Genomic DNA, 114,652 nt, shown 5'->3' with positions numbered 1-114,652 from the left:
GTGCGCTTCGAAGGAAACGATACCCCGACACACCCTGGACAATCGAGGACCAAAAACCGCTCGCCCATGCGGTTCTGCCTGCATACGACTGCAGTATGCAGGGTTTAACGCGCTCCACTGTGGTAACCACCGTTCAAGTGACCACAGCATCGACTACGACTATGACCAGTAACTCACCTGGCTTACTAAGGATCTATACGAACTCCGAGAACCGATTACCGCCTTGTACAGTGACAGTGAGACCAATCATGAGTACAGCGCTATCGGTATGCCAAGCTAGGCCCATACCGAGCCCTCGACGATTAATTCCGAAGAACAACACCGAACCAGCAGTGACTACGACCGGGAACAATTATACACAACATTCACCGAACAAACTGAATAGAGCGAAGAACGAATCGAGAAGAAACGACACCGATTCGAGCAGTGGGTACTCATCTAGTAGTTCAACCCGAACAACGACACCGATAACATCGCCGAAACCGACACCTATTACATCGCCAAGAACGACACGAACAACGACCCCGACATCGAGTACCTCGCCGAAAACGAGACCGATAAAATCGCCAGAAAGGGCACCGACATCGATTATACCACCGAGAATGACACAGCCACCGATTATATCGGCGAAGCCGACAACTATGAGATCGCCGAAACGGATATTGAAAACATCGCCGAGGACGACACGGACATCGAGTATATCGTCAAAGACTGCCTCGACAAGTCGACAAACCGATTTAACGCCGACAATCGATTTGAAGCTACGTGGTAAATGCTTCAACTGTCGACAAGCAGGTCATGGCCACCATGACTGCCCGAAGCCACGCCGATCTGGATATTGCTGGTCCTGTGGTGCCGAAAACGGCCCAAACCCGACCTGCAGGACTTGCAACCGATATTGGTCAAGGTCAAGGAATAACCAGGCCAAGCAACGACCACCGATCAATCGACTACCGCTGAACAACGCCGCAAAACGACCGATTAGATCAAGTAAACAGGTTACGAGGTTCAACCTGATGAAGATGCCGAACAACGACAACAAACAACGACCATCGATCGATCGACGACTGCCGAACAACAAACCGGACCGATCGAACGACCAAACCGAACAACGACAACGAAGAACAACCGCCAATCTACTCGATCAAACCGACCAAAAACGTCGAAACCCCGAGTCAATGTCTGGGGGGAGGTTTTGTAACATGATGGAAAATTCGACATCGACTCGTGGTTTGAATTTATTTCAAGTAAGAAATAGTTACCGGATGAGCAAATTTTAGTGACATCTAGAATCGAAAATTTCGACTTCGACCGACTAATTGATCCAACCCATGGATCGTGATGGGAGATCCGGACTAGACGCCGTACTGAACGGTCACGTTTTACGATTCGAGAAATTCGACCCGACCAAACGAACAATTTTGATTACGACTCTTGAACAACGTGAATTTTGTTCTATAAAAACAATCCGAGTGATTAACGAACAATTCATTGCGATAAGTAAATTTTTTTTAACAAATAACCGCCGTTGTGAACAAGCGAATAAGCCGAAGCCTCGGCACGAGAACTGATCAAGTGTACGACCGATTGATTTGGTTTTATGAACAAGTGCAACGCGATTTGTGGAAATAATAATTAAATTAATGATTGATTGTACGTCCTAACTGTATGATAGTGAAATTTCACGCGTTACCGAAATAAAATATTATTTTATATTTTATTTTATTCCAATCGAGCAATTCCGAGAATTACGGATTATCTCCTTCTCATTCGTTGCGGCAGCCGAGTCTTGCCATGTAAAAGACTCTGACGTCACCGGTCGAGTATTTCGTTAAGAACTACGTCGAGTGTGTTGATGAAATAAACGACGAGTTTTTTTTTCTTTCGACAACTGACTGTTATTTTTTTTTTGCAAAACTGACTGTTTCCGATCAACTACGTTTTGTTGTACTTTGGTTTATACCGAGTCAAGCCGACAACGGCATTTATTATGTTTGTGTAACCGACAATTTGTGTGAAACCGATCAGTTATTTTGTCTATTGAATATACGATTAATTTGTTTAATTCTGATCACTTATTTTATCGTAATTTTAACTGCCTGACCTTTCCCCGATCCGCCACCCTGAGCCGAATTTTTTTTGTTTTGATAATTATTTATTTGGTGATTATAAAATCACCTGGCGCCCAACTTTAAAATTTTGAACAAGGTTGTCAAATAGTAAGTGTACTTGGACTTCACTCCGGTAGATCCCCGGTGGTGAAAAACCCGTTATAATATATATATATATATATATATATATATATATATATATATATATATATATATATATATATATATTTATATGTATACATGTATGTATATATATTATTGAAGTCTTGATAAACAGCCAATTTCTGTAATACGGAGTGCTTGGTAAATTTGTTAATTACTACTACTATTATAGAACCCCATCTATAAGTTACATAGAAGAAATCTGAAGTTCTAAGGAAAAGAATCTTTACATGACGATAAACCCAAATACTTAATTCAATATTTTTATGTCATTAATAATATTATTCATCCCTGAGTATTCTTGTTGGTGTTTCCCCACAATATTTCTCTTATTTTATTTAGTTGCCTATTACTTATGACTTCGATAATGATTATATTGTATTTTATTTCTATTTTTCCTAGTAATATCATTTTTTCTCAACTGATTAGTCACTGTAACTATTTACATTCCTTCAAGTCGTGGGTCATGCTGTTGATATTTTTATTTCTGGAATCTATTGAGCGATTGATAATATAAGATATATAATATAGAATATATAGAGAGTAACAAAAGGTTTCAGAGACAGTGTGCAGAGCTGGAGAGAAATATAATTGGAAGTGTAGAAGATACATAAAACCGCTGAGAATCGAGCGCGAGAAAATTCGACGAATGGGAGGACATAAAGAAAGAGTGAGAAAACAAGCTTCAGATTTTTGTATGCTTATAGACTTATATATACGGACCACATGGTAGAGTGCGTTCCTTGTATAGTTATATAGCCTGGAATACTGGTAGTAGTAAATCTATTGTATAGTTTGAGTAGGGGAAAACATAGCGTATGAAGAGGGGAATAGAAAAGCTTTCACGCCGACTCTGAAGTTAGTATTCCAGCAGTCTTTACTTGGCAGGTCGAGGTATAGAGTTCGTGTACATGCTTAAAGAATTTTAAGTTTTTGATTTTTATGGAGTTCACGGCTTCTATTAAAAGATCAATGTGCTAAGAGATGTAAGATTGATATATGGGGTTGTTTTGTTAAGGTATTTAGATGATACGTATCCGCTTCGCTTTGTCATTTAACAAACTTAAAGCAATATTTTTAGATGCTTACTTGAATTTTGTTTAAGTTCAACATTAGTCAATGAGTTTCCGGGACTAATTGTGAATCTTAACAAACAGTCTGAATTAGTAGTTCAAACTTTGAGTGCATAAAGGTGGTCACGTGGAAAGAAAGAGTAAAGATGGGTGATATTAAGGAATATTTTACGCATATATAGGGTGTTGTCAATTTTTTAGAATTTCAAAGGAAGGAATGTCTTGGGAATTGAAGGTAAATTTTTTTTTATTGTCCTCCTAATTTTTATATTCTAGTAGCTATTTCTTATTCGAATTTGTAGTTTTGGAAATTATTTAGACCTCGATTTATTTTTAGCTGTACGTGAAGAATTTTAAAGTAAAACTTACTTGAAAATTTTAGCTAACTGTTAGATGACTCGATATTCTTGGAAATTATCCTATTTGTTTTAGTAACTTTTAACAGAATTTCATTGAAATATATTCAAAAAGATTAATATTTTCACTTTACTACATAGAAATATTTCTAACTGATCAAAAAATATATTACTTTGTATTAATATTTAAAACAAAAAAAATCTCAAAACCGGTTGACCCTGCAGCTCATCAAGTTATGAAAAAGTTATGTCTTGCTTGAAACTTCAAAAATAAAAAAAAAATAAAAAATAATTGGAAAACATGCTACTTTAAATTGTTGTGTGCGATTAGTCTTAAAGAAATGCATATATTTGTATAGAACTAAATGTAAGTCATCAAGTTAAAGCGTGAGAAGATTCAAATTAATGATAACCTCGAAGCATAAAAAATTTGAAGAGTCCAGATAATAAGGTAAAGGCCCCTATTATTGACAAAGCCCCTACTATTGACATATTGTTTCATTTATTAATTTTTCAATTAACTGTACGAATAATCACAATGCTCAATACTTTTTATCAATTTTTTGATATTTTTAAATGGAAAAATAGCTAAATTTTATTTCCGGGTATCAGCTATTCGCAGTAAAAAAATGCATTTTCTCGAGGAGACGACCATCGCGAGAATGTTTGAAAATTTCTCAACAATTTCGTTTACCCTCGCAACCTTGAGCTCACCGTGGAAATACCGTGGAAACACCATGCAACCTATGCAGTTTCCACGGTTGATTTGTTCCATTTTTCCACGATATTTCCACGGTAGTTTTTCGCTGAGACCACGGTGTTTCCACACCAAATCTACGGTAAAAACACAATGAATAATCACCGTGATTTCACGCTGAATCCAGGTTCGTTACACTTTGAATCTATAGTTAATCCACAATGGTTTCATTGTGCTTATGTCATTGATCCACAGTGAAAACACGATGTTATACGATGGGTACACAATTAGTTTTCTCAATGATTAAACGAAGAATCCACGGTGAATTCGCGGTGATTATGTAATAGTTACACAGTAATAACATCGAGAATTTACAATAAAAACTCGATAATCTAACAGTAGCAACATTATGTCTATAAGAAATTGACTTATAAAAAATCAATTTTGTGGCATCTACTTAACTGGGAAACTCTTATCAATATTATCTAATTGAATAATTAAAGAAAAAGCGCTTATGAGAGCTTACCTATAACATTTAAATGAACAGCTTATTTATATTTATGTCCAACAATTTTTAGTAAAATAAATAAAAATGTCTTTAAATATTTTCCAATAATTTGATTTCTTTCCACTTAATATCAAAATTATTAGGATTTTTTTATTTTTTAACTGGTTGTAATTTTAAATTCTAATTTAAAATTATAAAAAGATTAAGTATAAACTATTAATAATTAAATAATTCTATATAGTTACAATTTAGCGATGTATATATAAGGGTTGGCTAAAAAAAAACTAATTTTTTGAAGCAGACGTCTTTTGGTGCGTTTAGTAAAGAGTAAAATTGAGAGCTGCACGCGAAAGCGTACCGCAAAAACGACATGATGATGTTGGCCACCAAATATAATTAAAAGTGTATATTTATTTTACTGACTATTAGGTTCACTCGTATACAGAATAATCGCAAGGTATCCAACAAAACATGTGGTTATATTTGCAATCGATAGAAAAGCCAATGTACGAAAAACATTTCATATACATTAATTATAAATTGTGAATTATTTATATAAATATAAATATATTATCTATAAATGTTTCCTAAATTATGGTGTGAAAAACGCATCAGTGATAAAAAATTTGTTAAAACTTTAAGTGTTTAAAAAATTTGAGGTTATTTTTTTTTAATTGTGTAAAACCTTTGAAAGTTTTAAGTATTTGAAGTTGATTTTATGTAAGTATTATTTTTAATAAGTAAATGAAATAATTACTAATTTAAGTAATAAGTAATTGAATATTTCATAAGACATATTTATTTTTAATAAATAATTAAAAACAATTTTCATTATATTTAATGAGTAATTTAAAAAAATTCCAACACATTGTAACAAAAAAAAATCTATGCATACCCTGATTAAAAGAAACGATTCGAAACGATTTGTAATGTTAAACTTCCATAAGGATGGCAATTCAAAAGTATTCAACGTATTCAAAAGCATTAAGAACTATTTGAAATTTTTTTTCGAATCGTTTCAAATCGTTTCTTTTAATAAGGATATATATTAGGGTGATTCGTTTTGAACGAACATTTTTTTTTCGCTCCCACAGCAAAATATCATTGTATACTTAAAAAAAAAATTCCCCGAAAGTTTCAGCCCTTAATCTTACGTCTAAGTACTTTTATTTTTATTTTGAAGTTTTCCCATTTAAAATACATAAGAATATTAGGTTTGTTTTTTTTAATTCCTATAACTTGGCGGCATTTCATAGCACTATAATGCCCATAGGAGTGATTTGTAGATAATTAGCTGCACTTTAAATGTGCTCACGACAATTTTATTATAACTCGTATATTTCAGTTGTTATGCGAGATAGAAATCATATTTTTAAAAAAATACTATATTTTTTGCACGTAAAGGCCAAACGGTTAGAGTTACGAAAAAAAAAGTAAATGAAAATTTTGTAGGAGATTAAATTCTCTATAAAAAAGGTCCCATTCATGAAATCCATAAAATCCATAGGTTAAAAGATATAAAACATTTAAGAATTTTTTTTATTAAATGTTGAGAGAATAATAAATATTATGTGGTTTAAACTAAAAAATTATGCATTTTTTATTACTTTCTCATGTTTATATATAGCAAGATGATAATTTGTGTGATTGTTTTGTTGTGCACTTTCCTCTTTTATTTTTGGCAATGAAAAATCTGTACTATATATTAGCTAGTGCAGAGATTGGCAAGTAAACTCCTTTTTCGTCTAAGAAGATATGAAATTCTAAATCGAAATCTTGCAGAAAGGAGGCACTGTAAGCACACCGCTGTTTGGCCTTGAACTTTTTTATAATTATTCACAATAGAGGCGCTTTTGATTAATCGCTATGCACTTGAACTTTCAATAAATAAATTTTTTTCTTGAAGGTCCTTATTATATTGACTATATCTTCAATTATTTTATTCAGTTTTTGAGGTTACTTTTTGCTGTTAATTGCTGTGCGTGCAGATAAATACTTTCTCTAGATAAATAATTAAAAAATCAACAACATTATTTGTTTATGTAATATCCCTGCTTAGAAAAAACCGATAGATTCTCATAAAAAAATTTTTATGAGAATGAATCGATAAAGTGTCCCATCGAAAAATGATAGTCCATATTAGAACCTATGAGAATATTCAAACCCGAGCATAATCCGATAGAAACTTACCAAATCCTTCAACTTATGTCTCATTCATTCTTATATAAAATTTGTTGTACATGCTCACATTTTTATCGGAATGATTAGGAATGCGTTGCACTTATATATTTCATAAAAGAATCAATTGGAAATATAGACGTCTTGTTTCTTCTTGTTGTAAAAGAATGAATGTGAAAATAGTATTATTTTTTCACGTGAATTCGTAAGCGACATACTTATGGGGTTCTATGAGATAATAATAAAAAAATGAGAGAAATATCGTATATTTCTGTTTCCTAAGATAATTAAAAATTATTTGGAGTAATTTAAATTTTTTAATTATTTTCAGTTGAATTAAATAAGAAAACAAAATCATTTATTTCTTTGTTTAAAAAAATAATTTAATTACTAGTTGACAACTTATTTTAACCCACTGAGAGTTATACAGTAGACTCTGGTTATAAGTTACATCGGACGCTCTACTCACTCTCACGTCAATTTCATTCTTTCCTGTAAGTAAGAGTATAGACAGAAATATAACTTATAACCAGAGTCTCCGTACATTATTTTTTAACTTCGGTAAGGAAGAAATCTTTAATTATTTTCTAAAATGTGATGGGACTCGAACTGACGACCCTTCGATTGAAGCTCTGAAAACAGTTCGAGTCAAGCGCTTTAGCCCGCTCGGCCACCACATGCATTTGGAAATCGAAATTTATTCTTTTACTTAAAGCTATCCAGTACTATATATGGTCAAAACTAAGCTTAAAAAAAATTATTTTTATTTTTTATTGAAATTTTGATAATATGATATTCTCTTTATTTTTTTCAATAGTTTTAAATTCATTTGATGCATTTTTTGTAAGAAAGTTACTCAATTGTTTCTTTTCTTTTTTCATAATTTTGAAAAATGTCAGTTTTAAACTTTATTAAATTGATTAAATTACAAGAAAAAACAGATAAAATTCGACTCGAATATTCCTAAAATGTTTTCCGATAAAAAAAAACACATGGTTGTTTTTAGTATTTAAAAAAAATATAGCGTAAAAATTCTTTTGTTTACAACAAATTGTTTGTTTAATAAACAAATGAAAAATTATTAAAAAATTATTTTTTTTATAAAACAAGAGAACATAATCAATTATGATTTAAAAAAAAATAGTTCATTAATATTAATACTAAGCAACAAAAAAAAATTGTTAGTTAGCAAATGCGCTTTTTAACAATAAAAAAATTTTTTTAAGGGACGATTTTTTTCTTAAAAATCATTATTTTCATCAAGCATCTTATTCGCAAAAAAAAATTTTTTTAAATCTCATTAACAATGCATTTGTTTAAAATAATTATTTGAACGATGTCAGTAAAAATTTTTTTAAAATTATTGTTAAGTAGCTTTTAGCAATAAAAAAACAAAATAATCAAAAAAATAAAATTCCTTGATTGTTTTATTTACATTTTTAATTTTTCAATTCCTTAGATCGTAAATAAAAAAGTGAAAAATCGAAATTTTTAAATTTTTCCAACGGCGATTTTTTCTAAACTCTTTCAAGAACAGCTCTACGAAGTAAACAAAATCCTGGATTCTTAGTTTAGAAATAATCAGGGTTTTTATATAAACTTTGAACGAGTAAAAATGAACTAAATAACAAAAGCATAGTTAATTGAAAAATTGAGGTAAAATTTTTTTCTCGGTGGATTATTATTAATCCATGTGTTTAGAAAGAACTAAATTTTTTTTATTTCTTAATATTTATATTTAATCGGTTAAAATAATTTTTTTCGATTATGCTATTGATTCTATTAACGCGCGTGCATGCGCTGCTACCCGTTTTTAGTCCCATTTTCACCGCTAAATTAAAATTATAAATATTGTTGGTACAGTTCGGGGAGACAGGACTTTCTTTTGGAAATTTCCTGCTCTTTGAGGATCTTTTTACAGATTTTGGATATCTCAAATAGTTGTTGAACTATTTGTAAAAAACCAAACCACTTTTTTTTTTTTACTAAATTGTTAATAACTTACAATTTTTGCCAGGCCCAAATTTCCACTTTAATTTTTTTTTTATAGATGCCATTTCGAATCAAATCAGACCTTAATCATAATTTTCGGTGGTCTTGGACAGATTTTCGTCAAACAGGCACTTGTTGACTAGACTAATATGTTTATATGCGTAAATACCGTAACTTACATGAGACAACAAGTCATTGAACATACAAACGGGAATATGATGAATTTTATTATTTTCTCATAAAATTCAATTATTAATGACAGGATCATTTTCTCATGCGTTCTTATTAAAACAGAAATTTTGTAAACTTTATCATTTTCTTTTAGAATCCAATTGTGACTGATTTTGTCAATTTTATTATTTTCTCATAGAGTCCCATCATTACTGACGGAATGATTTCCTCATACGTTCTCATTGAAACAAAAATTTTGCTAGTTTTGTTATTTTCTCATAGATTCCAGTTGTTAGTGACAAAATCATTTCCTCATACATTCTCAACTGAATAGAAATTTTGTAAATTTTATTATTTTCTTATAGATCCCTATAAATCCCGTGAATGTTTTATCCCATCCAACCTCATAAAAACTCATTTTTTATAAACATTTGTATTTTCCGATAGATTCTTATAAAGAATCCCTTATCAGAATCTATGAGAAAATAATTTTTTTAAATACCTCCTATACAATCTCATAAAATTCAGTAAGTTCTATGAGAAGAGGACTCCCGTTTCCCATAGAACTCATTGATTCTCATAAAATTCCTATGAGAATTTATAAGAAGCTATCGGATCTTATGAGATTTTTTAAACAGGGATATTAAAATAATTCATTCATCCAGTTAAAAAAATACTTAAATTATGACGGAAAAAATTAGTATTAATAAAGTGTACGATTATTTAATTAGATTCGAGTCGACTAAACTAAATGAAAATAAATTACCGACTTATCGTGATATTATAAATGTTTTTATGTACAAGCATCGTTATTTGAATTTTACAATTTGACAAAGCTCAACTGAAGTAATTAATGATGTGCACGGTATATGGAACAAATTTCGTATTCCGATCGGTCGTATACAAGATCACATAAATAAATTTGAAAAATTTTATAACTTATATAAAGAATTAAAAGTTAACCGCAACAAAAAAAAATCACCGACTTAACAAAAAATAATCAAAAGTTTCAATGAAAAATTGGATCAATTATTCGATATTGCTAAACGCAATGAAACTGAAATTTTGCCAGATCGTTTGCGTAAATATCTAACAGAATGTCGTGAAAACAATAGGAGTTATAAATCTGCACCAATTGAAATTAAGTTACCGGAAGATTTATCCATAGAGTTGAGTCAAAAATGATCACAGACTTCGATATCAGATATTGCCAGTAGTCAATCGTCAAAATGTAGTGATTTTAAGCGTGCTCATTCTGATTATGAGGACGAGAGTCCTCCAGCTAAGACTAAAAAAATAAACATCATGACACCGGACCTTGTTTCCATATTAGATCGTACACAAACCAGCAATAGGCAAGCAATGTACATAATCGCTCCGGTACTCGGCAGTCCTGGATTAGATATCGATGATTTTAATCTAAGCTATTCAACCATTTTTAATGCTCGTAATAAATTCAGAATAGATATTGTGGAGGCATTAAAAAATGATCATAATATCGCTAAATGTCTTGTCGTCCATTGGGATGGAAAATCACTTCCCACTGTTTTAAGCAAAAAAAAATCTGGGCGTCGGTTGACCCTGCGGGCCAGCCCCAAAACTTCCCGCTGTTTTCGACCTCAAAGAGCTCGAAAACATTAGTGTAGATATATTTTCGAGCTCTTCGAGCTCGAAAATGCTATCACGTGCAATTGTTTTTTTATGATCTTTTCAAGCTCTAACAAGTTACCTGTTATGCTGAAGTTTGAAAATTTAAGAATCGAAAATCATCAATGAAGCGGTTTTTAAAATTTAGTTCCTGATTATGTTCAGTAAAATAAGTGTATTGAGGCAGAAATCAATGTCAGGGATCAAAATCAAGATTGAAATAAGTTTTGACTCATGTAAGAAACAATGAATATGAAATATCCGATAAAAATATTAAAAACTACGTTTTATCGATTTTTTTGTTGATAATATGATTTAAACTAAAAACCAAGTTCGATGACATTATATGATCAAAAGAAACCATAAAAAAGATTAGTTGGTATGATATCAGGCACATTTTGATGTTAGATCGATTTTGATGTTAGAGGTGGCAATCGGCGCGTTTTATTGAATTCTAGAGCTGATTAAAATTTGAAATCGATCGCGTCAGTCGTTTCGAAAATATTTAGAAAAAACCGTTTTTCACCATTTCTTTCTCCCGCGATAACTCTCGAACGAATTATCCGATTTTGATGTTTGAGGTGGCAATCGACGCGTTTTATTGAGTACTAGAGCTGATTAGATTTTGAAGTCGATTGTATAAGTCGTTTTTGAGAAATCAATAACAAAATAAAAAAAAAATTTTTTTTTTTTCGTAATTCGCAAATATTTTCGAGTCTAAGGTGAAGGGCAACAAGCTCTTTCGATTGCCACCTCAACCATCCAAATCGATCCATTAGTTCAAAAGTTACAAAGAGTTTACACACACACACACACACACACACACACACACACACACACACACACACACACACACACACACACACACACACACACACACACGCACACACACACGCACATACACACACTCGGACATCATTCTGAAAATAGTCAGAATAGCTTCCTAGGACCTCAAAACGTCGACATCTGATGAAAACTCGATTTTCGAAAATCGGGGTGAAAACAATAACTTCCCGAAATTTTTGAAAATCGTCGATTTTCTTAGCGGGAAGTTAAAAAGTGGAACGACTTCCGATTGTAGTCTCCGGAGTTGGTACTGAACAACTACTTGGCGTTCCAAAACTTTACAATGCAACAGGATTTAATCAATCTGAAGTTATTTTTGAAGTTTTGAACGAGTGGAATATTGTTGATAGAGTAAAAGCAATGTGTTTCGACGCGCCCAGCGTTAACACTGGTAAAATATTTAATTATATGAACAGGAAAAAAGAAGGCTCGAAAATTTATTAGTTGGCAGCATATTTTTTACTTTTAATTCACATTTATATACTAATAATTTTGAAACAAGACCATAATTTAATAAAAGGTAGAATTTTCTTTTTATCAAAATTTGAAACATATAAGAAAACAAACTTCATGATTTGCTACAGTTAATTTAATAAATATTACTTATTTGATTGATGTACGTCATAAATTAATTAGATTTCACACTTTAATTATTAATTGATATCTAAAATCAAAGATTTTTGTTTACTTTTTAAGATAATTCATAGTAGTAATTTTAAATTCACAAAAATGAATAAACTAATTTGCATAGAATATATGAAAATACTAATTAGTGATGATAAATTCCGCTTCTAACTATTTCGTATTAATCTTCGAGATTTATTAATTATTGACGAAAAATATCTTTTTTTGCTTTTTTCTATAAATTCTTTATATTCTTTTTTTTTCGATATAGAATTATTTGTTTGTAAATTTGTAAATTAATGTTGTTTCGTAAAAATATAATGCCACTTCAAAACATTTTTTTAAATTTTTATATTAATCTTAATGTAGGTCTTCAGAACGGAACATGCACTTTATTATCTCAAAAATTACAAAGAGATTTATTGTATCTCGCATGTAGTCACCACATTTTTGAAATAATTTTACGCATTGTAGAAGTTGCTTGGCCAATTACAACAGGTCCCAATGTGCCTATTTTTAAGAGATTCCAAGATTTTTGGGAAAATATTGATCCATCTCAATATGATATTGGAATTGATGACTTAGCAATAAAAGACATTTTTAGTGAAACAAAGGAAGATAAACTTCGTTTTATAGAAACTCAACTTAAGGTATTAGTTATAAAAATTAAAATATTAGTTAGATAATGCAACATATAGAATACTAGTTTAAATAAAAATTATTTGATTTATTTTAAATGATTTCCGATCATCATGTCCTATGATTATTATCCTCAACATAAAAATTCAGGACAAAAATATCCCGAATGAAAAAATCTGAGAGAAATATAGATATTTTCAGGATTTATCCTGGTTGATCAGGGTTTTTTATTTAGGATATTTTTGTACGGATGAATGGGCTAAGATTTTATTATCTAGTATTTTCTTGACTCGGATATTGTGGCCGGTTACCATTTTAAATATTTTAATGATAGTCAGTTTACAGTTAATTAATAATTAATTTCATCAGTTTATGGTAATTAAATGATAAATACTATAAAAGAATTAATATCTATTGGTATTTCATATCACTTACAATTTTTTTCATTAGGATCATTTACCAAGGGATGATTATCGTGAGTTTTTGATGCTTATTTATATTTTTTTGGGAGGTGTTCCCAAAAATGGCGTAAAATTTAGAGCTCCTGGCGCAATGCACCACGCGAGGTGGTTATCCAAAGCATTGTATTGTTTGAAAACTTATTTATTTAGAAAACAATTTTCAATAAAAAAATCAGATGTTGACGCTCTCCGAGAAATATGTGTTTTTTGGTTTTATTTTACCTTGAAAGCTGGTTTACTGCTATGGATGCGACAAAAGCTCCGAATGGTGATTTGAAATTATTTCAGAATTTATTAATTTACAAGAACACGCATTCGAAAATTGCTGAAGCTGCTCTAGCAAAATTATCCCGTCATCTTTGCTACCTGAACGAAGAACTGGCTTGTTTAGCACTGTTTGATCCAGCCGTATCACATGAACAAAAAGTAAAAATGGTAAATTCGATTAAAAATAAAGAAACACATGCTATTAAGGGAAAACGTCTCATTCTAAACAAAAATAAATTTGATTCATTGGCTACGAAAGAGATAAGTGATTTTGATAGTCAGAAATCTCTTTTCATTTTTAAACAGATTGAGTTGTCAACTGGTTTTCTTGAAATCGATTCTGACTTATGGGAATCTAATGACGATTATAAAAAATGCCTAGAAACGTTTAAGTAGCTAAAAGTTGTAAATGATACAGCGGAACGAGGGGTGGCATTGATCGAAAAATACAATCATTGTCTCACACAAGACGAAGAACAAAGGTAACTAATTTTACAAGTAGTCCAAGACCACCGCAAAAAATATCCATCATGTAAAAAAGAAAATTATATGTCACAGAGCTCTTAACTAATTAATGTATAAGCATATTTTATTCTACAGTCAGAAATATACGGTAAACAAATGAGAAAATAATTAAAAAATGTATAATTTTTTAGTTTAAACCACATAATATTTATTATTCTCTCAACATTTAATAAAAAAAATTCTTAAATGTTTTATATCTTTTAACCTATAGATTTTATGGATTTCATGAATGGGACCATTTTTATAGAGAATTTAATTTCCTACAAAATTTTCATTTACTTTTTTTTTCGTAACTCTAACCGTTTAGCCTTTACGTGCAAAAAATATAGTATTTTTTAAAAATATGATTTCTATCTCGCATAACAACTGAAATATACGAGTTATAATAAAATTGTCGTGAGCACATTTAAAGTGCAGCTAATTATCTACAAATCACCCCTATGGGCATTATAGTGCCATGAAATGCCGCCAAGTTATAGGGAATTAAAAAAACAAACCTAATATTCTTATGTATTTTAAATGGGAAAACTTCAAATCAAAATCAAAATAAAAGTACTTAGACGTAAGATTAAGGGCTGAAACTTTCGGGAAATTTTTTTTTTTAAGTGTACAATGATATTTTGCTGTGGGAGCAAAAAAAAAAATGTTCGTTCAAAACGAAACACCCTAGTATATATATTGAAAATAAGTAATATAAATAAATAAATTTTATTGTTTTGAGAAGAACAAAAACATATAACAACAAATTTTATTTTAAGAGAAAGAGAAATAATTTTTTTTTTTGCGAAAATAAAGAATTTCATTCAATATTAAAAGATTTTAGTAAATACATTAATTTTAGAGTTACGTTACAATTATGTACAAATAACAACTAGAAATAAATAAATGACACTCAATAATTTAAAAATATTTTATCTATTTTGTAACGAAAGAAAAAAAAATATAAACTAAAAACAAAAAATAAATAAATGAATTTTATTTTAAAAGAAAGGGAAATCATTTATTTTTGGAAAAAAATTAATTATTTCTCTTTTTTGTAAAATTAAATTTGATATTATATATTTTTTTTTTGTTAGAATTTGTTAAAATTGTCTTAAATTACTCATTAAAAATAATGGAAATTGTTTTTAATTACTTATTAAAAATAAATATGTCTTATGAAAATATTCAATGACTTATTACTTAATGACTTATTAGTAATTATTCTATTAGCTTGTTAAAAATAATACTTGCATAAAATAAACTTTAAATACTTAAAACATTTAAAGTTTTTACACAATTTTTAAAATTAACTTTACATTTTTAAAAGACTTTTAAAGTTTTGTCACAATTTTTATCACTGATAAATTTTTCACACCATAATCTAGGAAAAATTCATAAATAATGTTTTTATATTTATATATATAGTTCACAATTTATAATTAATATACATGAAATGTTTATCATAAACTGGCTTTTCTGTCGATTTCAAAAATTACCACGTGTTTTGTAATAAGTATGATAGTTTATAGTGGTAAGTATGACAGTTTCGCCAGACAAGTAAAAAGATTTTGGAATTTACTACAACTTGACTTTAAGCTCCAATAGCTTTTGAACAGATGGATTTATTGAAAAATGATAAGAAACTTTTTGTAGAACGTTTAATTTTCTACGAAATAATATCTCATAGTTCTAACTAGAAATTATGAAAATCTAACTTATGATACACGTTACTCAGACGTAAATAATGAAAAAAAAATATCTAGTGTTAAATCTAATAAAATATGTTTTAGTTATAGAATGTAATTATAAGAATAACGATTACTGATATTAGTATATTGACTACTGCTTAAGTTATTTAATGACTTAAATTTAATCTAAATATTGTAATCTTTAGCATTATGAATATAATTAATAGTATTATAAAGGCTGTTTTGTAATGTTTTTATGTTTTGAAAAAATAAATTATTCTTTAAATGAAAGCGTATTTGTAATTAAATAATGATATTAGTGGTGATATCGTAAAAAAATTTGAGTTCAGCTACACAGCTGTGTATGGCTGCCTGAATTTCATTGAATGTTTCTACGGTGAATTTATCGCATAATAATTGCGAACCCGTTGGATTATCATTGACAAACTTCTACTAAACCGTGGTACATTTAGCGTATTTTCAGCATTGCTACACCATGTGTGTCGTGGAATGACTGTGGGAACACCGTGGAAACACATCAGAAATATTGGGGAAACGTAGTCAAATTGCTATGGAACTACTGTGGTTTCATCGTGGAAAAATGGAACAAACCCACGATGTTTCCACCGAGCATTAACGGTGAGTCTGTAGAGTTTCCACGGTTTTTCCACGGTGAGCTCAAGGTTGCGAGGGTAGAGAGATCGTAGTTTCAGAAACGGATTTTTCTTTACAGTTCTAATGTAAGTGTACCATTCAAAATTATTGCAAGTTATTTAATGTCTAAATAACCCCAGAACCATCGATTGAGACTGATAAATCTTAATTATCATTTAAAAATAACGGTTGTCAATAGTCGATACATAAAAATTCACGTGTCTACTAGCAACAGGACACAAACTAAAGTAATTTAATTCTTTAACATATATATTGATATATTTATGTTAATACACTATCTAGTAATTCCATAATAAATAAAACATTAGACAAAACATTGGCGAATCAAGAATAGTGTCATCGAATTTAAAAAAAAATAAATTCGTATCCTAGATGAATTTTTGATTGTAATCATCGTTTTTTGTCGTTTTTAATAAAAATATTTATAATACCCTTTTCAACGTGACTACCTCGAAACAACTACCCTAAATTAATTTTATTTGAATTAAAATTAATTATTAGTTAATAATTATCAGTTACTTTTACCTGTTTCAGATTAATAATAAAAAATTATTTTATCATATTATCCATGATATTGTTTAAATCAAATAAAATTTTTTTTAATAACAATATTTTTAGTTATTATTTTAATGATGACTAACTGAAACTGCAATATAACCTAAGACGCTCGGCCGCACACTGTATTGAGAGCGCCCAGCATCCGACGTGTGGTGATAAATAAATTCATATTGTTTAAACTAATCGCAAGCAGTGAAATTTTCTTTACGGATCTTAAACTTTAATAAATAAAGTTTACTTCAAAGTTAATTAACAAAAGGATAATAACGAAATAATTTTAAGCTATCAGTGTTTTAATAAAATATAGGTATTCGACTATAAATCCTGAAAATTTCATGAATTTATCTTCAACGGTCGTTTTGAAATCTATTTTTTAATTAAAAGTACTTAAAACTTTCATCGTAAAAAAAACTATTTTTAAAATAAAAATTTTGATAAATCGTTTGGGGGATTAAATTTTCGCAGAAATCCGTTTTCAATCAAGTAATTAAATTAATTTTCACAAATTATTTTTAAAAAAATAAAAATTAAATTAGCCGACATCTTAAATTTTTAGAATTTTTTTAATTGAAGAATTTATAACAAAAAAAAAAAAAAAAAAAAAACAAAAAAATTGTCATTTGTAAGAATAACTTGAAAAACTATAAGTACAATTTTTAAAAAATATTTCGTAGTTTTAATTGATATAAGAAAAAAAAAATTAACAACGTCGGCTAACTTTAGTATTATTTTTAAAAATTGCATTTTTAATTTTTTAAAATTATTACATGTCAATTTTTTTTTTCTAATGTTCGTTTCCATAATTTATTTGTCAACAAAAGTTCTAAAAATTATAAAATATCTGCTCAATTAATTTTCATGGCCTTAACAGCGCAGTCGGTCTCGCTCAGTCTCATGCGCGTGGATAATGCTCTCGTGCTCCCACCCACAGAGGTATTAAAATTGAGTTTAGGGGATGATTGGCCCCTTGGATCGGTCTGTCTATTAGTCAAAGGTTTTAAAATAGTTATCTGGTGAACATATGTATAAATGGAGCATCAGAATTTACGTGAAGTTAACTAATTATTTTGGGAGCTTTTAAGCGTCTGCAAAGCAAAATGGCCGACGGAAAGTGTCTGGGAGTATTGACGACTTATTTTCAACTATATTTTCTAAAACATACGTAAAAACCAGCCATGAGAATTTACGTGAAGTAATATTTTTAGGTACCTTGATCACCTGATACCTGGAAATTGGACGTTTGCCCAAGCTAGCAAGTAGGCATACGATTGTAGTACATATTAACACCACTCAATCGTCCACATTTCGCTTGCCAGAAAATACGTGACATCTGCCGGCCCTGGGATCTCGCTCTATAAATCTTGCAGCAAACGACGCGTTTTGTCGAATTCCGGAGCTATCTAAATTTTAGAAAACTTTTATTTTCGTATATTTTAATTTTCTTAAAGTCTACTTGATTGAATGATCTGAAATTCACAGAAAAATCGATGGCTAAGAAGCTCTGCTGATAGCTCAAGAACCATCTAAATTAATTTATTAATTGAAAAGTATCGAAAGTTTACACACACATACACACGCGCGCGCGCGTGCGAATACTCGGACGCTCGGATACCATTCTGATAATAGTCTAAATAGCTTCCTACTATCTGATGCTCAAGAAGTATTTACCCTGAATTTAAAACATGAATAACTCGTATTTAAAAAATTCGCATTCAAACGTGAAATATATAGATCGGTAGATTGAAGTTTCTTTTATTCTTATTCAAAATATTGTAAACCTAAACAAATTTTTGAGCCGAGATATAAACATTAGAAGGTTGCGAAACGTGGTTTGGGAGGGGGGGGGGTATAAATTCAAGCACAAACTTTGCTTGGTCTGTTGATATCGATTAAAAATAAAAATGATTTGAATTATTTTAAATTAAATTAAATAAGAAAATAATATATATAAGTATAATGTATGAACCAAATTTTTTCAACTTCCTGCTAAGAAAATTGCAAATTTTCAAATTCGGGAAATTATTGGTTTCGTTCCGATTTTCGAAAATCGAATTTCTAACAAATCTTGACGTTTTAAGGTTCTAGGTAATTATTCTAACTAATTTTAAGATGATGACCGACTGTATTTATGTGTGTATGTACGTACGTATGTATGTATGTAAATATTTTTCAACTTTTGAAAAGATGAACCAATTTTGATCGTCAAAGTGGCATTCGACGAGGCTTGATAATTCCTACAAGCTATAAAAAATTTAGCTTAAATTTTTTCAAAAATGTTTTTTTTTTTTTTTTTTTGGATAACTTGTAATGTGCTCGATGGATTAATTCCAAAATCAACTAGGCTCTAAAACTTAATAACCTGCGTTGAATGCCACCTCAACCATCAAAATCGGTTCATTCGATGAAGAGAAATTGTTGTCGAGAGAATTTAAAAAAAAAATTTTTAGTTTTTTTGAAACTTCTCAAAAACGACACAATTAATCAATTCTTAAATGTAATCAGCTCTAGATCTCATTAAAACGTGTCGATTGCCACCTCAACCGTCCAAATCGGTTAATTCGTTCCAGAGATATCGTTGGAGCAAAGAATAAAAATCTTTCTTTTTTCAGCAGTAAAACGCGCTGATTGCTCTATTAAAAATCAAAATCCTTTAATCAGTATTGGAGATGTCGACTTTAAAAAGCTCACAAGAAAACAATGGCGACAAAAAGTATTTTTGAATTCGAATAATACATAGTAAAATAAAGGTATCGCGTTACACTATGACATTAATATTTTATATTAATGTTTCCCTGAACAATTTTTGTCACAGGACAAAAAAAAGTACGTGTCAAGGAAATGAATCATTTTTCTTAATATGCATTTATTTAATTGTTAAATAACTATTCTGTCATTTTAAAATAATATCTAATTATTATTAATAACACATTTCCCAAAGCTCACTAGTATATATTCCATTATGCCTACTTTGTAAGCTCTACAGGTAATCAATTCGATTGTATGCTTGCTACTTAACGTGTAGTTATCTTCACTAAATATTTTGTAGTTTCTAATAATGTATTTTGTCGGCGGATTACAGAATATTTAGTTAAAAAAACCAAATCTATGATTGGCAATAGGCAACAAATCATTTTGTTATCGTAACTGAAATTTAGTTGTTAGAAGAAAATTTGTTTTCCTCAGTATATGGTAAACAAATGAAAAAAGTAAAAACTTTGAAACTCGTATAAGATAATTAAAAGCTGTTAGTTTGCAGAGATTTTTCAGTTATTATCTGAAGTTTTGACTGTAAAAAGACATATACAAATACCAAAACTTATACCTAAATACTCCTTGAGTGAACTATTTTGTAACAGGGTAAATTTAATAAACATGAATAATTAAATTAATTTGAATTTGAATTTTGTTCCCGCCAATGACCGGCCGATGACCTCGTAAGTTACGAGTAGTATTGCGACTAGTCACCGGGTGTCGCATGTATCACTAAGGCCCGTCCGTTCGTCATTTCCTTAGTCTAAGAAAGTGGGAATAGGTTTCCGGAATAGTGAACGGGAGTGAAATGATATAATGGACTGCGGAACGAAAAATAGTCAGAGGGAGAGTTGTCCAGACGGCGAAAACACCGGACGCAAAATAAAATATCATTCAGGTAAATATATACATCCGCTCACGCTTCACGTGGAACGAGGCGATTCGTTAATTAATATTTAATTGTTAATAGATTATGAGGCCTTTAGGCTGATAATTTATATAATTAATAATTATTTAACATACTAATGCGTACTGTTCATTGACAGGTTATCAGTTATAAAATTCGTGTGGACGAGAGAGAGAGAGAGAGTACGGACCGGCGGGAAAAATTAGAGGAGCGAACGAGACACCAGACACGTTCTCGTCAAATTGTGGAGTTTCCTCAAGGTAAAAATTATAATTAATTAAGGCCTCTGATTTAATTATTAGAGGGCCGAATTAGTTATAATTAATTTACATAATATCTTTCTGCTGGTTACGTGAATCAGATTGGTAGCACAAAGCCCGTCGGCTAGTTCAACCACGCGTCTTGAAATTTCTGTAAAATCTTTGCCGTGTACTCGTCGTTCTGTCATAACTCGAAATTTATTTCATTCGAGGCCTCTCGGCTGGAATAAAATAAATTTTTCCGCGTAAATTATTTGATAATTAAATTCAATTAAATTCAATAACTTAATAAAAGTATTCAGGCCTGTCGGACGCTCTAGACAATAGTTGTCCGCGTGTAAGATCGTAAATTAAGGCCTTGCGACGCCAATTCTCCGGCCGAATGTTCTAGTCAATTTTAGACGTAATTCTAGTCGTAAAATTTAGTCATAAAATATTTGTAAAATAATGTTAAAATAATTCCAATTAAAATAATAAAATCTAAAATCAAAAGTAAGACGCTAGAAATTTTACGGTAAAATTGTGTCGAGAAAAGTTAAGAACGGATTATTTTGTCAGTAAATTAAGTTGAGTAAAAATAATTATCAGAAATTTGGAGTAAATTAATTATATATAAATTTTGGAATTGGATATTAATGGGAAAATTATCAGTGGAAAATTAATTAATTAATAATTAAAATAAAACCAAAATTAATTAATTAATAAATATAATTGAATTAAATAAGACAGTGAAAATTAATAAATGAATTAAATAAATCAGGAAAAATAAATAAGAATTAAATAGTTGTGAAATTTTTATACTGGAAATTTTATTAGTGAAATTTTTATGTCGAGTTTAGTAATTGAGTAAAAGAAATGAAGTCATGAATTAAATAAAGTAAAGTAGAGTCAATAAATATTAAGTAGAGAAAACTGTGTCTGTGATTTAGGTCCGGTGGCCATGTTAAGTTTATTTTAAATGATTATACATCCAGGGGATGTTTTTAAATTGAAGTTAAGGCTTACCGTCTAGGGGACGAGATATTTTAACGTGGGTGTGTGGGTGTGGAAACCGTCCAGGGGACGAGAAATTTAGTTTGTCATAAGTAACCGTCCAGGGGACGAGAAATTTAGTTTGCCATAAGTAACCGTCCAGGGGACGAGGAATTTAGTTTGTCATAAGGAATCATAGTTTGTCATAAGTAAATTAGTTTGTCATAAGGAAATAATTATTGTCAAAAGGTTAAGAAATAAAGCAAGGTGCTTAAATTAAATAAAATTTGAATTAACATTATTTCAGCCTACTCTACGATTCCTCTTCTCACTCACAAAATATTACGAACGACCCTGAGTAACAAATAAATTTAAATTAATTAAAATAAAATCCTCCAACATCCGGTTCTGGAAGGCCGAGCCCATCTTCCAGTGGCGCCCTAATATTCGACTATAATACTAGGTGCGACCAGACTTGGCAAGATTAGTCTCTCTGTCATAATTTATAACCTGTCATACAACTACCTTAGAATCATATGTCTATGGTAATATAACTCAAGTTCTGATCTTACCGCAACCAAGTTAAAACCATAAAAAAAATCGCCGGAAACTGATATTTGATAGCCTGAACTCAGCAAAGTCAAGAATTCAATCATTTTTTTTTTAATGATCATAAAAAAATATTTTTTTTGATTATTTTTCAGTAAGACTGAATTTTTTATCAAATTATCTTAATTAAATTTAATTTTAATGTAAGTTTTTATATTAATAACAATTATTCATTTTTATTATTCCTTTATATATAATTAACATGAAATCGTTTTGAAAAATATAATATACATAAATAGAACATGTAACAGTGAGTTTTTGATTTTCGACTTGAAAATCGAGCGCGAAAGTCCAACTGATCTCACAGCCATCTATTGTGATAATTATACTTTAATTAACACTCTTTAGTCACTCGGAGCCAGGTCAGAGGCACCCTAGATCGAATTCTATTAAGACAATAGTGGGGTAGTTTCCCACCCTCAGACTTTCCCTTTAAAAGGGCTAGCAAGCAGTTACTCGAAGACTTAGGACTTAGGCCCTGGTCAACACCTAGAGTGGACCAGTAGGGTAGTGGACTGATGACGCCTAGCGAGGTTCCTACTCTACAACCAGAGCTCCTTATAATTTACTTGAGCCAGCCTAACGATAAGTCTAGTCATATCTAGTCATTGAGTCCAGTGTTCAGTTTTATTTAATTTATTTTATATCTTTCAGTTTGTTTGTCCGTTATTAATAACCGCAGTGATTATTTTATAAATTATTTATTTAAAGAACGTTTTAATTGACCACATTTTGAGCCAAATTTCTACACGCGGTCATTTAGTAAAGTTAAAGTTAAATTGAAATTGTGCCGATAAGACTTGTGACTGCTGCCACACCATTGCTGTTCATTCCCTGCCATTTTCTACCATCGAAGATTGGGCCTACAACGTTGCTGCCACGTTTGTTGCCTACGCTTATTGAGGGTCATTTTCTTTCTGCAACTACAAGGCTGAAGCATGCAGTCAGGTACAGTGTAAGTGTGATTTCGTCTTCCCCTAATTAAATTTATACTTGGTCTCCTCTCTTGTAAATTAAAATATCAAAACTTATATACTAAATTTTATTCTAATAAATTCTATTGGGGAAATGTTCATATTGTAAATGGGTATTTGGTTAAATAAAAATAATATTTTCTCTTTGATAATGCAAAACCAAATCTTTCACTGAATAAACCACCAGGTATTCCTTTCCTTTAATAATTATTATAACGGTGGGCCCTGGCTACTTCGTGTCCAGTAGCCACGAACCACAGTTAATTAGTTTCCCGCTTAATTGATTAATTATTAATAATAATTGTAAGTTTAGTAATGCTGTCGTTGGTTCTGAGCGCGGGAAAATGGATCTCAGAGCTGGGTCGACTCGTTTCGACCGGACACGCGGCTGCTGAAAAATTACTTATTCTAACGAACGCTGGTGATAAAAGAAATTTATTTAAAAAACTCAATTGCCTTATAAATATATATAATAATTTATTTAACAAGTTCCCCAATATTTACAAATTTCCCCTTTATTTATAATTTTATAATTGTCTAACGACAAGGCAACCAGTTTAATTTAATAAATTAATTTCAATTAATTTTGGTTGTTTACGTTTAGTTTAGAAATTTAATGGTGGTTTTATTTAATGATAAATTTAATACTTATTTAAGATAAAAGTTTTCCGCTGAAGAGAGAGAGTGTATAAATTATATGTATAGAATTTTAATTGTAAATCTTATCTGGAATTATATATCGATGACGTACAGGCGGGATCGGACGACGGTTCATTCTGGATCCTTCCACCCTCAGTTCTGGAATCTTAGGCTGGATAGACTGGACACCAACTCTTCAGAAATAACTTTATAAATTTTTTTAAAAAAAAAAGAACTACGATTTTGAACTTTAAACTTTACTTTGAATATAATTAATTATTAGCGTTAGCTCGCACGGCACTTTCACTTGAGTGACGATCCCGTCTTGACTCTCTTAGGTCCCAACCTCTGATGACCCCTACTTAATTATGCGCAAAGGACCGATTCACGGTCACCTGCTGCGCGAGATCATCCCCTGTGGTCTAGCACCTAGCTCAGCCGAACTCAGCAATCGGATTGTAACGAGAGACAGAGAGAAAGACCAAAAGCAACAAACACAGCGAGAGAGCCGCAGTCTCACGTCGTATACCAACGCTATCCGGTTACATTATCAAGCGCAAATTTTCAGGGCATGGGGCGAGCCCCCCAGCTTATAAGATTATATTAATTAAGATAACTATCAGTAACCGGGGCCTGGACAAGAGCTAGCCCAGCCAGGCTCACCGGTTATAAACACTTTGACAAATGTATTATAAAAATTTTTACAGAATATTTAGCCAAGTAAAGCAATTACTAAAATAAAATACATTGTTCATTACTTAGTACGGACAAGTTGTGTAAATATGTCACGATATTTGAATATCGCAACAGTCTTGCATCAGGTTGGTGAGCAACAGGGGACAGCACACGCTGCTCACACGTTTCATTATATATATATATATATATATATATATATATATATATATATATATATATATATATGTGTTATGATTATTTTGTTTACATGTACGATTTTGTTTTAATTACTGTGTTAATATTACTTTTTCGATTTCTTAGGTATAAATTATGTTGAACTTAGGAAAATTTATTGATTTATTTGAGCATATATTTGAATTGTTGTAGCGCTGGGAAAATAATTGCGCATTTGATTTATATGCTTGTTATTATTTTGTTTGGTTGACGCATGCGCGTCAGCGCAACAGTTGGCATTAATAAATTTATTTATTATAAATAAATTTATATGTTTTGGGAATAAATCATCGGCTGATTTATCAGTAAGTCGTAGTAATAACTAATTATGAGAGGAACAATGGGTTTTATAAAAAAAAAAAAAAAATATTGGAAAATTCAAAAGTGCGCACTTTAATTGCTCATTTTATTATTAATCATTACTTTTATTATTATTTTCTTATTTTCTGTTTAATTATTTTATTATCATTTCGCCTTTTTGTCTTAGATGCCATATTTTTTTTCGGTCCTACTGTTACATTAGTGCTGCTGCCAGTAGTTGATGGAGATAAAAAAAAAAAAAATAATAACAATAATAAAAATGAAAATAGCATCCAAATTTTTCATGAACTACATAGTAGTTATAGTGAAACTTAATCAGCCATAAAACAGATTTTATCTATGAAAATGTGCGCCAAGTATGCATCTAACGTATAAGCAAATTTTGAAATCAAAATAACTACGAAGCATCTTAGTGAAACATGAAAATGTAGATTAGTTTTTGCTCAATTTAAGACACAAATTAATTTTTGTTTGTTTTCTCGTTCAGTCAAATTGAACGAGAAGGACTTGTTTAAAATGGTGTGGTTTCACAGTAACACTAGACCATGTTGGCCACCTAACGGGAATTGAAATATCCAAGTCAAAAAATGGGACTTCATTTTGAAACATTCGAGCTGCTAATGAACCTATTTTAGAACCTCATTTGAACCACTACATTGGGCTTGTGTCCATTTCTGCTCTACAGAGATTCAAAGAAGATTATATTTTTCGATTAGGGTAAACAAATGCAAAAATTACTATGGCCATGGTGACATTGACAATAATTACATCACAAACTACTGAAACTATTGTAAATTTTACTATAGTCACAGTAATTTGAATGGAATTATTGGAATTTCCGTTAGCAACATGGTCCAGCATTGCTATGAAACCATAGCATTTTGAACAACATTTATTTCTGCGTGCAAAATTTCCTCGTGACAAGAATCATTTTTGCATAAACGATGTTCATTTATGACTTTTTTCAGCTGCAGCTTAAAATATCATGATATTACCTCACCAAGTTTATCTATTTTTCATGTAATTTTTTTCTCGTTTTTGTACTGTTACGTTTCCGTAATATTTTATTGATTGAATTAAATTAATTATTTTTAATAAATTAATTTTATGCAATGTAACGGAAATCGGTTACGATAAGAGAGTCGCCGAGGCTCGCGGGTAGTCAAAACAGATGACGATGCATGAGACCTGGGCCACAACAATTGTCTCACAGAGAACCTGAAATGCAGCGTCAACATTTTGCCAACTCTGTTGGCTTTAATATATTTTTATAATGACTAAACAGTAAGTCTTGGGAGAGAGCTCATGGAGCTCGAACTTATGCTCTTCATAATTAATAAACTCTACAATTAATTATAAATTAACTAACCCTTTATTTTGGGGTGCCATTAGCACTCCAAGGTTTTACCTGTACATTGGAGAACGCTGATATCGGCGACCTAATAAATGATCCAGTCTTGGGCGCTGCCACCGGCTGTCCAAGATTATCCAAATCCCGCATCCTCATAAATGATATGGAGATCGGTCGGATCACAACTTTAAATCGTGAAAATTGAATAAAATTAATAATTATTAATAACCGATAAAAAAAGATTTTGTATAATTATATATAATTATATATGAGTCCATATATAATCAGATCTGAAAATTGGCCAGATCTGATCATATATAATCATATATGATTAGATATAATCATGCATGAACGAATATAGTCATTTTTAAAAGCTCATTGAAAATATCTGAAAATTATTAATTAAGTAATTAAATCAGGATTTATCGTCTTCATTAATATAAATGTTGGTTAAATTTAAATTGAAAAAAAAAAAAATTACTATAGGTTAACTATTTTTGTACTAAGGGGTCACCCATCCAATTATTGATCCACGCCGATGCTGCTTAACTTTAGTAATCGCTGGATGGTAGTCTGATCCTCTAGTCTCTTATGAACTTACAATTAAAAAAAGTTTATGGTATAACTTAACTCAAATAATCAAATTGATACATCCTACTTAAATAATGCACCTAATGATGAATTGAGTTTTGTACATAAATTTCGATAGACTTCATCAGATAGATATAATCAAATCTTTTTATCTATAAACTTATAAATATCCATATATAAATCGATATCGATTTATACTTTTGAATTGCTGCCGAAACCTTTGAATATTTTTCAAGTAATGGGGATTTAAGTTTGATTGATAGTTGATAAAATAAAAATTTAATAATATTAATACTAAAATTATCACATTATGTTATATATATAGATATATATACCCATATAGGGGAAGGGGGCGCAAAAGGGGTAGGGTAGGTCAAACGGGGTACCCCCAAAATTTCATAAGAAAAAATTTTATTTTTTAATTATTCCAAAATCACTTTTGTAAACATAATTGAGTAATATTTTTGTTAAACTTTTTCAAAAATCAACTTTCAGTCAAAAAATGTTAATGGCTTTTGATTTATGATAAAAACCAGTAAAAAGTTTTTTTTTCTGCTTTTGCATCCAGTAATAGTGTAAGATGTAATGTTTCGTTATGGAAATTGCTCACAAAAAAATTTAATTTGATCAATTCACCCTATTTGCCCGCCAAAGTGAAAATTTTTTGTTCCAACGGCAACTGAAATTTTTGTATATTTACTTCGCATATCATAAAAATCAAAAAGATTTAGCGTATTTGAATCCTTGGAAGCATAGTATTTCCTTAAGTACCCCGCTTTGCCCCCCCCTTCCCTTACGTAATTAAATATTTATAGATTTCATATCATTGAAGCCTGATCAGATCTAATTATATATAGACTTATATATAATTAGACCTGATCATATATAGGCTTATATATGATTATACCTTGCTTTTATCAGTTATATCTGATCAGATCTAACCATATATAGACATATATATAATAAGACATGATCACATATAGGCTTATAGATGATCATATCTAGCTTCCATCCGTTAGATCTAATCAGATCTAATCATATATAAACTTATATATAATTAGACCTGATCATATATAGGCTTATATATGATTATAACTTGCTTTCATCAGTTACATCTGATCAGATCTAATTATATATAGACTTATATATAATTAGACATGATCATATATAGGCTTATATATGATTATACCTTGCTTTCATCAGTTAGATCTGATCAGATCTAATTATATATAGACTTATATATAATTAGACATGATCATACATAGGCTTATATATGATTATATCTAGCCTTCATCAGCGAGGTCTGATAAGATCTAATTATATATAGGTTCATATATGATTATATATAATTCCATGTATGACCATGTATAATCATATATATTCATATATACTTATATATAATCAGATAAAATCTTTTTTTATCGGGTACAATCGACGACCAGGGCTCACGGGGGTCTATAGAAACTCCAACGAGGCCAAACCTGGATTAAATTTAATGATTAAAAATCATAACGGCGGGCCCTGGCTACGTCGTGTGCAGTAGCCACGAACCACAGTTAATGAAATTTCCCAAATAATTTTAATTAATTTGTTTTAAATTATTAAATATGAATATAAATTATAGATCGTCATATTGCTGGTTCGGAAAACGGAAAAATAGATCTCAGGATGTAGGTAGACTCGTTCTGACCGGACATGCTGCTGAAATATAACTTATTCTAAGTGACGCTGGTAGTAAGAAATTTATTATCAGAGACTCAATTAATATATATATAATAAACTTTATTTTATCAAGTCCCCAAATATGTACAGAGATTTTCCCTTCTATTAATAAACTAATTAGTCGCAAGAGTAAATATTCGACCAGCGACAATGAATAATTTTATTGAAAGCGCACACGATTTATTGGACTCGGGGAACAAAATTAATAATCAATCAAATTTAGAGACTACGTTGAATTGAGAGAATGTAAGAAATATATATGTAAATTTGTTATAAATTTTATCTGGGTTAATTATGAACGACGTACTGGTGGAATGGGTCTCCGATTCATCCTCGTACACTCATAAATTACTCTTGCAATATAATTCCGCCAACCTTACGCCTTATTATTCTCAATAATTAGACAGTATAATATGGCTGCTATTTACTGAGGATAAATTGATTGTCATTCGCGTTTAATTAATTACTAATTAATTTCCGCGTGCTTAACTGCTATCGACTACGTGTCGAAAATACTATACGTGAATTTAAACTCATCACATTCTCTATCGCGTATAATAAAATGTCGCATTCGCAATTAAGTATTTTTCTCACAGATTTTCAGTGTACATATTGTGAATGAAACATCTAATTGATAATCTACAATTTTTGTGTTAATTTTTAGTAATTGAACTAACCACGCCTACACCAGAATCCTTTTGTGCATTCGCTCAATTTTACACACATAAATCATAAGCGTTTCAAGATTATCCAAGCTTAGTAATTATTCTCATATTTTTTAGTAAAATTTATTATTTTTTTTTCTCCGTGTAATTACAATACTAATTTTTTGACAATTAATAGATAATGAAGAACCAATAATGGCTCATTACGATTTTAAAGTAATAAATGATCTTTCATTATTAATTTTTTGTTTTTTTTTTAATGAGTAATGGAAGACAACAAATTACACTGTAATGATTAAATAAATAATGTAAATATTTTTCATTAAAAATTTTTTGTTAATGAGTAATGGATGAAAATTACATTACCATTAAAAAAAAATCGGTCTATCAGTTGACCCGACAGGTCAGCTCAAAAACTTTCCGCTCATTTCGAGGTCTTTGAGCTTGAAGATATTGTCAAGAATACGTTTTCGAGCTCAAGGAGCGCGAAAATACTTTTGTATGCCGTTGTTTTCGAAAAAAACGTTTTTTACTATTTTTTACTCCCACGATATTTCATTGACAAATGATTTGATTTTTATGTTTGAAGTGGCAATCGACCCGTTTTGATAAAGTCTAAAGCTGATCAGATTTTGAAATCGTTTGGTTTAGTTATTTCAAAGATATTTGCAAAAAACCGTTTTTTACCATTTTTTTTTCCACGATACTTCTTAGAAAAATGATCCGATTTCGATAGTTAAGGTGGCAATTGACGCGTTTCAATAAATTCTGAAGCCGATCAGATTTTGGAATTGTTTACTTCCGGTGTTTTAAAGATATTCGCAAAAAACTATTTTTTATCGTTTTTTTCTCCCACGATATATCTTAGACAGAAGGCCCGATTTTGATGGTTGAGGTGGAAATCAACGCGTTTTAATAAACTCTGAAGCTCATCAGATTTTGGAATTGCTTAGTTCAGTTGTTTTAAATATATTCACAAAAACCCGTTTTTTACCGTTTCTATTTCCCGCGATAACTCTCGAACGAACTATCCGATTGAGATGGCTAAGGCGACAATCGACGCGTTTTATTAAGTTCAAGAGCTGATTAGATTTTGAAATTGATCGTACAAGTCATTTTTGAGAAATCAATAAAAACTAATAATAAAAAATTTTTTCTTTCGTAATTCACCAATATTTTCGAGTCTACTTGATCGAATGGTCTAAAATTTTTAGAATAGTTGATGGCCAATAAGCTTTTTCGATTGCCGCCTTAACCATCTAAATCGGTGACACGGCTAAATACCTGTGGCAAAATATCCAACGACAAAATAACCAAAAAAAAAAAACAACCGATAGTAAAAACAACCGTGAGACAAAAGAACTGCGACCAAATAACCACCAAAAAAAAAAAAAAAAAAAAAAAAAAAAAAGAACACAAAAATTGTGAAAAATGAACGTAATTTTTAATTACATACATATAAAATTCGTGAAAAAAGGGCGTGATTTTTCACACTCAATAGTGTATGCGTATATATTTGTAGGTTTCCAATTATCTAATTACCTTGAATTTGAGGTAAATTTGATATCCGAATTAGAATGCAAATTCACTTTAAAAGTTGATTAGAAAAAAGTTGTCGTTATTTTTTAGGCAAATTTTATGTCAATTTGTTGTTAATTTGACTTGAAAGATTGTTCAGTATTTTTTTTTTATCGTCAAATTGGAGACAATTTAATGTATAAATTTTCTTACCTTTTGAAATAGTAAGAATAAATATTACCGACTTTTTTTTTGTAAAAAGTAACTTTAAAATTGAAGAAAAAATAACCGCACATTTTTATTTTTAATCTGTATTGTCCAATTGACGGCAAGTTCAGCCAGCAAATTTCAGGTAATTTTAACATCAAATTACCGTCAATTTCAAATTAAAGTGGCTATTAGGGTATAAACACAAGTTTTTGTAATATGTCGCGTCGCGATGAGTCTGCACTCTGGTGTTGAAATTAGAAAAGAATATTGTCTAGACCGATATGTTGAAAATGGATGGTATAAATCGTTGTTGAAAATCTGTACGTGAGGTAGTACTTATTATTTCATTATTTTAAGTCGTGACGCTTATAATATCAGTAATAAAACCTTCATATATTTTTTTTATTATCACTAATTATATTGTGTTTATACAATTGTTTGTTTATTATCCGGCGTTGTGATATATGTCGCAAAAATGCCATTACAGTTCATACTGTCGCAAAAAAACAAAAATCAGTTGTTTCTCGACGGATATTTATTTTCTAAAAAAGCATCAGCAAGTCTAGTATAACATGGCGTTGTGTGGAATATTACTTATCGGTCGCTCGTAATGTAACTATTCACACAACCTCCGAGAGTCGCAAAGGTTATTATTATAACTAATTATTATCATCATATTTAATACCTTGGGTCACAAATAAAACTTGATTCAGACTTGCTTCACCTTATTTTCTTTTGATTTTTGTTTTTGACTCGGGACATCACTTTGCATTTTCCAATTATAATTTTTTATTTTTAATACATATCTTAGGTTCAATTATTGGTAATCATGAACCTCATCAACATCCAGTCGACATAGCATCAGTTGAAGCCAAAATAGTGTGCAATAAAATAAAAAAACGAGCAGCTAAGAATGATGACATACCTGCCACTGTTATTTCGTCGGTTTTATCAACAGTATCGTCTCCAATCGTTGCTAAATTGCCTAAAATTGTGTCACTAACACGAGAAGTGCAGCATATTCGTAAAACCGATAAACCTCAGATAAAGAAGACTGCAAATCGTACAGAGTTGATTATCCCAGATGAATTTAAAAAAACAGCAAAAGGAGAAGACTTCTCATTTCATGATAGTGGTAATAATAAATCTAGGTTTTTAATATTTACAACTATCAAGAATTTAGAAATTTTATCTGAGTGTGAAAATTGGGCTGGTGACGGGACATTCTCATCTGTGCCAATTATATTTAAACAACTCTACACTATTCACGGATTAAAAAATGGTAAGATGTTGCCATTGGTATACATGCTGCTACCTAGCAAATCGGAAAAAGTACATACCCAGTGTTTAACAATATTGAAAAATCGCATACCAGAACTCAATCCTAACCGAATAATGGTAGACGTCGAGCCTGCGTTTATATCGGCTTTTCATAAAGTATTTCCTAATACTATAGTATCTGGGTGCTTATTCCATTTTAGTCAGTGTATATGGCGTAATATATAATCATGTGGTTCGCAGCATATTTATAACACAAACTCAAGACTTGCTTTGAGTATACGTATATTAATGGCATTATCATTTGTTCCGGTCCATGACGTTACTGACGCATATAATGAACTTATAATAACTGAGTTTTATCAAGATAATGAAGAACAACTAGAATCTTTTATTAGTTATTTCAAACATATGTGGGTAGGTGTTCGCTCTTATACCGGTAGACGTCGTCGTAAGCCTTATTTTGAACTAACTTTATGGAATTGCTATGAGGCTGTTATAAACGATGAAAATCGTTCAAACAATGCAATCGAGGGATGGCATAATTCATTTAACTTGAAAGTACGTGTTCATCATGCAACTATAAGTAAATTTGTTGGAGTACTTCAAGATGAGCAGGGTTTAACTGAAGTGCTAATTACTCGATATAATACTGGGTTAAACATATCTACCAATCGTAGGCGAGTTTATATTGACATCGATTCAAGAATTAAAAACGTCGTTTTGAATTACGATCCGCAAAACAAATTAAATTATTTAAAAAACATTGCCTCTCTTCTAAACATTTAGATGATTAACACGTTATTTGCAAATTAAAAATATTAATAATATGTGATTGAGACTGTGTTCCTGTTTGTACCTTACATAATCAAAAAATACTATGTTCAATTTTAAAATTACTATGTCATTGATGTATAAATTAAACATTACGCATACTAAGAAAATGTGATTGAGGCTGTACTTTAGTACTAATTTATAATTTAAAGATGACATTACTTATATTAAGAAAATGTGATTGAGGCCGTGTCTAGGATTAATTGATAATTTAAAGTTGACATTATTCATGAACATAGCATAATGACAAAAGATCCTGTTTGTATTTCATATAAGCAAATAATAATATGTTAATTACCATAAAAAAAAAAAAAAATAAGTTAACAAATTTATTTAATTTACATTTTAACATGAATAAATATATATATTAAATTTTTAGTTATCCGGATATTCTTTCAATCAGTTATTTTGTCACTCGGATAATATGTCGCGGATATTTTGTCGCGGTTATATTGGTTTAGGTTGGATTAGTTAAAAAGTCATAGACCGGTCACACACACACACACACACACACACACACACACACACACACACACACACACACACACACACACACACACACACACACACACACACACACACACACACACACACACACACGCGCGCGCGCGCACACAGCCACTCGGACATCATTCTAAAAATATTCACAATAGCTTCCTAAGACCTCAAAACGTCGATACCTGATAAAATTTCAATTTTGACAAATCGGGGTAAAACAATAACTTCCCGAAATTTTTAAAAATCATCGATTTTCTTAGCGGGAAGTTAAAAATGATTATTGCATTATTTTTTACATCAAGGTTTTCGCAACTCTGCTACCCGTTGACCTAAGAGATTGATTCGAAAAATAACTGCGTATGAACTTCAAGTAACAAAAATCTTATACATGATAGATTCTCAGACAACAAAATTTTATATTTAATTTATTAATTATTAATTATTGATATATATGTATATATATTGAGACAATGTGAATTGTCTTCGTCGTCCTCAGCCGTGCGGTTCCCAATTTTCTCCGTCTCGTTGTCGCCTGAATTTAGTACGTCATAGTGCCATGGTCAGATGACTTAATTTTCACGTCGACGCATGTCCGTAAGGGTGAAGTGGGGACAGAGTTCGGAGGCTAGTCCCAGGCCCTCAATTATCGGTCAATCACTTCGATCCTGGATCACTTAGTGCTTAGACGTACCTTTGTTATCAATTTGCGATACTTATATTAATTATATTGCTATATTTTCTATTATTACTCTGGTAATTTTACTTGCAATCTTATTTCATTACTTTTATAAATTGTTATAAATATTCTAAATCAAGTTGTAATAAAATTATTAATATTGTACGTTACCGGCGATTCACTCGCGATACTAAATATTATAATATTAAATAAGAAAATTCTGTGTAAAACTGCGTCATTCCACGTGAAGGAATATTGTATCCGGCATCTACGAGGATATTCTATATATTGTTAAGTGCAGAGCGTTTATTGTAAGTAGCTGAACTTTATTATAATTGGCAATAAAACTTGCATCTTTCTAATTCATTCCTATCACTCTATCTTTCACTCATATTATTTATTTTTCTATTTTACTGGTAAGAATTATTAAATCGTCTATGAAGAATTATTAAGTAAGAATTAATAAATCTATTCATTATAAAAAATCTATTGATAAATTATAAGCCGTGAGGTGAGTTGATAAATTTTACATACGTTGCCGAGTTTGAATAAGTGCGGGTCTTTGCTTTGCAAGAACCCCAGCCCACTGCTCTGTCCAGGTAAAATCAAATATTGTTAGAGGCCAGCCTAAGTCAGGGTTCAACCTGCGAATTCTGGTGGCTGCTGGTTAAAATCACGAAAGTAAAAAGCGATTTATCTCAATATATATATATATATATATATATATATATATATATATATATATATATATTGTGACTTTACATTGCCGAGGAGATACAGTAAAAGGGGAGTAAACGTGAGTCTGCATGTTAGAGAGAGATAGAGTTAGTACGTGTGTGGAGTTGAGAGTAGGGGATAGTGAGTAGAGAGTATGACGTACGTGTGTGGTGAAGTAAGTGTGTCGAGAGTACGAGTACGTGTACGTTATGTTGTCTGTGTTGGAGTTATGTTGTATGTTTTGGAGTGTCTGTGTAGTTGAGCGTGGATTTAACGAGAGATGTCTAGCTGTGTTGCGGATAGTGGCCAAAATACCGTGCCTCCCGACCAGTGATGACGACTAGGCCTAGGCCTAGCTCTCGGGGTTGACGTGGTGATCGCGGAGGAGCGACTGAGATGTCGCCGCCCCTGCGAGTTGGTACCCGGAATTAGCTGGGGTACGTTTACGTTTATTTGGGAATGGCAGGCCTCGTTTGCGATGCTCGAGGAAGCCAAAGATTCGCTAATTCCGGATATCACGGGGAGTGACACCGCGGGTAGACCCGCGAGTCCACGGCTTGTATGTGGTGGGAAAAGAATGGATGGGGAAGCGAGAATGTGAGGGTGACTGGGAGTAGTAGAGAGTAGGCATGAATGGAGTAGGAGACGAGAGAAGAGTAGTTGAGAACTGACCATGGTGTCCGGGAGCCGGATTTTGGAGTCGCTCGAGTACGAGTCGACCGAGTAGTCGAGTTTAGAGTCTTGGAGCGAGTGGTTGTGAGTCGGAGAGCCGAAAAGATAGGCCTTGACCACACCCTTGGCTGATGCCGTTTGGAGCTTGTGGCTCTATATGTTGAGTTTTGGAGCCGTTTGTCGTGATTTTGCCGTCTTGAGTTACCGCATTATTTATTTTAATTTTATTATTATCTAGAATTGTGTTAGGTTTTGTGATTCGTCGTCCACGAGAGGTTCCCGATGTCATACTCAGGTATTTATTTGTCTGATGGACCGAGAGTATTCGACCGCGAGCCGCTTGGGCCCTTCGCGTCGCTCTCGCGTCCTCCTCACGATATTTTATGTTGTTTTCTTTTCTGTATTTTGTTTAATTTAATTCTAATTAATCGGCTTCTTCCACGTAAAAAAGAACCACGACCCTCTCTCCACAACCTATCATACTGAGCGCACCAGGACATGCCGCTACCTCCGTTCATTTCTCTCATTTCCGAAGGATTTAGATATTAGGTTTTAATTTACGTGTACGTTTAGACCGGCTACCGATACCGGGGAAATAAAAGTCGGCTGGCGCCCGTCAGGATCTGGAGGAAATGAGAGAAGTGATCGGTGGGCGAAGTGTAACGTAGCCCGATTTGGGTATTTTGAGTTTGAGTATTTGAGTAAGTTTATTGAATAAGATTTATGTGTCATCGGTTTCAGTCTAATCGAGTTATTTAAGTAAAAGAATTACGTTACAATATATATATATATATATATATATATATATATATATATATATATATATATATATATATATATATATATATATATATATAACTACGCTAGCTTCATATAATCGAATTGTCTATTCACACCATCCGCGGTTAAATATGTGACTAAATTGGGGTCACGGACACGGTTGAAGAAACGGATTCCTTAAGGTTAATTTGTCCGTGTCTATTAGGGTCGCCCAAAAAAACCGACTACTTTTTTTTCAAGTCTCTTATGAAAATTTGTTGGCTTGCGATGTTTTAAGAAGCCTCTCTAAAAATCAGTTCGATAAAAAATTTTCAAGAGGTCGCTCACGAATTTTTAAAATATCAAAAATAATTGAAATTCGGATTTTTTACTTATAAATTTCTTCTTTCTCGTCTCAGCAATAGTTTATATCTGTAAAATCATGTCTATGCTGAAAATTTTAGCCCAAAATTTAAATATTTAAACGGCGCTGAAGAATTTTGAATATGAACCGATAATATATAACAGGGGTACTGCTACCTTGGTCGTCCTTTTTTTAAGGGCACCATGGGAAGTATTAAACGGTCTTTCAAAGCCGGATCTTAATGTTCAGGGTCGTTGTAACGTTATTTGTAAGAGAAGGAAGAGGAAGGATAATTTATAATTAGTTAACACTTTATTTAAAATAACAATTTCAACCTTTATCTATTTTATAAACCTTTTTAAACTTATACCTTATATCGTAATAAACCTTATAACCTTATGACCTTAATAAACATTATACCTCATGACCTTGTTATGTCCAACTAGTAGCTTGTACTGTGATGTTAGACAAGTTATTATTATTATTATTTTCGGCCCTAGTCTTTCGACCAATAGATCGGGATCACACTGAGTAATTATCTGGAAGGTTTGTTATGAAATGAAAGATGTTGAATATACGAATTTAACTACTATATATTATACAATTGGAAATTTTGATGATGTGAATACATTAACTTGATATCAAAAGTATTAGGTGGCTAGTCAGCCGACTCTAATTAACAAGAAAATAGTTATGATGAAATTCATTTTAAATACTAGAGAGGACTATAGAATTTTGGATACAATACATTCTTTTATAATCTTTCCGTGTGTTGGAAGTGTTTCTATATTTTGGCATGCATGAAGTTGAAGATTACAGTACCTGAAGTTGTGGAGATTTGAGTATATTTCTGGTTTACACTGAGTTTACTGTATTATTCGCGATTAAAATTGATTTCAGCGTTAACTTGATATTTCTAAACTGACTGACACAATATTTACTAAACACTAGTAATATAATTAATAAAATAAAGTGTGAGGACACTTGTACAATTAAATAAAAATTAATAATAGAGTGTGAGAACACTTGTATATAAAAACAAAAACTAGTACGGAACTAATGTAGAAGTGTGAGAACACTTCGAAATGAAAAACTAGTACGAAACTAGTGTAGAGTGTGAGAACACTTGTACTTAAATTTTCTCATCTTTACTGACCCAGGACTGAGAACTGAGACTGAAACTCTGTGACCAAGAAACTGCTACTCAAAAAAAACTCACTATTTTAGATTTTGCGGCCCTTTTTATGTGTTTTTTCTGACTTTCCGTTAGGGAAGTGGTAAAAGCCCACTCCGATGCGGGCTTATGTGTGGGAGCAAACACACATGCACCCACATGCACAATATTACATGCATAACAATATTTTAACTTATTTATAACTTTATATAGCAAAAATTTATATCTATTTTTATAAATTCCATCAATTTACTTATTTATTTATATAAATTTTTATATCTATTCTCATAATTTTTTTACTTATGTAAATATTATTAGTTTATTTTTAATTGATAAATATTATTTATTTTAATATTATTTATTCTGATAATTCTTTTATTAATTTTCTTCATGTAAAAATTATTTATATGAGTTTTCTTTAAGTAAAATTTATTTTTCATATTATTTATGTAAATGTTTAGTGTTAAAAGTCTTTTGTTTAAATTTATATTATTTAAAATTATTCATTCAAATATTCTGGACAACGTGTCATTAAAATCATTTTTTTCCTTGGATATCTATTTTACGTTTACGTGGGCACCGAAATATTATGATCTACAAAAGTGCACTTACATATGTAAGGCTTATAAGATTATATACTTTGTTTATTTTATTTATTTAAAAATGAGTCATTGTTAAACTTTCAATTTTTCTTTTAAAATATTTTAAGTACACTTTTGTTGATAAATATTTTTTTGTTAATTCCTAAAAAAAATTGTTTCCAGAGGGCCTTTGGGCTTTCATTCTATTGTGACCTGAGGGGTCATTAAAAATGCACTTGGTTGTTTGTTCTAGTATTTTTACTTGCGTCAGAGCAAAATTAATTTACTAATTCTAAAACCTTTTGGCAACTAAATTATTTCTTATCGCTCTAGAATTATTAAAGAAAAATAAAATTTGGGCGCCACGTAATTTGAATAAGAAAATAAAATTTAATACAAGAAGTTCAGCATCTGAGCTGGACGTAGCAACCTTGTACAATTTTTGTCAACTACCTTTGACTATCACACACACACTCACGCGACTGAGTCCCCTGGACTATTATTACACACACACGACTTAACCTAAACCTCCACGCGGTCAACACGACCCTCTACGTGGCTATAAACCTAAACTATTTCCCACGCGGTCCCCAGGACCCTCTACGTGATTATAAAAACCTTAACATTTTTAACACTAATTTTTCATTATTACTCTTTTACACTCACACATTCTTTTAACCATTTTTTTTTTATTTTAAATTAACCAATATTAAATTACTTTAATTCAATATACCATTTTAAAACCACTAATCAATTAATATACGTAATTATTTACAGCCGCTAACGTTTGCCTTTATCGCAATCAATTGATAAATTTATTTTAGCCGATTTTACACACTAACGTTTCATCGCCACTACCACAAACTCGACTATCAATTTTCACGTTAACTTCCTGGCACATTTACGATGAATAAATTAATTGATTTTATTTCTTTTAATTACATGTAATTGATTTAATTTATGATCAAAATTTTCCTAACATTAATGATTAGATTATTGACTAGATTAAGAAAAATTTTCCGGCACGCGGTCTCTTGAATGGCTAGGAAAATTCTATGACGTAGTAAATCCGGCCATGTTGCCTGGATTCTTCGAGAAGCTTCAAGAATACTAAATTGTTTAGCGTCTGGCTGACGAACTTATTTCCACGTTGATTAATTAATAATTAATAATTAATTTATCTAGTATGGCTTAGACGCGACGATCAATTTACGGACACCACGTACGATTTTTTATGACTATTCATTTTATTAATTCTGGCCCAGGCCTAGAATTAATTTTAATAAATATCTGCGACGATTTTATTTACAGCTACGACTTGTATCTTGTCCTCGTCTTGGTTCTGTCCCGTTGGTGTATTTCTGGGTTGTCGATACTGGTCCGCGTTGTCTCGCATTCTTTTCCCTTGTTCTGTCTCGGTGCTCTCGCAATTTAAACTCTTGATTTTATTACTCTAATACCTGCTTATTCAGATTAATTAATACTGAGGTATTGAAGAATACCGGTCCCGTGCCTGGTATTCTGATAATTAAGTTCTGGAGTTATCGCTTGGTTCCACAATGAGAAGCCAAGTCCGACGTAAATATTTACTTGATGTTCGGGTAATCAGCAGTCTCATGCCTAGTTGATTGCTCGGCCCTACCGGCTCTCTGTGCGTCTTGGTGGTAACCCGGCCCTGCCGGCTCTGTGTCGTTTCTGTTGCAGTGCAGCCAGATCGCGGACGAAAAGTTCCCCTTCCCAAGCACCGCTTAAGCTGTAAGTGATGCTAAAATGGTGCGAAAGAAAGGAAACTTTTCGTCCGCGATCTGGCTGCACTGTTCTGCTGCTGTCTTGCACTTTTAATGATTTCAGTCGGTTGTCTTCGGCCATGATCGGAAGACTCCTTCTCTACCTAATTATGAATGGGCTTCGCGTACTAGCATTTTCGATTAGTGTGCCCGGCGACAAGTCGAAAAACACATTCAATTGCTCGTTTGGGGTTACGAGTAGGGTAAATGACCATCAGTGAATTATCACGATTTTGGTGGATAAAATAACTCATTTTACCCTGTTACGAATATGTGACTAATACTTTGAATTAGTTTTTGTATTTTTTTATAACTCAATTATTGTCATTTCACTAAAATATAACTTTTGCATAACCAAAAATATACAGGACAGTCTTAAACAATGAAATTTGGTAAGTTTTGTATAAGCGAAAAAACCAAAAAATTGAATAAAAAATAAAAAAGTACGTAAATAACTTATTATTTCTGTTTCTCGGGTTATATTTCCATTCATTGTGATGCAAATTGATGGTGAAAAAATCGAGAAGATTTATTATCAATATTCAAGGGTCACTCGAAAACGTTCAAAAGACAGCACTCGGAAACATTCAAAATTCTTGATCAAGGTTTAAATATTTAAATTTTGGGCTTATATTTTCAGCGTAGTCATAATTTTACAAATATAAACTATTGCTGCTACAAGAAAGAAAAAAATTTGAAATAAAAATTTAAATTTCGATAATTTTTGATATTTTCGAAATTCGTGAGCGACCTCTTGAAAATTTTTTATCAAACTGATTTTTAGACAGGCTTCTTAAAACATCGTGAACCAACAAATTTTTATAAGAGACTCGAAAAAAAAATAGTCGGTTTTTTTGGGCCACCCTAGTGTCTATAAGCCACCGATATTCCAGACTCTAAGTCAAGTTCGTCCGGGACGTCCGGGGCTGTAAGCAACGGATATTTGGAACTAAAAGGCAATTTCGTCCGGGGTGTCCTGGACTATTAGTCACGAATATCCGGGACGAAGTCAAGCTTATGCGTGGTGTGCGGGACTATAAGTTATGGATATTCGAATTTATAAGTCAAGTTTATCCGGGGTATCAGGAACTGTAAATCATAATACTCGAAGTTGTACCAAAGTGCATGTGTAGTTAGAATCAGTGACCCTGCTATAATTCAAACATAGTATTAAAATTAAGGATTGTTAGTTGCTATCTCCAATTTATCGTTTATCAAACATAAGAAAAATTGTATTTCTCACCACTAAACTTAATAATTTTTCAATTATAATTGAATAATAATTATTAAATATTTAGCAATGGACAACATAATTAAACTGTAGAAATTCGCAAGCAATAATTTTATTAAAAATGTTGATATCAAATTAATTGACAATTATGGTTTATGAGATGTTCTAATAAAAAATGATTGTTTTAGTAATAAAGATGTGGTTTATTCGTTGATTCGAATAACTATAATTGATTGTTTCATTAGCCGAGAGTCGATTAGAAATTTTGATTCTATTTTTAAATAAAAATTTTTGATAAAAAATTCAACAGATTAAATGCAGTGAAGTCTGATCAACCAACGAATAATGAGCAGTATTCACACATCACAAATGTCGGTTTAAAGCCTTGCTTTCCTTTAGTCAAAAATCGATTACAGCTTAATAAATATTTTTTAATCACGAGAACAACAAATCACATATGACAAAATGTAGCTGCTCCATATATACCCGCATGAAAAAGCTATATATTATTAAAAATATATAAAAATATATTTGGTGAGTTAGGCTGTTTCAAAATGAACATTTTTTTTTTCCAAGTCTTATGGTCTTAAAAGTTAGTTGTAGATATAAGAGAAGTTCTTCCAAAAGAGCAGCTCGAAAGCTCAATCCTGCTAAGAGCTCAGCGAATATTCATTTTCTCATTTAAATTACATGTAAAAAATTTTTTTTATTCCGAAAATGGAAGTAAATAGTCTAGTATGACATTAAACTCTCTACAATAAAGCTAATGGGAATTTTCTCCGTAGAACTAACAGAAAAAAAGTTATGAAACTTGAAACAATAGTGAATTGAGAAACTTAACGTATACAGTTTTAAAGATAATTTCCGGATATTATAGCTTGTACATGTTGAAACGTTAAATCTCATATTATGAATGATCACTCAGATGTTTTGAAAATATTTTTGGGACCTTACTTATTTGCTGTATAAATTTCGAAAGAAAAATATTTTTTTCTAAGAATTGAAATTGTTTTTTCTTTCTGTGTTTTTAAATTGAAAAGAAAAGTTCTGATTCGAAGGTAAGGAAAACTTTTTTCATGTATTCAAAAAAACATTCACAGACGGCATTAGCTTGAATGGAAAACCTAAATTTCTGTCAAAAAACTGTTTAATATAGTAAAAACATGAAGTTAAACTATTTAATATAGTTTAAAGCGTCACAACTTTTTTCTGTTAGTTCCCCTGTTTAGAAAATCTCATAGAATCCAATAGATCCTCATACATTTATAACGTATACTACGCTGAAATTTCGCGACGGAGGCGCGAAATAGCCCAATATAGCGTATGAGGTCGTCCACGCGTAATATCAAATAATAATACATAATAAATAATAATAAACGATATTAAATGACAATAAATATCGAAATCGAATTGAAATAAAATAAAAATATTTAAACAATGATTAAATTATAAATAATAAATACTTATCGTGCCTGGACCAGCTCCTCAGGCTGGGTTAGTGCACGCAGGCGCCGGACCGTTTACTTAAAACGGACAAAATTAATTCAGGGGGAATTTACGAGGGAAAATCCGAGCAAGTGACTTGTAACGAAGCGGATAACACTCGAAAGAAATAAAATAAATAATGAAAAAGAAAAATAGTAAATATATAATAAATAATTACATGCAAATAATAAATAATATCAGAAAGATGAAATTAAGCAGTAGGAAAAGATCCAGGGAAAATAAATATTAAATTTTCCCTGACAGCTGTTGGTTTCCGAGTTTTAATATAAACAATATAAAAATCATAATTTTACCCAATATTTAATTCGGTTAAATCAATGACAATAATAATACCTGGTAATTGTCAAAAAAAAAGGAGATAATATAATTGCTAAATATTCTTAATTTTAATATTAAATAAAAGAAACAAATTATTTCATCTGAATATATCCAATTAATAAATAAAAACCATCTTTTTACTTTATTTGATCTCTCAACACGTTTGAGAGAGAGAAAGATACGGAATTTTTCCTTACTCACACTCAAAATAATAAATTTTTCTTTTTAATAACTTAATTTATAATTTCAGAATCAGAATCTCATTAATAATTTTGACCGCTGGGGTACGCACAAATAAATAAATCAAAAATAAATTACTTAGTTACTTTAGTAACATAAATAATAATTAATAATATCGTACAGACATTTTATATAAAAATAATAATTATAATAATTCGGGAATTTTTCACCCGAGCGATGATATCAGTACTTGAGGAATTTACTCAAGTACTGTATGCGCTCTATAGATATATATACTATAGGTGTATATATATGTATACCGGCAACGCTTCACCACGTTGCACTCAACTCATATATACATAAATATGCGCAAAATATATCAGAATATATCCACCAATAATAAACAACAATAAAAATTAATGATAATTATTTATAATAGAAATCATGTATCATCCAGTATCTATTATCAATAAATTAATTTACCTCGCCGCGGCGACCAACAACTACCGGGGGAGGTTATCACGTGAAAAATATATGCCGTGAAAGAAATTCAAAGTACTTACTCAAAATTTATGATCTCCAATAACAACAAAATAGGATGGATTGACCAATACTTAACAAATTCACCCGGTGAACTTAAATAATTATCTTTATTTCTTTATCAATAACTGATCAATGCACAATTATACGAGTAGTAAAAATTAGCGTCTATGCACAATGCCAGTCCGTATCTTTCTGAATTAATTACCCTTTCCTCCACCTGTTGGTCGTCGCGCACGTGGCACCACCGTCGCCCTTAATTACTATTATAATTATTTCTATTAGCCCTGGGCCTAATTTTAAATTAAAATATAAATTATAAAAACACTTTCTAAACATCTGAATGATACATGAGTAAGTAATTAAATATATGAACTATTGAGTTATAACTTATTCCTATTTTTATCTTTTCCAATACTGAAATAATAATTATTTAAAATTTATCAAATTGACGTCGGAATTATAGCCGAGGTATCGATTTAATGTTACCCGGCGGTCAATATTTTCAACTAAACTGACATCCTTAGTCGGATGACAAGTTTAAATAAAATAATACATTAAACAAATGTTGGGACACAATGTTACACTAGATTATGCATCCCAACTATTCCAAAATCATAAACAAAAACTTAAATTTTACAAAAATCAATTATTTGTATTTTTAAATCATAAATTAAAATCTATTCACACATGTGTTCTCTCATACTCAGCGCGCATGCGCTAGCACCGTGCACGGACCGCTGTCTCCATCGGCGAAATGGCGGAATGCCCGCGTAACGACTCAAATTCAAATATAAAATTAAAATATTCAACTTACAACTAAATAAAAATTGAATAATTTGAATCGTTACGTGACACATTCCTATAGAAATTTTATAAGAATGAATGAGTTCTATGGGAAGTGCTAAAGTTAAGTATAGAGCCTTATACATACAGCTATAAGAATCTATCGGATTTCTTAAGCAGCGTCTACGGGAAAAACACTTAGGACCTATTTTGTAGAGAATTGAATTTCCTACAAGATTGTACTTTGATTTCCGTAAGAAAGGTTTTTTTAATATTCTTATTTAAAAAAAAAAAAAAAAACGAATTTTTTTCACATGCAATTTAAATGGGAAAATGAATATTCGTTGAGCTCTTAGTAGAATTAAGATTTCAAGCTGCTCTTTTAACCCTTCGTTCATCGCGCTATGAGCGCAGCGCCGCAATTTTTATTAAAAGATTATTTAAAAAAAAAAATAAATTTTCTAATCTTTTGAAATTTTAGGTTCTTCTACTATACTTTTTAGTATCGAATGAATCAATGATAATTATTTTTCCGATATTTTAAATATTTAAAAAATAATTTTGTTGGTTGGAAAACCTAAGAAACGCGGCGATGTGCCGCTGACGCGAGTAAACTCGGACGTTGAATTTGTTCGGATTTTCTGCGCAGTGTTACCAGTTACCGCCAGTGGCTCATTTCCAGCTCATTTAATTCATATGTTTTATTTATATTTTTATTTAATACAAAATTTTTATTTTAATAAAAAAATTCTAAAAATAATTACAATTGTCTACTCGTATAAGCTTGTGTGATTTTAATTTTAAAAAATCATAATTATGATACTTGGCAACACCGCAATATTAAATACATTGCGGCGGAACGCCGCGGCGCGATAAACGAAGGGTGGCGAGATTGCGTGATGTACGGAGGGTTAAGACGATTTTTTTTTTTTTTACCTAAGAATAACTTTTGAGACCATAAGAAAACAAATTTTTTTTTTTCAAACACCCTAATGGTGAGTATGTGATAAATAAATGGCAACAAAAATATCTATATTTATAAATATATGTTCTTTATACATATTGGATTATGTATTTTTCATCAGATATTTCTTTTTGTAGAATGTTTCATATTTTTCTATATATTATTTTATAAAATGCTCAGTATATTTTTGTCATATATAGATGCTATATATGTAATTTCTAAAGTATAATATAATCAACTTTATATATATTTCCGTTTATTTTGACTTATATAATTAGTAATATTTTGTCTATATTTATAAAAAAACGTTATTTTAAGCAATCTTGTTATGTTTTGGGATATCATCCCAAATTAATTAAAAATAAAAATAATTGCGAAAACACGAAAACGACGTATGATTAAATAAATAAAAAGAAATTCTTAAAAACTAAAAACTAAACATATCAAAGGTCAGATGAGTGGTCAAAACTTGTTAATCTAAACAAAGAATATCATAAATTTCCTTTTTTATTACTTATGGAGTAATGATAAACGAACTAATAAATTGAGCAATCAATTAAACCATGATAAGCTCCTTACTTAATATACTACTGGAAAAAATTAAAGGATTAAAAAAAAATTCCAAATTTTTTGGTGATTTTCAACAGGCCGTAACTTCGAGAGAAATGGTCGTACAAGGAAGAAAGAAAAAGAAAATTGTAGCTCTGTGTTTTCTTTTTGGATTAGAACTTCAAAATCTTTATGGTCAGCGGTTTTTGAGTAATCTTAGAAAAACCAGCGACAAAAAATATTTTCAAATTTTTTTTACTTTTTTTTTTGGTCTACGGGCGTGGCAAAAATTTTTTCCGCTTGACCACTATAAGTATCAGAAAACTTCGTTATTCAGCTTTAATTTCATTTTTTATAGACCTTGATACGTCTACTTGTCGCCGAGATATCGGTCTTCAAATGGAAAAGGATCCTTTTGTATTTGATTATCGATATCTCAGCAACTAATGATTGCACAGAAAGTTAACGGTGGGTTTCAAAAACTTAAATAAAGTCCCTTGAATAATTAGCCATTGTTTTTTCAAAAAAAAATTTTTTTCTTTTCGTCACATAAATTTAAAAATGCAACAAAAAAAGGGCTTTCGGTGGTTTTTTGGGAAATCAAGCGCTGGAACGAAAATATTGTGGTCATCAATAATGTTGAGTGTGCATTTTACAGTTCATTATGCCCTACAAAGAGCCAGATTAATCGAACCAGCCGTTTTTTTGTTTCACTCAATCGAATTTTTGAAAAAATTAAAGGATCACGTTTTTTGCTCTGAAAAGCTCATAATCTTTAACAAAATGAAAAAAGAAAATTTTCCGAGCTTCGTCCACATTTTCATTCCGGACAGTGCTCAAATTTTCAAAAAATAAAGAAATTTCAAAAAAAAAAAAAAAAAAAAAAAATTTTGACAATTTTTTTTTTGTACAACTTTAAGAAATTTAAGAGACCAACGCCCAACCATTTTTAACACGTTTCCTTCGCTGCATTCCGTAGTCTCTTAAATAAAAAGTTCTAATCCAAAAAGAAGACACTTGGAGCTACAATTTCCTTTTTTTTCTTTCTTGTACGACCATTTCCCTCGAAGTTACGGCCTGTTAAAATCACCTAAAAATTTGGAATTTTTTTTTGATCCTTTAATTTTTTCTAGTAGTGTACTTGCAACCCAAACAGTACCACTTTCAAATAATGCCGCACAATACTCCTCCGTTTTTCTCTATGAAGTTAAGTGTCACCGCCCCGATAACCTTATATCTGTGCATCGTTGATTTTACATTAAAATTATCCGTATTCCTTTTTAGTATCTACTGGCCCAACCAACATCGAAAATGATTGAAAATTTTAAATAAAGTATAAAACAAACTGATAATTATTAACAAAAACAAGGTAATAAAATCTATGATTGACACAGTTGACAGTTAATAAAATCATAATATAATGCTTAATACGCAACAGTAACTATTGCACCATAACCCAATAAGCTTATTAGTAAAATAAATATTGCCAACTTAAAACGTAACATCCCAACGGATTGATGAAGAAATAAACAAGATAACAATTAACTAACTACATATCATCGGAAAACCATAACATACCATGACGGAGCAGAAAACCATATTAATAATTTCTTAACATCCTATATAGAATATGAAGTTCATAGCCACCTATCTATAACAACGAGAGTAAATTATAATCGATCAGTAGCCAAAGAAGAATAGGATTCGAGATTAGATAAAGACTCACATATTAAGTAACTAACCATCAGAGGTCAACCATGGTATGTAACTATTCCGCTTCACCATCGCCTCTCCCTGAAATCTACGTAAGCACATAACTTCTACACCCAATAACTCAACAAATAAATAAAATTATGATTAACCATTATTACCATAATAATTCACTGGTGCCCCTTTACTGATGCGATTAATAATAATTGCAAATTATTGAATGTTTAAAATCAAAAACAGGCATACCTTTAAACCACTAACTGTAGAGATGAATAACCATAACCCATCGATAGATAAGAAAAAATAGATTAATAATTACTAAACATTTATACCTTAAATGTAATAAAAAACCCGTCATTAACCCTTTAAAATAAGCCCATCTGATAGCATGGGATTGCATCTCTTTCTTCCATCAATAGAATTACTACAGCCTGCCTTCTCACGTTCATAAGGTTCTTCTTGTGACGTACCGCGTGACGTATTCCGTCACTCCTTTCTCTAACACATACGATTATATATCAACAATCTGCAATTGGAAACCTTAAATAAGGCTCATCTAATAACATTGAACTGGATCTAAAAGCCTCTTTCTAGGGTATTCCGCATGACTCATCACGATCATCTCCTCTCTCCAACATATACGACTGTATCGCTAAATTCTACTTTGAATTACTCAATAAATAATTAAAATAATCAAAAACTAAGATTATCACAATAATTCTCTAATGCACATCTATCTATAAACCTAATAATAATTGAAATTTATTTAATATTGTAATTAAAAATAGCTATGACATGTAAACCACTGGTAATAGAAAGATATGACTATAACCAATCGAAAGATAATGGCAAAAGGATCAATAATCGATAACCACATATACCATAAGTTTAATTAATAACTCGTAATTACCATATTAAAATAACTCCTATCTAATAACATGGGGGTGAGTCTCTTTCTTCCACCCATAGGAACTACCATCGTCTTTTTTTTGAGTCTATCATTGTTCTAGGAGTCTCTACCCGAGATCGTCACGTACTCCTGACGGTTTTAAATCAGCCTGGAAACACCCTGGGAGTAGAAACACGGTGGATCCAGGGTGGTTACAGGGTGGGTTTGTGCCATTTTATCACCGTGTATACACGGTGGTTACATGGTGTTTCCACGATAGTAACACGGTGTACCCGCCCTGATTCCACGGTGTATTCACCGAGATTCCACAGTGTATCCACGGTGATTACGCGGTGTACGTGGAATCACGGTGGGTACACCGTGTAATCATCGTGGAATCACGGTGAATACACCGTGTAATCACCGTGGAATCATGGTGATAAAATGACAAAAAACCCACCGTGTAACCGCCGTGGATTCACCGTGATTCCATCGTGTTTCCGGGGTGTTTCCAGGGTGAATAAAAACCGCGAGTAGCTCGGCTATTCAACTCTGCTTAGTAGCAATATCTTCTTTTTCGGTCTAAGCAAAAATCACAAAAAAATTTTTAAAATTTTTCTGTTCCTTTAATTTAAAGCATGAGTTCATACATATATATTGTAACAGGATGAAAAATTTGACATCGACTCGTGGTTTAAAATTATTTAAAATAATGAAATGTTACCCGTCGAGTAATTTTGGTGACATCTATGATCACTATTCCGACTTCGACCGGGCAATCGATCCAACGCACGGATTGAAACGAGAGATCCGGAATAGACTCCGTACTGAACGGCCACGTTTTTTTGTATTTGAACAAGTCGACTCTGACCGAAAGAACAGTTCCGATTCCGACTTTTGAACAATTCGATTTACGCCGTGAAGAACAATTCGAGTTTTGATCAACGACCCGTTAAATTAATCGATGGTGAACTAATTCCGAGTGAACTATAAATCGTCTTATATGAACAATAAACCGCCTCTTGTGAACAAGCCGAAACATCGGCAAACTGAATAAAGTGTACGGCTAAAGTTAATATTGAACTCGTGTAATAATTAAAAACTAAGTAATTAATTAAGCTTAATAACTGTATGATAGTGAAATTTAACGCATTACCGAAATAAAATATTATTTTATATTTTATTTTAGTTCATTCGAGCAATTCTGAGAATTACGGATTATCCGTGTCTTCTTCGTTTCAGTAATAGAGTCTTGCCGTGTACAATACTCTGACGTCACTCGTCAAGTATTTCGTTAATACGCACGTTAATGTGTGTGTGAAAAATAAAATAAGTTTATTTTAATCTGGCAACCGACAAAAACTGTCGTTTTTTGCTTTGAGTACGAACTGATTTTGTGTTGATCAACTAAGACATTTAAGAACAATTTTCTTTTATGTCGAGTCAAGACGACAATGACAAATTATATTTTATTTTGTAACCGATTTTGTTTGTGACAACGATCAATTGATTTTTTGTTTAATATAGGACCGATTATTTGTGTTTAATTCTGATCAATCGTTTTATCGTAATCCTAAGTGCCTGACCTTTCCCCGATCCACCACCCTGACATTTTTGATAATTGTTTGTTTGGTGATTATTGAATCACCTGGCGCCCAACTAATTAATAATTGAATAAGGTTGCCAAAGTCGTAAGTGTACTCGGACCTCACTCCGGTAGATCCCCGGTGGTGGAAACCCCGTTACAATATATATATATATAAATATTAGAATGATTAAAAAAAATCGACTATTTTTTTTTTCATTACATCGAAAATATTATTGGAAATGACGAAAAAAAAATACTGTGAAAGTTTGAGCTCTCAATATCAATATTGACAGCTGCCGCATCGCAATTTTCTATTTCCTGTTTAAATAGCATGGAAAAATTTATTTTTTAAGCTTTGGAATTTTGTAGCTCACAGTGGGACCAATTTTGAATGTTCAAGACATACTACTACGGGAAATTTGACGCTCAATAAAAAAGTTCTCTTATAATTTTTCGAAATTTTTATTTCTTAAAAAATTATTCGAAGTTAAAGTTAGATTGACGATAAATTTTTACATTTTTTGACGCAACCATCAACTTTATTGGAAAATTTTATAGGACATGTTTTGTAGAGCATTATATTTCCTATAGCTTATTTTCAAAAAAATTTTCGATATTTCTCACAAGTCGTAAGTTATTTGCAACTAACTGAACATATAATATAATTAATTTTACGCAACAAAATTTAGATTATATCAGAAAATTTTCAGTTAATTGCAAATAGCTTACGACTTGTGAGAAATATCGAAAATTTTCTACAAGATAAGCTATAGGAAATAAAATGCTCTACAAAAAATGTCCTATAAAATTTTCCAATAAAGTTAATGGTTGCGTCAAAAAATGTAAAAATTTATCGTCAGTCTAACTTTAACTTTGAATAATTTGTCACGTAACGATTCAAATTATTTGATTTTATTTCGTTTTAAGTTAATTATTGTAATTATATATTTGAATTTGAATCGTTGCGCGGGCATTCCGCCATTTCGCCGATGGAACGGCAGTCCGTGCACGGTGCTCGCGCATGCGCGAAGGGTATGAGAGAGCACATGTGTGATTTAATTTATTTTTATAATTTATGATTTAAAACACAAACGCTTGACTTTTGTTTATTTTAAGTATATATTTATAATTTTGAATTAGTTGGGATGCATAATCCAGCGTTATATTATGCCCCAACAATTGTCAACATATTACTTTGTTTAAACTTGTCATCCAACTGATGACGTCAAGTGATGTTTATTAGTTGGGTTATTATTATTTAATTTATTATCCGATACGAAAGATATAGATAAACCGTTCATATATTTAATTAATTAATTTTGTATCATTCAGTTGTCTGAGGATTTATGTTTTATATCTTATATTTTTAATTTAAGTGAGGCCCAGGGCTGACAAAAGTAATTAAAATAAAACTTAAGGGCGACGGTGGTGACATGTGTGCGACGACCAACAGGTGGAGGTTTAGATCATTAAGTTAGAAAGATACGGATAAGCATTGTGTACGGACGTGATTTTTTTTGTCGCTAAGCAATAAAGTTTTTTTTGAAAATAAGTAAAGTTCACCGGGTGAATTAATTCGAATAATAGATATTGTTATTCCATTATTATAATATTTATTATTATTTTGCTGATTCTTGTGGCTTTTGAGTAAGTACTTTGTATTTCTGTTCGCTGGATAATATTTTTCATTTGGTAACCTCCCCCGGTAGTTGTTGGTCGCCGCGGAGAAAATTATTTATTTGTATTTATTATTTATTTATTGAATGATACATGAGAGAATTATTATTAATTATCATTAAATATTATTTCGTATGGTGGTGAAAATATTTGGTAATTAAATATATATATATATATATATATATATATATATATATATATATATATATATATATATATATATATATATATATATTGATAAAGCGTACGCAACGTCGTAAAACGTTGCCGGTACACACTTATATATATATATATATATATATATATATATATATTGGTAGTATATATAGCTATACAACACACGCAGTACTTATGAATTCCTCAAGCACTGATGTCAGCACTCGGATAAAAAATTCCCGAGTTAATATAATTATTATTTTTCTATTTCATTTAGAATATCTGTATAATATTATCAATTATTATTTACGTTTATTATTATTTAACATAATTGCATAGCATTATATTATTTTATTTTGATTATATGTACCCCAGCGGTAAAAATTATTAACGAGATTTTTATGCTAAAATTATTATTTAACTTTATATGTTATACATTCATAAATTGGTACTACCGAGGAATTTATCTTTTTGAGTGTGAGTGAGGAAAAATTCCGTGTCTTTCTCTCTCTCAAGCGTGTTGAGAGATAAAATAAAGTAAAATTATTATTATTATTCCTTTTTATTGTCTGGAAAAATTTAAGTAAAATAATTGGTTTCTTTTATTTAATAATAAAATTAACAGTGTTAATTAAATTAAATTATATTTATTTTGGGTTGAATTTATATAATGTTATTATTTTTTTATAACCATCGAGTGTCATTATTGTGGTTAAATTAACAAAAACTATTTATTGTACAATATTATTAATTATATTGATTATTGTTTAAAATTAAAATACGGAAACCAACAGCTGTCGGGGAAAATTTAATATTTATTTTCCTGGATCTTTTTCCTACTGCTTATTTCATTTTTCTTATATTACTTATTATTTGTAATATAATTATTTATTATATATTTACCACTATTCTTTTTCTTATTATTATTCATTTTATTTTATTTTTCTCAATTGTTTGTCCGCTTTGTCGTGAATCACTTGCTCGGATTTTCTCTCGCAGATTTCCCCCTGAATTGAATTTTGTCCGTTTTAGGATAAACGGTCTGGCGCCTGCGTGCACTAACCCAGCCTGAGGAGCTGGTTCAGGCACTCCAAGAGTTCATTATTTATAATTTCATTATTATTTATAACTTATTATTTATTTTAATTTGAAGGAAACATTTAAAATCATTTATTAGTAATAGTTATTATTATTTATTATTATTATTTTAACACGTGGGTGACCACATACGGTTTACCGGTTGATCCGCGTCTCCGTCGCGGAAATTAATCACGGTTTACGTTATATGGCGCCCAACGTGGGGCCAGGGGGTCAATAATTTTAAATCGGTAAATTATTTGAATAAAAATATAATCTACGAGGTTCCACGGAGGAGCAAAATGAAGTTAAATTTCATCGACAGCGAATAAAAATAAATTGGACCAGCTACTAAATATATACAATTGACTTTTTATATATATTCCAGCTATTTACATATTTACTTATTTACAAATTAATAATACTTGATTCATATACATATGTACACGGTAAAAATGAACAAGTTTAGAAAAATTTTAACAGAAAAATCAGATCGGTTTGTCGATTTTATGTCGTCGATACGTATCCGCGGTGGCGCTTCGGACGATGAACTCATTCCGACCGAGGATGAGAATGCGATTGAGAGAAACGGGAACGGGAGCGTGGTCGAAACCGCGAATAATGCTAGATATCGGGATGTTCCGATTAGCGAGACGGAAGACGAAGGACTTCGTGAATTTTTCGAACATAGCCGCGGGCCTTCCCAACAACACATGATCCCAACGATCGTGCATGGCCCAGTAAATCGTTCTGGCCGAGAGGTAGAGATCGTGGGTGATAACTCCCACCTTGCCTATGCGACTGACCCTGGGCATAGGAGCCGGGGGCGCGGACGAGCGTCACGGACGGCTAGGGATGTTGGATCACAGGACACTTCTACTTCAGTGCCAGAAACTGAGCTCACCTGGATGCTGACGCGACCGGATGATGAAATTCGGATGATCTTATTCGGATTGGGATTATCAACCGCCGGTAGCCGCAACACACGACGCGATCGGCTAAACCGATATCACAAACGGGCTCTCGGGGTTCCGAACATACCCTGGGACCCAACCAAGGATGAAATATCGCGTGACGTAGACGCACGGGCGACAAACTTAACCGACGCGGAAATTCGTCGATACTTGCTATCTCAGCAAGTTAATCCATCTGGTTCCAGCGAGGTGGTTCAGGACCGTTTCCGACGGTTGTTGAGACGCGAAGACGGAGACTATGATGCACCCTGGAGTCTTTGGAAAGACGAGTTAGTTCCAGTCGGCCAGGAAGCGCCGGAATTTCCCGATGGTATGGATGCGTATGTCACCGGGACAACATTTGTACAGGGGCTACGCATGCTTGAGGAGAAAATGGAACGTGGGCAGCAGAGACTGTACGAGATGATCGAGAGGTTATCTACAAATAACCAAATTCGTGCGTCTTCACCACATGGGGGTCCCACTATGCCCGCAGCACTCCCGGAAATCAGTGTAATTCCCACTGTCGCCACTACCATGAGCTCCGCGCAGAACACGAGACCTGCCACTACTCAGGGCACTCGTGTACGGGATCCCAGGACTAATCCACTGGCACCACACCCTGAGGACATTCTCAATGACCAGCGACGGCAAAGTACGGGGCCCGAAGGTCTTCCCAACCCAACACCATCGCGTGTTCATTTCGAGACACCCAAAGACTCACACAGAGGTCGTAAATCTGACCGAAATCACCACAGTTCGTCCGGCGAGTCCGATTCAGACGATAGTGATTCTTCATCGTCATCGGAGTACCATTCACATCGGAGTTCTGGTAGTGAAAAGCGCCATTCACCCCGTGTGTTTGCTCGGGATCATGGTGCCATCGCCAGGAGCTGGAAACTATCGTTCTCTGGTGATGGAACAATGACCAGCGATGAATTCCTGAGACGCCTGGTCGTATTAATGCGCAGCGCTGGAATTCGTCGAGCTGATCGTCTTGCGGTATTACCAGAGGTGTTCAAAGGCAAAGCTGAGGTCTGGTTCAGTGCCAATTGCCATCGATGGTCGAATTGGGAGTCATTCCGGTCAGAATTTCTGACTTGGTTCAAGCGTGGTGGTCGTCAACGCGAAATCAGGGCCGATATTCGCGCACGTAATCAGGGTTTAAAAGAAAATGCTCGTGATTACTTAATATGTCTCCAGAATCTGTATTCTCGCTTGAGACACCCACCATCTGAGCGCACACAAGTCAGACGGGCAACAAAGGGATTGTTACCCGCGTATTGGGACCACTGCCCACTCGGTGACTTTGACACGTATCAGTCATTGTTATTGAAAGCCACACAGGTTGAAGAAAGGTGGAAAGCTGCAAGAAATCACCGCCAACCACCACCGAGGGAGGAAGCGAACATTAAGGAATGTTCGTATTCTGCCGGTATTCGACCTTCCAGGGATCACCGAGCCGTCATGCACGCGGTTGACACGGCTGTCGAGCATTCTGACTCGACCAGTGGTTCTCAGTCCAGTCCAGGGACGAAAAAGAAGCGAAGATCGCGTCGATCTTGCCAACAGAGGGCTGCTGAGCGTAACTTGGCACCTGTGACACCTGGTGGAACTGACCAGTCAATAAAACAGGCTACCAAGGCAACTGTAAAGACTACTGAGCAGCGTGGAAATTCACAAAACCCGCCAGCGAGTCAGCAGCAGATCCAATTCGCGCAGAATCGTGGCGCGTTCCCAAAAATCCTCCCACACTGCGTCAACAACCTCCGAGGGTGTCAAATCCACCTATAAGTAACTCTCCGAGAGGTCCAATGACTCCACAAGGTGGCAATCGATTGCCTCCTGGATACAATAATGCCAGTAATCAGTCGTTTGCCCGGAACCCGGGTCAAATGGGGCAAAACAGGATCGGTCGTCCAAGATTTTGTTACAATTGTGGCTCATTGGAACATTTGGGCTACTTTTGCCAAGAACCACGCCGGGACGTCTGCATGAGATGCGGAAAAGTTGGAAAGACAGCTGTTACGTGTGTTTGTAACGTCGACAGTCGTTCCAATGCGTTCCAACTACCAAAAAACGACAACGCAGCCCGCCAGTAGAGGGTGGCGGTGCTGGACCTTCATCAATCCCTCCAAAAACAGTCACTAGGGAGCAGGATTCGATGAGTCTACGTCGTATTGTTGTCCAGGCTGATATACACGCTGTTTCTGATCCACCGTGCGAGGCCAAGTGTGAAGAAGATGCCACACTTGATGAATTAACCGCGGTAGATGATCGAACAGCTGTCCCAGTGTCACTTATAAATCAACCTGGTGATGAAAATGATGATTTTTGGCGGTTATGTCATGGTAAACCCCGACCTCAGGTCGTCATTCGCGCGGGTAATCGTAAAAGGGTCGCGATAATCGATACTGGGGCCAAAACGACTGCTTTTGGTGACTTCACAAGAGAATTAATGGCTGATGGTTTTCCATGTCTGTTTGAAGCTCGACCGACGCGTTTTGGCATGGCAAACAGAACGACTGACGTGAGTGGAGGCGTGGTAAACGTGAAAATGACTCTCGATGGTGTTGAAGAGGTCATATTTCCGGTTCATTATATTCCTCGGTTGGGAAGTTTAAACTTAATCGGTACTAACTTCATGAATCATGTCAATATGGAGTTAGACCTGAGAAATCGATCGTGGCGTATACGCGGTGGTACCTGGCACGAGTTGTCGTTCGAACCTGAAATTAATTCGCGACCTGAAGACGTCGCAGCTGTGCATGAACTCACTGGAGATGAAACCAAACAGTTACGTGAGTTCTTGGACCATCAACGGAAACTAATGCCACCTGGTTTGGGATTGACCTCGTTGGTTGAGCATGAGATTAGGCTCAAAGATGAGCGACCGATTAAACAGCGAGTTTATCGTCGATCACCAGTGGTTCTTCAGGCATTACACGAGGCCATTGACAAGATGCTCGAAGATGACATCGTCTTGCCTGCGCCAGCATCGGAATGGTCCAGTCAGCCTATCATGGTTAAAAAGCCTGATGGATCATATCGCATGTGCGTTGATTTCCGTGACGTGAATACTGTGACCGAAAAAGACACGTATCGACCGCCGGATATGATTGAGATTCTTGAAAAATGTCGCGATGCTCATTATATTACGACTCTCGATATGAACTCAGCGTTTTGGCAAATCTTAATGAGTCCAAACAGTCGTAAATACACTGCTTTCTGGGTTCCCGGTCGTGGTCTTTTCCAATACAAACGTATGCCTATGGGATTATGTAACGCCCCGGCGAGTTTCCAGCGCGTAATGGATAAAATAATTACACCCGATCTATCTCCTTTTGTATTTGCGTATCTTGACGATATAATCATCGTGACCCCGACTTCCAAAAAGCATCGGGAGGTGCTGGAAGTTGTTCTGAGTCGACTACGCAATGCCGGGTTTACTTTGAACTTCGACAAAAGTAAATTTTGCCAACAACAGGTACGATTTTTGGGCTTTTTACTGGATAAAGAGGGACTCAGGCCAGACCCTGAGAAAACGGAACCGATATTGAACTACCCGCGACCTAAAAATGTTAAACAAATACGTCGTTTCAATGGCATGATTAATTGGTACCATCGCCATTTGAAAAACGTCGCGTGTGTGGCTGGCCCACTGTATCGTTTGACGCGGAAAGATATACCCTGGAGATGGACTGAGGCAGAAGAAGAGTCTTTCCAGTCTCTTAAGAAAGCACTCGCGGAAGCTCCAGTCTTGTCGACACCTGACTACACGTTACCGTTTACGCCATACACGGATGCTAATCAGTGTGGACTCGGTGCAGTATTAGTTCAACGTAACGGCGATCGTGAGTACTTGATTGCGTGTGCGAGTAAGGCCTTGAATAGTGCTGAAGCAAATTACAGTACGACTGAAAAAGAATGTCTTGCGGTAGTTTGGGCCGTGCGTTAATTTAGACATTATTTGGAAGGTTTTAAATTCACAGTCGTGACTGATCATGCCAGCCTCCGGTGGCTCATGAACGCTCGAGATCCGACGGGAAAATTAGCCCGGTGGGCTATGGAGCTCTCCGAGTACGATATGAAGATCGAATATCGAAAAGGGGCGGAAAATGAAGCCCCGGATGCCCTCTCGCGAATCTACGAGGACCAGGAACCTGCCGAGAGTCAAGTCAACGCACTAGGTGAAGCTGGAAATGACGAATGGTACGAGGAAAAATGCCGTTTGTTGATTGCTGATCCTGAGGCTCTACCCGACTATCATTATGAAAATGGTAGATTGTATCGACGACGGCCTGACTCCATGCGACAAATCCTCGGTGAAGAAGATAACGACTGGAAGTTAGTCGTACCAGCTGACCAACGAGAGCGTTTACTGCAAGAAGTCCACGATCATCCACAATCTGGTCACCTGGGCGTCCAGAAGACATACGCCCGGGCGATAATGAGGTATTATTGGCCCGGAATGTTTCGAGATATACAGCGATATGTCAACAGTTGTGAACGATATCTCGAGTCAAAGCCAATTCAGCACAAACCAATTGGTTTTATGACCCCAAGGATACCCAGTGAGACTTGGGAAGTCGTAGCAGCTGATACGATGTCGTTTACGCGTTCTCGTGCGGGTTATTCGTATTTACTCGTATTCGAAGACCTATACACGCGGTGGATCGAGTGCGTTCCAGTTCGAGCTGCAAACGGGAAAACTGTTGCTAAAAGTTTTCGACAGTTCGTAACTAACCGTTGGGGCGTACCGCGCGTATTCTGGACAGATAATGGCAGTGAATATTTGAATCGAGACGTTGCTGATCTCATTCAAGAGTGTGGTATCCAGCATACTACCACACCGCCGTATCATGCCCAAGCTAACCCGGTTGAAAGGGTCAACCGTAATTTAAAAACAATGACCATGAGTTACTTGGGTGATGATCATCGCGACTGGAATGTAAATATACACGAATTCCAGTTCGCGTATAATACCGCGATTCATGAATCACTCGGTGTGAGCCCCGCGTATTTGAACTTAGGTCGTGATCCATGTCCTATTCGCAACTGTCGAGTTGCAAACGACAATAGTATGGTTGTTGATGATAATGTTGACCGCAGTAGTTGGATTCAACGCATGGATCGTATGGTAGAACTACGTGATATTGTTAACCAACGTATTCGACGATCCTCTGAACGATACGCGGCCTATTATAACAATAAAAGACGTCATATTTTGTTTGAAGTAGGTGATCAGGTATATAAACCTACTCACGTTTTATCGAAAAAGAGTGAACAGGTCGTAGGTAAGCTAGCACCGCGTTATGCGGGCCCATTTGTCATTTCGAAGGTGGTTACTCCAGTTATTGTCGAAATGGAGACCCCCGAGGGCAAATATATTGGTCGTAGCCATGTTAAATTTCTCAAATTAGTTAAAAGAGCTGAAAATGTCCGCCAGAGGCAAGCTGACGCAGTCGCATGGCTAAATGCTCTATCTATTACTACTACTTGATCTACCTATGCTTGTCTATGATTACTATCTATCTTTATTACTGTCTACTACCATTCTGTCGCTGACTATTACTGATCTATTGCTACCTACAACTATCGCTATCGTCTGGCTATAATATATGATCACCCCAGAGGAATTGGCGTACTAATTAATGCAATTATATAGCAATGTCGTCAAGTAAGAAGAAGATGATGGCTTACGCCAAGACTTATCATGAACAGAACGGCCTGGACATGATCCCACGTGGTTCTGCTACTTGGAAGGCCTATCTTACGCTCCTGGTTAAGATGAAGGTCAAAGCGATCCAGGCGAAATCGATGCGCCGAGTTAATTTACCGAGGGGATGTGCAAGATGTGGCCAGGAGGGTCACTCTGCAAGGCTCTGCATCAATCAGCAGTTGGAAGACCGACCCTTTTGCGAGGAGTGTCTCCATTTTTATACGAACAATGCCCGGGACCACACGGGCGGCTTAACCTGGTCGCTCGGAACCGCTGTATGGTGTGTGCCAAGGTGATGAGAGAGGAACGATGCCCGGGTGAACACGGTAATCTGGGTGACCAATTAAGCCAACTTGATTGGATAGGTTGGCTGACAGACGATGAGCGCATGCGCCAGGTCTACTCGCTGGATCGGGTGGGTCCTAGTGACCCCAAGTCCGAAAAATTGGAGGCCATCTAACTTTCACGCGGGTGTTTCCATATTACATTTCGGTATCTATTTATATCTTACCATTACTTTGTAATTTTTTGTATAACGTTGCTGTAAGACGCCATATCTATTGGTCTAAATATACGTTAAAACGGCGCAACCAACTAAGTACCGAGTGCTTTATTTGTAGCAGAGTTTGACACTCTTACCTTTACCTTTCACCCATGGTCCGAGCAAGTTGGTAAGTGACAGGTTGGTCAGGCATTCGTTTTTTTTTTTGGTAAAATTGTTTCTTTTGATTTTGATTATTTTATTTTTATACCCGGTACAAAAGATCCAGGTATAAGTATTGGATTTAAGGTTTTCAGGTGATTGTGCCGGCGAAATGGAATGCAGAGTCTCGCCCGCATTTTTCGGGGCAAAACACGGCCTGGTGGGGAGGTGTCACGTAACGATTCAAATTATTTGATTTTATTTCGTTTTAAGTTAATTATTGTAATTATATATTTGAATTTGAATCGTTGCGCGGGCATTCCGCCATTTCGCCGATGGAACGGCAGTCCATGCACGGTGCTCGCGCATGCGCGAAGGGTATGAGAGAGCACATGTGTGATTTAATTTATTTTTATAATTTATGATTTAAAACACAAACGCTTGACTTTTGTTTATTTTAAGTATATATTTATAATTTTGAATTAGTTGGGATGCATAATCCAGCGTTATATTATGCCCCAACAATTGTCAACATATTACTTTGTTTAAACTTGTCATCCAACTGATGACGTCAAGTGATGTTTATTAGTTGGGTTATTATTATTTAATTTATTATCCGATACGAAAGATATAGATAAACCGTTCATATATTTAATTAATTAATTTTGTATCATTCAGTTGTCTGAGGATTTATGTTTTATATCTTATATTTTTAATTTAAGTGAGGCCCAGGGCTGACAAAAGTAATTAAAATAAAACTTAAGGGCGACGGTGGTGACATGTGTGCGACGACCAACAGGTGGAGGTTTAGATCATTAAGTTAGAAAGATACGGATAAGCATTGTGTACGGACGTCATTTTTTTTGTCGCTAAGCAATAAAGTTTTTTTTGAAAATAAGTAAAGTTCACCGGGTGAATTAATTCGAATAATAGATATTGTTATTCCATTATTATAATATTTATTATTATTTTGCTGATTCTTGTGGCTTTTGAGTAAGTACTTTGTATTTCTGTTCGCTGGATAATATTTTTCATTTGGTAACCTCCCCCGGTAGTTGTTGGTCGCCACGGCGAGGGGAAATTAATTTGTTCATAAAGAGTTATTGAAGGATACATGATTTATATTATAAATAATTATCGCTAATTATCATTATTGTTTATTATTGGTGAATATATTCTGATATTATTGCGCATATATATGTGTGTGTATATATGAGTTGAGTGCAGCGTTGGGAAAGCGTTGCCGGTATACCTATATATACACGAACAGTATATATAGCTATAGAACGCATACAGTGCTTGAGTAAATTCCTCAAGCACTGATGTCAGCACTCGGATAAAAAATTCCCGAGTTAATATAATTATTATTTTTCTATTTCATTTAGAATATCTGTATAATATTATCAATTATTATTTACGTTTATTATTATTTAACATAATTGCATAGCATTATATTATTTTATTTTGATTATATGTACCCCAGCGGTAAAAATTATTAACGAGATTTTTATGCTAAAATTATTATTTAACTTTATATGTTATACATTTATAAATTGGTACTACCGAGGAATTTATCTTTTTGAGTGTGAGTGAGGAAAAATTCCGTGTCTTTCTCTCTCTCAAGCGTGTTGAGAGATAAAATAAAGTAAAATTATTATTATTATTCCTTTTTATTGTCTGGAAAAATTTAAGTAAAATAATTGGTTTCTTTTATTTAATAATAAAATTAACAGTGTTAATTAAATTAAATTATATTTATTTTGGGTTGAATTTATATAATGTTATTATTTTTTTATAACCATCGAGTGTCATTATTGTGGTTAAATTAACAAAAACTATTTATTGTACAATATTATTAATTATATTGATTATTGTTTAAAATTAAAATACGGAAACCAACAGCTGTCGGGGAAAATTTAATATTTATTTTCCTGGATCTTTTTCCTACTGCTTATTTCATTTTTCTTATATTACTTATTATTTGTAATATAATTATTTATTATATATTTACCACTATTCTTTTTCTTATTATTATTCATTTTATTTTATTTTTCTCAATTGTTTGTCCGCTTTGTCGTGAATCACTTGCTCGGATTTTCCCTCGCAGATTTCCCCCTGAATTGAATTTTGTCCGTTTTAGGATAAACGGTCTGGCGCCTGCGTGCACTAACCCAGCCTGAGGAGCTGGTTCAGGCACTCCAAGAGTTCATTATTTATAATTTCATTATTATTTATAACTTATTATTTATTTTAATTTGAAGGAAACATTTAAAATCATTTATTAGTAATAGTTATTATTATTTATTATTATTATTTTAACACGTGGGTGACCACATACGGTTTACCGGTTGATCCGCGTCTCCGTCGCGGAAATTAATCACGGTTTACGTTATAAATTTTTTAAGAAATAAAAATTTCGAAAAATTATAAGAGAACTTTTTTATAGAGCGTCAAATTTCCCGTAATAGTATGTCTTGAACATTCAAAATTGGTCCCACTGTGAGCTACAAAATTCCAAAGCTTAAAAAATAAATTTTTCCATGCTATCTAAACAGGAAATAGAAAATTGCGATGCGGCAGCTGTCAATATTGATATTGAGAGCTCAAACTTTCATAGTATTTTTTTTTCGTCATTTCCAATAATATTTTCCATTTAACCCTAGCGGTTTCAGTGGCACGATAAAATTACTGTTATGTCGGATTTGCAAAAAAAAGCAGGCTTTGAGTCCTAACTATAATATGGCAACGGGGTTAAGGATGCCAAATTATGAGCGAGAAACTCAACCTACTTTAAAATCGGACTTTTATAAAATATATTCGGTCCTAGTCTTTCGACCAATAGACCGGGGACAAGAAATTTGAATGAGGGAATATGAAAATTAAAAACATGAATTTAAATTGTAAATAAATAGATATATTGTTACAAAAATTTCAATGAGATAAATAATGGAAAATGAAAATATAGAAGTCAAGGTTGTTTTACTAGATTACTCGGAATTTTTAAATTGTTAATTCTCAACAACTGACGCTTAATAACGTAACACTAGTATTTTTGTTAAATCATTCTTTTGAACATCAAAAAAATTTTATATTGACTTACTCAGTAATTATGATTATTCGACGTTCTTATTTTTCTATTGCTTTGTTCGGGGTGAGTTGATTGAGGTCCTTATTTTCCAAATCAGGTGGCTACCAGCCCACTCTGTGTGATTATTTGCTTGAATATTATATTGTTTAAATAATGGCTACCAGCCTATTTTGTATTATAAACTGTTGAAAATCTTAATAAACAGCCTATATTGTAAGAAAATGGATAATTTGGATATTGGGAATAACGGGTAGTTCGGGACTCACAACACAACTGACTGTTTTTGGGGCCGCTTGTTAGGCCTGCGGAAAAATGGGTGGATACTCCAGGTTTGGTATTTGGGGAAAAATCTCTTCCCACGTTCTTCCACTTCCACCCGAAGTTTTCCACTTCCTTACGGAAAACCGCCGTTTCGGGGCCGTACTATCCCTTCCACGTTGATTTTCCTGTCCCTCTCTTCCGGTTTTTGCAACTCACCCCGCGCTTTTTATTTAATAATAAATGTAATTAAAAAAATTTTAATAATAATAATAATACTAATAATAAAAGTAATTCGACTAAATTTCCGTTAAATTATGGTTGAATGAAATTGTCATCCCTTTTTATTTATTCTAATATTTTATTTATTTAATTTCTAATATTTTACTGTTTATTTTATTTAAGTTATCATATTTTAATATTCTTTTTGTTTAGTTTTTTATTTGATTACTAATATTTTATTCAAACTATTATCTTTTATTATGTTATTAATTTATTTTTGGTTTAAATATTTTTATTTAACTATCATCCTTTACTATTCTATTGTTTTAAGTTGGATATTAATTTGATTTTAAGTTTGAATATTTTATTTAAATTAATATATTTTATTATTTTAAGTTGAATATTAACTTGATTTTTAAGTTTAAATATTCTGTTTAAACTTATTATTTTTATCATTTTATTGTTTTCAAGCTGAATATTAAATTTGATTTTACGTTTTGAATATTTTATTAAGACCATCATATTTTATTATTTTATTACTTTTAAATAGTGTACTAACTAAAATTATTTTTAAATATTGGTAGTAAAAATTATTTGTTTCTTTCCTTTCTTTTCTCTGTTTTTCCAGGCATAAAGTTTTATTCTATCGTATCTTTTTCAGTATTTTTATTCTGGACGATTCTAAAAAAAAAATTGTTATATTTCATTGTAAAAGAAAAAACAGAAGAGAAGGTCTGTTGCTTTTATTTATTTAAACATTCCTTTGTCTAGACACCATAAATTACTTTTAAGTATTTTTCAATTTGGAGACATTAAAACTCATTACAATAGTACTATTTGCTTTACTTATTTAGAGTACAGTAGCGATAAAGAAGTGCGTCAGCTGCCACTCTGACCTTGGTGAGGATTAGAAATCTTTGTGATTTGGGAAAATATTTGGACATAATTTACGTGTCTAGACAAATTTTTCAACTACTAAGACAAAGATAAAATAGAATAAAATAATATATAATGAAATGACATAATAATATGAAACGACCGCAAAAATTGAAAATGAAAAATAATTCGGACGTAACATTACCGTTTATTGACGTTAAATCGTCGTAAGTTCTGCCGTCGAACATTCGACTGCATGGAGTGATTTGACGATCGTTTCCGATTGCAGTTGTAAAAAAGGGTAACCGCTAGTCACTTAGATTTAGGAATTCAGTCTGCGATCCCAACCGAAGCCAAATCCAGGAGAGCAAACACATTAGGATATCCATACTCAGTAAAATTAGGGAGTCCTGGAGACTGAAGATAAAGACACAACTTGATTCTTGCCTATTGATTCTTTGATATCAAGTTAAAATTATAAGCTGGAGTATAGAGCCGGCAAAAATAGTGGCCATGGTTAGTTTGGGGAGAGTAAGGATGTGAGCACTCGACTCTGGTCGGTCGAAGCGAGTAGACGTGTTTAGGAATGATGCTACAGTTCTCGACATTGCAGAAAGCTACAGGGTGGAGTTATGGTTACAGAAGTATTATTTAAACAGTGTATTGTTACGTCCAGAATGGCGAACACAAGTAATTCAGTCCCTTAATTTTAAGTCAAAGCACTTAAGCCATTTACTCGGGTAGCGGGGACCTCGCTATTTAGTGTCTAAAATGCCAATATACGAAAATATGGTGCACGAGGTGGATGGATGTGTCTTATCACTAGATAAATGAACAGTATTTGAACTTACAGTTGGTTCCCTGCTTAAAAAATCCGATAGATTCTCATAAAAAAATTTGTATGAGAATGAATCGGCAAAGTGTCCCATCGAAAAATGATAGCCCATATTGGAACCTATGAGAATATATTCAAATCCGAGCATAATCCGATAAAAACTTACCAAATCTTTGGACTTACGTCTCATTCATTCTTATATAAAGTTTGTTGTACATGTTCACATTTTTATCGGAATGAATAGGAATGGGTCATACTTACATTTCGTAAGAGAATCAATTGGAAATGTACACGTCTTGTTTCTTGTTGTTATATGAGAATGAATGGCGAAATAATTTTATTATTTTTACGTAAATTTGCTGGCGATATTCTTATGGGAATCTATAAGAAAATAATTTGCAATGCATCAATTTCTTATAAGATTCTATGGGTACAAGTTTATACCACTCTAACCGCTGTATGAGAATGAATGGGAAAATAATTTTGTTATTTTCTTATAGGATCCAATTATTAGCAACAGAATAACTTTCTCATATGTTCTTATTAAAACAGAAATTTCGTAAATTTTATTATTTTCTCATAGATTCCTGTTGTTAACGACGAAATCATTTCCTCATACATTCTCATACGAACCGAAAAATGATAAATTTTATTATTTTCTCATAGGATCCAATTATTAGCGACAGGATAATTTTCTCATGTATTCTTATTATAACAGAAACTTCGTAAATTTTATTATTTTCTCATAGATTCCTGTTGTTAAAGACGAAATCATTTCCTCATACACTCTCATACGAACGGAAAAATAATAAATTGGATTATTTTCTCATAGGATCCAATTATTAGCGACAGCATGATTTTCTCATATGTTCTTATTGCAACAGAAATTTTGCTAATTTTATTATTTTCTCATAGATTCCTGTTGTTAATGACGAAATCATTTCCTCATACATTCTCATACGAACAATAATTTTGTAAATTTTATTATTTTCTTATAGAATCCTATCATTACTGATGAAATTGTTTCCTCATATGTTCTTATTGAGACGGAATTCTTATAGATTCCTATAAATCTCGTAAATGTTTTACCTCATCCAACCTTATAAAAACTCACTTTTCATAAACATTTTGATTTTCCGATAAATTCTTATAAAGAATTTCTTATCAGAATATATGAGAAAATAACTTTTTTAAATAACTCCCATTCAATCTCATAAAATTCAGTGAGTTCTATGAGAAGACGTCTCCTGCTTCCTATAGAACTTATTCATTCTCATAAAATTTCTATGAGAATTTATAAGAAACTATCGGATCTTATGAGATTTTTTAAGCAGAGTTTATTCAATATAATAATTTGTCAGGATACAAGATTTGGCTGAGCTGGAGACCAGATTGTTGTTGGTTGAAATTCGATTCGAAATAAATTATTGTCAGGTGGCTTGATAGTTGGTTACGCTTCTTGAATGTCGAGAATTGTTGATGCAAATCAGCAAAGGGGTTAACTTATACTGGGTAATTGACAATCTCTTTGAATATACTCCTTAATATGACGAGAATTATTCCAATGTGAAATTTAAAACAGCAAAAATATTCAATAGAATTAATTTAATTGCTTAAATTATTTGTAATATTGAATGAAAGAATTTTAAAAAATCAAAATTATTTTTATTTAATATGATTGTATTTAAATTGTATAAATTCTGAATTTAATTTTCAATGACTCGAACAAAAAATTTAAAATTTTTATATTTAAAATGATAAGATTATAAGTAATCAAGAGCTTGATAATTAATGGGCATAGAGGACCGATTTACGGCGGTTTTTATAGGCGCCAATCATAGGCGAGGAGTAGTACGCGTGACCTAGATTTAATTTTGTTACTGAAAACTAATGTTATTGAGCAGAGTTGAATACTTGCGGGTTATGGTGTGAAAGAAGGTGTACCTGATGATGATCTCGTGTTGAAACTTCTAGAACAATGACAAAGACTAAAAAAAAAGACAATGGTAGTTCCTATGGGGGGGGGGGGGAAGAAGGAGACCTGACCCCATACTTTTAGATAGGAGTAATTTTAGTCTGTTAATTAAGAGTTATTAACTAGATTCATAGCATAGGTAGTTATTGATTATTGATCTTTTTGTCATTATCTTCGATTGGTTATAGTCATTTCTTCCTCTTGTCAGTGGTTTAGATGTTACATCTATTTTCAATTACAATATTTAATTAATTGCAATTATTATTAGGTTCATGGATAGATGTGTGCTAGAGAATTATGGCGATAATCTCAGTTTTACATTAATTCAATTATTGGTTGAGTTATTCAAAGTAGAATTTAGCGATATAGTCGTATGTGTTAGAGAGAGAAATTGATCGTGGTGAGTCATGCGGCACGCATTAGGAGAAAGTTTCTAAATCCAGCTCAATGTTATTAGATGAGCCTTATTTTAAGTTGTTAATTACCGATTATTAATTAGGATTATGATATAAGTGTTTATTGATTATTAATCCTTTCGTTATTATCTTTCGATTGATTATGGTCATTCCCTTCTACTATTATTGGTTAAAATGTTATACCTATTTTTAATTATTACGGGATAGTTTCCAAATGATCTGGAATTATTATTGATTCAATTAGATAAGGTATTTTATCGGATTGTTATGATATGCTTGGGTTGTCATTATTTTAACTATTTATCGACTTATTTAAAGTAGAAATTATCGATGTATTCATATGTGTTAGAGAGAGAAATGACGGAACACTCACGCGGTACGTTACAAGAAGAACCTTGGGAACGTGAGGAGGCAGGCTGTAGTAATTCTATTGATGAAAGAAAGAGATGCAATCCCATGCTATTAGATGGGCTTATTTTAAGTGGTTAATCACAGAATATTCGTTAAGATTAAGGTTTGAGTGTTTAGTAATTAATAATCAATTTTTCCTTATCTATCGATGGAATATGATTATTTGTCCTTATCGTTAGTGGTTTAGAAGTTATGCCTGTTTCTGATTTAAATATTTAATAATTCGTAATTATTATTAATCTCATCGGTAAAGGGACACTAGTGAATCGTTATGGGAATCTTGGCTGATCATTATTTTATTTATTAATTGAGTTATTAAAGGTAGAAGTTACACGCTTACGTATGCGTTAGTGAGAGGCAATAGGGAAGCTAAATAGTTAGGTTCCTTGATTGACCTCTGATGGTTAGTTAGTTTTTATCTAATTTTGAATTCTATTTGTCTTTATCTACTGATCGATTATAATTTACTTCTATTGTTATAGGTAGGTGGCTATGAATTTAATTATTCTCTGTAGGATGTTAAGAAATTATTAATATGGTTATCTGCTCCGTCATGGTATGTCATGGTTGTCCGATATTATGTAGTTAGTTAATTGTTATCTTATTTATTTTTTATCAATACGTTGGGATATTGCGTTTGAAGTTATTAATATTTATTTTACTAATAAGTTTCTTGGGTTAAGGTGCAATAGCTACTGTTGCGTATTAAGCATTATTTATGATTTTATTTATTGTCAACGGTGTCAATCATAGATTTTACTACCTTGTTTTTGTTAATAACTATCAGTTTGTTTTATAGTTAATTAAAAATTTTAAATGAATTTCGATATCATTTGGGCTAGTAGATACTAGAAGGAATGCGGAGGGACGAAGTGAATTGATAGCTTAATGTATAGTCATCGATGCATAGATGTAAAAGTTATCAGGGTGGTGACACTTGACTTCAAAAAGAAAAAACAGAGGAGCATCGCGCAGCATCATTTGATAGTGGTAATGTTAGGGTTGCTAGTATTAGGGAACTTATCATGGTTTAATTGATTGCTCAATTTATTAGTTAGTTCATTATTACTTCATAAGTAATAGAAAGGGAAATTTATGGTATTCCTTGTTTACATCAACAAGTTCTGACCACTCATCTGACCTTTGATGTGTTTAGTTTTTAAGAATTTTGTTTTTATTTATTTAGTTGTACGTTGTTTTCGTATTTTCGCATGTTACGCCGTAACAGTATGACGTTACTTGATAATTTGTTCATCAGCAATCAGGTATGGAATAATTATTATAATTATCAATAATTATACGTGTTTGAGTTAGCGTCTTGAGGTAGTATGCTACGGCTTTAACTAAATAAAAGAGTTGAAATCTGAGAGTATCCTGAGAAAATAGTTACAGTTTAGAATTACGTTCATGATTTATTGTTAAATGTCATTTTATAAAATAATTATAAAGAATATGCTAAGTTAGTTAGCTCATTATTACCTAGTTGACGTCAAAATGAGACCCATATAAGTCAGTCTTACGATTTTGTTAGTGGACATATCTAGGGTACCGAATTTATGATTATTGTTCTAGTTCACCGAATACTATTTGAGTATCGGCTGGCTTTAGTTACTTAATTAATTTATGTATAAGGTTGATACGCATCATTAAGCTGTCAATTTACTTTTCGTTGAGATTAATTTTATTATTATTAGATTCAATATTTTGCTATGAAGTAAAATTACTTGTATAATGCTATAGTATTTTGTTTATTGTTAAATAGAAATTTGTGATTATTTGTTGTTCAATAAGAATTGCAAATCCGCTGATAATTCATATGAATTTGGGATGATTTGACCCAGACCACTCTCTCTCTCTCTCTCTCTCTCTCTCTCTCTCTCCATAAGCCTACACGCTGAGCGACACCACGGTATACCGTAACTCTGTTATTAGTTTTCCAGTCTCTGTTTTTTTTGTTTTGCTTATAAGTTCTGAGCATTTTTGTCTCAGTTTTAATTTTAGTTTTAGTTTTGTGTGGTTTTTGAGATAACTCCACAGATCAAAAATTCCCTATGATTTACTGGTTTGATAGTTGCAGTGTTAAAAATTACCTGGCGCCCTATTCGTATTGAGACTGGAGAGTAAAGACAGAGAACAATGATATAACACAAAAATTAGCGTATACAATTTTTGTGTTATAATATATATATATATATATATATATATATATATTAGGGTGATTTATTTCCGCAAAAAGTTTTTTTTTCTAAGTGCTCAAGCAAAATATCAATCTACATCGAAAAAAATTAATTCTCACCAAACATGAGCTCTTAATTCCAATGCTAAGTACTTACTATTTCAATTTGATTATTTCCCATTTAAAATACACATAAATAAAATTACTTTTTTTTTAACTTCTACTACTCAGCTGCGTTTCATGATATCAACGCTGCTTTGGTCGCAAATTGTAGGGCATTTGGTGTTCTTCAAAAGTGCCCATAGTTACTTAGCTGTTATTCCAGCTGTTTCACTTGTGTCCGTTGCGAAACTCATTTTTCTTATGGAATTGACCTTTATTGGCTTGCAGAACGTAAACCAATGAAAGTACACTAAAATTGCTAGTAAGAATTTTATAAGAAATTTTATTCCCTTCGAAAAAAATCCTATGAGTTAAGTCGCTAAAGTCCATAGTTTCTGAGTTATAGTCATTTTAATAATTTTAGAAATATAATATAATAAAAAAAAATTATATTAGATATTTTATTTCTCAAATTATAAAAATGATTATAACTCGGAAACTATAGACTTTAGAGACTTGACTCACAGGACTTTTTTTGCAGGCAATAAACTTTCCTATAAAATTCTCATTAGCAATTTTAGTGTACTTTCATTGGTTTACGTTCTGCAAGCCAATAAAGGTCAATTCCGTAGGAAAAATGAATTCCGCAATGGACACAAGTGAAACAGCTGGAATAACAGCTAAGAAACTATGGGCACTTTTGAAGAACACCAAATGCCCTACAATTTGCGACCAAAGCCGCGTTGATATCATGAAACGCAGCTGAGTAGTAAAAGTTAAAAAAAAAAGTAATTTTATTTACGTGTATTTTAAATGGGAAAAAATCAAATGGAAATAGTAAGTACTTAACATTGGAATTAAGAGCTCATGTTTGGTGCGCGTGCGCTATTCCCCTTAAACCGTTGTCGGAGAAAAATGGGGGAAATAATAATAATGTAATGCAAATAATAATAATAGTAAACGGCCGCTCAAACACTCGGAGTAATTTGGTTTTTTATCTTTTTTGTAATTTATTATTTTTTTTTTAAAGACCTAATTAACTTTTAAAAAATCGATTCGACAATATAGGTATCAATCAATTCTGAATTTCATGAATCATCCAAAAAGCCTGACGACAAATAATCGATTTTTAAAAAGTTAACTAATTTTTTTTTAAAAACAAATAAGCAAATAAACTTTTAAAAGATCAATTTAACAATATAGGTATCGATCGATTTTGAATTTCATGAATCGTCCAGAAAACCTAACGACAAATAATCGATTTTTTAAAAGTTTATTTACTTATTTGTTTATAAAAAAAAATTAGTTTTTTTAAAAATCTATTATTTGTCGTTAGGTTTTTTGGACGATTCATGAAATTCAGAATTGATTGATACCTATATTGTCGAATCGATTTTTTAAAAATTAATTAGGTCTTTAAAAAAAAAAAGAATAAATTACAAAAAAGATAAAAAACCAAATTACTCCGAGTATTTGAGCGGCCGTTTACTATTATAATTATTTGCTTCACATTATTATTACTTCCCCTATTTTTCTTCTACAACGGTTTAAGGAGAATGGCGCACGCGCACTATCTCGGAGTTGAGTTGAAGTCTCTGTAGAGCTCATATTTTTTTAAACTTGTAAGCTAAATTTTTTTAAAAAAATTTCATTTTTTCACATCGATTCCTTGTTGCTGGCAAAATTTTTATATGCAATCAAAATATTTTTTTTCTTATTTTAACTATTTTTTAATGCAGAAATTCGAAAAACTCAAAATAATTCAAACAAGTTCCGAAAAATTTTTCGGAGCTTAGCTGATTTTTTTCCTTATAGCAGACAACAATAGCTGAAATTAAAAAAAAACGAAGTGAATCGAAAGATTTTTCGAGGAATTACAGCCATTTATTTATAAGCGCTCGAGCGGAACCGCGTTTTTTTTTCCATTAAAAAATTAAAATCTCGAAAACTATTGGTCGTAGAGACATCAGATTGGGGTCATTTTGTTCGTTATTCAATTCTCCGAATTTCATACGCAGCATGTCTCGACTACTTTTGCGTAGTTTCGAGATATTTTAATTTAAAGCTCAACGCAAAAACTCTATTTTTTAAACAAAAAAAAAAAGCTCACCTTCCCACATACACACAACCGTTTAGAATATTTTGCTGAGTATTTAAAAAAAAAAAAAATCCAAAATCGGACCATTTTCTCGAAAAGTTGCCAGCAAACCACTTTTTTTTCCAGGCCGACTGAACTATAGTACGCGTCGGCGTAAAACAGTGTTGTGGGCTTTAGCCAGATACTATACTAGCAAAGGGAGGCGGATACCGTTCTAATTGTAACAAAATGTTAGCTAAGCTGTTGTACACCTTAAAAATATTGAAATAACACAAATATGCTGATTTTTACTATTACAAGAGTTAAAAAATTATTTGTAACTCTTAGATAGACCTTCCTATCGCCACCGTCCATCTTACGGATTTAAATAAATTTAATTATTATTTTTAAAAAACAATTTATTTTTGAAAATCTACATGATTTTGTGTTATTTTTGCCAATTTTGTGCACATTAGTCACGAAGTTCGGATAGATATCACATGTTAGAGACAAAAACTCATACCAAAAATTTAATCCGCCATGTAGCTGAACACGTGAAAAAAATTTAATCATAGACATTTAAGGTATAAGCACTTGAAACATTGAAAAATGTGGTGAACCCTGAATACAGGCAATAACCAAAAGTTATGAGACTTCAAACTTCAGAAATTTTTATTTTCACCAAAAAATCATAATTAATGGCTATTATTCCAGCTTTCAACTTTCTAGAAAAAATGTCATACAACTTCTGTAGCGTGTTAAATACTCTAGAAAGAATACCTAAAACAATTCAATATTATCAACGTCATTGTTTATTTTTGTTAAATTTTCTCTTTTCAAGGGTTTTATAATTATTTAATTTTAATTTTACTCTCGTAACAAATTTAACTTTTGTACTTATCTTTTTTTTTTGTATAAAATTAATCGAGCTTGATCAATTTTTATGTATTTCTATGATTTAACGGATCAATCGAAGCGCCGATAGTTTTCAACGGTCTAAAATCTCAGTCTTTATGACTGAAATTGAATTATTTTCGTTTCAATTTAAAAATCTATTAGTTTTTTTAATATTATTCTATTCTTTAATCATGTCCGGAATTTCAGAAAAAAAAGAGTTCACTATTTAATCGTTAAATTTAACGTTAAAATCAACGTTGCTTAACTTATTGCTTTACTTTAAACGAAAGTAATTCAATTTCAGTTATAAAGACTGAGATTTTAGACCATTGAAAACTATCGGCGCTTCGATCGATACGTTAAATCATAGAACTACATAAAAATTGATCAAGCTCGATTAATTTTATACGAAAAAAAAGGATAAGTACAAAAGTTAAATTTTTTACGAGAATATAATTAAAATTAAATAATTATAACACCCTTTAAAAGAGAAAAGTTAACAAAAATAAACAATGACGTTGATAATATTGAATTTTTTTAGGTATTTCTTGTAGAGTATTTACCACACTACAGAAGTTGTATGATATTTTTTCTAGAAAGTTGATAGCTGGAATAATAATAGCCATTAATTATGATTTTTTGGTGAAAATAAAAATTTCTGAAGTTTGAAGTCTCATAACTTTTGAACTGTTGTAAATGCATCTATGTCACTAGAATCAATTTTAAAGAGGACTACAAGCCCTATGAAACGAGCCCGAAAACGAGTGAATTGCTCAAAGACTGCCTGGGTAAGAATTTTTTTTAAAAAATGTGATATCGATCCCATGCTTTTTAAATAGGAAAACTTTAAAAATAGATAACGACCTCTTAAAATTGAAATTAAGGGCTAAAATTTTCAGGAAATTTTTTTTTGTCGTCTACAATAAAATTTTCATGTAGGCTAAGAAAAAAAAATTGTTCAAAAATAAAAAGCACCCCAATATATATATAGTTTTAGTATGACTCTGCATGAGCATACATGACCATGCCTGATCCATACAAAGTCATACTCAATCATGTATAATCATGGATGAGAATATGTAAGATGTAGGAAATCCATAGGAATCCATGTAGATAAGTATGGATTTTATGTAAGAATCTATAGAAATTAATATAAGAATATATGTATTTATATAAGAATTCATGAAGGAAACCATGGATAATTGCATTCCCATATGGAAAATTCACATGGAAAACTGTGGGTTAGATTGCTTAAAAAAATAGACTTTTCTAACTTTCCGCTAAGTAAATCGATGAATTTCAAAGCATTCGAGAAGTTATTGTTTTCATTCCGGTTTTCGAAAATTGTGTTTTCATGAGATGTCAACTTGTGAGGTCCTAGGAAGCTATTCTGACTATTTCCAGAATGATGAACGTGCGTGTCCGCGTGCCCGTGTCCGCGTTCACGCGCGCGTGCGTGTGTGTGTATGTGTGTGTGCGAACGGTCTTTAACTTTCTAAATAATGAACTGATTTGAATGGTTAAGGCGGCAGTTGAAAGAACTTGTTGACCATCAACTTTCCTGAAAATTTCAGATCATTTGATCAAGTAGACTCGAAAATATTTGGTATTACAAAAAAAAAAGTTTTTTTAAGTTTTTTATTGATTTTTCCGAAACGATTTCAACACTCCACTTCCAAATCTAATCAGCTCTAGAACTCAATGAAACGCGTTTATTGCTATCTGAACCATCTCAATCGGTTAATTCTGTTATTTTCTAATGAAATAAATAATTATTTTAAGTAGTTTTATTATAAAAGTAATTAACGTACATAAATCATCACAATTCAACTTAATAACTGAACAACTTACTCTCTTCTCAATATATCTTAATATATTAATAAACTTAAGGAGGTATAAGAGTAAAGTCGAAATAATGAGATCAATTTAAAATTTTTAGGATCGAGAAAAATATATTCAGTCGGGTATTAAAATTTCAGAGACCTAGGGATCGTAGTTTATTTATAAAACAAGACTAAATATAGGTCATTTAACATTATAATGATATACCAGATCTCACACCTAGTCTCGTTTTAATAAATTTTATGATGAAAAAATAATAAGAAAGCTTTGAAAAACTCATTGTGTAAAAAAAAAAAATTTCAAAAATTATTGAAAAAAAAATCAAGCTGAGGGTACTTAGTTATAAAATTAATTCAGTTCAAAAAATCTAAATTTTAAAAAAGTAGTCAGCCATAGCAAATGTGGGTTATGTTGACGGCAAGGTTGTAAATGCGGGAAATTTAAAGTTTCAATGAAAGAGGTTAGTGGAAAAGTCCAATAGGTAAAGGAAAGTATTATAAAACTTGAACTATTTACTATAAAACATAACATTTACGTAGTACGCATAAATATTTACGTAGTTAAAAATAACGTTTTTTTCCATTACTCATTTTCTTTTTATTGTTCAAAAATTTAGCAATGAATTAACACTCGGTCTAAATAGCATTGCTTGTAAACATAAGACACACGTACACATTACCAACATAAATAGAGCAGTCGACATGCGCAACCATGGTAAAATTTGCGGCGTTGCCAAACTTTTTGAAAAATATTTAAAATTAAATAATTTATTATTTTATTTAAATTTAAAATAAATTATCAATTATTTTATAATAATTTAGTTATTTAATGCATAAAAGATTATTTCGGTAAGCTAAATGTTTTTAAATCGCTAGTAAAAGCTTGTTACATATTTTGAAAGTACAGTCTCAAGCTAAATTAATCCATCTCAAGTCACGTACTATGATCTATCTAAATATATGTGTTGTGAGATGAAACGCAGTGAACAGACTGTATGTCCTAAACCTCCTTAATAATGAATGTCTTTGAATGTTTAGTGAGATAATGATCAGAAATTCATAATAATTTATAACAAATGATAATTTCTATCGATTATTAGCAGAAATGACTAGTATGTTACAGATATACGACAAAAAATTATCTTAAACAATCATAAAAAACATTATATTGATAAATATACAGTTAATATATACTGCAGCAATACATTTTTTTCAATAGTCTATTGTGTGACAAGTGATGAAAAAAAATGATTTCAGACTAGGCCGAAGTTGGCTACCCGAGCCGTAGGCGAAGGCTGACATCACTTGCAATCTGAACTCATATTTCACCCTGAGCCACAGGCTATTTTTTCCATGATTACCTGCATTGGAGTTCCAATATTCAGTGTCAGCAGCCAGTAAAAAACAAATTAATTTCTAGCTGATGTTGTGGAAAACTGTTAGAGAATGAAAAATCTGTAATTGACAGTCACTTATTAAATAGTTGACAAAACAAAATTTTTATTTTTCTCATTTTTAGTGATTTCATTTGGTTAATGAAAACTCACACTTAAAAAATAAAATGAGTAAACCTAAATTACAAGCAAACAAATGAGAATAATAAGGCCGCCAATGAACATCAAATATAACTAACACCCGGGAGAAACACACATGATTTTGCCCGCTGTGTGAAGGTATTTGTGAATTACGAATTCGCTAGCAGTTGTTTGCAGCATCGGATTGAAATTAGCTTGTTTTGACTAGCTGTAGAAACACTGATACTTTGATGCTGGCATCATGAAAATATATTAACGTATATTAATGAGAAAAAATATAAGTATAGTCATATATAGTACAATATATCACATTATCATACATAAACTCCTCTAAAATATTAAAATGACTTTGAAACTCATTTATGTTACAGAAACGAAAACCCCAAAGGTGACCATATGAGATGGCGACTTGCTCAAATTCATTTCCGGCGTTGCCGATAGCATTAATAATAACTTCCATTTCAATAACAACCATTAAAACAAGCAGTGATCTATGTCCCGTGATCTGTAAATGTGAAGATGAATTCCTACGTGCATCATGTGTTTATGCAAGTTTAGAAGTTGTACCAATTCAGTTAAATCCTGAAATCCATCATTTGGATCTATCCACTAATCGAATTGCAACTCTCAACTTGGGATTTGGTTTTTATGACAATCTGGAAAGTCTGGATCTGTCTTACAATACTTTACATACTTTGGGATCAAATAATTTTTTACTGCAAACACACTTGGTGATGTTAAATATTAGCAACAATAATATAAGAACTGTTGGTAGAAATTCCCTAAAAGGGCTAGATTCGTTAAAAGTTCTCGATCTCAATAATAATAATATCACAGAAGCAGATTCTGCGGCATTCCGTCACACGAGTGAATTAGAAGATCTGAATCTTAGCGGCAATTCACTGACGAGTTTGCCTAATGATCTCTTCAGAAATTTACACAGAATACGTATTCTCAAATTAAGTCGAAACTCACTTCTTGAAGTGCCAAAATCGAATCTTCATTTAGTACCTAGCCTGGAGGATTTAGAACTATCAGAGAATTTGATTCAAGAAATTTCACATGATTCCTTGCCAACACTACGTTCACTCGTGTCACTTAACCTAGCTAACAATGTAATACGAATTATTAAGGACGAAGCATTTCAACGTTTGCCAGCACTTCTATATCTCAATTTACAAGGAAATAATCTTACTTATGTACCAACACCCGCTTTATCACATTTAAGTCTTTTGTCATATTTGATTCTATCACGTAATCCACTTGAAAAGTTAGACAACTTAGCATTCCGCAATCTATTTGAATTGAAAACCATAGATTTACGTGAATGTACAATTGCGCATGTTAAATCCCGTGCATTTGCTGATAATGTCAATCTTGAGAAAATTTTTCTTGACAAAAATCGTGATCTCCGACGTCTGCCACCTCGAATTTTACATTCAGCAAGATATTTAACAACTATCTCACTACGTCATTGCAATCTTTCTAACCTTGAAGCAACACACTTTCCAGTTCATGGCTTAAATCTTTTACAAATAGGTGGCAATCCGTTGATCTGCAATTGTTCACTACATTGGCTCTGGAATGTCATTCATGACATAGAGGAGCGTAATGCATCAACTCTGTTCATAGATCGTGGTGAAATTATTTGTGCGGACGAGAAATTCAATGGTAAATTATTGATGACTTTATCGGAAAGTTCATTGCATTGTCGATTAAGTCCTTTATATTTATCATTGTCTGCCGCAGGATGTTTAATAGTTACTGCAATTATTATTATAATTATTGGCTATATAACACATGCCAAACGCCGTAAAAGACTATTTGATAGACTCAGTCGTCCGGAGATATTGATATACGTTGAACCAACTGAAGATGTGACTAAATGTATTCCCATGTATCCATCACTGCGTATTGATCAAAATCGTGTGCCAATTTTATCAAGTGGTAGTCTTCATAAGTTTGATGGAAATCAAAAGAGATATGATAACACATCCTATAATGCTCCACATTATGATAAGCATATGGATCATAATATCACTAATTTTACAGTTGAAGATTTTCCTAATAGATCAATGGACAATTCAAGTTTTTATGGGAAATGTAATAAAGAAAATGTTTATGGAGTGACTGACGTTACCAATATACAAAAAGAGCCCGATGTATATGATAATAGTATTTACCGAATGGAAAATTCAAACAATCGAATTTCTCAAGCCAGGTGTCATAAAGATAGTAATATAAGTGATTATGATTGCGTTAATGATTATGAATTTTATTCACCATCTAATGCGAGATTAGCTAAAAAACCTCATGTTGTATTTGTCTAAGTATATATAATATAATAAAAAATAAAGTTCAAGTATTTAGATCTGATCAGAACTGAACCTCAAATGAGGTTGTATGATTAGATCAGACCGAATAAATTTCCAATTAAGGTAGGACGAAACTACATTTAATTAGGTTTATTCATATTTACCCGAGTAAAAAAGAGTTTATATAATTACATACAATTGTATATAGTTATATAGAATTTTATACAATTATAGTATCGTTTTCAATAGAAAACTGGCCAACTCCATTTTTGTAAATTATACAGGATAGCTAAATATCAGGAAAAGACAGTGATTTTTTCAACTTAGAAAAAATTTTTTTATTTCAAATTTGTTAAGTATTGGTTCTCTTTTGAATTGTTTGTTGTTAGGTAGTTTTCTTTCAGCAATTATTATTATTCAAAAATTAAAAAAAAAATGGAAACCAAGCTTAACAACGTGTATTACGTCGATTGCTAACAGGAAATGCAAACGACTCTTTTTTTAAAAAATGGGGAGTTAGGCAGTTTCCTACAAAAAAATGACGATGCACAATAAAGTGCGTCATTTCAGAGCAACGTTTTTTTTACGTACTTATTGAAAAAATCATAGTTGATTACAAAAAAAAAGTTTCCCACAAGAAAGAAAATTCTGAGTTCATCGAAAAATTCGATTTACCATATACTTAAAACCGAGAAATTTTTTTTTTCTCTATAATATTGATAATTATTCGATACATCAAAAATGTTTAAGAGTATAAGATGACTCATACCCCTTATTAAAAGAAAAGATTGAAAATGACTAGAAAAAAAAATTTTAAATACTTTTTAATGCTTTTGAATACTGTGAATATTTTGAATTGTCCTTTTTATGGGCATTTAGCATTGCAAATCATTTCAAATCGATTCTTTTAATCAGGGACAAGCTTATAGTGCATAAATGTCTTTTCAAAGAAGCCTATTGCATTGACTCGGTACTGACAGTAGCTCAAGAGTTTTAAAAGTTGAGAGTAAATTTTCCATTAATACTTGCATATTATCATTTATAAGTCATATACAACAACATGTAAAAACTCAACTTTGTTACATTTCAAATTTCTTTGCAACAAATGAATTGATTAATGAAAAAATATTATTAGTTCTAGAACTAATGCAATAAAGTACATGGATCGACGCAAGCAAAACCATACCTCAATTGGTTAATTTGTTCGAGATGTTATGTCCACCGCTGTAATTAAAATTTATTATCTGAGATTTCTCCATTTGGTAGCGATAGGAAAATTTTGACGAGTCATTTGGAGGATGCGAACAACTATAAAGAATACGAGAAAAGATATCAAAATTTTCTCTCACTTATTTTTGGATTATTCTTTCTTCTAACACGGTAGGTGTTTATCCCTCCAGACCTTTGCAGCGCACTCGATCTTCTCCTGAAGGATTTGGTTAAATGTGCGCGGCGAGAGTTGTAGGATAAAATCTTATGTCCTACTTTCGAATAAAATTTGCAAGGCTGAAGTTATGATCTCTAGTCTTTTAATTAAACGTTTCAATTACAATAATTTTGATTGAACTTCACTTATAAACTATAATTTTTCACAATTTTTAAGAATACAATTTTATTGTATTATGCGTCTTTGTTGGGCTCGAAGGCTTATGTGCATAGAACTGAATAGACTCGAGATTAGATTACAAATTATATTAATTTTAAATCATTATTCAATCGAGCCGAAGTTTTAACCGATGTTTGAAAATTTTTAATACATAGCTCAGATTTAGTTATTGACTTTTCAACGCAAACGTGAATTCTTGCAGTAAGATTAATAGATTTTTAGAAAGATTATATTTAATTCCTTATTGATTTTTCGACGCAAACACGGATTCCTGCAATAACCCAACTAAATTTTTTTCCAATACATATATTGGGTCCCAATCAGGAATTGCTGATAATTCCGTCACCTACAACTAAGGCGTACACGTTAGTCACACCAATATGTTTTCTGTACGAGTGTGTATGTGTGTGTTAATTTTTTATGATTAACTTATATCAAAAATTGCTAAAATAAATATTAAAAAGCAGTGGAAATAAGTCAAGATTCGTGTACGTCAATATGTAAATAATTTTATGATAAATAACTAATATATACATAAAAAAATGAAATCAATGAGAAAAATGAATACAAGAAGTGAATTTCGACTATGGGCAATAAAAACGAATATTGCACATTGTCATTCAGACGAATTATTACAAATTTTACAATCTGAAGTACTTCCTGAGTTACCAATATCAGCAAAAACTTTTCTAAACAAGTGCAGTATATCTTTTGAAATTTTACAGGCTGTAGGAGTAACTTAAGTAACTCAAAAGACTGCGAAGAAGGAAGTCAAAAAAAAAATAATAATTAAAAAGAACAAATAATAGATATTATTTCAATTATAGTTAATTTTTAAGTACAATTTAATGATTGTATTTAAAGTATGTTACCGACTTTATAGTGAAGCATTTATAAATCAAACTTTGATTATTTAAGTCAATGAAAGGCAAAATAAATAAATTTTATAATAATTTTGTTTGTCAATCATTATTTTTATTATAATTTATAATTTATTTATTCTAATTAATTAGTTTTTAATGTCTGTCAATGCGTGTTACGCCCTGGTTGATGGGTAGATGCTGATGTAGTTGAGCGGTTGATTATGAATGTGGACGAATATCAAACTTACATAGAATTAAAATGAATAATTATAAACGGGTTGAACGGCCACCATTTAATCGTTGAAATAAACTGGTTATATTTATATATTATTAAATATATTATCTGAGTCTGTTGTATTCAATGAATAAAGAGATAGTTGAAGAATTGTGAAATGTGCAATCGAGATAACTTATAATATCATTAAGGTATTCTTAACAATAGCTTCGGGAAGGTAACAACGAAGTTAAGTTGTTTATTCTGAGCCTGACTTCTCTCGGTGATTCTATTATTCAGACTTACTTCTCTTGATCGAGAAAAACTAGAGTAAGTCTTATCAATACGCGGCGTTTGAGCATCAGATCCACGCATCGATTCATATGGAGGGGTCATTCGAGATAACGCATGTTCTCGAATGATCCATTCTAATATTAAAAATACTTAAATCTCACGGTCTCTCCACTTTTGTTACTAACAAATGAGTCACCTATCTATTAACAAAAGTTATCTTAAACAAAATAGATGTTTGTGCAACTACACGTCACGAGGATTTACTCGAGGCGTCATTGCTTATTTATAGTTGATAAAATATAGAAAAAAACTTTATCAACTATTCCTCATATACTTAACTATCAAATATTCTAAATTATATTATTCTATTATGATATTATATTATTTTATATAATTAATTATATACCATCGAAATTACTAGATTATCTATATTCGAAATAATTAGTTAGATTTCAGATCGGTAATTAGAGACGTAAATGCTTACATCATCTGACGTACAGGCTGGAATGTAACATGCGGATCGATAATTATTTATTGATCTATATATCCATGCTTCAGGTTAGATTTATCTATCTATCGCATATAAATTTTTGGAGTAATTTGGATAAAGATACATTAATTTGAATTAATTTTTAATTTGTCTGGGTATTTTTTAAAATATCGTTTTATTTTTCCGAGGAACTGATTATTTTAATGACCTCAAAACCAAAAAATTTTAAAGTGAGTGTTTTTTCAAAGCCGCCAAGTTTCTCTTGGATCTCTAGTCAAACTGGCCGGTTACTTGACAGAAACTCGATATTCCACTGGCCAATTTGGGCGGGCCTTGATCGCACAGAAGTATATTGCACAGAGAGGTAATTGCGCAGAATCAATTTACACATGCAACTATTGCACAAAAACCTTTAACACAGATGAAGATTGCCCATGATATTTCTTTACACAGATCCCGTTTGCACAAAATTAATTATAATCAGTAAGATCTGTGATACAGATTATACAAATAACTTCACAAAAAATGACGTTAGATGGATAAGAATCGTCAAATAATCCATCATAAAGATTTTCCAATCAGTACAAACCTATTATTCAAATTTTTAATTAATTTTCAAATTAAAAATCCAAACCTTTCAATTCAAAATTATAATTCCTTCAATTTTCAATCCTATATGAATTTACAAATTTTTAACTAAATGATTTTAAATTCAAATAAAATTTTCAATATTTAATTAAAGTTTTTTGCGTTAATAAATTTGCAACCCTACTCCAAATACAAATTACAATAAAGTTATAAAATTTCTGAAATAATAAAAGAGTTTTTCCGTGCCTGAAAGTGTAAAATTAATTTTTCCTACAATAAATTAAGTAGTACCTATTTAGAATGTGTTGCGTGTAAGAAATTATGCATGACGGTCTTTTAATTATTGCAAAACAATTTTTAAGTGGTAAATATATATCATTATTAATGAATTATAGTATTTATTTAAATGAATTAATTATGCATGAATCATATAGTAATGAAGTATGTAAGCCTTATTAAAAGAAACGATTTAAAACGATTAGAAAAACAAAATTTTAAATACTTTTTCATGCTTTTGAATACTTTAAATACTTTTGAATCGCGCTTCTTACATATATTTAACATTACAAATTGATCCGAATCGTTTTTTGTAATCAGGGTAAGTTATATGAATTATAGTATTTATTTTAATGAATTCGTAATACGATCTCTTCTATAAAGACCAATTTAATCAATTATAAATTAATTGCAAAATGAAATTACATCAATAAATCTTTGATAAAACTGATGAAACCTTATAATATCCTAAAAAGTTGTCGGCGTAGCGTCATGCTTGATTGTGTATGATTTCCCTGATTGAAAAAAAGTATTTGACCGGATTAACAAAATTTATATCCTCTTGAATGCTATAAAATCCTGAAAATATGATTCAGAAGGATTCAAGATGATTCGAATTTTTTAATTCTGTTTAATACTATTTAATTCTAAAAACATGATTTAACAGGATTTGAAATGATTTAAACTGTTAAATACTGTCGAATCCGTTTATATCCTACAGAGATAGTAAAATGAAAACATTATTTCAGAATATAAAAGTATTCAATAGGATCAGAAATTTTCAATACTGGTTAAATCCTTTTATATCCTAAAAAGATAATGAAAAGAAAACATTATTTCAGGATTAAAAAGTTTTCAATTGAATCAGAAATTTCAAATGCTACTTTAATTCTGCCATATCCTACTACTCCTTTCGAACATTTTAGCATTAAAAAGTATTTGATATTATTAACCGCAAATTTTGATACTATAATAGGGCTATGCTGTTACTCTGGTCGTCCTTTATCAAGGGCGCCACTGGAAGTGATAACGGCCTCCCAAAGCCGAATCTTAGATCATCAGGGTCGGTGCAATTCTGTTTAATTGTAAGAGAAGGAAGGGGAAGGATAATAATTTAATTATATTTATTTCACAATTTTAACCGTTCATTCATTTAATAACCTTTTGACCTTATAAACCTTATGACCTTTTATTTTATAAACCTTTATAAACCTTATCACGTTATTGATCCTTTTACCTTATGCTTTTATTAAACCTATATAAGCCTTATATACTTTATAAACCTTTTATTTATTAACCCGCATTATTTCACTTAAACCTAATTTAATTATTACCCGCAATATTTATTTAATACTAATTTATTTATTAAAATTGGCCAACTACCTTTGGCATTTTACACACACTTACACACACAATAAGCCAACTGATTTTGGATATTATTTCGTTAACTAATAATTTAAAATCGCTTAACCTTCGCGAGACCTTAATTAATATTACAATAATAATTTCCTAATTTATTTCATTCACACACACTCCGAAGTTAAAATAAATTTTTCCGCCAATAAATTCTCAATAAATTAATTAATTTGAGAGAAATAAATAATTGTTAATTGATTTATTTTTATCTTTACTTTACCTTAATTATTCCTTTTCCTTTATCTCTTTCACTACTAATTATTTTAACTCAATATCAGAGACTTCTTACTCTGTTATATCATTAACAATTTTACCCAAATCTTTAAACCCAAAGTTCAACCATTACAATTCCGGATACGCACGTTTTCTTACGTGATCTCTTTCTTTTCAGGTACATTTATATCACTATTTTCATATTATCCTTACTTTCTCAATTCACTTTTCTTATTTATTTATTTTGATTAATTATTATTTTATTATTGAATTTAACTTCACTCAGTTAATTCCCGTCCGGCAGAAAGATGACATACAGAGCTCTTAAAGATGACATTTTTCTGATCTGACATCCGAAATAGTTATCCCGAAGATAACAGAAAGATATTAGAAAAGCCTCTTACGCGCCATCTGAGGATATTTTTGAGAGCTCATCGGTTAGACATCAGAAAGATAACATTTTTTAGAGATTTTAAAAAAATCATAACGGAGATCCTAATGACAACAATTTGGGTTTTTCATATCCATGATATTCCCAATTACAAATGGCTGAGAAACTCTGGGATAAATTTGCGCAAGAATAGGATAAAGTTGACTCGTCGAACTTTTAGCAATCGGCAGCCCATCGATATTAATATTAATGACAATCAAGTCCGGTAGAGTATGATAATCAATAATTCTCAACAGATCAGCCAAGGCATTTTTTAACCCGTAATGAAAATATTGACGAGGATGAACTTCATGAGTTACTATTGGTGTTTCCGGTGTACCAAGTAAGGTCCGAGAATCAAGAGGTAGATTAGAGATATAACGTAAACCGTTTTTATTTTCACGACGGAGACGTGAAACAAACCCGGAGTCGTATGTGGTCACCCAAGTGTATTAAAAAAATTATAAATAACGATAATAATTATAACTAAAAATAATAAATAATTATAAATAAATTAAAGGTGTGCCTGGACCAGCTCCTCAGGCTGGGTTAGTGCACAAGGGCGCCAGCCCGTTTTTACAAAACGGACAAAACCAATAACAATCAGGGGAGAGATCACGGGACGAAATCTCGAGCGAGAATGTATGCACCAAGCGGAATGACAACCGAAAAAATATGTAATGAATAAAAATAATAAAAAGGAACAATTACTACTAAATATATCCAGGAAACGAACAAATAAATGTTGGCTATCACTGGGTTCGTTTTACGAAATCATTCAATTCAAAATATATTTAAATGAACTCAACAAATGGTTACAATAATAATCAATTTAATTCAAATAATTTTATTAAATTATCCACTGGAGAAACCAAATCACAAATTACAAATTTTTACCCAATGTAATTAATATAGATTGTAACAAATAAAATAATACTAATCTTTTTCTTTATTTTATATTATTTACTCTGGGGAGAGAAAGACGCGGGTACTCAATATATATATTTGGCAACACTGGGTTGCATACCATTAAATTATAAAATAAATTTTACCTAGAGAAATAATATTTTAAATACTGAAATATAATATTAAAATAATACGTGAAATACTAGCGTAAGACAAGAAGCCACACTTGCTATCCTTGCCTAATCCTCTAAGGAATTTGTTCGACGTCTCTACGTACACATGCTCAAAACTTATGGGACATACGCCGAACAAATTCAACTTATTATTACAAAAAAACTCAGCTTCAATTATTTATCAATTATTTATCGCGATCAACTCTAACGAGGGTCCAGCGATAGCCGATGCAACAAATGATAATACAATTGACTTACCGGCGTTGACAAAAATTTACTTCTGGAACTTTCAATAATAAACAATACATGAACTATATTTTTGACTTAATATAATAAGATACTAATTATTCGAATTAAACAAACTTTAACTTTGTAATTATTTCATTAAGGCTACTGGGCCAGAACAATTTACTCAAAAATGATCTCGGACAACAACACGTCCTACCTTTACAAAATCCCGGTCCTCTCTAACTATTTTTTCGTTGATTTTTCCGAGGGAGGGGTATCACATCCGTGTTATCCGCTCTCATGACCTCGAACCCGAAATTTTCAATTGTAATAAAATATTTAAAGTCATGAAACGACCAGAGTTATTTTATAATAATAAATTAAATAATATTTCCTATTTATCAACATAAACATAATAATTATTAACCCGTTAAACGATAACATAATAATTATTTCAGTGCACCACGTGGCTGGAGAAAAATATTCAATTTTATCCCCACTATATCGACTTACTCTCACTTCGGTCGATATTTTTATGTATACTCTACACAGACGCGTGCTACTGGCTGAAATGAAAATATCGATTAAGTACATTAATTCAAAAGTAATTATTAAAACATATATATAAACATAATAAACAATAATATCAATAAATTCATGATTAAATCATACTAAAATAATCCATCATAATAATATAAATATTTAAATAATAATAAATTATAATAAATAAATGCGCTTGATTTGAGCTAGGAGGTGTTGTCAAATTCACGGCGAGATGGAAAAGCGCGCGCAGCGATTCACGTTTGAATCGCTACGTGACAGTGATTTCTTCTTGATTCGATGTTTTTAATATTTTTAGGAGTTTATTCGCTGCTTCACGTGATATATTGAAATCAGTCACCCACTGAGTTAGTTTCGTTGATAAACTTGTTTCATTGATAGCTACCGAAGCATTCATTTTTAATTGATTACAGATTGATAATGTACGTGAGACAGAATTTCCACTAGTTTCACTGTCAGAACTGTAATTACTTATTTCATTTTCATTAAGTTTTTCGCTATCAAAATTATTGTCTGTATTAATATTTCTTTCATTATCAACATCATCCGATTTATCACAAGATATATTATTGTTTACAAACCATAAATTATTTTCTACTGTTTCACTTTCATCACTAGATGAATTTTCAAAATTATGTAATTTATTTAAAAAACAACGTATTCGTTTATTTTTTTGACCTTTACATAAATTAAAAAATTTTTTCTTTTCGACATTTTGCTATTGTATTTATAATAACTAATTATATGTAATTACTTAAGAGCAGAATCAATTAATAATGTTTATAATCATTGGTACTTATAGGTTACAATGACATTAGCTGACGAAAGTTGAGGTTATAATAGTCTCATAAGAAAGTTATTTTTTTGATGTTCTAGAGACATCCATAAATACTCATCATTTTGCTAACTTTCAGATTTCTTTTAAGTGACCTCACCATAAAGTTATCAAAACGATAAAATTTTTCTGAGCTCTCAAAGGTAACATTTTTTGGATAACATTATGTCATCTTTTTGATATTGATGCCGGATGGGATTCGTTTACCGGTAACCATGACTGCGAGACTTTTATAATTATATTACCGAGACAATTTACTATTAATTTGATTTGGATTTTTATTTAATTTACTTATAATTAATTTATATTACTGACTTGAAGTTTTGACTAGATTAACGAATATCTTCGGTGCGTGGGTTACACGATCCACCTGGAAAATTCTTGAATATTTCTGGCAACCTGCCTGGAGTTAATTTATTAATTATTTTATATAATTAGATTGATTTAATTAACTTCAATTTACGAATTAATGTTAATTATACGATTTTCAACAGTAAATAAACTGATTTTTTCGAAAAATCCTGAAAGGTTCAAACCACCATAACTTCTAAATTAATCGAATGATTTTTCCCATCTTCGAACTTAACCATGATAACCGCCCATAGAATAAGTGGAAAAAATTTTATTAAGATCTGATAAGAATTGTAGACGCAATCGTGACCTTAAAACTATGTTATATCCTATATATATATATATTTTTTAACCCTACTCAGCTATTTATGATAGGTTGTGACAGAATTCCTTAAAAAATCGACCACGAGGACAAATACAATAGTTAGATTTTAGAAAAAGCTACCTAAAAAAAGAACACGTTAATTATAATGAAAAGGCTCCAAGCGTTAGAAAAGTTTGATCTATCTAAAAAAAACGCCATCTAGCAGCAAGAATGGAAGGCAGATTTTTCGAAAATTATCAGCACCACCCTGACTTTTCGGTAAGTCGTGCTAAGTTCAAAACGAAGGCAGCCCTTGTTCATTTCTACTTAAGTTGAAGCCAAGTTTTGAAAATCAGTTTTTCAATCCGAGATTCTTAATCCACGATTTAAATATTGTTTGTATTCTTATATATCTATGAATAAATGTACGAGCAATGCTAATTTAATCGCATATTACTAAAATCTCAGATAAACAAATTAGCTTTGAGTAATCGGGGTCAGAAACGAATATATATGTATATATATATATATTAGATCGGTTCAAAAAAATCGACTATTTTTTTTTTTCAAAACCCTGAGTGACATATATCCCTAGTCATGAAAAAACAAGCTTGTGAAAACGAAAGCTCTTAATATTAATTTTGAAAGGTCGCTCATCGAAAATTTCTATTTTACGTTAAGATAACATGGAAAAAAAAATTTTTTAACTTTGGAGTTTTATAAGTCATTTTAGAATTAACATGTCAGGGTCAGATATATATATTTTTAAAGGAAATTGAACGCTCTAAATAAATTGTCTCTTATGTCTTTTCTCTAAGTCTACTCCTTTAAGAGTTATTCGAGTTTAAAGTTCAACATGTAATTAATTTAACCTTTTTTTCTTAATTTTTCTTAAATATTTCATAATTATTATTGAAAACAAAAAATTGTCTTAAAATATTTAATTATCAAGTTTAACGTCGTTGACACAGTAGATCTTTATTGTTTTACTATGAGGAATAATAGACTTTTAAATTTAAAAAATTTGAAATTAATTCTTTCTTTGAAATTAAAAAAAATTTGAATTGTATGTACATAATTTTTCGGAAAAACGATCAACTATGTGTTTGTAGGAAATGCAGTGCATTTTTTTATTGGTCAAATAGAGATGTGCCGTATTATCAACTTACTTTTTTGGTTTACTCTTTAGGTTTCCCTATATTGGCTTGCAGAACGTAAACTAATGATGCACACCAAAACTGGAAATTGAACGTTTATAGGAAATTTTATTCCCTTCAAAGAAAGCCCTATGAGTCAAGTCGCTAAAGTCCATAGTTTCCGAGTTATAGGAGTTTTAATAATTTAAACAATATAATATTTAAAAAAATGACAATTGCTATTTTATTTTTTAAATTATTAAAACTCCTATAACTCGGAAATTATGGACTTTAGCGACTTGACTCAAAAGGCTTTTTTTAAAGGGAATAAAATTTCCTATAAAATTTCTATTTACATTTTTGGTGTGCATTCATTGGTTTACGTTCTGCAAGCCAATAAACGTCAATTTGATACGAAAAATGACTTCCTCAGCGGACATCAGTGAAACAGCTGGAATTACAGCTAAGTTACTAGAGGCACTTTCGAAGAACACCAAATGTCCTACAATTTGCGACCAAAATCGCGTCGATATCATAAAACGCAGCTGAGTATTAGAAAGTTAAAAAAAAAAGTAATTTAATTTACGTGTATTTTAAATGGAAAATCTTGTAAATCGAATGGAAAGTACTTAGGATTGAAATTAAGAGCTTAAACTTAGCAGGAATTTTTGTTTTAGCATGAAAAACAATATTTTGCTTGATGAGCAACAAAAGAAATATTTTCGACGGAAACGAAGCACCCTCATATATATATATATTGAGACAAATCGCTTTTTCTCTTTGTGATTTTAACCATCAGCCACCAGAATTCGCGGGTTAAACCCTGGCTTAGGCTAGCCTCTAACAATATTTGATTTTACTTGGACAGAGCAGTGGGCTGGGGTTCTTGCAAAGCAAAGACCCGCACTTATTCAAATACGGCAACGTATGTAAAATTTACCAACTTACCTCACGGCTTATTATTTATCAATAGAATTCTTATAATGAATAGATTTATTAATTCTTACTTAATAATATGCTAAATAGACGATTTAATAATTCTTACCAGTAAAATAGGAAAATAAATAATGTGAGTGAAAGATAGAGTGAAAGGATTTAATTAGAAAAATGCAAGTTTTATTGCCAATTATAATAAAGTTCAGTTACTTACAATAAATGCTCCTCACTTAACGATATAGAGAATATCCTCGTAGATGCCGGATACAATATTTCTCTACGTGGAATGGCGCAGTTTTACACAAAATTTATGATTTAATATTATAATCTTTAGTATCGCGAGTGAATCGCCAGTGATGTACAATATTAATAGCTTTAGTAACACTTGATTTAGACTATTTATAACAATTTATAAAAAGTAAAGAAATAATATTGCAAGTAAAATTGCCAGAGTAATAATAGAACTATCTCAATATAATTAATACGTATCGCAAATTAATAGGGAAGGTACGTCTAAGTACTAAGTGATCCAGGATCGAAGTGATTGACCGATAATTGAGGGTCTGGGACTCGCCTCTGACTCTGTCCCTACCTCACTCTTACGGACATGCGTCGACGTGGAAATTAAGTCATGTGACCATGGCACTATGACATATTAAATTCAGGCGGCAACGAGACGGAGAAAACTGGGAACCACAAGGCTGAGGACTACGAAGACAATTCACATTGTCTCAATATACATATATATATATATATATATATATATATATATTGTGACGTTACATTGCCGAGGAGATGGAGTTGAAGGGGAGTAAGCGTGAATCTGTGTGTTAGAGAGAGATAAAGTTAGTACGTGTGAGGAGTTGAGTGTAGGGGATAGTGAGTAGGGAGTATGACGTACGTGTGTGGTGAAGTAAGTGTGTTGAGAGTATGAGTACGTGTACGGCATGTGGTATGTTTTGGAGTGTCTGTGTGGTTGAGCGTGGATTTAACGAGGGATGTCTAGCTGTATTGCAGATAGTGGCCAAAATACCGTGCCTCCTGACCAGTGATGACGTCTAGGCCTAGACCTAGCTCTCGGGGTTGACGTGGTGATCGCGGAGGAGCGACTGAGATGTCGCCGCCCCTGCGAGTTGGTACCCGGAGTTAGCTGGGGTACGTTTACGTTTATTTGAGAATCGCAGGCCTCGTTTGCGATGCTCGAGGAAGCCAAAGATTCTCTAACTCCGGATATCACGGGGAGTGACACTAGGGGAGACCCGCGAGTCCACGACTTGTATGTGGTGAGGGAAGAATGGATGGAGAAGCATGAATGTGAGAGTGACTGGGAGTAGTAGAGTGTAGACGTGAATGGAGTAGGAGACGAGAGAAGAGTAGTTGAGAACTTACCATGGTGTCCGAGAGTTGGATTTTGGAGTCACTCGAGTACGAGTCGACCCGGTAGTCGAGTTTGGAGTCTTGGAGCGAGTGGTTGTGAGTCGGAGAGCCCCAAAGGTAGGCCTCGACCACACCCTTGGCTGATGTCGTTGGAGCTTGTTGCTCTATTTGTTGTTTTGGAGCCGTTTGTCGTGATTTTCCCGTCTTGAGTTACCGCATTATTTATTTTAATTTTATTATTTATCTAGAATTGTGTTAAGTTTTGTGATTTGCCATCCACGAGAGGTTTTCGATGTCATACCCAGGTATTTATTTGTCTGATGGACCGAGAGTATTTGACCGCGAGCCGCTTGAGCCCTTCGCGTCGCTCTCGCGTCCTCTTTACGATATTTTATGTAGTTTTCTTTTCTTTATTTTGTTTAATTTAATATTAATTAATCGGCTTCTTCCGCGTAAAAAGAAACGGACCCTCTCTCCACAACCTAGCATACTGAGCGCACCAGAACATGCCGCTACCTCCGTTCATTACTCTCATCTCCGAAGGATTTAGATATAAAGTTTTAATTTACGTGTACGTTTAGACCGGTTACCGATACCGGGGAAATAAAAGTCGGCTGGCGCCCATCAGGATCTGGAGGAAATGAGAGGATTGATCGGTGGGCGAAGTGTAACGTAGCCCGATTTGTGAATTTTGAGTTCGAGTCTGTAACGGGTAAAACTGGGGTTAATTTCAGTTGCCAATTAAAAGTTATTAATTACTCAATAAGTTGAAAAATAAACCATCCAGAACCAGAAAAGATAAACCAGTAAATAGATAAACAATATCTGAATGCAAGGAATTTAATAATTAGCCAATATTATTTTAAGTTAACATAAAATATCCCAGAAAGCAAAATTAGAAAATATACAAAACTACCCCTTTTTGCTCGGTTTAGCTCGCCGGAGTCCAGGGTTAAAAACAAAAGAGGTTTTCAAAAGACAGACATTATTAAATATAATACTTTAAATTTTATTCAAATCAACACCTTTACATAGGCTTCGAGCCCTTGTTCTACTACCAATCATTTAAGCAAGGTTTTCATCACGGTTGATTATGTTTTTTAAATACGTACACACGGTTACGCGGTCAACTCCCACACACACACACAAAATTACGCGGACTAGTAACGCGGGTCTACCCCCTCCCGGATGCTTCAGGGGTGTCTGGTCGACTTCCCCGTCGGCCCTGCACGAGTTCCCCTTCCCTGAGGGTAAGCGGATGGTCTCCGTCTAACCCCCACCTACACGGCTAGTTTTACCACCCCTTGGCAGAAGGCCTCAGAGTGGGGACCCTTAAATCTCCCCGAGAATAAAAATTTCGCTTACCTTGGTCCGGTCGGACTCGGGGTAGCCGAAGTTCCAGATGTTGTCCAGGGAATGGTCTTCCTCTAGAGAACGTCTCGGGAGACTAAGTTGCCAATACGAGCTTTACCGAGCGCTTTTATTACCTGAGCCATCCGTCACACATACGGAAAAGGATAAATTTCATCGCCCTCTAGCGTCGCTTGCTTAAGCGTGGCGATCGAGAAATTATTCTAAGTCCCTGAGCGACTAAATCAAAGGGAAACAGAAAATTACAAAATAATATGTCAAGAGATTGAATTTCTTCTAAGTTTTGTGCGGTAATATCAACGAGAATTGAAAAATATAATTTAAACGGAATATAAAAATGGTTTGTAAAGAAAAAGAATGTATTTAAGAGTTTGAGCAAACATTGAATACGGAGGAATTAGCCGTACGGCTTACGTTCTCGCGAGCGAACGGAAAGAGAATGGAAGAATACGCGATTAAAATACTAAGTTAATTTCGACTCTCGCACATTATTTCTCATAATTTTACTTTATTTTATATTTCTTTCGATCTCTTGAATCTTTTAAAAGATTCATATGGAATTATTTTTTTTACGTTTTTTCTTTCCCTTTGATTCTGTCGGCTCGGGACTTAGAATAATTTCCACTCGGCGCGTATCCTTGTACTCATACTTATAAATTCGTACCAATGTAATATCACACCAAAAATTAGTAATAATAATACACAGCCATAGTAAATAATAAGTCAAAATAGTTATAGTGATAGTTTTTAGTATATCCAAAAGAAATAGAGACAAATAAATGTTCAATCATAAATAAGTAGATCATAAGTAAACATGTAGTAATTAAGTATTATATAAATAGGTTTTAAGTATAATAGCACCATAGTTTTTAGGTTTTCGTCATAGTTATAAATAATAATACTAGTTATAAATTACAAGAAGTAATAAGTAGTAATAATTATTCTAGTAATTAAGTCATAGTAATAAGAAAATAGTAGTAATTTAAAGTACAATAGGTTAGTATAGTAGTAGATATAAGAAAACAAATAGTCGTAAGAATAAAACAATAATAGTCATACAGGAAACAAACTTGGTCCGCACAAACTGGTCTACCATCACAAGTCATTGAGTAAATTTGTTGAGTAAGAATTATGTGTAATTTTGTTAAGTTTAATCGAGTTATCTAAGTAAAAGAAACGTTATAATGTATATATTAGAGTGGTCTTTATTTAAGTGACGTTTGAATTTCTTTTCACGATAGTACTAAATCGGTTCTAAATCTATAAAAGAAAATTCATGTCAAATTTGAACTCGTAATTTTAATTTTACCCCCCCCCCCCCCCCGATAGCCGAAGTTTTAAATGGAAATAACACGGGAAAAGTTCTGTTAATAATTTGAAATTTTTTTTCATCATGATATAATGAACAGATCATGTCAACCAATAATAATTTTTATAGCAAATTTAACGCTCTACTGAAAAGGTCTCTTATGATTTTTTGCTATCTTGACTGATTCAAAAGTTATTTGAGGTCAAAATCAAAGTTCTAACCAATTTTATGGTTTTTTCCATTTTTATCGTCATTTAATAATTCAAAAATGAAATAAGGGTTAATATTCATACTTTAGACCTTCATATCTTAGACTTCTCTGACCTTGACTTATGTTCTCAAAGAAAAGTAATGCACTAGTCCCAAAAATTATGGGATAGAAAAAAAATTCTGAATTTTCGGGTGATTTTCAACATGCTGTAACTCGTCGAAAAATGATTGTAGAGTGAAAATAAAAGAAGGAAATTGTAGTCTCAAGTTTTTAGTTTTCAAATCTGGACCTCAAATTTTTTTATCATGCACGGTTCCGAAATAATCTTTAGAAAACCGACGAAAAAAAAATCTTCAAAATTTCTGCTCGTCTTTCAACAAGTTTATGGGCTTCAATAGATTTTTTGGATAATCTGACTGTATGACTCTTTTAGAAAATTTTATGCCCTTTAATGTAGCGGCCTCAAAAAGTCTCTACAATGATTTGGCGCTGAGTTATCATTGATCAAAGCAGAAAAGTCCATTTTGGCTATGATAATCAATAACTCTGAACGTATCGGTCGTAAAGAGAATGGAAGTAGGGTTTTAAAAACTGGGAAACATTTTCTGTAAGACAAAATTAAATGCTTTTGATGGGAAAAATTTTTTTGGAGCGATAATATTCATTAAAAAACAGGTAAAGATTCGTATAATTAAGGATATTTGGAAATCTTGCTATAACTTTGGATATAACAGATGAACAAAGGATATCGTCGTTTTTTTTTTGACCTCAAAGTGTCCTGAAGAAACGCTGAAAATTTGAATGTGCTGCGATTTTTCTTTCTGAGTGTCGCGAAGCTTTAAATTTATCGATTTTGCCAAAAATCACCATAATTGGTAGTTTCTCAGTTTTTGTTCATTTTTTCGATTTCAAAATGTTTTTTTCACCAATAAAATTTTGTTTTCGTCGGTTTTCTTAAGATTACTCCCAAACCTTGCATGGTAAAAAAATTTGAGGTCCAGATCTAAAAACTAGAAACTTGAGGCTACAATTTGCTTTTTTTATTTTAACTCTACGATCATTTTTCACCGAGTTACAGCATGTTGAAAATCACCCAAAAATTTGGAATTTATTTTCTATTCCTTAATTTTTGGGAGTAGTGCATTGAATTGAAAAAAGTGATTATCAAAATTACAATGAATCGAAAAAAGTATCAATATTATAAATTTTTCTCCAATCATAGATACTTTTATAAAGTTTTTACATTAGTTTTTTTCAGAACGTTAGGAAACATTTGATGAAGATCCTTAACCCATAATTATACATATTGCATTTGTTTTTCATCCTTAGTATAATGTGTACAAAAATCTGGCACTAGTTTAACTCCCCTCTCAGCACAGTCATCCACAACCGATAGTTCTTCGTCGAAACATAATTTAATTTTATAACTTTGTAACGGGATGGAATGCTTTAACATTCCGTTTAAATTTAATTTCGATTCACGCCAAAAGATCCGGCCTCCTTTGTCAACAACTGCAACTACGGAAGTCAGCATAGCACTTATGCGCCTGAGTCGCTGCGGTCGAGTTCCTCGACATTTGGCTTTAGGGGTTGGCCAGCCTGAGTCAAGAGGGGTACGAGGCCCAGAGACGACGAGTAGTCGTTCTCTTGGCCCGCAGCAATTATCGTGGACGGATGCTTTTCCCGACTACTACTCATATTGCAGTTACTGCCACTATCTTTACTATTACTGTCTACTGGCTACTACCAACGCCATTAAGGACCAAGAGCTTATAACCCCACGTGCCACGTGGAAGCTTATTCAATTAAGTTTATTTTGACTATATTTTATTAGAATATTGGAGATTATTGTGGATCGGACTTGGAGGATCTTGAGGATTTTGAGTCTTGGAGGATTGGAGAATCCAAGGACCGGAGGTTATTGGATGGGAGAGGAGGTTGGATCGTCGGAAGGAGTTTTAAAAGACTTTAAAGTGAGTGGCGTTAGTTTGTCAAATATAAATGGTTAAATCAGTAGAGTCAGTTATAATTAAATTTTGTCAATCGAGTCATTGTGAAAATTGTTATCTAATAAGTCGAGTGATTTATCACAGTCGAGTCAGTAAAATTTATACAGTCACGTACGTCAAGTCAGTGTCATCAGCCATTTTAATACATTGTTCATCCTCATTTATTAATTGTCAAAGCGACTTCGTTTAAATAAATGCCATGGTTATTAGTGTACTAAAACATATTAATTAGTTGTCTAGCCTTGTAAACCTTCCTGTTAAGTTTAATATAAGATCTATCTCTTCTAAAATTTATACTGCGTGGCCCAGTACGGGGAAAATCCTGTCCTGAGGCTGACTAGCTGGGCAAAGGTCGTGAAACATCTTAAGTTTCACATATGCGTGGACCCTTGTTTAATTAAGCCCCTTAATTAATTAATACAAGTTGACCCATTACAACTTTCATTATCAGCCCATTCAGAAGGATTAATTTGTAAAAATTCTGTTTGTAACTTAAACCTTCCAACAAATTTGATCGATTCTGCGGTTACAAAAAAGTCGATATCATTTTGCAATAAATCGTTTATACTCGTACTTTGAAAGCGTCTTACGCTAAATTTTTCACTTGTATAATCCTGGTCGTCTTCCGGAATAGCATCAATTGGAATTTTTTCTCTTCCGGTATGCACCTTAGCCACAATTTTTAATATTTTTTCTAGTAGAACATCTTCATCAAAAATTGCCATGATCGCTAACTCTGGCGATAAGTACCATAAATGATTCATAAATCTATTAATTGCTACAGTAGCACGATTACTGTTAATCACTTTACAGTTGTTTAGCTCTTTTATAAATTGTAGACCATGGTACGGAGCTTTTACACTGTCACATGATGTAAACCAAGCCTTAACATAAACAGTTGTCACAAAAAACACATATTTGTCGAAGTTTATTTTCTTCACCTTTTTTCAAAGATAACTAACTGTTCACGAAACAGGTACATTTTTAGTACGTAAATAGCTTTTGCCATCCATCATGCATGATGGCAAGCTCCTGGCTTACGAAAACTGAATTTTTCTGAGATAACACCAACGAAGACCAGATTAAGCTCCAAAAACTCTTTGTAATCATCAGGAGGCAGCTTTGTAGTCAGAACTTCAGTGGCAAAAATTTTCAAGACATGATTTTTTCTATTGTTAACACATTCTCATTTTTCGGATCATCTAATCCTGTTTTGTAATTTAATTTATTTAAAGTTTCCCATTGCTTTTGAAATCGAATAAAGAGTGGAACATTAGGCCCAACAGTATTCGGAAAAACAGCTTCGGATACATATCTTGAGACAATTTCGAAAATGTGATGCCCACACGGGAGATATAATAAATCCCTCTCTAACAATTTCTCCAACAATGGAGCAGCACCATTTCGAATGCCTAAATTTGAAGGAGTGGTATCACAGCATATCGCTTTAACAGATGTGTCAAATCCCCAATCAAGTAATGTTTTGTAAACAATAGTGGCTTGTGCCATTCCAGTTCCATCTTCACTCGTTGGTACACCTAACATAATTTCTTTGTCCTCCATAGTGATTATTTCTGGTAGTCGATGAACAGTTCCGGTATTCAATAAATTTGGTAATAATTTTCCGTCCCAGTGTACAACGATAGATGATGGCTTTAAGTCTTGGAAGTGATTTTTTATTTCTATTGATTTTGACTCTCGCAGAGTTTTCGATGCCTTCGAATGGATGGTCGATTGATAATCAAAGAGTTGATATTTACATCTAGTAGGTTCATATCAATAAGCGACTGGCAGATAGCTGTTATTACAAATACAACATCCCTGTCACTTACTTTACACTGATCTAAAGTAGCTACAACTCTTTCGCTGAGAATATCATAACTTCCTCTTATTTTTTTTTTATTCTGATAATCTGATAGTACTTGAAAAGTATATTTCGCCACTCGATGCAGATAGAGCCCTTTCCTGGCTAGAGAAAAGTTCAACATTTTTGTCTAAATTGAATAAGGATATTAATATGACAAAAAGAATCTTTACGTTAATAAAGAATAAAAAATTAATTGATTATTTGTTTCTTATAATTTACCCAATAATGCTTTTTCTTCTTCACTTTTTTTTTGTTTTTCAAACTGGATTTTTTCGTTCAATTCATTATCATTATCATCGTCATCATATCTCGTTTTAATATTTGCAATAAAACCAATGCGTTCATCTGATCTTTGATTAATCAAGATTTCTTTAGAATTTTTATCGATAACGTCAAATACATTTAACCGTGCAATGTCAAGTAATTTTTTAATGAGCATACAAATTCATTTTGTTTTTTTACAGCCAAGTCAATCCGATTTTTGTGTTCGACAAGTATGCGCCACTCATCGTACAATGTTTTCAATTTATTTCGGCATCTTTGCACATCTGGAACAGAAATTTGAGCTTTTTTCCAAAACATAATAATTTCATTAATGACTGCAGCAATACTTTCTGGGATAGAAGGATTTAAAATACGTGTATGAAAAAAAAACACTTTCAAAGCTTGCAATTTCGACGGTAATTTATTACCCACTATTTGGACGTCAACATCGCCAATGAAAAAAAAATGTTTTGACGTAAACGAGAAAGCTCCATATTTTTCTGATCACTTCGAAATCAAATGGATAAAATTTATAGATTAAATTAAATAACGAGAAAGCATTATCATTAGTAAACATTCGTATATAATTTTGATAGAGTTGAGATAATAAATATAGGTTGTGGGCATTTTAGAATTAATTTTGACGTAAAAAGTTGAAATAAAATCTGATAGATGGCAGTATAATCAGTTTCTTGTAACGAAGTAAAATTTAATTTATCATCAAGGAAAATCATGGTTTCCCACGGCTGGTCAGGTGGTGCTTATTTTTTCACGTGTTGGTATATATATGCACGTCAGATAATTAGAGAGGCCTAAACAATGGAGTTAGATGAAATCCAGATATTTATTAAATGTTTAATTTTACAGCCGAAAACAAGGGTATAAAAATAAACGAACATCAAGTTGGTTCCGATGAAATTGGGACTGGATCTAGAGACCATAAAGAGTGACATAGAAAGCGTCATGGTCAATTATGCAAACTGCCAGATCCCTAGAAGCCAGCACAAACAAACTTGCAGTAGTTGCGTCAGAGATGGTGAAAATAGCGGGACTCATACTGGAGACCCGTCACGTGGAATTAGAGAACATCAGAGGAAGAGTCAATGATCTTGAATATTACCGATCTCGTGCAAATATTAAAGAAATTAAAAGGTCAGAGAAAAGAGGAAAGAAATGTAAGCTTATCATCGATTAGAAGAAATTTGTATTTAATGAAAATGAAGAATAATGAAAGCGTAAATCAGTTCTGTGAGAGATTTGAAACAGTTTTTAGAGAGTACGATACATGTGGATATGGTGTACCTCTAACGGAACAAGAACTCCGGGCGGCTTTCTATCAAGCGGCTACACCGGTGATTCCCCAACTTAGAGATGCTGACCTGATTAAAAGAACTAACTCTAAAGAAATGACATTAGAGGAAATAAGATCGTTTATTTTACAGTGAGAGGCGGAAAAGAGACGTGAACAGGCAGACGAAGCTGGGAAAGTTCAACGCGCAAAAGTGGCAAAAGCAAGTATCGAAGAGAAATGCTACCGTTGCAATCGGTTTGGACACTGGTCCAAAGAATGTCCCTTGAAAGAACAAAACAAATGGTATTGCTACTTCTGTAGAGCAATCAAGAGCCACAAGAGAACCGATTGTGACGGTACGAGAGCTAAGCCAGAAAAGAGGTGTGTAGTGAAAACTTTTAGAGGTAAAGAGTATAAGAGTAATAATAATAAAGTAAGGCCGGAGGTTAGCGCGAATTCCAAGGGCAGATAAAATAGAACTAATAAAAGAATAGAGCAAAAAATGTCTAAGAAAAATAATAACTATTAGGTGGACGTAGGTTTGAGCAGATATTTGAATGATAAGTGCTTCAAAGTTTTTGATAAAGTATCAGATAATATAATACGAGAAGGAGCATATGAGAAACCTAACTGGGTTTTGAACTTCAGAGTCAAACGATATAACGAAGATAAAATAACTGGCACAGATACAGAATATGATACATATTGTTGTAGAGCTGTAATGGTTAAAGACGATGAGATTCCAAAGAATCAGAGCAAGTGATAGAGAGCTGGGACTCTAGCTTAATCACTAGAGGAACAGTGAAAGTAGATGAGGTAGAGTCAATACAAGATTGAAAAGAAAGCCTAATAACAAACCAAGTAGAAAAAAATAAAAATGAATCAGAGAAAATCGATGAATAAATGCTTTGGCATGTCAGGCTCGTACATGCTTCACTGAATTATTTAAAGAAACTACAAAAAATTCACATGAAGTTAGAGAAAGTAAAATTTGACGAGTCTATATTAGAGTGTGGGGTTTGCGTAATGGCAAAAATGCAAAAATTGCCATTTAAAGAATCCAGAAGAAGACTCCTCATCCAGGGCAAAAGAGATTCATCAATGTTTACATAGATGATTTCTCAAAATTGGCCAGAGTATACTCGATAAAATTGAAAGATGAGTCGGAAGACACTCTAGAGATGTTTTTGACAGTGACCCGAAATTTGCTAGGAAAAGATGAGACAGTGTGTTCCATCAGATCAGATCAAGGCAGTGAGTTTACTGGAAGTAAATTTCTTGAGATCTTAAATATAGAGAAAATAGAGGCAGATCTCACCTCTCCGTACACACCAGAACACGATTGTGTATCAGAGAGATTTAAGATTACAATCCAGAGAAAAGTCAAAGCATACATGTAAGATTTAGGTCTACCTCAGAGTATATGGGAGTTATCTGTGGATGCAGTAGTACATGCATACAACAGAACTCCACATAAGTCAATAAAGTATGAAACACCACTGACGAAATTCGCATCAAATGCAAGCTGCCATTTTGATCAGATTAGAAAATTTAGATGCATTGGTTACATCAAAATTCTAAAACCTACTACCAAGTTTGGAGAACGAGCAATTAAGGTTGTACTAATGGGTTACAAGCCAGCAGGATAATTACTGTGGCATCCAAGTTCGGGAAATTTCTAGAGCCAAGAAATGTCAAGTTTGATAAGAAGCGAGTCTACCAAGACGTATATAAAATTAATAAATCACAGCAAATCAGAGATACTGCAGCAGAAGAGGAATCGCGAATTGATTGGAAATGCAAAGATGAAACCAAGAAAGAGATTGAAGTTGAAAAATCAGAAGTAAAATCAGAAGCTAAGAAAAGCGGAAGACCACGTAAAAGTAAAGGACAATCAGAGTCGTCAGAAGAAAAGACAGTTCAAAAAGAGTGCAGAAGACCGTGTACAAGAAGTCAAGATAAGAGAAAGTTGAAGACATCAGAGTAAAATAAAGTAGAGTACATCAAAATCCCTATGGAAGATACTAGTTTCGCCAAATATTTAAATTTGACAGAGATTACAACGGGAAAACCTTTTAGAGAAGAAAACGGAGTCAGAAAAGTTGAAGAAGAAGAAGGATTAAGACATTGTCTTATAGCTTCACTAAATAATGATTCATTGAACTTCGGTCAAGCAATGGAAACCAGAGAGAAAAATTACTGGAAAAAAGCAGTCAGAGAAGAGATCGATTCTATGATAAAAAACAAAGTGTGGAAATTAGTGGATCGAAATAAATTACAATCAGAGAGGAAAAAAAAGCGAATATCATAGATTCGAAGTGAGTATTCAAGAAATTGTTAAAAAGTGACGGCAACATACGATACAAAGCACGATTGGTGATCAGAGGATTCAAAGACAAAAACAAATACGACTTGAAAGAGAAATACACACCAGTATCCCGACTCCCAGTAATCAGAGCAGTATTAGCGGCAATAAACAAGTATGATTTAGTTGCAAGTCAACTGGATGTCAAGACTGCGTTTCTAAACGGAACTTTAGATGAGGATATCTACATGGAAATTCCAGATGGTCTGGAAATAGATCAACACACTAAAGAAACAAAAGTCTGCAAATTAGAGAAAGCACTTTATGGTCTAAAAATTAGTCTGAAGAAATGAACCAAGAGGTTCACTATAGAGACAAGAAAACTCGGGCTAAAAAATGACTTACATGAGCCTTGTCTCTATAAGTAGAGCTTTCGAGATGAAAGATCTGGGTGAACCAAAAAGATTTTTGGAAATGGAAACTAAGAGAAGTCACGAAGAGAAATAGATCATTGTAAACCAAACTCAGAGCATATTATAAAAATTGAATGTGTCAAAATGTAACCCTCAGAGCACACCAATGGTTACAAGACAAATTGAAAACAGAAGCAACAGAAGGAAATTAAAGCAACCAGAGCTTAACGACGAAATCCAGGGTGCAGATATCAAAAGGGTACCATTCAGAGAAGCTATAGGTAGCTTAATGTATCTAGCGAATGCAACAAGACCAGACCGGATAGTTTTTTTTTACCCCTACGCCAAGCAGAAAAAAGTAGTTTCGAGATAAACGCGTTTAAAGTTTTAGTCAAAGAAATTCTTAAGAAAACTAGATTTGAACATATACTTACGATTAATCCGGAGACACGGTCGTGTCTCGCGCCAAGTACACGTTCAAACACATATATATACATATGTGTGAATGTGGCGGCGCGAATCGATCGTGTCTCTATACCGGTGTCATATGCCTGTTTAACCTCTCTCTTATTTACATTGATTAATAATAGATAAATATAAATTATATCTGTTATTTACCTATTTCTTTATTAATCATTCTCTACCAATTCCATGAGAAATCATTGAGCTCAATATTTGAGTTATGATTTTTAAATTTCTAAATTTTTGCTTGCGCCGTTTTTGATAATTTCAATAAATTTATAAATCTCTAATTTTTGATGAATTGTGTATATTTTTATCAATATATATTTTAGTATGTATGTATATTTTCGTGTCTTAGAACATGAGTATACACAATAAATTGTTAACATTTTCATCAATATATATTTTAGAACATATGTATGATTAATTTGTTCTTAGCATTTGTTAAGCAGACTTTACTAAGAACCAGTTTTTTCAAACTGGGTTCGTTTTAATCTGAGTTTGAATTAAAGTGCTGGTATTAATAATATATAGACATGCCAGTAATAACAATTCAAACCCAGATTAATAATAAACTCGGTTTGAAAAACTGATCCGAAATGTAATGTCAGTAACTCGGTCTATACATGTAATCACGTTTACTCAAGGGTAATTTCTCAATACGAAATTTTATAAATACGTGATTAGATTATTACTGCTCGTACATTCATATGAAAATATACAAATATTCTAGCAACAATTAAGTCGCAGAATAAGAATCTCGGATTAAAAAGCTGGCCTTAAGAAATCGGCGTTTACCCTATAAGAATAAACAAGCACTGTCTTCGATTTAAACTAGGCGCTATCTAGCGAAAAATTGAAGCAGTGCTTAAAATTGTTCGCCACTTATAATTATAAAATTGACACCGCATACACCTACAATCGGGGACATTAATTCGAGTCGGTTTCTGAGTTTCGAGACTTATTGATAACCTTAAATTTGGCGGTTTCAAATTATGAAAGAATTTCATTAACTTTTATTGGGCATAAAAATGATTGAACTTGAAATTATTTTTTGAGATAAGTAAAATTTACTTTGCTCGAGAAACAAACTCGAATTAATGTCCCCGATTGTATGTATATATATATATATATATATATATATATATATATTATAACGACAAAAAAAAAATCCATCCAAGCATACGTTAATACGCCCGGATGTCCTTTGCGCTACAAACTTCGTTCTCTATCCTTAGCATTCAGTCTCAATACTACCAGGGCGCCAGGTAATTTTTTATCACTGGAATTACCAAACCAGTAAATCGTAAGAATTAGATAAATTTTTGATCTGTGGAACTATCTCAAAACCACGCATAAATAAAAACTGGACAATTTTTGATCTGTGGAATTATCTCCAAAACCACGCGACTAAATAAAAACTAAAACTTAACAAAATGCTCAGAACTTATAAGCAAAAACAAAAACAGAGACTGGAAAACTAAAAACAGATTTACGGTATGCCATGGTGTCGCTCAGTGTGTAGGTTTATGGAGAGAGGGAGTGGTCCGGGTTACATCATTCCAAATTCATGTAGATTATTGATGAATTTGCAATTTTTATTAAACAATAAATAATCTCAGATCTCCATTTAATAATTAACGAAATACGGTAGCTTCGTACAAATAAGTCTTCTTTATAACAAAATACTGAATCTAATAATAATGAAATTAATCTTAACAAAAAGGTAAACTAACATCTAATCGATGCGTATCGATATTTTAAAAATAAATTAATTAATTACTAGAGCTAATTTACAATCAACTAATATTCAGGAACTTAGAACAATAAATCACAAAGCCGATATTCTAGAACATTTTCTTCAACAAACTAGTAAAACTAACGTACATGGATTTAATATTGACGTCAATTAGACGACAATTGGTTTAATAACTAAACATATTTCTTATAATTATTTATAAAGTAACATTAACAATAAATCGTGAACAGGACTCTAACGGTTACAATATCCTCCTAATTCTGTCAGTTCTTAAATATTTTCTTTAATTAAAACTGTAGCATCATAGCTCAAGACTCTGACTCGAACTCAATCAATTATTGATAATTATAATAATTATTTCATACCTGATTACTACTGGAATAAAATATCGAGTAACGTATTACACTGTTTTAAATAATACTTCTGTAACAATACTCTTGATCTGTAGCTTTCCGGAATGCCATGAACTGTAACGCCATTTCTGGACACGTCTGCTCGCTTCGAGTGACCAGAGCCGAATGCTCACGTCCGTACTCTTCGAAGGTCTCCCTTCGACTCCTTTTTCTCAATACTCAAAATCCAAAACTAAATCTTATCATTATCTATAACTGACCTCTATATTATAAATCCATAAATCAATTCCCAAACTCTACTATATCGATAACTGGAGGCTTATACCTCACCAAACGTACTCACTAAACCTGACTTTGAGTATGGATATCCTTGGTAGTTGCTCTCCTGGAACAGACTTCAGCTGGGATCGTAAACTTAAAACTAAGTGACCTATGACTTCCTCAGCGGTACAAGTGGTCATGACTTGTCCTCTGAGGCCTGTCAGACAAAAGCAATTAAAAATAACCAAACGGCTTCCACAACAGCAACGGTCACAATATTACTGTTGAGGCCTGCCAAATCAAAACTCAAAAACTGATCCCAATGTGCATCCATCAGATTCCTTTTATACTGGAGCGCTAGCATTTCAGCAAGACCTCTGCAATCTACCAAGAAGTCTCATAGGGATAGAACTAGTTTCTATCATCACATGATACCGGGTGACTAACTCAAGTCCCGCTCCACGGTAACACTGACTTCTCCACATACTCAAAATTCCAAACTGTAAACTAAAACTCAAACTTTATCATTATCTCAAACTTTAAATCTCAAAACATATTCCATATTCAATTTTCATAATTCTGATTCTAAATCTTTACTATAATCTTTCTTAACAAAACCCATAACTGTAGCTAAACGTTACTCCATATTTAATTCTTAAACTATAACTTAAATCAAAAATCTGTATCAAAATCGTTAATACCTGTACGCTAAATTCTAAGTCTTGAGTTACCATGCTCGTAAATACAGTAAAAATCAGTTGGTGTTTGTGACGTTCACTTTGATTTGACCCCCATACGAAAAATAACGTCACAATATATATATTAGTGTGTTTCAGAAAAAAAAAAATTTTTTCATATGGTCTCAAAAGTTAGTCTGAGGTATAAAAAAATCCTCCCAAGAGAGCAGCTCGAAAGCTTAATTCAACTAAGAGCTCAACGAATACTTATTTTCCCATTCAAATTGCATGTAAAAATTTTTTTTTTTTGTTTTTTAAAAATAAAAGTATTAAAAAAATTTTATTTCGAAAATCGAAGCACACAGTTCTGTAGGAAATTAAATTCTCTACAAAAAAGCTTCTGATTGTTTTCTCCGGAGAACTAACAGAAAAAAAGTTATGAAGCTTTAAACTATATTAAATAGCATAACTTCATGTTTCCATTATACTAAACACTTTTTTAAATAGAAATTTAGGTTTTTTTTTTCTGAACTAATGTTATCTGTCAATTTTTTTTGACCACATGGGAAAAATTTTCCTTATTTTCAGAACAGAACTTTTTTTTTAAATTAAAAATACTGAAAGAAAAAAATTTTTAATTCTTAAAAAAAATATTTTTCTTTCGAAATTATTACGAAAAATAAGTAAGATTTCAGAAATCTTTTTAAAACACCTTAGTGATTATACATAGCATATAGATTCACCATATAAACTTGTATACGTAATAAAATCCGGAAATTATCTTTACGTTAAGTTTTTCAATTTACTATTGTTTCAAGCTTCATAACTTTTTTTCTGTTAGTTGTACGAAGAAACGACTAAAAGGCTTTTTTGTAGAGAATTTAATTCGCTACAAGACCACGTACTTTGATTTTCGAAAAAAAATTTTTTAAACGTAATTCAAATGAGAAAATTAATATTGATTGAGCTCTTAGCAGGATTGAGCTTTCAAGCTACTCTTTTGGGAGGATTTTTCTAATATCTAAGACTAACTTTTAAGACCATAAGACTTAAAAAAAAAAAGAAATGTTTATTTTGAAACACCCTAATATATATATATATATATATATATATATATAATAATGCCTTTACAAAAAGATTTGAAACCACACCAAAAACAACACAGCTGTAATAGATTGCGCCAAGTACACGTTCAAATTGCAGTAATATATTTACTATTCTACAAAAATATTTGAAATCACTAAATATTGCCAAGTTAAGATGTAACATTCTGCAATAAAACAGTTGATAGATCGGTTCAATTGTTATAAATGTACTTTATACAAAAAAGAAATTGGTAAAAAAGACGGAAATCATTAGAATATCAAGTATTTGGAATTTATTTTAATTAAAAAAGGAAAAAAAAATTTTTAGAAAATATAAAAATGAAAAAAAAATTAGTTGAACGTACTTGGTGTGCGTTAACGCAAAAAACTTGCTATGTCATAATTTGTAAATGTTTTACAATCAGATGATATACTTATTTCGCTGTAGTAACACACACCAAGTACGTTCAACTTATGGTGTGATCAGCTATTCCATCACCATATTTTTTTCTTGAGCATTTCTTCGGTTTTTTTTGTTTTTCATTATATGTTGACTTGTTTATCACTATTATGACTAGGTATAGAATTCGAAGCAGATGTTTCCGCCAAACATTAGAATAAAAATTACTCACTCGGCCGGCCTGCTAAATAGCTTTTAGAACATAAAATACTGGGAATATCATCACCATATTTTAACAATATATTTCTGAAATACTGTACTTTCGAAATATGAAAAAAAAAAAAAAAAAAAATTTGAAATTTCTAGACCACCGGGTCCCCTTGAGAGGAACTTCAGATTTAGGAGTAAAGTTAATTTCTAAAACTGAACATTTACAGACCTACACAGACGCAAGTTTCAGAGACCACGAAGACTCCACATCGACAGGAGGATACGTCATTAAATTGATTGGTGACGTAATTGCGTGGAGAAGTCACAAACAAAATTACGTGACGTTATCCACATGTCAAGCTGAGTACTTGGCTATGAGTGATGCCTGTTAGGAGCTAATCTCACTAGACATGGGTGTAAGATTTTTAATTGAAAAAACTCTTTTCCCAATGACAATTTGGTGTGACAATCAATCAGCAGGAGATTGCACCCAAAAGGACGGTAGTTACCAACTTAAAATGTTCGACTATAACTTAGAGAAAATTAACGAGAGTTTGCTAGAGAGAGAAAAGAGTGGAATCCGGAAACACATGGCTGACATTCATGGTGATTTTATCAAGCAATGTGTAGAGCAAAACAAAGTTAGAGTGCAATGGGTTGCTACAAAAGAGAACATTGCAGATATAATGATTAAACCACTACCCACATCTTAGAGTAAAAATTATTAGACGAAAACTAATTATATATTTTTCATAATATGTTTCAGGTAATTTTTAGTGGATCAGAGGATCTGGCAAAGAGAGGGAGTTTAAGGAGAGCTTTGCCAGACCTCACTCCAGGAGCGCCATCTATCGACTTGATGGGGAGGCTGCCCGGCACTACTACCGCCCAACCTTCAACTTACGTGAACAAGACTTCTCTTAATTTCAGGGTTGCCAGATTGGGCTACTTATCGCGAATTGGGCGATTTTCTCTATGCATTCGCTACTAAATTAATGTTTGGGCTACAAGTCGCAATTTGGGCGATTTTTAATGTTTTAAGATTGGGAATAACTTTACTCATTATTTTCAAATATTATTTTTAATTTCCATTTGTGAATGACTTGAATCAAACATCATTTCAATTCAGTATGTACATATAAAAAAATTGTGTGTATGATGTCACATTCAAGCATTTAATTTTTTTCGTCTCAGTTCAGTTCATTGGGATCTTGGTTTTAAATAGTAATTTTATTTTTTATACGAAATTTGTCACGTAACGATTCAAATTATTTAATTTTATTTAGTTTTAAGTTAATTATTGTAATTATATATTTGAATTTGAATCGTTGCGCGGGCATTCCACCATTTCGCCGATGGGACGGCAGTCCGTGCACGGTGCTCGCGCATGCGCGAAGGGTATGAGAGAGCACATGTGTGATTTAATTTATTTTTATAATTTATGATTTAAAACACAAACGCGTGACTTTTGTTTATTTTAAGTATTTATTTATAATTTTGAATTAGTTGGGATGCATAATCCAGCGTTATATTATGCCCCAACAATTGTCAACATATTACTTTGTTTAAACTTGTCATCCAACTGATGACGTCAAGTGATGTTTATTATTGGGGCTATCATTATTTAATTTACTATCCGATATGAAAGATATAGATAAACAGTTCATATATTTAATTAATTAATTATGTATCATTCAGTTGTCCAAAAATTTATTTGTATATTTTATATTTTTAATTTAAGTGAGGCCCAGGGCTAACAAAAGTAATTAAAATAAAAATTAAGGGCGACGGTGGTGACATGTGTGCGACGACCAACAGGTGGAGGCTTAGATAATTAATTTAGAAAGATACGGACGAGCATCGTGGATAGACGGAAAACTTTGTGCTGTTATTACGTTACATTTCTTTTGTTGCAATAAAGTTTTTTTTGGAAAATAAGTAAAGTTCACCGGGTGAATTACTTCAAATAATTGATATTATTATTTCATTAGTACAATATTTATTATTATTTTGCTGATTCGGAGATTTTGAGTGAGTACTTTGAATTCCTTTCACGGCATTTATTTTTCACGTGTTAACCTCCCCCGGTAGTTGTTGGTCGCCGCGGCGAGGGGAACTTAATTTGTTCATAAAGAATTATTGAAGGATACATTATTTATATCATAAATAATTATCGTTAATTATCATTATTGTTTATTATTGGTGAATATTTTCTGATATTATTGCGCATATATATGTGTGTATATGTATGAGTTGAGTGCAGCGTTGGAAAGCGTTGCCGGTATACCTATATATACACGAACAGTATATATAGCTATAGAGCGCATACAGTGCTTGGATAAATTCCTCAAGCACTGATGTCAGCACTTGGATGAAAAATTCCCGAGTTAATATAATTATTATTTTTCTATTTTATTTAAAATATCTGTATGATATTATCCATTATTATTTACGTTTATTATTATTTAACATAATTGCATAGCATTATATTATTTTATTTTGATTATCTGTTACCCCAGCGGTCATAAAATTATTATTGATATTTTTATTTTAAAATTAATAAATTTGTTTCATATTGAGGAATTTATTTCTTTTTTTGAGTGTGAGTGAGAATTAAAGCACCGTATCTTTCTCTCTCTCATGAGTGGTGGGAGATATATATAAAAAGGAAATATTATATTAATATTATTTATTCTTGGGGAGATTCAAATGGAATTTTGATATGCTTAATATTAATAATAAAAATTATTGATTACTTTAAATTAAATTCTATTTATTTTAAGTTATTGAGTTTATATATTTGTATTTCTTTTTTTATAACCACCGAGTGTCATTATCGTGGTTAATTTAACAAAAACTATTTATTGTAAAATATTATTAAAATTTATATTGTTTATAAAAACTAAAAACTCGGAAACCAACAGCTGTCGGGAAAAATTTAATATTTATATTCCCTGGATCTTTTCCTACCATTTAATTTCATTTTTCTGATATTATTCATTATTTGTAATATAATTATTTATTATATATTTACTATTTTTCTTTTTCTTATCATTATTCGTTTTATTTTTCTCAATTGCTTGTCCGCTTCGTCGTGAGTCACTTGCTCAGATTTTCCCTCGCAGATTTTCCCCCTGAATTAAATTTTGTCCGTTTTGGGATAAACGGTCTGGCGCCTGCGTGCACTAACCCAGCCTGGGGAGCTGGATCAGGCACACCAAGAATTTATTATTCATAATTTCATTATTGTTTAAAACTTATCATTTATTTACATTTGAGAATATTTAAGAGATTTGGAAATATTTAAAATCATTTAGTAATATTTATTATTATTTATTATTATTATTCTAACACGTGGGTGACCGCATACGGTTTACCGGTTGATCCGCGTCTCCGTCGCGGAAATTAATTACGGTTTACGTTATAAATTATAAATTTAAATGCGAGTGATACACAGTAAAAATCGGATCGTCAAAGTGTAAAGAAAGCGTATGTTAAAATTCTGAGTGTTGAATATTTGACGCTTTTATGTGTCAATTTAACACACAGTATTTATCTTGTTTGAACTGTCGCAATCGATTGATTTTTCAACACATAAAAATGTTATTTTATACGAAAGTAACACTTTTTATATGTTATTGTCAAACCCTTATTAAAAGAAACGATTTGAAACGATTCGAAAAAAAAAAATTTTAATATTTTTTAATGCTTTTGAATACGTTGAATACTTTTGAATCACCATTCTTATGGAAGTTTAACATTACAAATCATTTCGAATCGTTTCTTTTAATCAGGGTAATCAACAGACAAAATATGTTAAGAATAATCTCGACCACCACAAAAAAATTCTAGGAAAATTTGTTACTTTTAACACATCCGCGTGTAACTTTTCTTAACACTCACAACATGTTAAAATAACATATAAATAAGTGTAAAACGTTTGTTTTATTATAGATGATATCTGTTGATTTTGACGAATCCTTTTTTACTGTGTAATTTCATCCTAACTGTTGAAAGTAAATTGTTAGTCTGTGTTAAACAATCAGATAAAAAAATATGTACACATTTAATGTAAATTGAAACCTGCATCCATGATATTCTGCTTTTTGCACTAAAAAATAATTCATAATTTGCGAAAAATTAATAAAAATTTTGATTAAGATTTTTTTTTTCATCAAATTTATCCTAAAAATATCCTATAATTTTCACTACATAAAAAATAATAGCAATAATACTTTTTGAAACGTTAATTCCAATTTATGTGGTATAGTGTATTCTTATTGGTAAATAGAGAATAAATTATAAGCTGACAGCATTATTTTAAATTTGAAAATGATTGGGCGACTTGTTAAAGTATTTCGCTACTTTTGATCATAGATGGGGTGACTCGAATAAAAATTTTCTGGCAATCCTGCTTGATTTCCGTACGCCTTACAACGTGCATCGCGTGTGAACTTATCCTCATACGAGTTTCTAATAAAGAGTTAAATATTAATAAAGATTAGTTAATTTATTAAATAAAAGCCCAAACTTATCCATCCTTTCAACAAGTTCCTGTAATGGTCTAAGCTGTATTGTACGGTAAATCTAATGTTTTTTTTGCTTCAAAATAGTTGCTTCTAAACAAATAAAAACATTAATTATAACTGCTCGTAAATAATGTAAACTTTTACTCACTGCTTTTAAATCCCTACTCACAACAAAGACATATCGGAATAAATTTATAACGTGTGAGGAGAACGTGTACACTGTCAAAAATTGGTTCTGGTAATGATTTATAACGAAAAAAAACATTT

The 114,652-nt window shown here is 32.0% G+C and overlaps 2 protein-coding genes across 4 annotated transcripts; both read left to right on the top strand.

Moving 5' to 3' along the window:
* The first annotated feature begins 3,168 nt into the window (after positions 1-3,168).
* On the top strand, positions 3,169-82,900 carry LOC103573711 (slit homolog 2 protein-like). 3 transcript variants are annotated; one of them, XM_053742165.1, is made up of 3 exons: positions 3,169-3,291; positions 3,379-3,581; positions 78,469-82,900. In XM_053742165.1, exon 3 carries the CDS (start codon positions 78,499-78,501, stop codon positions 80,425-80,427), a length of 1,929 nt encoding a protein of 642 aa, XP_053598140.1. In that variant the 5' UTR covers positions 3,169-3,291; positions 3,379-3,581; positions 78,469-78,498; the 3' UTR covers positions 80,428-82,900. The 3 variants fall into 3 exon arrangements, with proteins under 3 accessions (XP_053598140.1, XP_053598139.1, XP_053598141.1); XM_053742166.1 differs by lacking the exons at positions 3,169-3,291; positions 3,379-3,581 and adding exons at positions 52,181-52,807; positions 60,692-62,381; XM_053742164.1 differs by having other exon boundaries at positions 3,169-3,581.
* Positions 31,789-33,920, top strand: LOC128668848 (uncharacterized). Its single transcript, XM_053742652.1, has 3 exons — positions 31,789-31,856; positions 32,111-32,205; positions 32,371-33,920. Exons 1-3 carry the CDS (start codon positions 31,789-31,791, stop codon positions 33,063-33,065), a joined length of 858 nt encoding a protein of 285 aa, XP_053598627.1. The 3' UTR covers positions 33,066-33,920.
* Positions 82,901-114,652: the final 31,752 nt, after the last annotated feature.

The sequence above is a fragment of the Microplitis demolitor genome, chromosome 10 (genome assembly GCF_026212275.2).
Source record: "Microplitis demolitor isolate Queensland-Clemson2020A chromosome 10, iyMicDemo2.1a, whole genome shotgun sequence".
In the NCBI taxonomy this organism is placed as follows: Eukaryota; Metazoa; Arthropoda; class Insecta; order Hymenoptera; family Braconidae; genus Microplitis; species Microplitis demolitor.
The sequence above is the reverse complement of the archived record's forward strand: the minus strand, read 5'-3'. Positions and strand labels throughout refer to the sequence as shown.

Coding starts and splice junctions, on each gene's coding strand:
- LOC128668848 (XM_053742652.1), top strand. CDS start 31,789: ATGAGTCTGCACTCTGGTGTTGAAATTAGAAAAGAATATTGTCTAGAC. Junction 31,857..32,110: donor CGATATGTTGAAAATGGATG/GTATAAATCGTT, acceptor TTTCTAAAAAAG/CATCAGCAAGTCTAGTATAA. Junction 32,206..32,370: donor AACCTCCGAGAGTCGCAAAG/GTTATTATTATA, acceptor TACATATCTTAG/GTTCAATTATTGGTAATCAT.
- LOC103573711 (XM_053742165.1), top strand. CDS start 78,499: ATGGCGACTTGCTCAAATTCATTTCCGGCGTTGCCGATAGCATTAATA.